The sequence below is a fragment of the Neolamprologus brichardi genome, chromosome 17, assembly GCF_056152115.1.
Source record: "Neolamprologus brichardi isolate AB-2024 chromosome 17, ASM5615211v1, whole genome shotgun sequence".
Taxonomy (NCBI): Eukaryota; Metazoa; Chordata; class Actinopteri; order Cichliformes; family Cichlidae; genus Neolamprologus; species Neolamprologus brichardi.
This window is the reverse complement of record NC_142120.1, coordinates 25,992,569-26,124,289: the sequence shown is the minus strand read 5'-3', so window position 1 is coordinate 26,124,289 and position 131,721 is coordinate 25,992,569. Positions and strand designations below refer to the sequence as shown.

General features: G+C 41.9%; 5 protein-coding genes, 1 long non-coding RNA gene and 1 pseudogene across 11 annotated transcripts in view; 4 read left to right on the top strand and 3 right to left on the bottom strand.

Moving 5' to 3' along the window:
* si:ch211-191a24.4 (MARVEL domain-containing protein 3) overlaps positions 1–5,766 on the bottom strand; it is an 8,743-nt gene extending 2,977 nt beyond the window's left edge. Inside the window, exons 1-3 of one of the 2 annotated variants that reach the window (XM_006797858.3) lie at positions 5,551–5,766; positions 5,043–5,139; positions 407–519 (exon numbers count right to left, since the gene is read on the bottom strand). In XM_006797858.3, coding sequence (XP_006797921.1) covers positions 407–519; positions 5,043–5,134 — 205 coding nt within the window. In that variant the 5' untranslated portion in view covers positions 5,135–5,139; positions 5,551–5,766. The remainder of the gene's footprint in view (positions 1–406; positions 520–5,042; positions 5,140–5,550) is intronic. The other variant, XM_006797857.3, reaches the window with a different exon arrangement.
* A 6,380-nt stretch (positions 5,767–12,146) lies between these two features.
* Positions 12,147–63,463, top strand: LOC148097957 (uncharacterized). The gene is made up of 20 exons (XM_087831082.1): positions 12,147–12,192; positions 14,036–14,155; positions 14,308–14,475; positions 14,598–14,711; positions 18,698–19,347; positions 19,758–20,482; positions 20,933–21,435; positions 25,988–26,149; positions 34,212–34,313; positions 34,470–34,637; positions 34,749–34,859; positions 39,094–39,299; positions 41,307–41,904; positions 42,208–45,594; positions 45,931–46,610; positions 46,752–48,930; positions 49,054–50,636; positions 52,607–52,616; positions 52,867–53,468; positions 63,107–63,463. Exons 1-20 carry the CDS (start codon positions 12,147–12,149, stop codon positions 63,461–63,463), a joined length of 12,471 nt encoding a protein of 4,156 aa, XP_087687208.1.
* Positions 63,464–73,053: 9,590 nt separating this feature from the next.
* Positions 73,054–81,997, top strand: LOC148097956 (uncharacterized). Its single transcript, XM_087831081.1, has 12 exons — positions 73,054–73,206; positions 73,307–73,361; positions 73,789–73,970; positions 74,042–74,100; positions 76,365–77,430; positions 77,953–78,502; positions 78,843–79,020; positions 79,342–80,150; positions 80,367–80,933; positions 81,054–81,260; positions 81,732–81,820; positions 81,926–81,997. The coding sequence occupies exons 1-12, from the start codon at positions 73,054–73,056 to the stop codon at positions 81,995–81,997; spliced, it is 3,987 nt and encodes a 1,328-aa protein (XP_087687207.1).
* Positions 81,998–100,465: 18,468 nt separating this feature from the next.
* On the bottom strand, positions 100,466–105,101 carry LOC148097955 (uncharacterized). Its single transcript, XM_087831080.1, has 4 exons — positions 102,797–105,101; positions 101,011–101,139; positions 100,704–100,880; positions 100,466–100,656 (listed from the first exon to the last, which is right to left on the bottom strand). The coding sequence occupies exons 1-4, from the start codon at positions 105,084–105,086 to the stop codon at positions 100,466–100,468; spliced, it is 2,787 nt and encodes a 928-aa protein (XP_087687206.1). The 5' UTR covers positions 105,087–105,101.
* A 4,766-nt stretch (positions 105,102–109,867) lies between these two features.
* Positions 109,868–111,511, top strand: LOC148097954 (uncharacterized). Its single transcript, XR_015716683.1, has 3 exons — positions 109,868–109,949; positions 110,067–110,340; positions 110,662–111,511. It is a non-coding gene; the product is annotated as an uncharacterized LOC148097954 (long non-coding RNA).
* LOC148097953 (G2/M phase-specific E3 ubiquitin-protein ligase-like) lies at positions 110,560–115,332 on the bottom strand. Of its 5 annotated transcripts, none has more exons than XM_087830849.1 (15): positions 115,040–115,332; positions 114,721–114,874; positions 114,285–114,510; positions 114,097–114,172; positions 113,691–113,974; positions 113,573–113,608; positions 113,392–113,465; positions 113,215–113,292; positions 112,742–112,947; positions 112,561–112,660; positions 112,301–112,463; positions 112,092–112,198; positions 111,859–112,003; positions 111,599–111,725; positions 110,560–111,449 (listed from the first exon to the last, which is right to left on the bottom strand). In XM_087830849.1, exons 2-15 carry the CDS (start codon positions 114,726–114,728, stop codon positions 111,112–111,114), a joined length of 1,968 nt encoding a protein of 655 aa, XP_087686975.1. In that variant the 5' UTR covers positions 114,729–114,874; positions 115,040–115,332; the 3' UTR covers positions 110,560–111,111. The 5 variants fall into 5 exon arrangements, with proteins under 5 accessions (XP_087686975.1, XP_087686977.1, XP_087686976.1 ...); XM_087830851.1 differs by having other exon boundaries at positions 110,560–111,416; XM_087830850.1 differs by having other exon boundaries at positions 114,721–114,784.
* Positions 115,333–125,522: 10,190 nt separating this feature from the next.
* The window catches only part of LOC148097952 (uncharacterized), a 13,421-nt pseudogene continuing 7,222 nt past the window's right edge, over positions 125,523–131,721 (top strand).

The following is a 131,721-nucleotide window of genomic DNA, read 5'->3' as shown; positions in this document are numbered from 1 at the left end:
GTCCCAATCAAGGTCATACCACAGGAATGCTTTTTATAGAAAGAAACCTAACTCCAGATAAAATAAATTTGAAATTATATCTTTAAACACTCTTACTGGCAGCCTGTTGTAAAAACACAGATAAAGAAAGATGTGTTCCCATTTCTTTAGTTCAATCTAATACAAATTTGGTTACAATTTTACAGACATATAATAGTATGTATAATAGTCAATATTTGTGCTCACAACAAAATATTGACTTTCAAGCTCATTAGATTTGTACAAACTGGTTTTGTCTTATATACTGTATTTCCATATACACTTCTGGACATGTTTCAATAAATCACTGTTGTTTTTTCCAAGCAAACTATAAAAAAGAGTTGAGGCTTTTGCACAGAACTGGACATCCATGGAGATCCTGACCTACCTCTTCTGGAGCAAATGTAGTTCCATTTGGAGTCACTGTGATTCACTCGTTCCCGTGCATGACTTGGATGTGAGTCAGCTTCTCGGGGGTAATATGGGGGTGATGAGGAGGACCTGAAAAAGATAACAATGAAGGAAATCATCAGCCAACTAATCTGAAACACTGACAGAAAGGCCAATGAGACAGGAACATGTGTTTTTAGCCTTTTGCCCCTGACATGAAAGTCCATTTTTCAGGCATTTTAAATGTCATAACAAAATTATAAACATGGTTAACTGCAGAAATAGAATATTTTTCCTACTGACAAAATGAATTTAAAAGAAGGTGCTTTTAATGCTGTTTTGGAGCTTTCAACAGACCTTTCTACAGCATGTAGTTTCCTCATTTAATTTAATTTCAATTCAGTTTTATTTATACACCCCCAATTCACAACAACAGTTGCTCCAAAGTGCTTTATATTGTTAGGTAGACCCTACAATAATACATGCAGAGAAAAACGCAACAATCACATGACCCCCTATGAGAAAGCACTTTGGCGACAGTGGGAAGGAAAACTCCCTTTTAATAGGAAGAAACCTTGAGCAGAACTAGACTCAGGGATGTCAGCCAGGTACCAAATTTCCTTCCGAGCTGCTTCTGAGAACAAGACTAATTGTTAATAATTATTGTTATTTTTTTAATAGTCTCCAAGTATAACAATAATATAAATCTTTTCTATACTAAAATAGAGTGAATCACAATTTGACAACTACTGTGAAAAGGCAGTAATTAGAAAGATACGTGTGAAACAATGTTAAAACACATCACAGCAGCCCTGCCCTGCAGCCTGGATCCTCACCAGTTTGCCTACAGAGCAAACCGGTCCAAAGAAGACGCCGTAGCCACAGCACTCCATGCTGCCGTAACACAACTGGAAGAGCATGGGAGCTATGTGCGAATGCTTTTCGTGGATTACTGCTCAGCTTTTAACACCATCCTTCCACACAAACTGGTGGCCAAGCTACAAGACCTGGGGCTTCCATACAGCACCTAGACAGAGAGTCAGAGTTCGCCATCACACATCCTCAGCCCTAAATCTCAGCACTGGCTCACCCCAGGGCTGTGCGCTTAGTCCACTGCTCTACTCTCTCTACACACACGACTGCACTCCTCTCCACCAGAGCAACATCTTTATGAAATTTGCAGACGACACCACCGTGGTGGGGCTCATTTCCAGGGATGACGAGTCTGCATACAGAGACAAGGTGGAGCAGCTGTCATTATCGTGTAAGGCCAATAACCTCCTCCTCAACACTTCAAAAACCAAAGAACTCATAATAGACTTCAGAAGGAAAAAGGCAGAGACCCAACCACTATTCATTAATGGGACTGTGTAGAAAGGGTGGCAAGCTTCCGCTTCCGCTTCCTGGGAGTCAACATAGAGGAGAACCTTTCCTGGAGTGCGAACACCTCCGAGCTGCTGAGAAAGGCCCAACAGAAACTGTACTTCCTGAGAATTCTCAGGAGGAATAACATCATACAGAGATTGCTGGTGTCCTTCTACAGAGCCACCATTGAGAGTGTTCTAACCTATTGCATATGCATCTGGTACACTAGCTACACAGTGGCTCAGAGGAAAGCACTCCAAGGGATCATTAACACCGCCCAAAAGATCACTGGCTGCCCTCTCCCCACACTGGAAGATCTACACCCGCTGTCTTAAAAAAGCCCAAAACGTCATAAAATATACCTCACATCCTGGCCACTCTTGTATTAATCTATGCGCTGACTGAAGCATGTATGTGGGAATGTATGTGAATGTTTGTTGATACTTCTTATTAGTACTTTAAGTATTCTATTTATTTTATTATTGAATTTTATTGTTTTATTTATATTTTGATATTGTTAGGGATGATGCAATGATCAGGGACCATTTTTAATTTCGTTGTACCTGTGACAATGACAATAAAGATTCTGAAAACAAATCCTGATACACTGCCAAATCTGAACTCTGGATTCAGTACTGGAATTCCGATTTTTATGGCACCAGTGGACAAAGTACTCAGGAAAAAAAAAGCAACAAAGCAATATAACAATAATGAATTACAAGTCAGTCTTCCTCTGAAAACCTTACATCTCTGAGGCTTGAACCATGAGTAAATTGGGGATTGCTTTACTAATACAATAATATACTGTAATGAAACCAGCAAGTGAGAATTGAGAGCAGCATTTGGTTGTACTCTGATGTAACCAGAAGCAAAAGATTCATCAATTATAACAAGACTGCAAACTCTAACTCACAGCAGAGCCCATAGGTATTAATAAAGTCTGGTCCATGACCAAAAGAAAAAATCTTTCAAGTTCTTGGACTGGGCTCAACAAAGTTTGGAAAAGTGGGTTAAAGTCATTTTAAACAAAACGTTTCCAAACTTTTCCAAAAGCGTTTTTATGATTTTGTTGTTGTTGTTAAATATTTGTGCAGACGCACAACAAAATATCAATCCTCTGTTGCTTCTGGGGCTCCCCTTGCCACATTCATAGTGGTAGAAGTAGAAAAGACTGAGGGTAGCTGCAACATTTTCTACAGTGTCCTTCATTACTCACAGACTACATGTTATCTTTTGATGAAAGGACATGTAAATAATTGCGCTAACAGTACAGCTTACATTTTTTCACTAATAAGGACAGGATTACAACATTCATTTTGACGCAAGAAGTCTGAGGGTCACAATTGTAATGCTAAAAAAAAAAAAAAAACCATTAAACAAGTGAATAATCAAATTATTATAAAAACATCTCATAATTGAATTTAAATGGACATTTTTACATGTCTATTCAAAAGCAAAAGAGTCAAGGGGATATTTTCTGTCTGTACAAATACAAGAATTATTATGAAAATGTATTTTTTTTTTGTTTAAGAATTTCCCAAGTGCTGTTAAAAAGAGCAAGGAAGTTTGAAAGAGTTTTTCCAAACATTCTGGTTTTATTTGGAACACTTGGAAGATTTTAAATAGAAATACAGAAAGATTTATTTCACAAAAATACAAAACGTACCAGGATCAAAATTATTAGCTCCCCTTGGTACCATCAGTCAGGATATCAGTCATTTCCTTTTTGCTGGATAACAGCATGCAGTTGTTTGTAGTAGTCTAAGGAGCTTGGAAAGAAAAGTGTCTGGACTTCTTTAAGTTGCTTGAAGACGTTTCACCTCTCATCCGAGAAGTTTCTTCAGTTCAAGTTTCACACGTCTGCTGAGCAATCCCAGCTCATTCTTTATTGGTGAATCTCTCAAGCTCCTCCAGATTTGTTGGTCTTCAGTTCACCACACAGATTTTCAATTAGATTCAACTCAGGGCTTTATGCAGGCCAGTCAGTAACATTCACTTGAGTCTTCCGGAGGTAGATCTTCACAGTAGTGAATTATATTTTGGGGTCGATGTTGTGTTAGAGAACAAAGCCACGACCCAGATCCAGTTTTGTTGATGTTTGAGGTTTTCTTTGGAAATTTTCATTATATCCTTCTTTCCTCATGATTCCTTCCACCTTGACTAGACTCCCAGTTCCAGATGCACCGAAGCATCCCCACAGCTTAATACTTGCACCACTGTGATTCTTTGGGTTTTATGCCATCTTTATCTTTCTTTCATCAGGTTTCCCCAGCATACTTTAGTCTGGCTTAAATGTGTATCTTCTGCAGAAGTTTAGTTTTTCTTGATTTCCAACCTGGCAGTCCATTCCGCTGCAGGGTTCTACTGATCGTCTTCTTTGAGCTTAAAATTCCCAGCTTGGTCTTTACTAGTCTTTTACTAGTGTTGGCAGTTGTTCCGAGCCCTTCACACAGATCTCTCACTATTTTTTTTTCCAGAGTCTTTGAAGTCGCTCACACCATACCTCTGCCAGGCTTGTTCTGTACTGTGTGGCTCTCTCTGAATTTCATTATATTTTTCACTGCATTCTTGACACTTGGAAACACTGTAATAACTTTGTAAATCCATCTGTTTTGTTTCTTGAAATAATTGTGTGACTGTGTGTCACAAATAGATATAATCTATGCTTTCTCAAGAAATATAATATGTTTAAAAATGGTGTGTTGAAAATTCACTCCGTTAAAAATAAAACACTGATGGGGGGGGAGGGGGTTAATAATGCTATCCTTATCTGTATGTTATATTGCTTGATAAATATGGAGCGAGAGTAACATTTATTTTGTGTATGGCAGTATGTAGGCTGATACCGTTTTAACGCATGTAAAACATGATGTTTGATACAAACAAGTATTTTAATTTGTAAATACAGACAAACAAGGTGTCCCTGATATGCTGTCCATGTTTACAATCTTTTACCCAGCAACACCTATGTAAACATGGTTGTTCTCTAAAGTACTACTGCTGGAGATTTAAATCCAGATTTAGGGAGGAAAAAAAAACACTGTGCATTCAAAAAGCATCTCCCTTATCTAAAAACTTGTTTTGTCCTTGGGAATTTCTGCAGAAATGAAGTACCTGCGCTTCTTCCACGGGCAGAGAATCCTAATGAGGGTGCGTAATAAGTGTATTTACTCTTGTTTCTGATCTGAGGAATTACATGGTGAGACAACTGCCCCAGTCTCCCTCACTTCAAAGTCTGGGTTTAAAACAACGGTGAACGCAGTGCGCACCTGTTGGATGGTGTTGACCGGTCGCCATTGTGCTGCCGGTGGTCTCCGTTCCTCTCCCGGTGCCCCCGGTTTGATCGCGGCTGCTGGCTCATTCCTGCTGACGGAAAGTGACACACTTAAACACAAAAACGACGTTTGAAAAGCACGAAAACTGTCCAGCATACTACAGGATGAAACGTATGACTCTAGAGGTTTTTATTTATCTTCTTTAACAGGAAAAAGAAAAGAACAAAAAGAAAAGGCTTTAACGTTTTAGCTCCTGTTGGCAAGGAAATATAGCCTACAACTGACGTAGAGCCCCCCACCCCACCCCAAAGTGAAAATTATGAAAACTACTAACAAATGAAAACTAGGCTGAGAAAGCGTGTAATTTTACACGAAAGCTTATATTTCCCGTCAAGCACCCGAAGAGCAGGTACTACTTCCAAACCAAAGCCAAGCTTGTGGGATACGTCAGCAAAGTAGCCAAAATGTCTGATTCAATTAGCGTTATCAAAGACAAACTTACTGTAATGTCGATAAAAAACACTTCAGACTGAAACGGCATTACTGAATCCAAATATAGTTATTCTGTCTGTTGTCAGAACCCAGGTAGAAACAACTCCACCCTACAAGGCGGAGGCGGAAGAGGAACTAACAGGTGAACAGAGGAGTTTCTGGTATCAGGTCAAAGCTACTACGAGCTTCGTGCGCCGTCAGTCCCGTCTCTAACGCCACAGAAACCTCTGTTTACTCCCTGTTTGAGGGGGTGCTGTTGGCCTTTCATTACCAGCACGCTGCAGCGGTGACGTCAAGCGGCACACCATTGGCCAAAAGCTGTCGTCTCCATCTACGTGTACGTACGTAGATCTGCCAGAAGAGGGCACTAAAAGATCTGTTTTACACTGCACAAGATATCAGACTATACATTATAATGCACAAAAAAGAAATAAAGGCAATTTTGCAACAGTTATTTACACAGTTTGAATCAAGCATAGACTATGTGGGCAATTTAACTTTTCTTACCATTTAATAATATCACTGTGTTCTCACACACCATTGTTTTCATCATCTTTTAGTAATAAAACATTTAAAAATAAATAGAAAATCAGAAAGTGTCATACTGTGGCCCTAAAATGTGATGTATGCGTTCTGATTTCTTGATTTTTCTCCTAATATCTTCATTTTACACCTAAAATAATAATTCAAACTTTAGCATTTATTGTTTCAGGCTTTGCCACAGGTATAACCTTAGTACGAGGTTTCAAGAATGATCATCAAGCGCCAATGAAGCTCTAACTCAGTTGCATTTCCAGCTGAGCAAGTGTGAAAGAATTCAAAGAATTTAGTTAGTGGCCAGGGGACTGTTTTTCACACAGTGTTGTCTCTGAATTTGCCTCACCTGCTGTAATTGAATTGACAGCATTGACAACCTCTTTTCATATCTTAATAATAGGATGCTTTTTATCACACACGATTGAGTATCACATACACGCACACACTCAGACACACATCTTCTTTATGCACCATTTTCTATTTGTGGTTTGTTTAGTTTTTGTCTAATTGTTTGGTTTTATCGTGTATTCTGTCCTGCATTTTCATTTTCAGCATGAAAGGGTTCAGTGGCCAGCTACATGCTGACAGCACCAGGTCATTTTCCATAGGCCTGAAGGTCATCCAGGTTCCCATATGAACAAAGCCTCAATTAGTCATGCTAAGGTAAGATGGCTGTTTTGAATCACAGTTTCAAAACATCTGCACCTAATATGATTGAACAGTGTCCACATGTCCGTATCAAGAATTCTGTCCCTAGTTTTTGTATTTAAATACCAATTTTGCAGCAGTGCGTGAGTTGATGCTGGTGGAGCAGTTTCAGAGTTTTTCCTAATATATAAGTAGCTTTATCAAGCATGACATCAGATTCCCCTGAAAAGGCAGTTAACAAATCTGCTTCTACATGCAAAAGAACCAGATGAAAGTTTTAACTCTTTATCTCCACAGGGTTTGTGTCAATAACAGGAAAGACTGGATCAACACACAATTACTATGCTGCATGATTCTAGTGATTCACAGTTTCTCATTTTTTCCAGTGTCTTGCCTCTGAGTTGGTGTCATGTTTGCTTGTGAAACAGGTGGAGTAGTGACAGGTCTTGGAAAGAACAGAGTCAGACCTAGCCGCTGGCACATTTAGTAGCTGTTTGTAATGCATTTCCAGTGAAATACATTCATTTCATCATGGGTGTGACAGCCCTCTGCTTTGGCCAGGCCTTCTGTGTTTTCCTCTGTTCCTTTGTGTTGTCTTGCAGGTTCCTGGTAGGCGGGGTTAATCAGTGCAACTGGGAACAACTGGCCAGTCTCCCTGGAGTACCTGTGAGCTGGGTGCTCTTGACTTTTTTCTTCATTGAAGCCCGTATCAGGGTATTTGTTTGGTTGGCTTTGCCTTGATTGTTTAAGGTTTTATATTTTACAACACTAATAATACTTATAATACTAATAACATTCAGGCACAGATCCACGTATAGATATGCTGAAAATAGCGATTAGCACACCTCATGGAGTATTTTAGTTTTCTACTTTGTTTGGTTGATAAATTGACCCAAAGGGTTGGAAAGATTAATCAGCTTGTTTTGACCTTGTCTGAAAAGTTGCTTGCCACTGGTCAGCTGGGAAATGATATTTCCAAAAACACGTGAATCTATGATGCATCCTGTAATGTGACACAAACATGAAGCTCTCATGATAACTGAGAAACAACATCACAATTGAGATCTTCTGATATTGGAAACAGCAGGCCCAATGTCAGAGTGGAAGAGGTCAGATTGATGATCCAAGTGCAGCCTTATTGGCCAGTGAATCTGGCAAGTTCAAAAGAATACTTACAGGGTCTCTTTAGCCTTACCCAAACAAAGAAGACTAGAATAGAATCAATTCCTTGGGGAGGTCCCCTTAGGGAGATTATGTTTCAGAAATTGACTATGCAATTGTATATGATGACTGCCTATGGGCTAAAAAGCAGAACCTGCAAAATAACTTAAATTTAGTTTAGAGGGAAACAAACAGGGGCAAGTATAATATTTATAAGAATGTGACCTAAATGATAAATTTACTGTTCTTATATGGTGCTTTTCTACTCCATGAGCACTCAAAGCACTTTGAAACTTGCCTCATTCACACAAGCACTTTTGTTTACACACATTCATTCATGCACTGGAGAGCAAGTTAGGGGTTAGTTTCTGGCTATAAATAAAGGATATTTGGCATGTAGACTAGAGCAGACGGGGATCGAACCACCTTAAGGTTAGTAAGTAACCTTCTCTACCACCTGAGTGCAGGGGCAGATCTAGAAGGGTAGCATGGGGTGGCAAGTGCCACTGGAACACATCATTTGTGCAGCATCTTATTGTTCTATTCAATTCAATTCAATTCAACTCAATTTTATTTATATAGCACCAAATCACAACAAAAGTCGCCTCAAGGCGCTTCATAGATACAGAGAAAAACCCAACAATCATATGACCCCCTATGAGCAAGCACTTTGGCGAAAGTGGGAAGGAAAAACTCCCTTTTAACAGGAAGAAACCTCTGGCAGAACCAGGCTCAGGGAGGGGCGGCCATCTGCTGCGACCTGTTGGGGTGAGAGAAGGAAGACAGGATAAAAGACATGCTGTGGAAGAGAGACATTTTAGCTAGAGTAATATTTTTTAATGGTTGTATAAAATAAAAAAAAACGGGAGGTTGTATTAGCTGCATTTTTGGATAAATAGTTGTATATGTTTACAAAATGTGTGCATACGTTTTCGAAATGTACAATTTGTATTTGCATTTCAAGTTATAAAAATAATTTACTCAACATATCTGTGGGGGGGGGGGGGTTACAGTAAAAAAAAATACTACTGGGATTTTAAGTTTTTTGTGTGATTTCAGATCAGTTGTGTATGTCAATGAAAGAACAAGTAAATTCACACACGTGAGGTTGAGCTGAAAAGAATGATTCGAAGGCAAGAGGAAAAAATAAAATGAAATAAGTGAAATACAAATGTAAAATCAAAAGGAGTCAAAATGGACAGTTATATTTTGGACCTGAGAGGGTTAATCCAACAAATCGTGAAAAATTAGGTTTACATTTTTATTCATGACCGTGCAGATTTCTGAAATTTTGTGTAATTTAAGCATGTAACAATCTGGGGGTTTTTTTCTAACAAAAAAACGTAAAACTTAAGTTAGACTTGTGTTTGTAAATAAACCGCCCCATGTTGTGTAGCTTTCTGGATTTTATACTTATTGGGCTACATGTTTATTTATTATACCGGCTATACAGCACATAACATTGCATGTTTTATGCAACTAAAGTGTTTAATTATGTTGGCTACAGAAAATAATTAAGTTATAGACTATATTTATATGAAAAAAACATGTATACTTACTGCATTTGAATCATTTTAACCATATGTAACAAGCTGCATATGTGGCTTTGATTTTGCCATCCCATTTGATTTCTTTGCCACCCTCATGCCACCCTAAGAAAATTTCTCCGGGTCTGCCCCTGCCTGAGTGACAGACACTGGAATTTTAAATGAGGAGGAATAAGCAATGCATCTACAAAGGAATCATAGCACTTCACTGCTTGTTTTTCATACATTAGTTTGTGCTGCTCCTGACAGAATGCTGGTTATTGCTGAAGCATACTTACTGGCTGGGACTTTGTGTAAAAATTATAGTAGATATTTTAGTGCATCACCCTGCCATTGCCTTGTCATAATAGGTTGTCGTGTGCAGTATAACTGCTTCACATCCTACTGACCTCATGAATGCAAACTTAATTATACAGAACCTTGAATGTACTTTTAGCAATAAATATAGTTCATAGTCTAGATTTAGAAAGCCTGTAAAGATCTAGGGAACTGAAAAAAAGGAGGGAGGGTGAGGCACTACAACGAGAACGAACAGCTTGCAGTGTTTTGGGTGTATGGGGGCGTGGGCTCGCTCCTGAAATTCAGTTGAATTATTTCCAATTACAGTCAAATGAGAGGCCATATGTTTGACAGCTAAAGTTAACACAGAAAAAAATATACAGAAAAGGATTGCTTCAAGTTACTACTGCCAAAAGTGGTTGCACAAAACACTAAATGATGGCATATGTTTGGGGGTTTACCGCTTTGAAATTTAGGGTTTATTTATTGTTAGATTAATAATGAAAAATTGTAATCTGTCATATCTTGCTATTCATCTGATGGTGTATTTATCTGATTTTACAACCTGTTAAGGACTAGAGCATTTTTCCTATGAAAAATCTTAGTATTATATGAAGGTGTTATTTTTTGTTTTTTATCAAATATAATATAAACATTACAGCAAATATTATGTTCTTCACAATGAAAACAAATCTTACGTCATTAATTATTATTCTCTGCTCTCTACTTGTTTTCCCCACACAACATAATCTACATGGGCTCTTTAAGTGGCACGCTAGAAGTACTGTCTTATACTAGATTCTGTGCTATGTTATTCTAAGGAGGCTCCCAGGCCTCTGGTAGAGGACCCGAGCTTGAAGGACAGACCGCCCGCAGAAGCGAGAGGGGAATTTTTTTTTTTTTTAATATGTACTCCTACTGCACTCTTCTACCACTACTCTGGGTCCGGGTTATTATATGTTTTCTTTGCCTGTCCTGGCAGTGTAGCAATCAGAATTATTGTCTGAAGGCCAAGAAAAATGCCCAACATATTTATTTTCCCAAGTTGACTATTACGCTTTTTGCTATACTGGTGCACTTGATTGTCAAAGTTTATAAAATGTATTTATTTATTTATTTTTTAATTTGAAGTTATTACAATGAGAATGGACTGGACAGGGAGACGGGAAAGAAAAAGAAGAAAAAAGAGAAGTTAGGAAAAGAGCTAACAGAAAGAGAGGGAGCTAAAAATAGAGGAGAGATAGAGAGAGAGAAAGAAAAAAGACTGAAAATCTGTTTTATCACCTGCAGAGGACCACTGCAGGGGCAATCGCGCCACCCACCTAGAAAAGGAGAGGAGAGCCCCCGACGGAGGTCACCCAGCAGTCACAGTGCAAAAGCCCCTGAGGGCCTGGTGTGATAGACACCAGGCTCTATGGATCTTGATGGTTCTTCCTCTTGCTCCTCTTCTTTCTCAGGTTTCTTCTGCCTGAGGTATTCACTAAGCACACCATTGATTGGCCATCTTCCTGATGTACTCAAGGACGTTTGTTGTCTAATTCTGGATTGTGATTCCAACACTCCCAAGTCACCAGTTTCCTACCTTCCATTTAGCGTACAGTCTGAGGATGCTGGATTTGGGGTGAAACCCTACATGCATGGTCAAGAGTTTCCATGTCTTAATGTAAGTAGCCTCTATGTCTTTGTTTGGCCAGCAGGGTACCTGATCACTGATCACTATTGACCATGAGTGGGCACCCATGGTCAATAGTAGTAAGGGTAGTATTCTGGGGCCTCCATCTTTCTCTTGCTTGCAAGATAGATATTACAGAAATGTGTGGCATTAGGTCTTCAATACTCTTGGGGCTGCAGATAGCCCAGATCTCCTGATCCATCTCTATCTGCCTCTGGCTCCTGGGGGAAGCTATTGCCTTCATTTTCAAGTAAATTTTGTGTAAAGATACATAATCACTCATACTTGAAACTCCCTTACACTGTCTTACGCTTTCTCTCACACCCACACACCCTTCCTCTCTTGATGTCTCTCTCAGCTCTCTCTCTCTCACACACACACACACACACACACACACACACACACACACAAAAAACATAGGCATGCATCCAAAACATGCATGAACAAATACCTAAAATAAATTCACACAGCAAAAGACAAAATGAAGGTTCAGTGATGCTTAAAAGGAGATAATTCTCATTCATTTATATTAAATCAAAAAAGCCGTTGCTTTTTGTTTAAATGCACAATTGAACAAAGGGTGTGGCAAAGTGCACTGGCATAATGATTTGACAAAGGAGGAGATGAGTGTCTGAATGTTCATGTAAAAATGTAAAAACAATCATCACCTCATCTGTTCAGTATATAAATTGTAGAAGTGCTCCTCAGGTTTAGTATCACAGTCCAGGGAAACTAATCTGCAGAGCTGACCTGATCATCACAATGAAGCTGACTGCACTGGTTCTCCTCTGGGCATTCTCCAGCACAGGTAACTACACTTCAGGATCTAACTTTTACAGTAAAAGAAAGAATAGAAGCTAAAAATTATTTTATACAGATGTTATAGCACAGTTAATAATTGTTATAATAATAACTAATATTTCTAATTTGTTAGAAACATTAATAACATTTTAATCTCCATATATACAAGTGGAAAAATCAGTTATCTTACATTAATGTGGTGAATTCACAGTAAAGCTCTTTGTTGGACTGATACAAAGTGGCTGTGGTGGACAGCGTTAGGTTACATCAAGTGTAGCAGAGATTAATTTATATGTAAACTGATGATGCTTAGATTCATTCACTGAATTCAATCTTTATTCTAACTTTATATTGTCTAGTATAAAGGCAATATACCGTATATTGTTAGTGTAGGAAACTTAGCCGAGATAGCTGTGAAACATCTTCTGTCATCTTGTTGACTTCAGTTGTGTAAATCCACAAAGAGCACGTCAACTATTCACAGTCTGTACACAAAGAAAATCGAATGTAGCTCACATTATAAATGATTGTGAGTGGTTAATATTTTCAGATAACAGATCTTAGTGTTCCCCCACTTGCCGACTCTCACTTTAACCCAACTGTTCTAATTTTTCTGTTTAGGTGAAGTCTTTTTTACTGCTTGTGTTCTAAATAACAGATTCAAGCTAAGTAAATTCACTAGAATTAGCATTTACATTCAATTTTCCCATTTACTAATATTATTCTAATACTACATTATTATAGCAGAAAGTCTAATTACCTATTGTCACGGCTGGCGGGGTGAGCCGTGTGGTGTGGAGGAAACGGAGGACCCAAAACGCAGACAGCCGATATGATGATAAGAGTGAGGGTTTATTTACAGTGCACAAATAACAGAACTGAGGGCAGGACAGAACATAAACCTAAACTGGGTGAGCTAAATAACAAACCGGATCATACAAATGGGGTGGGAGGCAGAGAGACACAGACGAGGAACAGTCACCATGAAACACAGACGAGCCGACAACGAACACAGACCGACACCCACTATAAATACACACACTAGGTAATCAGGAAATGGCACACAGGAGGGGACACAGCTGGAACTAATGGACATAACGAGACACAACCCTACAAAGTAAAACAGGAAACACACAGACTGTTTTACATAACAACACGAGGACATGAACAGAGCACCGAGGGAGACGCAGGTAGGGAAGATAAACACAACCAAACACCAACAACCAATACAAGATCAGAAATAAACTAGAAAGTGATAATCATCAACTGAAAGCGCTGGGTCACTGACCCAGGACCATGACACCTATGCCTAAAAATAGATAGTAGAATTGTCCTTTTAAGAGTTACTTTTTACTTTAAGTACTTTTTAGAGCATATACTTTTTCACTTTTACCTGCATAAAGAAGTTGCTTCAGTACTTAAACTTTAATTGGACTATTGTTAACATATGTATATGTACTTCTACTTAAATGCAGCATGTCTGTACTTTTGCCATCTTTGCTGCCTGTGGATAAGGAGGTAGATGAGATCAATGAATAATTAAAAGGTTGGTATGACAATCTCTGGCAACATGTCAAAGTATCCTTGGGGGGGGGAGTTGGATTGTGACTTTTAAGTAGAACATACTTAGATATAAAAAGAAATAAAGAAATAAAGAAGTATATAAAAGTTATTGTGAGATTGGTTTAATGAGACATGTAAGAACCAACCAAAATATAATGCCACTTACTGCATTTCAGCAATTTGGGTAATTGTGAGAAAGAGAAGACATAAAGATTCTTGTATAATGCCAGTATACTGGGGTATTTAAAAACCTGTAATGTTTCATTTTAACTTCAGTCCTTTCAATTTTTCTCTCCTGATTGCAGCTGGAGCCCTTCAGTGTCAAAACTGCACAGATCATACGTGTTCAAGCACAGTACCAGTTACATGTTCTTCAGAGGTCATGTGTGTTACAGCTACTATTTTAGGTAATCTTTTCTTCATATTATCTGATACACTTCAGTAAATTACAAATACTGTGAGGTTATGGGTACTTTCATTGTGGTTGGGGAAGCTGTTGTTGTGGTGGTTGTTTAATAAAATTCTTATGAAAAATATTATAATCAGTTTGAATTTACAGCAACCTCATCTGGAATCACGGCAACACAAATCTACAAGGCATGTGCATCTTCCTCCCTGTGTCCAGCTACGGGCTCTCAGACATTTCCAGCTGACCTGGGTGTTCAAAGTGCTCTTGCATCTGCCACGTGCTGCAACACAGATAACTGCAATTCACAAACTCTGGCTGGTAAGCACAAATCAATAAGTGTTTTATTAAAGACACAGTAACAGAAAGAGTATTGTATTCTGATATTTGTTAATATTTGATAAATGCTCTCAGTTTTAAAATGAAATGATGTTCTGTTTCAGCTCCTGCTCCTCAGTCAACTAATGGCCAACAATGTAACGCTTGTTACAACCCCCCTCTGTGCAATACTCCAATACTGTGTCAGGGAGTGGAAGACCAATGTTTTCAATCAATCAGTGAGTCTTCTTGATGTATACTTTAACAACGATCATTTTTCTAATCGGAAAAATTGGAAACATTATGAAGCATTTCATCGGTATATGTAATAAATTTTGTACATCTTTATAGATGAAGATCAGGATTTGCTAATTAGTTTATGAAATGATACAGATTTCTCCACAACATATACACACACACATATGTATGTATGTATGTAGTTAACAAGTATTCCCCAAACATTTTAAGAAATATCAAACAAGAGCAAAGTAAAAAACATACACATGAAAATATCAAGAGTAGCACTTTCATTTCTTGTTGATGGAAAAATCAGTTACCTGCTCTAAATGAAAAACAACACAGTTTACGTGATAATAGAACACCCAGTGGAGAAACACTGTTCACTAAAGGGAAATCACTTTGGCTTCTGACATATTAAGTACACATTTCAATAACATTAATGTGATAATCACTAAACAACCAATAATCAGGCTCTGTTCTCTCTGATTAAAAAAATATTACTGGTGGTATTATGGCATCAGAAATGTTGAACAAACAACTACATACACCCTTTGAGGTGTTTTTAGAGTACACCCAAAAGTCACTGCAGTGAGATTTGAAGATGTGTCTGGGCACAAAAAAGGCTAACTGTAAAACTGCTGTATGAATGTGTCTGAACTGGTAAACATGAGTTGCAGTAAAACTTAAATTGGGGGCCTTATTAGAGTAGAAAACAGCAATAAATGTATCAGCTGTTTTTAGGGCTGCCACAAATTATTATTTTGATAGTCGACTAGTCACTGATTATTTTTGCGATTAGTCAACTAATCAGATCATGTGTCCACTGGACATAAAACGTACAGCTTATTGCACCACCATGCGCCTGCTCTTATATAACTATCATTATCTTACAGCTTGAAGTGTTTAAGGTATGTGCTAACTAAAAATAAAGACAAGATGATAGTTTATTAAACTTTTAATTAAATTTGCAGATTGTCTCGGTGACATTTAATAAACTCAGCCATCTGCTCTTTGAAATCTAAAACAGGGGCGATTGTAGGATCAGAGCTTTGGGGGTGCTGCGCACCCAGAGAGCTGCCCATCCAGGCAAGGTAAACTGTACTCGTCACGATGAGACGTCTTCCCCGTCTCTGTCAGTCCCTGCATCCTTAAATGTCTCCAGTTGTCCCGAGTTCCCTCTGTTCCTCCCTGTCCTCATCGTCTGTTGTATTCATCTCCATTATCAGTCATCATAATTTTACCATCTCTGTGTAAGTCTGCAAATTTCTTTATTAAATCATGAGATTCTTATATTCATCAAGTCTGTCTGTGCCTGGGTCCTCGTCACAAAACATGACATCACTGTTTTGTACATTTTAACACAATTTAATCCCACATTTGTGAAAGAAAAGCAAAACACTTTTTTGAAAAGTCTGTAACAAAACCATCAAATCTGATAAAGGTTATTTAAATGCTGAAGAATGGATTGGAATAAAAAACAAACAAACATATCCTAACCTTAATTACTGCGGGAGAATAATGAATGATTCTTACAATGAGTAAAAAGTAAACTGAGTGCATTTTTTGGACAGAGATTCACTTTTAAAGTGTATGTATAATACAATACAGATACATAAAAAATACACTCCAAAAATAGAAGAGTCCTTAAAATGTACAAAATATTATTAAAAGATTAAAAAATGGAGACACCTTGGCCTCTGGTACAACGTATGAAAAGATGTTTACTGCAGATACTAATATGGCTCTGCAGAGTTTTTCTTTTATCCTATGTCGCAGACTCGCAGCACAGCCAGGTGCTGGAGTCTGCTTTGACCCATGGTCCTTCTCAGCCAGGTATGGAGCTGACTCAAGACACTAAAAGACCTCTCACAGCTACAGTTGCTAACTGGGTTTGTTAGGGCAACCTGAATAACAGTTTTCGGTTTGGGGAAGATCTGATTATCCAGAAGATTGTACAATGTTAACATATCTGGGATGGCACCAGCCTCACTCTTGAGCTTCAAAAAGTTTTTTCTTTGCCAGTTTAACAGTTTGTGTTGTGCCTGTCACTGTTCCCTGTCTGTTTTCTTACCTGGTTCTTCCTGAACTTGTATTTTCTCCTCATGTTCTCCTCTTTCCTCTCTCCCTCTTTGGACTGACAATCATACACAAATAGATTGTATTCAATTAGATGAAAAAAAATACTATTAAGATCACTAATAAAAAAGTCCTCTCTCAGTGTACTTTCAACCAAAAGGCAAATAACCAAACCACATGTACATCTAATAAAAGATATAAATATTGAAACACTAATCCAACATTATCCTTTATTGATGGATCATTTGATTTTACACTTTTACCTGAATGTGGCTCCTTTTTTGAAAAAACTTCCTCATATCCATTATGAACCTGGCTGTCTCTCTGTACACACACACACACACACACACACACACACACACACACACACACACACACACACAACAGCAGTTATAAGGTTAATGGGAATCCAGTCAGTTAGCTAGTAAGTACCTTGGGTTTAATCTCGGCACATATGACAAAATAAGCAGCTTCTCTCCTTTTCAAACAGGACAGTGGTAACAACAGCAGGCTACAGATAATGTTAAGTTTTAGATTTTAAATAGGCTGTATACATTTCAATGGGAGCAACAAGACGGTCAAGTATCGCTGATTTTACTACAGAGCAGGATGCTTTTCAGCTAAAAAGAAACATGGCCTGACTCCTACCTAATTATATAAGAGTAACTTAGGGTTAAATGCAGCTAATATGTCCTGTTTTAAGGCAGGCGCTTCCACCTCCGCTCCGCTGCGTCTCAGACACCATCGCTCTGGCAGAAAGGGCGCTAGAGCAGGGGAGAGGCGAGCTGGAACAAACCATTTTGGGAGGGAAGAGGGGTTATCTATACTTTTGTTGTTAAAATGTTCCATCTCAAGTACGTACTGTATGCTTTTTATATTTTTAGTAATGTGTCCCACAAACAGCAAATATTGTCAAAAAAAGTAAAAAATCTTTGGGGGTGCTTTGATTCATTTTTGGGGTGCTGAAGCACCCCCAAAAATGGGCTAAAATCGCCCCTGATCTAAGACCGCGGGGGGTTTGAAAATGATGTATCGGGTGTTTTCGCTGTTTTTGCCGGCTGTAGTGAGCCTTGAACCCCGGCTAGCTAGCTGGTGGGTAACAGATGTCTCTGAAAACGTTGGAGAACTTTTGCAAATATGTGATGTCTTGATAAATGAAGCAGATATTTTAAGTTTACACAGCTACTTCTCACCAGAAAATATGTTAAAAGTTTATTTTGTGACCCAGAAATAGCAATAAGTAATATTAAAACTAAGTAGCTGCCACCATTGTTGGAAACTGGAATTGGCTGGGCCGCGCTATGAATCCTGTGATAAGGTGGGCCACGAAGGATACACCCAATCCATCCTTCAAATCTGGGGAAATGAAGGATGCATTTTTCGGCTGCGTTTGGGGGAGTCTTCGAAGTTGTACAGCCTACACGGCGTCGCTGTAACGTAATCAGCCTACAAATGCGGCCTCCAAAGGATGCGGCCCCTGAATTTGGACACAGCTACGATACCAGAAACTGCTTCTTCTTCTTCTTTGGGGTTTAATGGCAGCTGGCACCCTTATACATGCAGTGCTGCCATCTTCTGTTTCAGTCCGTTATTACACTCATAAATCGTACTACTGATTCCTGCGTCTTTCGGGATCTTACAAAGCTTCAAATGACGCATCGACTATTAAATTAGTTGTCGACGATTTTGATAGTTGACGTAATCGTGACTAGTCGACTAATTGTGGCAGCTCTAGTTGTTTTACCATTTAACATGTCTTGTGACTTACAAAAAGGCACTAACCAACATAATAATACATATTACTGGATATAACCAAACAGATTTTTTGGATGTACTGAGTAATGCTTTAAATATGATAATATGTCGTTACATCGTGACATTTAAAATGTATAAAATTTTTCATCTGCAGTGAGAGACCACATCAATACTTTCCCAGCTTGCGGCTGTGCATCTACAAACCTGTGTGCAGCTGCCCAAAGCCTGGGTTCGCTACTTTTCATGCAGAGCGTTGGTACCATAACAAGTGGACCAACCTGTACTTCACCCACAGCGACTGTAGCATCAACCACAACCACAGCTGACCCAACCAAAACAACAGTGGCACCAATCACAACAACTGCTGCTCCAACCACAACAACTGCTGCTCCAACAACGACAACAGCTGCTCCAACCACGACCACAGGAGCTCCAACTACGACAACTGCACTGACAACAACAACAACAGCAGTACGAACTACAACCACGACTGAACCAACCAAAACAACACATGCTTCAACCACAACAACAGTGACACCAACCACAACAAGTGCTGTTCAAACAACGACAACATCTGCTCCAACCACAACAGCTGCCCCACCCACAACATCAGCGGCTGCTCCAACCACAACAACTGCTGCTCCATCTACAACAACAGCTGCTCCAACAACAACAGAAGTGGCACCAACTAAAACCACTGTGGCACCAACCACAACATCAGCTGCCCCAGCCATGACTACAGCTGGCCCAACTTCAACTGCTGTGGCACCAGCCGCATCAACAGCTTCACCAACCACAGCAACAGTGACATCAACCACAACAACTGCTGCTCCAACCAGAACAACTGCTGCTCCAACCACAACAACAACTGCTTAGACCCCAACAGCTGCCCCAAACACAACCACTGCCACACCATCAACAACAACAGCTGAACCGACTACAGTTGCTACACCAACCACCTCCGCACCAACCATGACCACTGCTGCACCAACCAGCACAACTGTTGAGCCAGCCACCACAACTGCTGCAGCAATCACTAATACTGCTGAACCGACCACAACAACAATTGCAACAACCACCACAACAGCTGCCCCAACAACCACAAAAGCTGCCCCAACCAAAACAACAGCTGCACGAACAACCACATCAGCTGCCCTAACCACAACAACAGCTGCACTAACCACCAAAACCTCTGCTGCACCAACCATGACCAGTGCTTCATCAACCACAAACACGGCAGCACCAACAACCACAACAGCTGCCCCAACCACGACAACAGCTGCACGAACAACCACATCAGCTGCCCTAACCACAACAACAGCTGCACTAACCACCACAACCTCTGCTGCACCAACCATGACCAGTGCTTCATCAACCACAACCATGGCAGCACCAACCGCCACAGCTTCTGCAATAACCACCACAACAGCTTCCCCAACAACCACAACAGCTGCCCCAACAAAAACAACAGCTGCACTAACCGCCATGACCTCTGCTGCACCAACCATAGCCAGTGTTGCATCGCCCACAACCACAACAGCACCAACCACCACAACTTCTGCACCAGCCACCACAACAGCTGCGCAAACAACCACAACAGCTGCCCCAACCACAACAACAGCTGCACTAACCACCACAACCACTGCTGCACCAACCATCACCAGTGTTGCATCATCGACAACCAAGGCAGCACCAACCGGCCCAACTTCTGCACCAACCACCACAACTTCTGCACCAATCACAACCACTGTGGCACCAACCACCATGACTGCTGCAGCAGCTACAACCACTGCTGCACCAACCAGCACAACAGCTGCACCAACCACGACAACTGCTGCACAAAGCACGACCACTGCCACATCAACAAGAACAACAGCTGCACCAGTGACCACAGTTGCTACACCAATGACAACCACTACTGCACCAACCACCACAGCAGGTGCATCAGTTCCCACAACTCTTGAGCCAACAACTACAACTGCTGCGCCAACAACCACCACCTCTGCACCAACCTCAACCACTGCTGCATTAACGACCACAGTTGCTTCACCAACCATGACCACTGCTGCACCAACCACCACAACTGCTGCACCAACAACCACAACTGCTGTGCCAACCACAGCCACCTCTGCCACAACCACAACCATTGCTGCACCAACAGCCACAACAGTTGCACAAACCTCAACAACTGCAGCACCAACAGTCACAACATCTGTACCAACCACCACAACTGCTGCACCAACTACAATAACAGTTGCACCAACAACCACAACAGCTGCCCCAACCACAAAAACTGCTGCCCCAACCACAACAACAGCTGCACCAAGCATCACAAACACTGCTGCACCAAACATAACTAGTGGTGCATCTGTCACCACAACAACTACAGGACCAACCACGACAACAACTGCAACAACTATGACCACTGCTGCACCAACCACCACAACTACAACTATATCAAACACTACAGCAAGTACAACATCAACCAGCACAACAACTTCACCAACTATGACTACTGCTGCACAAACCAACACAACAGCTGCAGCACAAACCATCACAACAATCTCCCTAGCTGCTACAGCAACTGCAGCATCAACCACTACAACTGCTGCACCAATCACAATCACTGCTGTATTAACCACCACAACAATAGCTTCCTCAACCTTGACCACTGGTGTACCAACCACCTCAACAACTGCCCCAACCACAATAACAACTGTTTCAACCATGAAAACTACTACACCAACCACCACAACAGCTGCGCCAACCATGACCAGTGCTGCATCTACTACCACAACAGCTGCAGCACAAACCACCACAACAACCTCCCCAGATGCTACAGCAACTGCAGCATCAACCACTACAACAGCTGCACCAATCACGATCACTGCTGTATCAATCACCACAACAATACTAGCACCAACCAGCACAGCAGCTGCACCAACCACCAAAACTGCTGCACCAACAACGACCACTGCTTCAATAACAACAAGCAATGCATCTTCTATTAAAATGAATGTAATTTCTTCTGTTTTTGGAGTCCTTCTCTTTATCCTCTATTAATAAAAGGAAAATCACGCATGGAAACCCACGAGACCCCTAAAAAACTGTGAAAGGACCTATTGATACACAACCACTTTACTCCTACTTGTCTTGTATAGTTGGGTTTTTCTTACATCTTATCATATTTAAGTGTCTCGGTAAAAGTGGAGAAATATTTAAGACACTATTACCCTTTTCCAAGTGACTTTAAAAATGTAATTGTTTACATAATGTTTAAATGCAAATATATTTATTTATCTATTTATTAGAGTCATTGTTTAAATGTGTTAAATAAATGTAGTAGTATGCAATGCTATGAGTACAAATAAACATCTATATACTGTACCCATAACTAGTGATCTGGAAAATGTTTGTCATAACTTAATATATCACCAGTGTTCTATTCCTAAAAAAGAAAAATTAAATGATATAACTATTCAGGACAGCATTTCTAAAACTAGTGCCACCAATAACACCAAAAAACAAAGCAAGAAAACAACCAACTGTGACAGTAATGAAGATATAATATATCTGACATAAGGATGGACTTATTTGTGCAACAATCTCATTGATGAGAAGTATAAGAGACAAAAAACGACTTATTTTCTCGAGTTTTCTCAAATAAGGTCCCACATTTTAATACCCTGCTTGTAGAGCCCATTAAATTACAGAGCAATTTTAGGTGTATGTTACTTAAGATGATATCAGTAAAAATGTCAATCTCTGGTCTACGGTGGCTCTAAAAAGCCCTCATGATTTGTTTCTTTTTTTTATAACTTGTATGTACAGTAAAGTAAGTAGTAATAAGTACAGTAACAAAGTACAATTTTCTGGTATCTGTACTTTTTACTTTTACTCCATACATTTGTACTTCTGTACTTTTTACTTCTTACATTTTCAAAATGGGTTACTTTTGGTTTAAGACATTTGAGGGGAGTGAATATTTCACTGCAAGCCTTCAAACATCAAACCGATTTGAGCCTAATCATTAAAACATGAAAGACAATTCTCATAGTGTATTAATCACCACGGATGTTGGCAAAATTGTGTGACATAATCAGGGGTTAAAATGGGCCAGGTTTTATTATTTTAATCTATTTAATTATTTTTGGCAAAACACTAGAACAATTGCAGGTGTCCATCTAGCTAGCCCTAAAGAAGAGGAGTAAAAAGGGATTCAGGTTTTTTAAGTGGTGGGTAATTTCAACTGCAACATTACTGTCAGCTCTCCAGGGCCGTGCAGAGATGTTTAATAAGGGGCACAACAAACCAGGCTCAATGACAACAACCCACATTCATCAAGAATCTAATTTGGAATTGCATCATACTACATCACTGTCATCAGGTGGGGACAATGCAAAGCAAATGCAGCCTGTGTTTTACCTGATGGGGTACAATGTTGCTGTTGAGGAGTTGCTCCCCTTCTGCCGATAGTGTTGGAGGGCACAGCTGTGTTGATCTGAGACTGTAGACATTAAAAAGATAGGAGAGGTGATTTCTGATTAAACAAGTGTTATGAGATAATAATAAAATGCAAAGATTGTCCCACCCTTGCCCTTCCGCCCACCAATATGAGTCATGGTCTGAGTAACCCTTTCAGGCCAGTCACACACAGACTCTGTACTCAGACCAAGTTCTTTGTACTACTTCCAAGCACTTTGGAACATGTTCTCTAATGTGTGCCTTTTCTATTGTCCTATTAACCTGTGGCAAGTATAAAACTTTCTAAAAGTAAACACAGGATAGCCTATAGCTCTTCTCTGTTCGTAAATTATTTAATAAATGACCAACATACCGACTTAATCTGCCCAACAGAAACCTTATAGCACAAATATAAATGTTAGTTTAAATTACTTAGCAATTCTGAGTAATTAATTTGATAAGAATCAATGATATGGGAATTGATAAGAATTTACCAATTCCGATTCCATTATCAATATCAACTATGAATTCAATTCTCTTATCGAATCTCATTAGGTTATCATTGGCTCCACTTTGAGAGTTACCATCAATACCAAGCAGCAATAAAGACATTTTGAACTGCATGCTCTATGGTCAAAGGTTTGACAGAAGTATTCCCCGTCACTCCTGTGATCAGTTTTAGGGTCATTACTCAAAAAGGAATTATTTACACATATTACACAGTACACTTTTCTTAAAAGTAATGCGTACTTTTCTTAATTACTCCCAGGCAAAAGTAATTTGTTATACTACTCCTTACATTACTTTCATGTTTCTCTGTAAAATGACGTGAAACACATTGTCTCATAATTGCCATTTACCAGAATAAGCCTATAGACTACAGTCCCATGCACAAACAAAAAACTATTCTAATGAGGCAATAAATAGGACCTTTCTTTTTGTATTGACATAAGAACACAGATGGCACAAAGCAAAAATGCAAACCAACACAAAGAAACTTTAAAAAAGAAACAAGAATAGGTAGAAACAGAGGCAACAGCCTGACTCTTCATCGCTGCATTTGTTAACTGTTGAAGTTTTGGGTCTGGCTGTTGGGCTGGTGTTGGGATTAGCTCAGGTTTAACATTATTCTGGGGCTTTCGCTAATTTAGCATTAGCGTGCTGTTTGTGCAGGTACTTGCAAAGAGCTGAAGTTTTGTTAGAAGCATAATGCAGCCATTTTTGTCCTGGATGCAGTTTACCATCACAGTCTCATTCTCTTCTGGAATAAAACATAAGCAAAATGTCTATATCCATGCTGTAGACTGTGCTGATATTTTTCTCCTCCTGCACACAAACTAAAACCAAAGTGGGATCGATAGGCAAACAGACAAAGATATTCAAAGAAATTGAACTACTGGGTTTCCCATTCCTAATCCCAAGTCATACTAACTGTCAGAATAATCAAGGATGATTGACAACAATCTTCCACTCCAGCTTATTAATCAACCATAGAACCAGACAGAATTCTAATTGATTTGAAGTTTGAGTCTTATCCTTGTTCACCCTTTCATTTATGCCATAGAAACATAACATGTGACAGCATTCCCTGAAAACCCTCTTTTGTCTGATCATTTCTTAGTAACATTTACATTTACTCTAACAAGTTACACAGAAGTGGGAAAAAGTGTTTGTTGCTATGACACTATTCATCACTGGTTGAAGAAAATAAGAACCCCTTAAACAGGTGTTTAGGGTCAGACAAAAATAAAAAAAAATGACACAACCTGAAATTCATACACAATTCAAATGCAGATGACAAGCCTAAATGACACACAACAGGAGACAATTGTCATTCATTTAATTTTAGAAATGAACGTAACTGTTTACCCTTTTTTGTTTTGACAGTATTAAATGCTGGATTAAAAGGGTGTGGGACCTGTACTTACGTCATGATTTTGCAAAAGAGTGAACTGCATGTTTGGAATTTACAAAATGTAAACACACCCAGTCTATTCAGCATATAATTATATATTATGTAGTTCATAACATAACCATTAAAGTGTATAATTTAGAACACAGAGTAACAGAGAAAACAAAATAGAGTAATGAAGAGGAAAAGGCCAAAAAGGACTATTTAAATTTTAGACAGGCACTTGCGGTGGCAAGAAAGGAAATGCTTCTAATTCCATTTCCTGAAAACTAAAAATTGTTTCCTTATTTTTTGTTTTCAGTCCTGCTTGCCTTACTTGTCCTGACAGAATGCCACTCCCAGTGCTACGTATTGTGTTTGTCTATTTAGCTGCAGTAATAAAGTCTACTATTTCTACAAATATTACCATCACCTGGATGACTGGGAACCTATACAGACTTAGAAATTACTATGTCTGCGTAGGTTACAATGCAGATAGACATTAAACACATAAAGAGAGTAAAAACAAACCAACAAACAAAAAACAGCACTTTTCTTTATGTATTTAAAAAGTTTTAAAAAAAATTCCTTTCTAGAAAAATGCTTCCTAGAAAGTAGGTAGTGGTTATTATCCAATTCAAGCTATACTTATACTTTTCCAGCCAAAGGTTAATTATCATTTCTTTAGAATGATCATTATTTTAACTTCTAATTAGAGTTGATTGGGATAAAGTGATTGATAGAGGAAACTTCAGTCGTTAAACAAAGTGGAGGAAAGGCGTTACACTCAGTAACTATCCAGCAGGTAAATAAAAGAAAATAAGATTTAATGTATAGACTATGGAGCAGTTATCCTGCACAGGTCAAATTATTATGGTGAAGTATTCACAGGGTCTACTAGCAGTGTGGTGTAATTTAGACGCAAAGACCCAGCAAGTTCACTTCAGTAATGTACAGTGTTCTGCCAGGAGGAGCCTAAACTAACATCTCAAAAAAATGAGCAGACCAGGTAAGGTCGCTGAGGGAGCGAGTAATAACCTATTAACAAAAAAAGGTTTCAATTCAATTTGATTCAATTTTTTTATACAGCACCAAACCACAATGACAGTCGTCTCAAGGCACTTTATATTGTAAGATTGACCCGACCAACCACCACAGCACCAACAACAACAACCACCACAACAACAGCTTCCCCAACCACAACCCCTGTTGCCCCAACCACCACAACAGCTGCGCCGACCACAAGAACTGGTGAACCAACCATTACAACAATAGCTTTACCAACCACCACAACAACAGTTTCTCCTACCTCAGCCACTGGTGCACCAACCACCACAACACTTGAATCAACTACAACAATAGCTGCACAAACCACCAAAACTGCTGCACCAACAACGACCACTGCTTCAATAACAACAAGCAATGCATCTTCTATTAAAATGAATGTAATTTCTTCTGTTTTTGGAGTCCTTCTCTTTATCCTCTATTAATAAAAGGAAAATCACGCATGGAAACCCACGAGACCCCTAAAAAACTGTGAAAGGACCTATTGATACACAACCAGTTTACTCCTACTTGTCTTGTATAGTTGGGTTTTTCTTACATCTTATCATATTTAAGTGTCTCGGTAAAAGTGGAGAAATATTTAAGACACTATTACCCTTTTCCAAGTGACTTTAAAAATGTAATTGTTTACATAATGTTTTAAATGCAAATATATTTATTTATCTATTTATTAGAGTCATTGTTTAAATGTGTTAAATAAATGTAGTAGTATGCAATGCTATGAGTACAAATAAACATCTATATACTGTACCCATAACTAGTGATCTGGAAAATGTTTGTCATAACTTAATATATCACCAGTGTTCTATTCCTAAAAAAGAAAAATTAAATGATATAACTATTCAGGACAGCATTTCTAAAACTAGTGCCACCAATAACACCAAAAAACAAAGCAAGAAAACAACCAACTGTGACAGTAATGAAGATATAATATATCTGACATAAGGATGGACTTATTTGTGCAACAATCTCATTGATGAGAAGTATAGGAGACAAAAAACGAGCTATGACAATATTTTTGGTTTCTATAATATAATTAATATGAATGTCACTTATTTTCTCGAGTTTTCTCAAATAAGGTCCCACATTTTAATACCCTGCTTGTAGAGCCCATTAAATTACAGAGCAATTTTAGGCGTATGTTACTTAAGATGATATCAGTAAAAATGTCAATCTCTGGTCTACAGTGGCTCTAAAAAGCCCTCATGATTTGTTTCTTTTTTTTACAACTTGTATGTACAGTAAAGTAAGTAGTAATAAGTACAGTAACAAAGTACAATTTTCTGGTATCTGTACTTTTTACTTTTACCCCCTACATTTGTACTTCTGTACTTTTTACTTCTTACATTTTCAAAACGGGTTACTTTTGGTTTAAGACATTTGAGGGGAGTGAATATTTCACTGCAAGCCTTCAAACATCAAACCGATTTAAACCTAATCATTAAAACATGAAAGACAATTCTCATAGTGTATTAATCACCACGGATGTTGGATAAAAGAGAGGAAAGAGGCAAAATTGTGTGACATAATCAGGGGTTAAAATGGGCCAGGTTTTATTATTTTAATCTATTTAATTATTTTTGGCAAAACACTAGAACAGTTGCAGGTGTCCATCTAGCTAGCCCTAAAGATAAATTGTAAATACTGTAAAACTTTTTTCTGTCATTTAATGGTCGGGCATTGTACAGCTACAAGCATTTCACCTCCATGTCATACTGTGTATGGTTGTGTGTGTGTGACAAATAAAATTTGAATTTGAATTTGAATTTGAAAGAAGAGGAGTAAAAAGGGATTCAGGTTTTTTAAGTGGTGGGTAATTTCAACTGCAACATTACTGTCAGCTCTCCAGGGCCGTGCAGAGATGTTTAATAAGGGGCACAACAAACCAGGCTCAATGACAACAACCCACATTCATCAAGAATCTAATTTGGAATTGCATCATACTACATCACTGTCATCAGGTGGGGACAATGCAAAGCAAATGCAGCCTGTGTTTTACCTGATGGGGTACAATGTTGCTGTTGAGGAGTTGCTCCCCTTCTGCCGATAGTGTTGGAGGGCACAGCTGTGTTGATCTGAGACTGTAGACATTAAAAAGATAGGAGAGGTGATTTCTGATTAAACAAGTGTTATGAGATAATAATAAAATGCAAAGATTGTCCCACCCTTGCCCTTCCGCCCACCAATATGAGTCATGGTCTGAGTAACCCTTTCAGGCCAGTCACACACAGACTCTGTACTCAGACCAAGTTCTTTGTACTACTTCCAAGCACTTTGGAACATGTTCTCTAATGTGTGCCTTTTCTATTGTCCTATTAACCTGTGGCAAGTATAAAACTTTCTAAAAGTAAACACAGGATAGCCTATAGCTCTTCTCTGTTCGTAAATTATTTAATAAATGACCAACATACCGACTTAATCTGCCCAACAGAAACCTTATAGCACAAATATAAATGTTAGTTTAAATTACTTAGCAATTCTGAGTAATTAATTTGATAAGAATCAATGATATGGGAATTGATAAGAATTTACCAATTCCGATTCCATTATCAATATCAACTATGAATTCAATTCTCTTATCGAATCTCATTAGGTTATCATTGGCTCCACTTTGAGAGTTACCATCAATACCAAGCAGCAATAAAGACATTTTGAACTGCATGCTCTATGGTCAAAGGTTTGACGGAAGTATTCCCCGTCACTCCTGTGATCAGTTTTAGGGTCATTACTCAAAAAGGAATTATTTACACATATTACACAGTACACTTTTCTTAAAAGTAATGCGTACTTTTCTTAATTACTCCCAGGCAAAAGTAATTTGTTATACTACTCCTTACATTACTTTCATGTTTCTCTGTAAAATGACGTGAAACACATTGTCTCATAATTGCCATTTACCAGAATAAGCCTATAGACTACAGTCCCACGCACAAACAAAAAACTATTCTAATGAGGCAATAAATAGGACCTTTCTTTTTGTATTGACATAAGAACACAGATGGCACAAAGCAAAAATGCAAACCAACACAAAGAAACTTTAAAAAAGAAACAAGAATAGGTAGAAACAGAGGCAACAGCCTGACTCTTCATCGCTGCATTTGTTAACTGTTGAAGTTTTGGGTCTGGCTGTTGGGCTGGTGTTGGGATTAGCTCAGGTTTAACATTATTCTGGGGCTTTCGCTAATTTAGCATTAGCGTGCTGTTTGTGCAGGTACTTGCAAAGAGCTGAAGTTTTGTTAGGAGCATAATGCAGCCATTTTTGTCCTGGATGCAGTTTACCATCACAGTCTCATTCTCTTCTGGAATAAAACATAAGCAAAATGTCTATATCCATACTGTAGACTGTGCTGATATTTTTCTCCTCCTGCACACAAACTAAAACCAAAGTGGGATCGATAGGCAAACAGACAAAGATATTCAAAGAAATTGAACTACTGGGTTTCCCATTCCTAATCCCAAGTCATACTAACTGTCAGAATAATCAAGGATGATTGACAACAATCTTCCACTCCAGCTTATTAATCAACCATAGAACCAGACAGAATTCTAATTGATTTGAAGTTTGAGTCTTATCCTTGTTCACCCTTTCATTTATGCCATAGAAACATAACATGTGACAGCATTCCCTGAAAACCCTCTTTTGTCTGATCATTTCTTAGTAACATTTACATTTACTCTAACAAGTTACACAGAAGTGGGAAAAAGTGTTTGTTGCTATGACACTATTCATCACTGGTTGAAGAAAATAAGAAACCCTTAAACAGGCGTTTACAGTCAGACAAAAATAAAAAAAATTAAAAAATGACACAACCTGAAATTCATACACAATTCAAATGCAGATGACAAGCCTAAATGACACACAACAGGAGACAATTGTCATTCATTTAATTTTAGAAATGAACGTAACTGTTTACCCTTTTTTGTTTTGACAGTATTAAATGCTGGATTAAAAGGGTGTGGGACCTGTACTTACGTCATGATTTTGCAAAAGAGCGAACTGCATGTTTGGAATTTACAAAATGTAAACACACCCAGTCTATTCAGCATATAATTATATATTATGTAGTTAATAACATAACCATTAAAATGTATAATTTAGAACATATTTACATAATGTAAATATAATATGGCCAATATTATATTATTGTCAGATTATATATACATATATACATAATTAAGTGATGTCATGTTCAGTACTTACTTTTGACAGTTCACTCTTGGCCGCTCCCTTCTGCCGTGTTTTGCGGCAAAATTATCCACACCCACCGCCGCGCTATGAATTGTGGGATATATGGGACCACGAAGCGTGCACCGGACCACGCTTGATATTTGGGGAAATCGACAGCGCATCTGGAGTATGCATTTGAAGTACACTTCGAATTGTGACAGCCGTCGTCGCGTGGCGGTGACGTAATCGCACTTGAAATGCGTACTTCAAGCATGCAGACCCTGAATTGGGACACAGCATGAGTGTATTTTAGTTGTGTCTTCTGTCTTAGTAGTTGCTGGTTCGTCTGTGTTGTTTCCTCTCGGTCTCTCTGCGTCTCTCCGTATGTATTTCCCCGGACCTCCCTGCATCTTCGTTTCTGGTTTGTTTTTTTCGTTTTACCCAGTTTAGGTTTTCCAGTTTCATGTTCACCCACCATTGCTGTTTGTACCGACTCCTGTAAATAAATACTCACCTGCACCAGAGCTGCCGCCTTTTGGGTCCTTTCTACAACTCCACACGTCTGCCACACCGGACGTGACAAAAACGGTATTTCTGAAGAACAGAAATGAGTGGGGCTTGGGTATAAACACTCGCGTAAGGATCAAGTGAAGAATATTAGGATAGAGCTAACAGTTTGACATCACAGGCATAACTTAATTTCACCTAGAAGCAGCTATCTTAATAACATCAGGCATAAAACATATGCTGCTTTTTTTTGTCATTGAATTTAGACATTAATTTAACTGTGTATCGCCAGCTTTGTAAATGACATTCTCAGTTACATTGCCTGCCTAAAATATAACAATACGGACATGGGATAAAGTAAGATGTGTATTTTGTTGTCCTTCTTTTGGACATTATAGTTTCAATTAGGCAGGCATCTGACATTAAATTGTTTGAAGGCTTGTGTAATATCATTCGTAGAACCCTCCTCTTTTTCCCCCTAAGTCCTTAATGATTCCCCTACCCAACCTTGAAGATTTGTCAGGTAAAGGTCAGGTTAGGAAAAGGAAATGCAGAGGAGGAAAGACATAAGCCATATTATGTCTTCCTGTTTCTGTCCATAAATCTGGCAAGGATTAAACCAAGTTCTATCATTCTGCATTAAGAAATATTATTCGCAAAGGAAAAACATTCAAGACACTTTCTAGGAAATTCACTAATTGGAAAACAAGAGCAGTGTTGGTTCTTGGTGCATTACGACAGGTGTTATATAACTACATTCTTTATGCTCATTGTAATATAAGTGTGCATAAAGTGATACTGGTATCTCTTCATAGTGTCCCTGGGAGGACAGGTCTTTAGTCAAGTTTGGAGTGGAGGAAAATCAGAACGTGTTCTTAGGTTCTACACTCAGATAAGCAAATATATGTAGATGCAAGATTGCTTTTAGAGGGGAGCTACAGGCAAGAGACACAGTAAAAAACTTGGAGCCACTCAATCATCTCACCGTAGGGGAGCTTTTCCCAAAATGAGTGCTGCAGCTCACTTTAAAAACCAGAAAATAAATCCCAATACTTTGTATTGGATGCATCTTGGATATAGCAAAGCATTAAGTAGCTTCAGTTCAGAGAGTAAAGAGTCTCATGAAAACAGCTATTGAACAACAAGAACAAGCAGAATCTAAAATAAAACCATCCTGCATGCATCTTTGTTGTCCTTTTACAGATGCACAAAACACACACAAAACAGAAGCCAAACTCTAAAAAAAGAAAAAACAAAACAAAACATGACGTGCCTAGGGCAGGGGTGTGTGTGCCTGTGACACACACGCAGACCCGATACAAAGAATACCTTATGTTTGATTTCCAACATGCTATTATTAAGATATAAATAGATTATACCTCAACAAGAGAGGGTGCAGCAATGTCATCAGAAAGTAGAACTGTGCTGTGAGAATAACAATTCCCGTGTTTGCTATTATTTAACTTATTACACTAAATACTTTCAAATATTTTAAGCTTTTATTAGAGTCACAGTATCATCTGTACTTGGTGATATTATTAACATGTTATTAGCAAAGTGAACAAAGTGCAAAATATACTTTTCAGTTTATGAAAAATAAAACAGAAATGTTTGAGCTAAAATATACTTAACTACAGCAATGGAGTAAAAGTGCAGTTCCTTCACTTTACAAATATTAATGTGATACTCAAAGTGAGACTGCTGCCACACCTGCTGCTGGAGTAGTTTTACACCTCTGTCTGACTAATTTCACTGAACAGGTCGGTTACCTGGTTTATCAACATCACAGATTAGCAGGAACAACAAAAGTACAAGTGAGCCATGAGTCTAGTGATATTACATCTGCATTATAATTTGCAGATTGCAGTGGCTCTATAAAGGCAAAATGTATAGCAGTGCATTTAATCATGAGGGGGGAAAAGCATCATGATAAATTAAGAGTATAATTGAAACCTGATTTCACACTGTCTCTGTAAGTTATAGAAATAGGATGTGTGTTTGCATATAAGCTTTGACTGTTTGTAGCTCCAGTGAAAAACTTGCATTGATTATGGGTTTACACTAACTACAGCGGGACAGACAAGCATCCATGGCTAGTGCCATTATAGCCAAAACTTTGTTTGCTGTACTAAGCCTTTAGAAAATAGTAGTGAGGAACAAATACATCTGTATGTTAAACTGTACATAAATGTACATTAAATCTTCAAAAGGTGTTGAGGGATTTCTAAAATAATGCTGTGCAATATTTCATGTAGTGTGATGTAGAAAAGATCTCACCATGACTATTCATTCCTTACTCTACAAGTTTTTACAACTATGACAAGTAATCATGGACTCATATTAATTTAGTGAATAAAGAAATGCAAAACACGGTAAATAAAAAAAATAAAAAAATTTACATAGCAAAAGAGAAAATGTAGGCTCAGTGACGCATTATAAGAAACTACTCATTCATTTATATTCAGAAATTAAAAAGCTGTTGCGTACCCTTTTTGTTTAAATGCACAATTGAACACAGGGTGTGGTAAAGTGCGCTAGCAGAATGATTTGACAAAAGAGGAGATGAATGTCTGAATGTTCATGCTGTAAAAATGTAAACACACCCAATCCTGAGCTCACCTGTTCAGTATATAAAGTGTAGGAGTGCTCCTGAGATTTAGTATCGCAGTCCAAGGAAACTAATCTGCAGAACTGACCTGTTCATCACAATGAAGCTGACTGCTCTAATTGTCCTTTGGGCACTCTCCAGCACAGGTAACTGCTCTTTTTCTTATCATTCAGGATTTAATTCAAACATTTAAAGTCTAAATTTTACAATAAAATAAAAAGAAAACCTTAAAGTTTATTTTATATAGATATTAAATGTCCTTTTCCAAGAACATCCAAACAGTTTACAAGATTAGGTAACTACATGCATGAGCATCACACCACAAACATAACTAAGTTTCCTCTCAAAGCATTATCAGGAAACCAAATATCTGTCAGCATATATGTAGAGAAAATAGATCAATGAGCATGATACACCCAATTAAAAAGCAAACAAGCAAACAAACAAAAAAAAAAAAAAAACCCAAGAGGCTCTGAGAAAGATATGCCATACATTTTGTTTTAGTTTATAAATTCTGTTTCTGAATCTGTTTGGCAAACTGATGTGGAAATCTTTTACTTTCGCCAAATCACCACCTTAATATTTCATATTGCTGATCTCATCTAGTGGTCAGATTCTTTTCTCACACTAGGTGGTGCTACACATGCCATAAAAATTATAACATTTTAAATATAGTTTTACAAACTGTTAAATGTTGGAAGGTTTTTAGAGCAGGCCTCCATGGTGTAAATTATCCTTAATAGATTAACCTTAAATTAACTTTAATGTAGTGTTTCATGTCGACTTTATTAAAAATATTTATACACATGTTAAAGAGATTAACTGCATTTCATCAATCTGTGTAACAGTGTAAAGAAATCAAAGAGATAAAGATTCTTTAATTATGCTAGTATACTGGGGTATTTTAAAACCTTTCATTTTTCATTATAACTTCAATCCTTTTATTGTTTCTCTCCTGATTGCAGCTGGAGCCCTTCAGTGTCAAACCTGCACAGATCAGACGTGTTCAATCACACTACCAATTCCATGTTCTTCAGAGACCATGTGTGTTACAGCTACTATTTTAGGTAATCTTCTCTTCATATTATGAAATTTCCCATTGTGGGACTAAAGGTATATCAAATCAAATCAAATATTATGTGATAAACTTCAGTAAATTTCAATGACTTTGAAATTATGTGTACTTTCCATCAACATTAATAAAATACACTTTGAATTTGCAGCTACTTCATCTGGAATCACGGCAACACAAATCTACAAGGCATGTGCATCTTCCTCCCTGTGTCCAGCTACGGGCTCTCAGACATTTTCAGCTGACCTGGGTGTTCAAAGTGCTCTTGCATCTGCCACGTGCTGCAACACAGATAACTGCAATTCAGAAACTCTGGCTGGTAAGTACAAATCTATAAGTGTTTTATTAAAGACACAATAAGAAACAATATTCTGATATTTGCTGAAATGTTCTCAGTTCTGAAATGAAATGATGCTCTTTTCTTTTACAGCTCCTGCTCCTCAGTCAAGTAATGGCCGACTATGTAACGTTTGTTCCACCCCTCTGTGCGACACTCCATTACAGTGTCAGGGAGTGGAGGATCAATGCTTTCAATCAATGAGTGAGTCTTCATCATGTATACTTTAACAAAGATCATCTTTAAATTAGCTTTTATACATAAAATAAATTCAAAAACATATATATATATTTTTTTTTAAATTAGTCAGTGGAAACATTATGAAGCATTTCATCAGTATTTGTAAGACATTTTATTTTGTACCTTAAATCTTTGAAGATGAAGGTCAGGATTTGATAATTAGTTCATGAAATTATATATATGTATTAGTTAACAAGTATTCCCCGCACGAAAATAGAACACCCAGTGTAGGAACACTATTCATTAAAAGGAAATCACAGTGGCTTCTGAAATTGTAACTACATGTTTTCATAAATGTGAAAGTTACTATAAAAATTGACTGAAAATCAGGCTCTGTTCTTCTCTCTGATTAAAAACTGTTTACCGGTGGCATTAGAAATGTTAAACAAACAACTACACCCTTTAGTGGTGTTCTCAGGTCACTGCAGTGAGATTTTGAGTTTCAGCAAACAGAACACAAACAGATTTTAGATTACTCTTTGTGTGAAAGATATTCAAGATAGGTACAAAGCATTTCCCTAACCATTTGCAAACCAATAATGATGGTCAATGCCCACAACTCTACAGTTGATCTACAGTGTAGCTTCATGATTTTCTTTTGACTGAAAAAAAATTAGAAGCTCTAAATAAAATGTAACAGAACATATTTAATAATAAATTACTGTGACAGGAGTGTTAGTGCATTAAAAAGGAAACCATTTTAATTATAATACTCTGAGTACATGTTTGGATTGTCACAGGCTACTACACAGGCATGTTTGTCTTCTTATACATTTTTTGGAGTTCACATGTCAACATGAAAGATTCTGAACAACAAATTAACCTTATGCATTATCAGTGTTGCGCACAACAGTTAGAGAGCACAAAAATAGGCTAACTGTAAAACTGCTGTCTGAGTTTCAAGTTTTATTGTCATGTACATATAAACAGTGTAGTGAAATTCTTTGGCTCGTGCTCCTCAGTTCTATATGAACATATATAAGTCTGCAGTTATATTTAAAAATAAAATAACCACAACAACAGCAATAATAATAATAATGATAATAATAAAGATAACAAAAAACAAAAAACTAAAGTATTAATATTAATAGAATTTGAGACAGTTGTTCAGAATTTAGTTTCGTATTTAGAGTTGTGTAAAAAGTATGCAGTGAGGATATAAAGTGGCAGTGTGTAAAGTCTAGTAATTGTAGGGAGTGTGTAATGGTCAGAATCAGAATCAGAATCTTTATTGTCATTGTCACAGGTACAATGAAATTAAAAATGGTTCCCAATCAATGCATCACCCCTAACAATATCAAAATATAAATAAAACAATGAAATTCAATAATAAAATAAATAGAATACTTAAAGTACTAATAAGAGGTATCAACAAACATTCACATACATTCCCACATACATGCTTCAGTCAGCGCATAGATTAATACAAGAGTGATGTGATGGACATTTTTTTGTAGCAGTATTCAGATGTGTTATTGCAGTTGGATAAAAGCTGTTTGAGTCTATTAGTCCTTTCACTGATTGCTCTGTACCATCTGCCTGAGGGCAACAGTTCAAACAGGGAGTGGCCAGGATGTGAGGTATCTTTTATGATGTTTTGGGCTTTTTTAAGACAGCGGGTGTAGATCTTCCAGTGTGGGGAGAGGGCAGCCAGTGATCTTTTGGGCGGTGTTAATGATCCCTTGGAGTGCTTTCCTCTGAGCCACTGTGCAGCTAGTGTACCAGATGCATACGCAATAGGTTAGAACACTCTCAATGGTGGCTCTGTAGAAGGACACCAGCAATCTCTGTATGATGTTATTCCTCCTGAGACTTCTCAGGAAGTACAGTTTCTGTTGGGCCTTTCTCAGCAGCTCGGAGGTGTTCACGCTCCAGGAAAGGTTCTCCTCTATGTTGACTCCCAGGAAGCGGAAGCTTGCCACCCTTTCTACACAGTCCCTATTAATGAATAGTGGTTGGGTCTCTGCCTTTTTCCTTCTGAAGTCTATTATGAGTTCTTTGGTTTTGAAGTGTTGAGGAGGAGGTTATTGGCCTTACACCATGACGACAGCTGGTGTAAGAATGTAAGCAGTTCAAAAGCCTGATGGCTTGTGGGTAAAAACTATCCTTGTGTCTGCTAGTGCAGTTCTGAATGCTGCTGAACCATCTGCCGGACAGCAGGAGTGTGAAAAGGCTGGGGTGCTTGGGATCAGAGAGTATCCGCTGCGTCTTCCTCATGCAGGGCTATCTATTTAGATCCTGCAAAGCATGCAGCTCAGTCCTGGTGATGCGCTGTGCTGATCTCCCCACCCTCAGCAGAGCTTTGCGGTCGGGAGTGTTACATCTGCCATACCAGGTGGTGATGCAGCTGGTCAGAATACTTTCAATGGTGCATCAGTAGAAGTTTGTAAGTATTCTGGAGTTCATGCCAAATCTTCTCAGGCGCCGGAGGAAGAAGAGCCGCTGTCTTGCTGCTTTTGTAATCACACCAACATGGTGTGACCAACTCAGATCCATGCAAATGTAGATGCCTAGGAGTCTGAAGAAGCTGACTCTCTCCACCTCTGCTCCTTCGATGTGAATGGGCGTGTGCCTTCTTCTCTGTAGTCTCCTGTAATCCACAATGAGCTCCTTGGTTTTGCTGACGTTAAGCAGGAGGTTGTTGTCATGGCACCATGATGTCAGGGCTCTCACCCCTGCCCTGTATGCTGTCTCATCTCCATCAGAAATGCAGCCAATGATGGTGGTGTCGTCTGCAAATTTGATGATGGTGTTGGAGCTGTGTGTTGGTGTACAGTCGTGGGTGAACAGGGTGTAAGCAGGGGGCTAAGCACGCATCCCTGGGAGGCACCTGTGCTGAGTGTGAGTGTGGATTAGGTGATGCTGCTGATCCGAACCACCTGAGGTCTGTCTGTCAGGAAGTCCAGGATCCAGCTGCACAGGGAGGAGCTGATGTTCCGGTCACGGAGTTTCATGATGAGTCTGGATGGTATGATGGTGTTGAAGGCAGAGCTATAGTCTATGAACAGCATCCGCACATATGTGTTTTTCTGGTCCAAGTGCGAGAGGGCAGTGTGGAATGCAATTGCTATTGCGTCGTCTGTAGATCTGTTTGGCCTGTAGGCAAACTGGAGGGGATCAAGTGAAGCAGGGAGTAAAGGTGTGATGTGAGCTTTAACTATGCGCTCAAAACACTCACACAATGGATGTGAGTGCTACTGGGTGATAGTTATTTAGGCAGCTCACATTAGTTTTCCTTGGGACAGGGATGATGGTGGTCCTCTTAAAACATTTTGGGACAACAGACTGGAGCAGGGAAAGGTAAATGTGTGTCTGAACTGGTAAATATGACTTGGTGGAAAAATTAAATTGGGGGCTTTATTAAAGTAGAAGACAACAATAAATGTATCAGTTGTTTTACCATTTACCATGACTTATGACTTACCAAAAGGCACTAAACCAACATAATAATGAATACTACTGGTGTAAGATTCTTATTTTATCATATGTTATCCTATCCCTATAATCGAACTGTGTGAATCATTATACTGCTGTAAGCCACACCCTACTCCATATTATAGAGAGTATAATTAGTATGTAGTTTTAATTTGCATTATACCTCTGGATTAAGAAATTGTGAAAATCATTAGATTTATTAGATATGTCTATATTATCCTATACTGTTGATTTACTGTGAATGAGTTACACTGTTTCATTGCATGTCATACTGCTGAGTTAAGAAGAGAATATTGTGTGCAGAGGGCCTTGTTTTCTGATAGTGGAGGAGACAGACCACATTCCACAGAAGTTCTACCCCCACCTTTCTCTATGTCAGAAAGACAGGGAGCCAAGGTCATAACACAGGCTCACTGAGAGTTAGAGGGTATGTAAGTTTAGGCTTTTTACGACTAGGTGGGGGTCAACAGAGGCTATAAAGGTTTTGGGTAACGCTCCACCATTTTGAGATTTGCTGTGCCGCTCTGCATGCATGTCTCCCCATCCAGATGGTTTGTGCTCATAAAGTTTTGAATTGTATGGAATAAAAGATTGTTGATTGAGCATTTATACACCGACTATTGTCCTTCCTTCAGCCGAAAGAATAAAAGAATTGGGAGGATTTAACACCTGATATCAGCAAACACATTTTTAAGATGTCTTAACTAATGCTTTAAATATGATACGTGATGACATCAGGACAATAAACATTTTTCATCTGCAGTGACCGTCGGTACCAACACTTTCCCAGCTTACGGATGTGCATCTAGAAACCTGTGCACAGCTGCCTCAAGCTTGAAATCTCTACCTTTCATGCAGAGCGTTGGTACCATAACAGCAGGACCAACCTGTAATTCACCCTTGACCACTGCAGCACCAACCACAACCACAGCCAACCCAACCACAACAACTGCTCCAACCACAACAACAACAGCTGCTCCAACCACAACAACAACAGCTGCTGCAACCACAACTACAACAGCTGCTCCAACAACTACAACAGCTGCTCCAACCACAACAGCAGCTGCTCAAACCATGACAGCAGCTGCTGCAACCACAATAGCAGCTGATGCAACCACAAAAACAACAGCCGCTCCAACCACAACAACAACAGCTCCTCCAACCACAACCACAGCTGCTCCAAAAACAACCACAGCTGCTCCAACCACAACAACTACTGCTCCAACAACAACCACAGCTGCTCCAACCACAACAACTGCTGCTCCAACAACAACCACAGCTGCTCCAACCACAACAACTGCTGCTCCAACCACAACAACTGCTGCTCCAACCACAACAACAGCTGCTCCAACCACAACAGCAGCTGCTCCAACCACAATAACAGCTGCTCCAACCACAACAACAGCTTCACCAACCACAACAACTGCTGCTCCAACCACTACAACTGCTGCTCCAACCACAACAACAGCTGCTCCAACCACCACAACTGCTGCTCCAACAACAACCACAGCTGCTCCAACCACAACAACTGCTGCTCCAACCACAAACACTGCTGCTCAAACCACAACAGCAGCTGCCCCAACCACAACCACAGCTGCTCCCACCACAACAAATGCTGCTCCAACCACAACAACTGCTGCTCCAACAACAACAACTGCTGTTCCAACCACAACAACAGTTGCTCCAACCACAATAACTGCTGCTCCAACAACAACAACAACAGCTGCTCCAACCACTACAACTGCTGCTCCAACAACAACCACAGCTGCTGGAACCACAACAACTGCTGCTCCAACCACAACAGCAGCTGCTCCAACCACAATAACAGCTGCTCCAACCACAACAACAGCTGCACCAATCACAACAACTGCTGCTCCAACCACAACAACTGCTGCTCCAACCACAACAACAGGTGCTCCAACAACAACAACTGCTGCTCCAACCACAACAACTGCCGCTCCAACAACAACCACAGCTACTCCAACCACAACAACTGCCGCTCAAACCACAACAACTGCCGCTCCAACCACAACAACTGCCGCTCCAACAACAACCACAGCTGCTGGAACCACAACAACTGCTGCTGCAACCACAACAGCAGCTGCTCCAACCACAACAACTGCTGCTGCAACCACAACAGCAGCTGCTCCAACCACAACAACTGCTGCTCCAACCACAACAACAGGTGCTCCAACAACAACAACTGCTGCTCCAACCACAACAACAGCCGCTCCAACAACAACCACAGCTACTCCAACCACAACAACTGGTGCTCCAACAACTATCACAGCTGCTCCAACCACAACAACTGCTGCTCCAACCACAAAAACAACTGCTCCAACCACAACAACTGCTGCTCCAACAACAACCACAGCTGCTCCAACTACAACAACTGCTGCTCCAACCACAACAACAGCTGCACCAACCACAACAACTGCTGCTCCAACCACTACAACTGCTGCTCCAACCACAACAACAGCTGCTCCAACCACCACAACTGCTGCTCCAACAACAACAACTGCTGTTCCAACCACAACAACAGTTGCTCCAACCACAATAACTGCTGCTCCAACAACAACAACAGCTGCTCCAACCACTACAACTCCTGCTCCAACAACAACCACAGCTGCTGGAACCACAACAACTGCTGCTGCAACCACAACAGCAGCTGCTCCAACCACAACAACTGCTGCTCCAACCACAACAACAGGTGCTCCAACAACAACAACTGCTGCTCCAACCACAACAACAGCCGCTCCAACAACAACCACAGCTACTCCAACCACAAAAACTGCTGCTCCAACAACAACATCAGCCGCTCCAACAACTATCACAGCTGCTGCTCCAACCACAACAACAGCCGCTCCAACAACAACCACAGCTACTCCAACCACAACAACTGCTGCTCCAACAAAAACCACAGCCGCTCCAACTACAACAACTGCTGCTCCAACCACAACAACAGCTGCTCCAACCACAACAACTGCTGCTCCAACCACAACAACAGCTGCTCCAACCACAACAACAGTTGCTCCAACCACTACAACTGCTGCTCCAACAACAACAACTGCTGTTCCAACCACAACAACTGCTACTCCAACCACAACAACAGGTGCTCCAACAACAACCACAGCTGTTCCAACAACAACAACTGCTGCTCCAACAACAACCACAGCTGCTCCAACAACAACCACAGCTGCTCCAACCACAACAACTGCTGCTCCAACCACAACAACAGGTGCTCCAACAACAACCACAGCTGCTCCAACCACAACAACTGCTGCTCCAACAACAACAACTGCTGCTCCAACAACAACCATAGCTGCACCAACAACAACCACAGCTGCTCCAACAACAACCACAGCTGCTCCAACCACAACAACTGCTGCTCCAACCACAACAACAGCTGCTCCAACAACAACAACTGCTAATCCAACCACAACAACAGTTGCTCCAACCACAACAACTGCTGCTCAAACAACAACCACAGCTGCTCCAACCACAACAACTGCTGCTCAAACAACAACCACAGCTGCTCCAACCACAACAACTGCTGCTCCAACCACAACAACAGGTGCTCCAACAACAACAACTGCTGCTCCAACCACAACAACAGCCGCTCCAACAACAACAACTGCCGCTCAAACCACAACAACTGCCGCTCCAACAACAGTGGCTCCAACCACAACAACTGCTACTCCAACAACAACCACAGCTGCTCCAACTACAACAACTGCTGCTCCAACCACAAAAACAGCTGCTCCAACCACAACAACAGCTGCACCAAGCACAACAACTGCTGCTCCAACCACAACAACAGCCGCTCCAACCACAACAACAGTTGCTCCAACCACAACAACAGCCGCTCCAACAACAGTGACTCCAACCACAACAACTGCCGCTCCAACCACTACAACTGCTGCTCCAACAACAACCACAGCTGCTGGGACCACAACAACTGCTGCTCCAACAACAACCACAGCTGCTCCAACTACAACAACTGCTGCTCCAACCACAACAACAGCTGCACCAACCACAACAACTTCTGCTCCAACCACTACAACTGCTGCTCCAACCACAACAACAGCTGCTCCAAACACCACAACTGCTGCTCCAACAACAACAACTGCTGTTCCAACCACAACACCAGTTGCTCCAACCACTTTAACTGCTGCTCCAACAACAACAACAGCTGCTCCAACCACTACAACTCCTGCTCCAACAACAACAACAGCTGCTCCAACCACAACAACTGCTGCTGCAACCACAACAGCAGCTGCTCCAACCACAACAACTGCTGCTCCAACCACAACAACAGGTGCTCCAACAACAACAACTGCTGCTCCAACCACAACAACAGCCGCTCCAACAACAACCACAGCTACTCCAACCACAACAACTGCTGCTCCAACAACAACAACAGCCGCTCCAACAACTATCACAGCTGCTGCTCCAACCACAACAACAGCCGCTCCAACAACAACCACAGCTACTCCAACCACAACAACTGCTGCTCCAACAACAACCACAGCTGCTCCAACTACAACAACTGCTGCTCCAACCACAACAACTGCTGCTCCAACCACAACAACTGCTGCTCAGACCACAACAACAGCTGCTCCAACCACAACAACAGTTGCTCCAACCACTACAACTGCTGCTCCAACAACAACAACTGCTGTTCCAACCACAACAACTGCTGCTCCAACCACAACAACAGGTGCTCCAACAACAACCACAGCTGTTCCAACAACATCAACTGCTGCTCCAACAACAACCACAGCTGCTCCAACAACAACCACAGCTGCTCCAACCACAACAACTGCTGCTCCAACCACAACAACAGGTGCTCCAACAACAACCACAGCTGCTCCAACCACAACAACTGCTGCTCCAACAACAACAACTGCTGCTCCAACAACAACCATAGCTGCACCAACAACAACCACAGCTGCTCCAACAACAACCACAGCTGCTCCAACCACAACAACTGCTGCTCCAACCACAACAACAGCTGCTCCAACAACAACAACTGCTAATCCAACCACAACAACAGTTGCTCCAACCACAACAACTGCTGCTCAAACAACAACCACAGCTGCTCCAACCACAACAACTGCTGCTCAAACAACAACCACAGCTGCTCCAACCACAACAACTGCTGCTCCAACCACAAAAACAGCTGCTCCAACCACAACAACAGCTGCACCAACCACAACAACAGCTGCTCCTACCACTACAACTGCTGCTCCAACCACAACAACAGCTGCTCCAACCACCACAACTGCTGCTCCAACAACAACAACTGCTGTTCCAACCACAACAACAGTTGCTCCAACCACAATAACTGCTGCTCCAACAACAACCACAGCTGCTGGAATCACAACAACTGCTGCTCCAACCACAACAGCAGCTGCTCCAACCACAATAACAGCTGCTCCAACCACAACAACAGCTGCACCAAGCACAACAACTGCTGCTCCAACCACAACAACAGCGGCTCCAACCACAACAACAGTTGCTCCAACCACAACAACAGCTGCTCCAACAACAACAACTGCCGCTCAAACCACAACAACTGCCGCTCCAACAACAGTGACTCCAACCACAACAACTGCCGCTCCAACCACTACAACTGCTGCTCCAACAACAACCACAGCTGCTGGGACCTCAACAACTGCTGCTGCAACCACAACAGCAGCTGCTCCAACCACAACAACTGCTGCTCCAACCACAACAACAGGTGCTCCAACAACAACAACTGCTGCTCCAATCACAAAAACAGCGGCTCCAACAACAACAACAGGCGCTCCAAAAACTAACACAGCTGCTCCAACCACAACAACTGCTGCTCCAACAACAACCACAGCTGCTGGAACCACAACAACTGCTGCTCCAACCACAACAACTGCCGCTCAAACCACAACAACTGCCGCTCCAACAACAGTGACTCCAACCACAACAACTACTGCTCCAACCACAACAACAGCTGCTCCAACCACAACAACTGCTGCTCCAACAACAACCACAGCTGCTCCAACAACAACCACAGCTGGTCCAACAACAACCACAGCTGCTCCAACCACAACAACTGCTGCTCCAACAACAACAACTGCTGCTCCAACAACAACCACAGCTGCTCCAACAACAACAACTGCTAATCCAACCACAACAACAGTTTCTCCACCTACAACAACTGCTGCTAGAACAACAACCACAGCTGCTCCAACCACAACAACTGCTGCTCCAACAACAACCACAGCTGCTCCAACAACAACCACAGCTGCTCCAACCACAACAACAGCTGCTCCAACAACAACAACTGCTAATCCAACCACAACAACAGTTGCTCCAACCACAACAACTGCTGCTCAAACAACAACCACATCCGCTCAAACCACAACAACTGCTGCTCCAACCACAACAACAGTTGCTCCAACAACAACCACAGCTGCTCCAACCACAACAACTGCTGCTCCAACAACAACCACAGCTGCTCCAACCACAACAACTGCTGCTCCAACCACAACAACAGGTGCTCCAACAACAACCACAGCTGCTCCAACAACAACAACTGCTGCTCCAACAACAACCACAGCTGCTCCAACCACAACAACTGCTGCTCCAACCACAAAAACAACTGCTCCAACCACAACAACTGCTGCTCCAACAACAACCACAGCTGCTGGAACCACAACAACTGCTGCTCCAACCACAACAACTGCCGCTCAAACCACAACAACTGCCGCTCCAACAACAGTGACTCCAACCACAACAACTACTGCTCCAACCACGACAACAGCTGCTCCAACAACAACCACAGCTGCTCCAACAACAACCACAGCTGCTCCAACAACAACCACAGCTGCTCCAACCACAACAACTGCTGATCCAACAACAACAACTGCTGCTCCAACAACAACCACAGCTGCTCCAACAACAACAACTGCTAATCCAACCACAACAACAGCCGCTCCAACAACAACCACAGCTACTCCAACCACAACAACTGCTGCTCCAACAACAACCACAGCTGCTCCAACTACAACAACTGCTGCTCCAACCACAACAACTGCTGCTCCAACCACAACAACTGCTGCTCAGACCACAACAACTGCTGCTCCAACCACAACAACTGCTGCTCAGACCACAACAACAGCTGCTCCAACCACAACAACAGTTGCTCCAACCACTACAACTGCTGCTCCAACAACAACAACTGCTGTTCCAACCACAACAACTGCTGCTCCAACCACAACAACAGGTGCTCCAACAACAACCACAGCTGTTCCAACAACATCAACTGCTGCTCCAACAACAACCACAGCTGCTCCAACAACAACCACAGCTGCTCCAACCACAACAACTGCTGCTCCAACCACAACAACAGGTGCTCCAACAACAACCACAGCTGCTCCAACCACAACAACTGCTGCTCCAACAACAACAACTGCTGCTCCAACAACAACCATAGCTGCACCAACAACAACCACAGCTGCTCCAACAACAACCACAGCTGCTCCAACCACAACAACTGCTGCTCCAACCACAACAACAGCTGCTCCAACAACAACAACTGCTAATCCAACCACAACAACAGTTGCTCCAACCACAACAACTGCTGCTCAAACAACAACCACAGCTGCTCCAACCACAACAACTGCTGCTCAAACAACAACCACAGCTGCTCCAACCACAACAACTGCTGCTCCAACCACAAAAACAGCTGCTCCAACCACAACAACAGCTGCACCAACCACAACAACAGCTGCTCCTACCACTACAACTGCTGCTCCAACCACAACAACAGCTGCTCCAACCACCACAACTGCTGCTCCAACAACAACAACTGCTGTTCCAACCACAACAACAGTTGCTCCAACCACAATAACTGCTGCTCCAACAACAACCACAGCTGCTGGAATCACAACAACTGCTGCTCCAACCACAACAGCAGCTGCTCCAACCACAATAACAGCTGCTCCAACCACAACAACAGCTGCACCAAGCACAACAACTGCTGCTCCAACCACAACAACAGCGGCTCCAACCACAACAACAGTTGCTCCAACCACAACAACAGCTGCTCCAACAACAACAACTGCCGCTCAAACCACAACAACTGCCGCTCCAACAACAGTGACTCCAACCACAACAACTGCCGCTCCAACCACTACAACTGCTGCTCCAACAACAACCACAGCTGCTGGGACCTCAACAACTGCTGCTGCAACCACAACAGCAGCTGCTCCAACCACAACAACTGCTGCTCCAACCACAACAACAGGTGCTCCAACAACAACAACTGCTGCTCCAATCACAAAAACAGCGGCTCCAACAACAACAACAGGCGCTCCAAAAACTAACACAGCTGCTCCAACCACAACAACTGCTGCTCCAACAACAACCACAGCTGCTGGAACCACAACAACTGCTGCTCCAACCACAACAACTGCCGCTCAAACCACAACAACTGCCGCTCCAACAACAGTGACTCCAACCACAACAACTACTGCTCCAACCACAACAACAGCTGCTCCAACCACAACAACTGCTGCTCCAACAACAACCACAGCTGCTCCAACAACAACCACAGCTGGTCCAACAACAACCACAGCTGCTCCAACCACAACAACTGCTGCTCCAACAACAACAACTGCTGCTCCAACAACAACCACAGCTGCTCCAACAACAACAACTGCTAATCCAACCACAACAACAGTTTCTCCACCTACAACAACTGCTGCTAGAACAACAACCACAGCTGCTCCAACCACAACAACTGCTGCTCCAACAACAACCACAGCTGCTCCAACAACAACCACAGCTGCTCCAACCACAACAACAGCTGCTCCAACAACAACAACTGCTAATCCAACCACAACAACAGTTGCTCCAACCACAACAACTGCTGCTCAAACAACAACCACATCCGCTCAAACCACAACAACTGCTGCTCCAACCACAACAACAGTTGCTCCAACAACAACCACAGCTGCTCCAACCACAACAACTGCTGCTCCAACAACAACCACAGCTGCTCCAACCACAACAACTGCTGCTCCAACCACAACAACAGGTGCTCCAACAACAACCACAGCTGCTCCAACAACAACAACTGCTGCTCCAACAACAACCACAGCTGCTCCAACCACAACAACTGCTGCTCCAACCACAAAAACAACTGCTCCAACCACAACAACTGCTGCTCCAACAACAACCACAGCTGCTGGAACCACAACAACTGCTGCTCCAACCACAACAACTGCCGCTCAAACCACAACAACTGCCGCTCCAACAACAGTGACTCCAACCACAACAACTACTGCTCCAACCACGACAACAGCTGCTCCAACAACAACCACAGCTGCTCCAACAACAACCACAGCTGCTCCAACAACAACCACAGCTGCTCCAACCACAACAACTGCTGATCCAACAACAACAACTGCTGCTCCAACAACAACCACAGCTGCTCCAACAACAACAACTGCTAATCCAACCACAACAACAGTTTCTCCATCTACAACAACTGCTGCTCAAACAACAACCACAGCTGCTCCAACCACAACAACTGCTGCTCCAACAACAACCACAGCTGCTCCAACAACAACCACAGCTGCTCCAACCACAACAACAGCTGCTCCAACAACAACAACTGCTAATCCAACCACAACAACAGTTGCTCCAACCACAACAACTGCTGCTCAAACAACAACCACAGCCGCTCAAACCACAACAACTTCTGCTCCAACCACAACAACAGTTGCTCCAACAACAACCACAGCTGCTCCAACCACAACAACTGCTGCTCCAACAACAACCACAGCTGCTCCAACAACAACCACAGCTGCTCCAACCACAACAACTGCTGCTCCAACCACAACAACAGGTGCTCCAACAACAACCACAGCTGTTCCAACAACAACAACTGCTGCTCCAACAACAACCACCGCTGCTCCAACAACAACCACAGCTGCTCCAACCACAACAACTGCTGCTCCAACCACAACAACAGGTGCTCCAACAACAGCCACAGCTCCTCCAACCACAACAACTGCTGCTCCAACAACAACAACTGCTAATCCAACCACAACAACAGTTGCTCCAACCACAACAACTGCTGCTCAAACAACAACCACAGCCGCTCAAACCACAACAACTGCTGCTCCAACCACAACAACAGTTGCTCCAACAACAACCACAGCTGCTCAAACCACAAAAACTGCCGCTCCAACAACAGTGGCTCCAACCACAACAACTGCTGCTCCAACCACAACAACAGCCGCTCCAACAACAACCACAGCTGCTCCAACCACAATAACAGCTGCTCCAACCACAACAACTGCTGCTCCAACAACAACCACAGCTGCTGGAACCACAACAACTGCTGCTCCAACATCAACAACAGCTGCTCCAACTACAACAAATGCTGGTCCAACCACAACAACTGTTGCTCCAACCACAAAAACAACTGCTCCAACCACAACAACTGCTGCTTCAACAACAACCACAGCTGCTCCAACCACAACAACAGCTGCTCCAACTACAACAACTGCTGCTCCAACCACAACAACTGCTGCTCCAACCACAACAACAGCTGCACCAATCACAACAACTGCTGCTCCAACCACTACAACTGCTGCTCCAACAACAAATACAGCTGCTCCAACCACCACAACTGCTGCTCAAACAACAACCACAGCTGCTCCAACCACAACAACTGCTGCTCCAACCACAACAACTGCTGCTCCAACAACAACAACAGCTGCTCCAACAACTATCACAGCTGCTCCAACCACAACAACTGCTGCTCCAACAACAACAACTGCTGTTCCAACCAAAACAACAGTTGCTCCAACCACAACAACTGCTGCTCCAACAACAACAACAGCTGCTCCAACTACAACAAATGCTGCTCCAACCACAACCACAGCTGCTCCAACCACAACAACAGCTGCTCCAACCACAACAACTGCTGCTCCAACAACAACCACAGCTGCTCCAACAACAACCACAGCTGCTCCAACCACAACTGCTACTCCAACCACAACAACTGCTGCTCCAACAACAACCACAGCTGCTCCAACAACAACCACAGCTGCTCCAACAACAACAACAGCTGCTCCAACCACAACCACAGCTGCTCCAACAACAACCACAGCTGCTCCAACAACAACAACAGCTGCTCCAACCACAACAACAGCTGCTCCAACAACAACAACTGCTGTTCCAACCACAACAACAGTTGCTCCAACCACAACAAATGCTGCTCCAACCACCACAACTGCTGCTCCAACAACAACAACTGCTGTTGCAACCAAAACAACAGTTGCTCCAACCACAACAACTGCTGCTCCAACAACAACCACAGCTGCTGGAACCACAACAACTGCTGCTCCAACCACAACAGCAGCTGCTCCAACCACAATAACAGCTGCTCCAACCACAACAACAGCTGCACCAATCACAACAACTGCTGCTCCAACCACTACAACTGCTGCTCCAACAACAACAACTGCTGTTCCAACAAAAACAACAGTTGCTCCAACCACAACAACTGCTGCTCCAACAACAACAGCTGCTCCAACTACAACAAATGCTGCTCCAACCACAACCACAGCTGCTCCAACCACAACAACAGCTGCTCCAACCACAACAACTGCTGCTCCAACAACAACCACAGCTGCTCCAACAACAACTACAGCTGCTCCAACAACAACCACAGCTGCTCCAACCACAACAACTGCTGCTCCAGCCACAACAACTGCTGCTCCAACAACAACCACAGCTGCTCCAACAACAACAACAGCTGCTCCAACTACAACAAATGCTGCTCCAACCACAACCACAGCTGCTCCAACCACAACAACTGCTGTTCCAACAACAACCACAGCTGCTCCAACAAAAACCACAGCTGCTCCAACCACAACAACTGCTGCTCCAAAAACAACCACAGCTGCTCCAACAACAACCACAGCTGCTCCAACAACAACAACAGCTGCTCCAACCACAACAACAGCTGCTCCAACAACAACAACTGCTGTTCCAACCACAACAACAGTTGCTCCAACCACAACAACTGCTGTTCCAACAACAACCACAGCTGCTGGAACCACAACAACTGCTGCTCCAACCACAACAGCAGCTGCTCCAACCACAATAACAGCTGCTCCAACCACAACAACAGCTGCACCAATCACAACAACTGCTGCTCCAACCACTACAACTGCTGCTCCAACAACAAATACAGCTGCTCCAACCACCACAACTGCTGCTCAAACAACAACCACAGCTTCTCCAACCACAACAACTGCTGCTCCAACCACAACAACAGGTGCTCCAACAACAACAACTGCTGCTCCAACCACAACAACAGCCGCTCCAACAACAACCACAGCTACTCCAACCACAACAACTGCTGCTCCAAAAACAACAACAGCCGCTCCAACAACTATAACAGGTGCTCCAACCACAACAACTGCTGGTCCAACCACAAAAACAACTGCTCCAACCACAACAACTGCTGCTCCAAAAACAACCACAGCTGCTCCAACAACAACCACAGCTACTCCCACTACAACAACTGCTGCTCCAACCACAAAAACAACTGCTCCAACCACAATAACTGCTGCTCCAACAACAACCACAGCTGCTCCAACAACAACAACAGCTGCTCCAACCACAACCACAGCTGCTCCAACAACAACCACAGCTGCTCCAACAACAACAACAGCTGCTCCAACCACAACAACAGCTGCTCCAACAACAACAACTGCTGTTCCAACCACAACAACAGTTGCTCCAACCACAACAAATGCTGCTCCAACCACCACAACTGCTGCTCCAACAACAACAACTGCTGTTGCAACCAAAACAACAGTTGCTCCAACCACAACAACTGCTGCTCCAACAACAACCACAGCTGCTGGAACCACAACAACTGCTGCTCCAACCACAACAGCAGCTGCTCCAACCACAATAACAGCTGCTCCAACCACAACAACAGCTGCACCAATCACAACAACTGCTGCTCCAACCACTACAACTGCTGCTCCAACAACAACAACTGCTGTTCCAACAAAAACAACAGTTGCTCCAACCACAACAACTGCTGCTCCAACAACAACAGCTGCTCCAACTACAACAAATGCTGCTCCAACCACAACAACAGCTGCTCCAACCACAACAACTGCTGCTCCAACAACAACCACAGCTGCTCCAACAACAACTACAGCTGCTCCAACAACAACCACAGCTGCTCCAACCACAACAACTGCTGCTCCAGCCACAACAACTGCTGCTCCAACAACAACCACAGCTGCTCCAACAACAACCACAGCTGCTCCAACAACAACAACAGCTGCTCCAACCACAACCACAGCTGCTCCAACCACAACAACTGCTGTTCCAACAACAACCACAGCTGCTCCAACAACAACCACAGCTGCTCCAACCACAACAACTGCTGCTCCAAAAACAACCACAGCTGCTCCAACAACAACCACAGCTGCTCCAACAACAACAACAGCTGCTCCAACCACAACAACAGCTGCTCCAACAACAACAACTGCTGTTCCAACCACAACAACAGTTGCTCCAACCACAACAACTGCTGTTCCAACAACAACCACAGCTGCTGGAACCACAACAACTGCTGCTCCAACCACAACAGCAGCTGCTCCAACCACAATAACAGCTGCTCCAACCACAACAACAGCTGCACCAATCACAACAACTGCTGCTCCAACCACTACAACTGCTGCTCCAACAACAAATACAGCTGCTCCAACCACCACAACTGCTGCTCAAACAACAACCACAGCTTCTCCAACCACAACAACTGCTGCTCCAACCACAACAACAGGTGCTCCAACAACAACAACTGCTGCTCCAACCACAACAACAGCCGCTCCAACAACAACCACAGCTACTCCAACCACAACAACTGCTGCTCCAAAAACAACAACAGCCGCTCCAACAACTATAACAGGTGCTCCAACCACAACAACTGCTGGTCCAACCACAAAAACAACTGCTCCAACCACAACAACTGCTGCTCCAAAAACAACCACAGCTGCTCCAACAACAACCACAGCTACTCCCACTACAACAACTGCTGCTCCAACCACAAAAACAACTGCTCCAACCACAATAACTGCTGCTCCAACAACAACCACAGCTGCTCCAACTACAACAACGGCTGCTCCAACCACAACAACAGTTGCTCCAACCACTACAACTGCTGCTCCAACAACTACAACTGCTGTTCCAAGCAAACCAACAGTTGCTCCAACCACAACAACTGCTTCTCCAACAACAACCACAGCTGCTGGAACCACAACAACTGCTGCTCCAACCACAACAGCAGCTGCTCCAACCACAATAACAGCTGCTCCAACCACAACAACAGCTGCACCAATCACAACAACTGCTGCTCCAACCACTACAACTGCTGCTCCAACAACAACAACTGCTGTTCCAACCAAAACAACAGTTGCTCCAACCACAACAACTGCTGCTCCAACAACAACAGCTGCTCCAACTACAACAAATGCTGCTCCAACCACAACCACAGCTGCTCCAACCACAACAACAGCTGCTCCAACCACAACAACTGCTGCTCCAACCACAACAACTGCTGCACCAACAACAACCACAGCTGCTCCAACAACAACCACTGCTGCTCCAACAACAACAACAGCTGCTCCAACCACAACAACAGCTGCTCCAACAACAACAACTGCTGTTCCAACCACAACAACAGTTGCTCCAACCACAACAACTGCTGCTCCAACCACCACAACTGCTGCTCAAACAACAACCACAGCAGCTCCAACCACAACAACTGCTGCTCCAACCACAACAACAGCCGCTCCAACAACAACAACTGCCGCTCAAACCACAACAACTGCCGCTCCAACAACAGTGTCTCCAACCACAACAACTGCTGCTCCAACCACAACAACAGCCGCTCCAACAACAACCACAGCTGCTCCAACCACAATAACAGCTGCTCCAACCACAACAACAGCTGCACCAACCACAACAACTGCTGCTCCAACCACTACAACTGCTGCTCCAACAACAACAACTGCTGTTCCAACCAAAACAACAGTTGCTCCAACCACATCAACAGTTGCTCCAACCACTACAACTGCTGCTCCAACCACAAACACTGCCGCTCCAACCACAACAGCAGGTTCTCCAACCACAAAAGCAGCTGCTCCAACCACAACAACAGTTTCTCCAACAACAACAACAGAGGCTCCAACAACAACCACTGCTGCTCCAACAAAAACCACTGCATCTCCAACCACAACAAGTGCCGCTCCACCAACAGTTTCTCCAACAACAACAACTGCTGCTCCAACAACAACCACTGGTGCTCCAACCACAACAACTGCTGCTCAAACCACAACAACAGCTGCTCCAACCACAACAACTGCTGAACCAACAACTGCTGCTCAAGCCACTACAACTGCTGCTCCAACAACACCCACAGCCTCTCCAACCACAACAACTGCTGCTCCAACCACAAAAACTGCTGCTCCAACCACAACAACAGCTGCTCCAACCACAACAACTGCTGCTCCAACAACAAGAGCTGCTCCAACAACAACAACAACAGCTACAACAACAGCTGCTCCAACAACAACCACAGCTGCTCCAACCACAACAACTGCTGCTCCAACCACAACAACAGCTGCTCCAACCACAACAACTGCTGCTGCAACAACAACAGCTGCTCCAACAACAACAACAGGTCCAACAACAACAACAGTTGCTAAAACCACTACAACTGCTGCTCCAACAAAAACCACAGCTGGTTCAACCACAACAACAGCTGCTCCAACCACATCAACTTCTGCTCCAACCACAACAACTGCTGCTCCAACCACAACAGCAGCTTCTCCAACCACAACAACTGTGGCACCATCCACAACAACAGCAGTTCCAACCACTACAACTGCTGCTCCAACAACAACCAGTACAACTGCTGCTCCACCCACAACAACAGCTGCTCCAACAACAATAACAGCTACTCCAACCACAACCGCAGCTGCCCTAACCACAACAACAGCTGGTCCAACCACAACAACAGCTGCTCCAACAACAACAGCAGCTACTACAACCACAACAGCAGCTGCTCATACAACAACAACAGTTGCTCAAACCTCAAAAACAGCTGCTCCCACCACAACAGTAGCTGCTCAAGCCACAACAACTGTTGCACCAACCACAACAACAGCTGCTCCAACCACAACAACAGCTACTCCAACCACAACAACTGTTGCACCAACCACAACAACAGCTGCTCCAACCAAAACAACAGCTGCTGCTCCAACAACAACAGCTGTTGCTCCATCAACAACTGCTGCTGCTCCAACAACAACAACAGCTGCTACAACCACAACAACAGCTGCTGCAACAACAACCACAGCTGCTCCAATGACAACTACAATGGCAACAACAACAGCAGCTGCTGCTCCAACCACAACCACAGCTGCTCCAACCACAACCGCAGCTGCTTCAACCACAACTGCAGCTGCTCCAACCACAACAACAGCTGCTGCTCCAACAAAAACAGCTGTTGCTCCATCAACAACTGCTGCTGCTCCAACAACAACAACACCTACTCCAACCACAACAACAGCTGCTGCTCCAACAAAAACAGCTGTTGCTCCATCAACAACTGCTGCTGCTCCAACAACAACAACAGCTGCTACAACCACAACAACAGCTGCTGCAACCACAACCACAGCTGCTCCAATCACAACTACAATGGCAACAACAACAGCAGCTGCTGCTCCAACCACAACCGCAGCTGCTCCAACCACAACCGCAGCTGCTGCAACCACAACAACTGTTGCTCCAACCACAACAACTGCAGCCCCAATAAAAACAACTGCAGCCCCAACAACAACTACAGCTGCTCCAACCACAACAATGGCAGCAACTCCAACCACAACAATAGCAGCCGCTCCAACCACAACAGCTTCTCCAACCACAACAACACCTGCTCCATCAACAATTGCTGCTGCTCAATCAACAACTGCTGCTGTTGCAACAACAACAGCTGCTGCTCCAACCACAACATCGGCAGCTGTTCCAACCACAACCGCAGCTGCTCCAACCACAACAACAGCTGCTGCTCCAACCACAACAGCAGCTGTTCCAAGCACAACAACAGCTACTCCAACCACAAGAACAGCTGCTCCAACAACAACAGCTGCTGCTCCAACAACAACAACATCTGCTCCAACCACAACAACAGCAGCTGCTCCAACCACAACAGCAGCAGCTGCTCCAACCACAACAGCAGCAGCTTCTCTAACCACAACAGCATCAGCTGCTCCAACCACAACAACAGCAGCCGTTCCAAACAAAACAACAGCAGCCGCTCCAACAACAAAAACAACTGCTCCAATCACAACTACCGTGGCAACAACCACAACAACAGCTGCTAAAACAACAGCAACTGCTCGAACCACTACAACTGCTGCTCCAATCACAACTACCGTGGCAACAAACACAACAACAGCTGCTTCAACAACAACAACTGCTCGAACCACTACAACTTCTGCTACAACAACAACAACAACAACAGTTGCTCCAACCACAACAACTGCTGCTACTCCAACAATAACTGTTGCTCCACCACCACCAACAGCTGCTCCAACTATGACAACAGCTGCAACAACAACCATCCACCAATCATCCACAACGACAAAAAGTCACGCATCTTCTGTCAGAATTAATGTAATCCCTCTATTAGTGGCACTCTTTGTCTTTACCATCTATTAAATGGTAAATCATGTTTGGAAACCCCATAAAAACACTAAAACTTTGAAAGGATGATTTTTTTTTTATGTTACTGTTTACTTCTTTTCCTGTTTAGTTGGGATCTAAGTTTCCTTCACTTCAGATGTAAGTAAAAGGGTCTGGGTAAACCTTAGCATGGATAACTATTTAACAAACAATTACCCTTGTGACTTATAAAGTGTAATATCTATTTAATATTTACCCACAAATATATTTATCTATTTATTAAACTCATTATGCAAATGTCTTGAAAAAATGTAATAGCGTGCAATAATAGGAACAGAAATATACATACAGAAATAGACAACCAAACTAGTTACTTGGGATTTTTGTTATATGTGATTCAATGACAGCATTTCTAAAACTTGTCACTGTAAATACACCAAAAAAAAAAGCCATTACAACTATGACCATGATCAAGTTTTCAACAGACAGTATGATGGGATTTGTTTTTTTGCTTTGGAAATATCCCATTGATGGCAAGGGGAATAAAGAAAGCTATGGCAGTATATTTGTTTTGTATAATGTTATGATTGTCCCGACTGTCACTTATTTTCTTGAATTTTCTCAATCATATTGATGGTAACACATGGCCCCACTTTTAACATTTATAAAATTACAGAATATATTAACCATATGTTGTTTAAGATGAGATACTCTGGTTTCCCCTGAATGTAAACTTTTACTCTCTTCACCCTAATAAAACTATTAATGCAACCAATTGTTTTTCTACATGAATTACCGTACCTATAAGATATTTCAAAGTTTCTTTAATGAAATGATATATTTCACACTATTCAACAGTATTTCATTATTAAGAAAGTCAATGTTTTTTGCTGGCTTTTCTAACTGCTAGTACATTTCCCTAATAGATATACAAATTTTGATAATTGAAAAGGAAGGGGGATGTGTTGAATTATATATTATTTTTAAACGAATGTAATCTCTGTTTCTAGTTATCAGGTTTCAATTATGTTGTCCTCGGATCTTTAGTGGTTCTAACAGGCACTAACTATTTGTTTCGTTTTATAATGTCTAAAGGGTTTGGGAGTGGTTGATAAGATTAGAAATAAGCTTTCTAAATGTGTATCGATCACATAGTAGTACATATCATGTCACAAGAACCAAAATTAATTGTTGTAATGGAAGTAATAACTAATATGAATTGAGGCAGGTTTGCAACCAAGCAGAAAAGTCTTTCAACATCATAGATAATAAATATGAAATCACCACACTTGGAGAATGTTCATTTAGCTTTTTTTACTTCAGAATTTGAATGGCTTTCCCTTTTTTAAAATTAAGTACAGAAAACTTTATGTAATGTTATGATATAAATATATATTCTTAATGCTTATTTTCTGATTATATTGTCTTTTGTACTTTGTAATAGAGGCATAAGAAACAACTAGGTCAGAGGGTGACAGGTCGATCTGGCAACAGACTTTAGAAAGGGGAAGTAAAGAAAGGGGAAGTTTAGTGCAGAACTGCACAGGAAGCCAGACACACAAAAAGAGGAACTAAGTAAACGTAGTGCAGAAATATATATATATATATATATATATATATATATATATATATATATATATATATATATATATATTTATATTTACAGGAAACAGATCACAGCGATTGGTATGAACCTAAGCTGATCGGTTTTAAAGACTTTCTGCATGAAATCGACACTTGGATAAATGCAGACCCTGATCCACAAAAGGATGAAGTTGCAGCCTCTAATGTTGAATCAAAGGTAGCATCTCATGACAGTGACATTGCGCCGCATGATAGTGTCTCACAAGTAGCGCAAGAAACGAGCGACATGATTTCTGAACGAGTTGCTAAACCTGTCAGCAAGGGCTCTAGTAAAGCGCCCAGTAATGTTACTGCAGCCTTAAGTTTAAGGAGTAAAAGCTTGCGTGCAGCTTCAATGGCGCTGATGGAAGCTGAGTTGGAAAGAGCCGCTTTGAAAGCGGAGGTGGACGCACTGCAAGAAAAACATGCGCTCGAACTTGAAGAAGCTCAATTAAAAGCAAGAAAAGAAGCATTGGCTCTAAGAACTAAGTTGGTTATGGCAGCTGCCATGCAAATTTTGGCAGGATTACAGCTCCTTCTGGAACATCTACTGAGTTCATACCTGCTGCTACAGCTCAAAAGGCTCCAAGAACAAAGAAAGCCCCTTTAGTTCATTCACCTTTGCCAATGCCCCTAGAGACACGTGTACCTGCTAAGGTTAAACCAGAAGGGGAAAGCCCAAGGCCAATCTCTTCTCAGGTTGATGTCCACAGCAGTGCCCTAACAGAGATCACGAGAAAGCAAAATGAGATTACTGAGATGCTTGTAAAACAACAGAGGTTGTCACTGCTTACAGCAATAGAAATTCCTGTTTTTGGTGGTGATCTTTTGCATTTTAGATTCTTTCTTAAGGCGTTTGAGCAAGGAATAGAAACTAAGACTGATAACATGCAGGATAGGCTTTATTATTTAGAACAGTTTACTACAGGACAGCCCAGAATTTTAGTGAGAAGTTGCATGCACATGAGTCCACAGACAGCTTATGTTGAGGCAAAAAAAACAGCTTGAGTGGAATTTTGGTAACAGAGCAAAGATAACATCTGCATTTATAGACAAGGCTCTTAACTGGTCAGTTTTAAAGTCTGATGATGCTTCAGCATTACGAGCTTATTCTTTCTAAGAAGCTGCTTCAACACAATGGATGAAGCTGGGTTTCTTGATGAGCTGGAAAATTCAACCAATATGAGGATTCTTGTTTCAAAGTTGCCTTTTAGACTTCGCGATAAATGGCGAATAATAGTTGTTGATATAACAGAAAAGTGCAATCACAGAGCAAGATTTAAAGATCTTCTTGATTTTCTTGAAAAGCAAACAAGAGCTGCATTAGATCCTGTTTTTGGAGAGAGTCAAAACACAAAAGAAAAGATGGCTTCAAAACCATCAAAGGCACCGTTTAAAACTAAAAGCAGTAGCTTTGCTACTTCTGTTGCTGTAGTTTCAGAACAGAACAATGACAAACGCAAAATGGAATGTATTCAAATAAGCCATGAAGGTAAAGGCTTAGATCAAACTCGGTGCTTGTTTTGTGACCAAACTCATTTTTTGGACGTATGTGACTCATTCAAACTAAAAGCCAACAAAGAAAAGGTGACATTCCTTAAGAGTAAAGGTTTATGCTTTGGTTGCTTACAGAGAGGCCACATGAGTAAAGCTTGTCCACATCGTTTGACGTGCCACATCTGTAATAAAAATCACCCTACTGTACTCCACATACACTCAAAAGAACGGCAGTGGCAAGCAGCTAAAGCTGTCTGTAAAGAATCATCAGTCTCAAATGCTCTTGTTTCTTTGAACTTTGGTAGCCATACTGGGGCCGGGTCTAATGAATGTGCCTTGTCAGTTATTCCAGTAAAAGTGAAGTTTGAAAATGGGACGAAGGTTGTTGAGACACATGCCTTTCTTGATCCCGGCAGCTCTGCAACTTTTTGCACCGAGGCGTTGATGATGCAGTTAAATGCATCTGGAAAGAAAGTGGAAATCATGTTAAAGACTATGGGTCAGGAAAGGCCAGTAAGTAGCTATAAACTTTTTGGTATGGAAGTAGCTGCTTTAAAACAGAATGAGTATTTGAGGTTGCCTGACGTGTACACTCAAAAGGCTATTCCTGTCACTAAAGAAAATATCCCTAAAGAACAAGACTTAAGAAAATGGCCTTACTTAAAAGATGTTGAGTTGACACCGATAAATGCTGGCATTGGGCTGCTTATTGGTGTGAATTCTCCCAAAGCGCTGGAACCTTGGAGAATCATTAACAGTGAGGGTAATGGACCCTATGCTGTGCTAACTCGTCTTGGTTGGGTTGTCAATAGGCCACTCAATCAGGGCAGTCAAAAGGATGAGCATGATGCTAGTTTTGTCCAGGTAAACCACATTTCTATAAGTAGTTTAGAGGGAATGCTGGTTGAACAGTATAATCAAGATTTTGTGGAGAACCAGTGTAATGAGTGTGCAGAAATGTCTGTAGAAGATAAACAGTTCATGAACATAATGTCAGAGTCAGCTGTGCTTAAAGATGGTCATTATTACTTGAAATTACCTTTTCGTAAACCTGAAGTAAGAATGCCAAACAACAAGCAGGTGGCTCAGCAGAGGGCGCAATATCTGCTAAAACGGTTTCAGAAGGATCAGTTATTCTTTGAAGAATACAAAGAATTCATGCACAATGTTAGTATGGAGGGACATTCAGAAATCATACCACAAGAACAGTTGAAGCATGAGCAAGAAAAGGTGTGGTATATACCTCATCATGGGGTCTACCACCCCCGCAAGAAAACGCTGCGTGTTGTGTATGACTGTGCTTCAACATTTGCTGGAACATCACTGAACAAAGAGCTATTACAAGGCCCAGATCTGACTAGCACTTTATTAGGTGTGCTGATTCGCTTTCGGCAGGGTACAATAGCGCTTATGACAGACATTAAAGGGATGTTTCATCAGGTCAGAGTAGCTGAGGAACACGTAAACTTTTTACGTTTTCTCTGGTGGCCAGATGGTGACATCACAAAACAGCTGGTGGAACATAGAATGTTAGTCCACATTTTTGGACTAACCTCCCCCAGCTGTGCCACCTTTGCACTACTAAAGACTGCTGATGACAACCAACATCTGTACCCAGAGGAGGTTATAGATACAATCAGGCACAGTTTTTATGTAGATGACTGTCTTAAATCTACCCAGTCTGTTGAGCAGGCCGCTCACTTTATCAGCAGCTTACTGAGGTGTGTGCCAAGGGGGGATTTAAGATCAATAAGTGGGTATGTAGTGATCGCTCTGTCCTCTGTCAGATCCCGGAGGAAAATAGAGCCGCAGGTTTAAAGATGCTGGACCTTAGTCGGGACCAGCTCCCCACAGAAAGAGCCCTTGGTGTGCAATGGGATATTGAACATGATGTTTTCACATTCAGTATTGTGAACAAGGACAAACCACTTACAAGACGTGGTATTCTGTCCAATGTCAGCTCCATTTACGACCCTTTGGGTTTCTTAGCTCCAGTCATTCTGCCTGCAAAACAAATTCTGCAACATCTATGTAAACTGAGGTTTGGCTGGGATGAGACAATACCAGCAGAAATGGCACAAACTTGGCAAAAATGGGTTGAGGATTTAGTTCTTCTTAACAAGTTTAGTATTAGTAGATGTGTCACACCCAAAGGATTTGGGGAGGTAAAAAGTGCACAGCTGCATCACTTTTGTGATGCCAGTGAAACTGGGTATGGTGCTGTATCATATCTTAGGCTATCTAATAGCAAGCAGGAAGTGTGTGTTTCCTTTATTATTGGTAAAGCAAGGGTGGCGCCGTTAAAACAAGTCACCATCCCACGTCTTGAGCTGGCTGCTGCAGTTTTAGCTGTGCGCTTGGACAAAATGCTATCAGTTGAACTTAAGCTTAATCTGAGTGAATCAGTCTTTTGGTCTGACAGCACAACTGTGCTACAGTACATTGCAAACACAACCACACGGTTCAAAACATATGTAGCTAACAGTTTCCATCATTCATGCTTTGACAAAAGTTGAGCAGTGGAGGTACATTAGTTCAAAGCTGAATCCAGCAGATGCAGCCTCTCGAGGAATGACGGTTGGCTGTTTCCTGAAATCTTCCACCTGGATCAGTGGTCCAGAATTTCTCAGTAAACCTGTTGTTCACTGGCCAGTAGGCAAAACTTATATATCTGTCCATTTGGAAGCTGACCCAGAAATAAAAGGGGAGGGCCTGATGTGTGCAGCTGTGCTGAAAGAAGATGTGTGTCCCACTACTAAGCTGCTGATGTACTTCTCCAGCTGGACAAAATTAAAAAGGTGTCTGGCATGGATCCTAAAAGTAAAAGAAAGTCTTAAACTGCAAACAATGCTGGACACGTACTGTGGAAATCAAATATGTGCTGAAGAAGATGGGAACACTCTGCTCAAAACTGATGATTTGTCCAAGGCTGAGGAGGCTATAGTGAGCTTTGTGCAGAGAAAACATTATGCTGATGAAATGACTGCCCTAAACTCTGGCACTGTAAGGAAGTCAAGTCATCTGTATAAGCTTGATCCTGTAGTTACTAATGGTGTCTTGAGAGTGGGTGGAAGACTGAGCAAAGCAGATTTACCCGAGGAAACAAAGCATCCTGCAATTTTGCCAAAAGAAAGCCATGTTTCAAAGCTTATTCTTCAACATATTCATGAAAAGGTTGGTCACAGAGGAAGAAATCACATGCTTTCAACCCTTCGCCGTCAATACTGGATCCCTCATGCTAATTCAGCAGCTAGAAAAATAATCAAAGACTGTATAGTGTGTCAAAGACAACGGCAAAAGCCAGGTGAGCAGAAAATGTCTGATCTTCCTATTGACAGAATCTCAGCTGATCTTCCACCATTTACTTATGTTGGTGTTGATTATTTTGGACCAATAGAAGTAAATAGAGGAAGGAGTCTTGTTAAGAGGTATGGAGTTCTTTTCACATGCCTAACCTGTCGTGCAGTTCACCTTGAGGTGGCACATTCTCTTGCATTAATGCCATCAGGAGATTCATCTGCCGCAGAGGACAAGTCAAGGAAATCCGGTCAGACAATGGAACCAACTTTGTCAACTCAAATCGTGAGTTAAAACAAGCTATGTTAGAGCTAAACCAAAGTAAAATCCAAAAAGGTTTAGCACAGGATGGCATAAAGTGGACCTTTAACCCGCCTTACGGGGCCCATCATGGTGGAGCATGGGAGCGCTTGGTGCAAGAGATAAAGAGAATATTATGCTCTATCACAAACCAGCAAGTACTAGATGATGAAACCTTACATACAGTTTTGTGTGAAGTGGAGGCTATACTGAATGACCGCCCAATCACACCTTCTTCTGATGATCCCAATGATGTAGAAGCTCTTACTCCAAATCACTTGCTCCAGTTAAAAGGCAAACCTGTGCTGCCACCAGGTTTATTCAAAAAAGAGGACCTGTATCTGCGAAGACGATGGAAACAAGCCCAGTATATTGTGGATCTGTTCTGGAAAAGGTGGGTGAAAGAATACCTTCGTATGTTGCAGGAACGACAGAAATGGAACAAGATTAGTAGGAACTTTTGCATTGGTGATGTTGTGCTTATTGTTGATGGAGCTGCACCAAGAAATTCTTGGCCCATTGGCCGCATCACTGAAACCATGGCCGATGCACACGGAGTAGTTCGCTGTGTTCGAGTTAAGACACAAACAAATGAGCTGGAGAGGCCAATCAACAAAATATGTCTCCTGGTGGAGGCCATCTAGAGGAAACAATGAATGTTTGCCTCCAACTGAGCCAAGTTCTGGAACCTCTGGCTCTACATTCACACTGACACTCACTTTGCTCTACACTCCATTATGCAACATACACATTTTTTCAATACACACAAAACAAACACATGAACAACAAAGACTTGAAATCATAGAACAATGACCTTTTTTTGTTTGTTTGTTTGTTTTTATGAAGACATGGACTACTGAAGAAAATTATCAATATTGCACTTTGTGATGGCCACTCAGACAGATATAATTCATGTTACACAGGAATTAGGGGCCGGAATGTTGTGGCCATTTTTGTTGAATGCTTATAAAACGCAATTTGTAATCATTTTTGTTTTTACTTTAAAGTTGTAAGAATATGCTGACCTAGTTTTGTTATGTAAATTTGTAATTCATTTTATTGGAAAAGATTTTGGAAAGTGATTGGTTTATTGGCTTATGGACCCTCCCATTAATCATGGGATTAAGAGCACCCTGGAGGGGTGTGGTAAGTGTGTGGGTTTTTTTTGTTTTTTGTTTTTTTTTTCCGCCCAAATGTGTGATGGAAGACGGGAGGGTTAGAAAATGATTTTTTTTGACCACTTTTGAAGTTGTTAAAGCAAATTGAGTTAACTTTCGTTTAATTTTAAGTTGTAAGAAGTTATTAGGTTGATTTTTGTTTATAATTTTGCACGACATAAACGCCAAATGATTTTTAAACAATGGAGTCAGAAGTGCGTTCCAAAAACAAACCTCCCGTTGCCACCCACGGCCTTTTCTTGGACTTTTTTGGTGTTTGGAACATAAAAGGCCGTGGCAATATCATTTGTAGAACCCTCCTCTTTTTTCCCCTAAGTCCTTAATGATTCCCCTACCTAACCTTGAAGATTTGTCAGGTAAAGGTCAGGTTAGGAAAAGGAGGTACTTCTAAATGCACTCTGTGTGTTAAAACAAAAATGCCAAGGAGGAAAGACATAAGCCATATTATGCCACTCCAGCTTATTAATCAACCATAGAACCAGACAGAATTCTAATTGATTTGAAGTTTGAGTCTTATCCTTTTCACCCTTTCATGTATGCCATAGAAAAATAACATGTGACAGCATTCCCTAAAAACCCTCTTTTGTCTGATCATTTCTTAGTAACATTTACATTTACTCTAACAAATTACACAGAAGTGGGAAAAAGTGTTTGTTGCTATGACACTATTCATCACTGGTTGAAGAAAATAAGAACCCCTTAAACAGGCGTTTAGGGTCAGACAAAAAAAAAAAAATTGACACAACCTGAAATTCATACACAATTCAAATGCAGATGACAAGCCTAAATGACACACAACAGGAGACAATTGTCATTCATTTAATTTTAGAAATGAACGTAACTGTTGACCCTTTTTTGTTTCGACAGTGTTAAATGCAGGATTAAAAGGGTGTGGGACCTGTACTTACGTCATGATTTTGCAAAAGAGCAAACTGCATGTTTGGAATTTACAAAATGTAAACACACCCAGTCTATTCAGTATATAATTATATATTATGTAGTTCATAACGTAACCATTAAAGTGTATAATTTAGAACACAGAGTAACAGAGAAAACACAATAGAGTAATGAAGAGGAAAAGGCAAAAAAGGACTATTTAAATTTTCTATATCAAGAGACAGGCACTTGCGGTGGCAAGAAAGGAAATGCTTCTAATTCCATTTCCTGAAAACTAAAAATTGTTTCCTCGTTTTTTGTTTTCAGTCCTGCTTGCCTTACTTGTCCTGACAGAATGCCACTCCCAGTGCTACGTATTGTATGTTTGTCTATTTAGCTGCAGTAATAAAGTCTACTATTTCTACAAATATTACCATCACCTGGATGACTGAGAACCTATACAGACATAGAAATTACTATGTCTACGTAGGTTACAATGCAGATAGACATTAAACACATAAAGAGAGTAAAAACAAATCAACAAACAAAAAACAACACTTTTCTTTATGTATTTAAAAAGTTTAAAAAAACTCCTTTCTAGAAAAATGCTTCCTAGAAAGTAGGTAGTGGTTATTATCCAATTCAAGCTATACTTGTACTTTTCCAGCCAAAGGTTAATTATCATTTCTTTAGAATGATCATTATTTTAACTTCTAATTAGAGTTGATTGGGATAAAGTGATCGATAGAGGAAATTCTACTTCAGTCGTTAAACAAAGTGGAGGAAAGGCGTTACACTCAGTAACTATCCAGCAGGTAAATAAAAGAAAATAAGATTTAATGTATAGACTATGGAGCAGTTATCCTGCACAGGTCAAATTATTATGGTGAAGTATTCACAGGGTGATCTACTAGCAGTGTTGTGTAATTTAGACACAAAGACCCAGCAAGTTCACTTCAGTAATGTACAGTGTTCTGCCAGGAGGCGCCCAAACTAACATCTCAAAAAAATGAGCAGACCAGGTAAGGTCGCTGAGGGAGCGAGTAATAACCTATTAACAAAAAAAGATTTCAATTCAATTTGATTCAATTTTTTTATACAGCACCAAACCACAACGACAGTCATCTCAAGGCACTTTGTATTGTAAGATCGACCCTACAATAATAGAACACAGAAAACCTCAACAATCATATGACCCTATGAGCAAGCGCTTTGGCAACAGTGGGAAAGATAAAACGCGCTTTTAACAGGAAAAATCCTTCAGCAGAACCACGCTCCACCATCTGCAGCATTTAGTCGGGGATGAGAGGAGGAATTCAGGACAAGACCCAAGGACAATGACAACATTGTTTGTGTGTGCACGCATTTTTTATTTGTTTGTTTGTTGGGGTCTTTTTGCCCAATGTCATATTGTAATATTCAGACTTTATTATGTAGCACATTAACACGGTGTCATTAATATTTGTATTTTAGCAGACATTTCCCTTTGGTTTTTTATGCATGAATATGGAGAAATGGTTTGCTGAAAAGACAAGTTAGTTCAGTAAAATTACTCTGTTTCAAAACAGTATTTCTGAAGAACAGAAATGAGTGGGACTTGGGTATAAACACTCAGTGTAAGGATCAAGTGAAGAATTTTAGGATAGAGCTAACGTTTTGACATCACAGGCATAACTTAATTTCACCTAGAAGCAGCTATCTTAATGACATCAGGCATAAAACATATGCTGCTATTTTTGTTATTGAATTTAGACATTAATTTAACTGTATCGCCAGCTTTGTAAATGACATTCTCAGTTACATTGCCTGCCTAAACTATAACAATAAGGACATGGGATAAAGTAAGATGTGTATTTTGTTGTCCTTCTTTTGCACATTATAGTTTCAATTAGGCAGGCATCTGACATTAAATTGTTTGAAGGCTTGTGTAATATCATTCGTAGAACCCTCCTCTTTTTCCCCCTAAGTCCTTAATGATTCCCCTACCCAACCTTGAAGATTTGTCAGGTAAAGGTCAGGTTAGGAAAAGGAGGTACTTCTAAATGCACTCTGTGTGTTAAAACAAAAATGCCAAGGAGGAAAGACATAAGCCATATTATGTCTTCCTGTTTCTGTCCATAAATCTGGCAAGGATTAAACCAAGTTCTATCATTCTGCATTAAGAAATATTATTCACAAAGGGAAAACATTCAAGACACTTTCTAGGAAATTCACTAATTGGAAAACAAGAGCAGTGTTGGTTCCTGGTCCATTACGACAGGTGTTATGTAACTGCATTCTTTATGCTCATTGTAATATAAGTGTGCATAAAGTGATACTGGTATCTCTTCATAGTGTCCCTGCGAGGACAGGTCTTTAGTCAAGTTTGGAGTGGAGGAAAATCAGAACGTGTTCTTAGGTTCTACACTCAGATAAGCAAATATATGTAGACGCAAGATTGCTTTTAGAGGGGAGCTAAAGGCAAGAGACACAGGGAAAAACGTGGAGCCACTCAATTATCTTACCGTAGGGGAGCCTTTCCCAAAATGAAGAGTGCTGCAGCTCACTTTAAAAACCAGAAAATAAATCCCAATACTTTGTATTGGATACATCTTGGATATAGCAAAGCATTAAGTAGCTTCAGTTCAGAGAGTAAAGAGTCTCATGAAAACAGCTACTTAACAACAAGAACAACCAGAATCTAAAATAAAAACATCTTGCATGAAAATCAACCCTCTTTGTTGTCCTTTTAGAGATGCACAAAACACACACAAAACAGAAGCCAAAATCTAAAAAAAGAAAAAACAAAACATGACGTGCCAAGGGCAGGGTTGTGTGTGCCTGTGATACACACACAGACCCGATACAAAGAATACCTTATGTTTGATTTCCAACATGCTGTTATTAAGATATAAATAGATTATACCTCAACAAGAGGGTGCAGCAATGTCATCAGAAAGTAGCTATTAACTTATTACACTAAATACTTTCAAAAATTTTAAGCTTTTATTAGAGTCACAGTATCATCTGTACTTAGTGATGTTATTTACATGTTATTAGCAAAATGAACAAAGTGCAAAATATACTTTTCAGTTTATGAAAAATAAAACAGAAATGTTTGAGCTAAAATATACTTAACTACAGCAATGTAGTAAAAGTGAAGTTCCTTCACTTTACAAATATTAATGTGATACTCAAAGTGAGACTGCTGCCACACCTGCTGCTGGAGTAGTTTTACGCCTCTGTCTGATTAATTTCACTGAACAGGTCGGTTACCTGGTTTATCAACATCACAGATTAGCAGGAACAACAAAAGTACAAGTGAGCCATGAGTCTAGTGATATTACATCTGCATTATAATTTGCAGATTGCAGTGGCTCTATAAAGGCAAAATGTATAGCAGTGCATTTAATCATGAGGGGGGAAAAGCATCATGATAAATTAAGAGTATCATTGAAACTTGATTTCACACTATCTCTGTAAGTTATAGAAATAGGATGTGTGTTTGCATATAAGCTTTGACTGTTTGTAGCTCCAGTGAAAAACTTGCATTGATTATGGGTTTACACTAACTACAGCGGGACAGACAAGCATCCATGGCTAGTGCCATTATAGCCAAAACTTTGTTTGCTGTACTAAGCCTTTAGAAAATAGTAGTGAGGAACAAATACATCTGTATGTTAAACTGTAGATAAATGTACATTAAATCTTCAAAAGGTGTTGAGGGATTTCTAAAATAATGCTGTGCAATACTTCATGTAGTGTGATGTAGAAAAGATCTCACCGTGACTATTCATTCCTTACTCTACAAGTTTCTACAACTATGACAAGTAATCATGGACTCATATTAATTTAGTGAATAAGGAAATGCAAAACACGGAAAATAAAAAAAATAAAATTTACATAGCAAAAGAGAGAATGAAGGCTCAGTGACGCATTATAAGAAATTGTACTCATTCATTTATGAATGAGTACAATTTACCAGGGTGTGGTAAAGTGCGCTAGCAGAATGATTTGACAAAAGAGGAGATGAATGTCTGAATGTTCATGCTGTAAAAATGTAAACACACCCAATCCTGAGCTCACCTGTTCAGTATATAAAGTGTTGGAGTGCTCCTGAGATTTAGTATCGCATTCCAAGGAAACTAATCTGCAGAATTGACCTGTTCATCACAATGAAGCTGACTGCTCTAATTGTCCTTTGGGCACTCTCCAGCACAGGTAACTGCTCTTTTTCTTATCATTCAGGATTTAATTTAAACATTTAAAGTCTAAATTTTACAATAAAATAAAAAGAAAACCTTAAAGTTTATTTTATATAGATATTAAATGTCCTTTTCCAAGAACATCCAAACAGTTTACAAGATTAGGTAACTACATGAGCATCACACCACAAACATAACTAAGTTTCCTCTCAAAGCATTATCAGTAGGGATGCACAGTATCGGGGCCGATACTGTAAAATATGTGTGTACTCATACTCATAAAAGTTAACCGATACCATGAACTGATACCAACTTATTTCATTAATCAGAGGGTGGCTTGTCATTTCTGTTGTAGTTTTTTAGATTGGCCACTAGGGGGACATCCCGCGCTAAACAGGCACAGGGTTAGGCGAGTGAGACTGGCGGCTCCAGATAAAAAAGAGAAACTGGAGGCTGCTGTAGCTAGGCTAAACAAAATGTCAGTAGTGTGGACCGGAACAGCCAACTTTAACTCAGGTTTTGGAAAAGCGATGAAAAATGTCAACAGAAAATCCACGGGCAGTTAAAATAACAGAGGCTCTGACTCATTTTATCGCTCTGGATGACCAGCCAATGCCGGCTGTGGAAAACATAGGATTGCATCGTCTTCTCAGCATACTCGAGCTGCGATATGAAATTCCCAACCGCCCATACATCAGAGAGATAATGGTGCCAAAACTTTCTGAAGAGGTAAAGACAAGCAGTGTGTGTGCGATGTCAGGTTTAACGGCACAGTGGACTGATGATCCATGGGCAGATGAGGAGTTTATTTGTCAATGCCAAATACTTTCGTTATTTTGTTTGTTTGTAATTTAAAAGTTTATTTTATTCTCAAACCTAATTTGTATTTATTTTATTTCAAACAAAAGTGTTTATTTATTATTCTGAAAGCTCGAGACAGTGCCAATAGTTTAGCGATATTTTGTTAAATTACAATGTGGAGACTCTGCAATAATTTAACAGAAGTGCTTATTTTTCACTTGAAATTTTTTTGTGGTCATTTTTATTAAGATTAAATTTTTTATCGGCAGAAAATAAAATAAAACCTGTCTTCCAATTTATTGCGTTTGTGTGTGTGTGTGTGGTAGAAGTATCGGTTTTTGTACTCTGTATCGGCAAGTACTCAGATCCAAGTATCGGTATCGTATCGGTTTGAAAATATTGGTATCGTTGCATCCTTAATTATCAGGAAACCAAATATCTGTCAGCATATGTGTAGAGAAAATAGATCAATGAGCGTGATACACCCAATTAAAGAGCAAACAAGCAAACAAAAAAAAAAACAAAAAAAAAAACCCAAGAGGCTCTGAAAAAGATATGCCATACATTTTGTTTTAGTTTATAAATTCTGTTTCTGAATCTGTTTGGCAAACTGATGTGGAAATCTTTTACTTTCGCCAAATCATTTCACTGAGTGGATAAGTTCTACTTTATGCTGAGCAAAACTGGGAAGTGGACATTTCTTTCAGTGTGGACATCTTGATGGATGGCTTAACACTTTGTTCAGTTTGTGATGGATGTCACAACTTGTTATCACGTGAACTGTTTGTGATTGGGAAAACAGGTTTAACCCAGAGATAACTGGGAGTTAAAGTCCACCTTAATATTTCATATTGCTGATCGCATCTAGTGGTCAGATTCTTTTCTCACAGTAGGTGGTGCTACACATGCCATAAAAATGATAACATTTTAAATATAGTTTTACAAACTGTTAAATGTTGGAAGGTTTTTAGAGCAGGTGTACAGCATGGTGTAAATTATCCTTAATAGATTAACCTTGAATTAACTTTAATGTAGTGTTTCATGTCGACTTTATTAAAAATATTTATACACATGTTAAAGAGATTAACTGCATTTCATCAATCTGTGTAACAGTGTAAAGAAATCAAAGAGCTAAAGATTCTTTAATTATGCTAGTATGCTGGGGTATTTTAAAACCTTTCATTTATCATTATAACTTCAATCCTTTTATTGTTTCTCTCCTGATTGCAGCTGGAGCCCTTCAGTGTCAAACCTGCACAGATAAGATGTGTTCAAGCACAGAACTACTTCCATGTTCTTCAGACACCATGTGTGTTACAGCTACTATTTTAGGTAATCTTCTCTTCATATTATGTGATAAACTTGAGTAAATTTCAATGACTTTGAAATTATGTGTACTTTCCATCAACATTAATAAAATACACTTTGAATTTGCAGCTACTTCATCTGGAATTACGGCAACACAAATCTACAAGGCATGTGCATCTTCCTCCCTGTGTCCAGCTACGGGCTCTCAGACATTTTCAGTTGACCTGGGTGTTCAAAGTGCTCTTGCATCTGCCACGTGCTGCAACACAGATAACTGCAACTCAGCAACTCTGGCTGGTAAGTACAAATCTATAAGTGTTTTATTAAAGACAGAACAAGAAACAATATTCTGATATTTGCTGAAATGTTCTCAGTTCTGAAATGAAATGATGCTCTTTTCTTTTACAGCTCCTGCTCCTCAGTCAAGTAATGGCCGACTCTGTAACGTTTGTTCCACCCCTCTGTGCGACACTCCATTACAGTGTCAGGGAGTGGAGGACCAATGCTTTCAATCAATGAGTGAGTCTTCATCATGTATACTTTAACAAAGATCATCTTTAAATTGGCTTTTATACCTAAAATAAATTCAAACCACATATTTTTTTATACATTTTTTGGAGTTCACATGTCAACATGAAAGATTCTGAACATCAAATTAACCTCATGCATTATCAGTGTTGCGCACAACAGTTAGAGAGCACAAAAAAGGCTAACTGTAAAACTGCTGTCTGAGTTTCAAGTTTTATTGTCATGTACATATAAACAGTGTAGCCACATTTACCCGTAGTGAAATTCTTTGGTTCGTGCTCTTCAGCTTTATATGAACATATATAAGTCTGCAGTTATATTTAAAAAGAAAATAACCACAACAACAGCAATGATTATAATAATGATAATAATAAAGATAACAAATAACAAAAAACTAAAGTATTAATATTAATAGAATTTGAGACAGTTGTTCAGAATTTAGTTTCGTATTTAGAGTTGTGCAAAAAGTACGCAGTGAGGATATAAAGTGGCAGTGTGTAAAGTCTAGTAATTGTAGGGAGCGTGTAATGGTCAGAATCAGAATCTTTATTGTCATTGTCACAGGTACAATGAAATTAAAAATGGTTCCCAATCAAGGCATCACCCATAACAATATCAAAATATAAATAAAACAATAAAATTCAATAATAAAATAAATAGAATACTTAAAGTACTAATAAGAGGTATCAACAAACATTCACATACATTTCCACATACATGCTTCAGTCAGCGCATAGATTAAAACACGAGTGGTGTGATGGACATTTTTTGGTAGCAGTATTCAGATGTGTTATTGCAGTTGGATAAAAGCTGTTTGAGTCTATTAGTCCTTACACTGATTGCTCTGTACCGTCTGCCTGAGGGCAACAGTTCAAACAGGGAGTGGCCAGGATGTGAGGTATCTTTTATGATGTTTTGGGCTTTTTTAAGACAGCGGGTGTAGATCTTCCAGTGTGGGGAGAGGGCAGCCAGTGATCTTTTGGGCGGTGTTAATGATCCCTTGGAGTGCTTTCCTCTGAGCCACTGTGCAGCTAGTGTACCAGATGCATATGCAATAGGTTAGAACACTCTCAATGGTGGCTCTGTAGAAGGACACCAGCAATCTCTGTATGATGTTATTCCTCCTGAGAATTCTCAGGAAGTACAGTTTCTGTTGGGCCTTTCTCAGCAGCTCGGAGGTGTTCACGCTCCAGGAAAGGTTCTCCTCTATGTTGACTCCCAGGAAGCGGAAGGTTGCCACCCTTTCTACACAGTCCCCATTAACGAATAGTGGTTGGGTCTCTGCCTTTTTCCTTCTGAAGTATATTATGAGTTCTTTGGTTTTTGAAGTGTTGAGGAGGAGGTTATTGGCCTTACACCATGACGACAGCTGGTGTAAGAATGTCAGCAGTTCAAAAGCCTGATGGCTTGTGGGTAAAAACTATCCCTGTGTCTGCTAGTGCGGTTCTGAATGCTCCTGAACCATCTGCCGGACAGCAGGAGTGTGAAAAGGCTGGGGTGCTTGGAATCAGAGTATCCGCTGCGTCTTCCTTATGCAGGGCTATCTATTTAGATCCTGCAAAGCATGCAGCTCAGTCCTGGTGATGCGCTGTGCCGATCTCCCCACCCTCAGCAGAGCTTTGCGGTCGGGAGTGTTACATCTGCCATACCAGGTGGTGATGCAGCTGGTCAGAATACTTTCAATGGTGCATCAGTAGAAGTTTGTAAGTATTCTGGAGTTCATGCCAAATCTTCTCAGGCGCCAGAGGAAGAAGAGCCGCTGTCTTGCTGCTTTTGTGATCACACCAACATGGTGTGACCAAATCAGATCCTTGCAAATGTAGATGCCTAGGAATCTGAAGAAGCTTGACTCTCTCCACCTCTGCTCCTTCGATGTGAATGGGCGTGTGCCTTCTTCTCTGTAGTCTCCTGTAATCCACAATGAGCTCCTTGGTTTTGCTGACGTTAAGCAGGAGGTTGTTGTCATGGCACCATGATGTCAGGGCTCTCACCCCTGCCCTGTATGCTTTCTAATCTCCATCAGAAATGCAGCCAATGATGGTGGTGTCGTCTGCAAATTTGATGATGGTGTTGGAGCTGTGTGTTGGTGAACAGGGTGTAAGCAGGGGGCTAAGCACGCATCCCTGGGTGGCACCTGTGCTGAGTGTGAGTGTGGATTAGGTGATGTTGCTGATCTGAACCACCTGAGGTCTGTCTGTCAGGAAGTCCAGGATCCAGCTGCACAGGGAGGAGCTGATGTTCAGATTACGGAGTTTCACGATGAGTCTGGATGGATGGTATGATGGTGTTGAAGGCAGAGCTATAGTCTATGAACAGCATCCGCACATATGTGTTTTTCTGGTCCAAGTGCAAGACGGCAGTGTGGAATGCAATTGCTATTGCGTCGTCTGTAGATCTGTTTGGCCTGTAGGCAAACTGGAGGGGATCGAGTTAAGAAGAGAATATTGTGTGCAGAGGGCCTTGTTTTCTGATAGTGGAGGAGACAGACCACATTCCACAGAAGTTCTATGCCCACCTTTCTCTATGTCAGAAAGACAGGGAGCCAAGGTCATAACACAGGCTCACTGAGAGTTAGAGGGTATGTAAGTTTAGGCTTTTTACGACTAGGTGGGGGTCAACAGAGGCTATAAAAGCTTTGGGTAACGCTCCACCATTTTGAGATTTGTTGTGCCGCTCTGCATGCATGTCTCCCCATCCAGATGGTTTGTGCTCATAAAGTTTTGAATTGTATGGAATAAAAGGTTGTTGATTGAGCATTTATACACCAAGTATTGTCCTTCCTTCAGCCCAAAGAATAAAAGAATTGGGAGGATTAAACACCTGATATCAGCAAACTCATTTTTAAGATGTCTTAACTAATGCTTTAAATATGATATGTCATGACAATAAACATTTTTCATCTGCAGTGACCGCCGGCACCAACACTTTCCCAGCTAACGGATGTGCATCTACAAACCTGTGTGCAGCTGCCTCAAGCTTGAAATCTCTACCTTTCATGCAGAGCGTTGGTACCATAACAAAAGGACCAATCTGTAATTCACCCTTGACCACTGCAGCACCAACCACAACCACAGCCAACCCAACCACAACAGCTGCTCCAACCACAACAACAACAGCTACTCCAGCCACTACAACTGCTGCTCCAACCACTACAACTGCAGTTCCAACCACAACAACTGCTGCTCCAACCACTACAACTGCTGCTCCAACCACAACAACAGCTGCTCCAACCACAACAACTGCTGCTCCAACCACAACCACAGCTGCTCCAACCACAACCACTGCTGCTCCAACCACAACAACAGCTGCTCCAACCACATCAACTGCTGCTCCAACCACAACAACAGTTGCTCAAACAACAACCACAACTGCTCCAACCACAACAACTGCTACTCCAACCACAACAACAGCTGATCCAACCACAACAACTGCTGCTCCAACAAAAGCTGCAGAACCAACAACAACAACAGCTGCTGCAACCACAACAACTGCTGCTCCAACAACAACAACTGCTGCTCCAACAACAACAACAGTTGCTCCAACCACAACAACAGCCGCTCCAACAACAACTGCCGCTCCAACCACAACAACTGCCGCTCCAACAACTGCTGCTCCAACCACAGAAACAGCTGATCCAACCACAACAACTGCTGCTCCAAAAACAGCTGCAGCACCAACAACAACAACAGCTGCTGCAACCACAACAACTGCTGCTCCAACCACAACAACTGCTGCTCCAACCACTACAACAGCTGCTCCAACCACAACAACAGCCGCTCCAACCACAACAGCCGCTCACACAACAACCACTGCCGCTCCAACCACAACAACTGCCGCTCCAACAACAGTTGTTCCAACCACAACAACTGCTGCTCCAACCACAACAACAGCTGCTCCAACCACAACCACTGCTGCTCCGACCACAACAACTGCTGCTCCAGCCACAACAACAGTTGCTCCAACCACAACAACAGTTGCTCCGATCACTACAACTGCTGCTCCAGCAACAACAACAGCTGCAACCACAACAACTGCTGCTTCGACCACAACAACTGCTGCTTCAACCACAACAACAGCTGCGGCACCAACAACAACAACAGCTGCTGAAACCACAACAACTGCTGCTCCGACCACAACAACAGCTGATCCAACCACAACAACTGCTACTCCAACCACAACAACTGCTGCTCCAACCACAACAACTGCTGCTCCAACAACAACCACAGCTGCTCCAACCACAACAACTGCTGCTCCACCCACAACAACTGCTGCTCCAACAACAACAACAACAGTTGCTCCAACCACTACAACTGCTGCTCCAAAAACCACCACAGCTTCTCCAATAACAACAACATCTGCTCCAACCACAACAACTGCTGCAGCAACAACTACAACTGCTGCTCCAACAACAACAACTGCTGCTCCAACAACAACCACAGCTGCTCCAACCACAACAACTGCTGCTCCAACCACAACAACTGCTGCTCCAACAACAACAACAACAGTTGCTCCAACCACTACAACTGCTGCTCCAAAAACCACCACAGCTTCTCCAATAACAACCACATCTGCTCCAACCACAACAACTGCTGCAGCAACCACTACAACTGTTGCTCCAACAACAACAACTGCTGCTCCAACAACAACAACAGTTGCTCCAACCACTACAGCAGCTGCTCCAACCACAACAACAGCTGCTTCAACCACAACAACTGCTACTCCAACCACAACAACTGTTGCACCAACAACAACAACAACTGGTGCTCAAACAACAACAACAGTTGCTCCAACCACAACAACTTCTGCTCCAATAACAACCACAGCTGCTCCAATAACAACCACAGCTGCTCCAATAACAACCACAGCTGCTCCAACCACAACAACTGCTGCTGCAACCACTACAACTGCTGCTCCAACAACAACAACAGCTGCTCCAATCACTACAACTGCTGCTCAAACAAAAACCACAGCCACTCAAACCACAACAACTGCTGCTCCAACAACAGTTGCTCCAACCACAACAACAGCAGTTGCTCCAACCACAACAACAGCAGCCGCTCCAACCACAACAACTGCTGCTCCAACCACAACAACAGCCGCTCCAACCACAACAACAGCCGCTCCAACCACAACAGCAGCTGCTCCAACCACAACAACGGCAGCTGCTTTAACCACAACAGCAGCTGCTCCAACCACAACAGCAGCAGCTGCCCCAACCACAACAGCAGCAGTTGCTCAAACCACAACAACAGCAGCCGCTCCAACCACAACAACTGCTGCTTCAACAACAACAACAGCCGCTCAAGCCACAACAGCAGCTGCTCCAACCACAACAACGGCAGCTGCTCCAACCACAACAATGTTAGCTGCTCCAACCACAACAGCAGCAGCTGCTCCAACCACAACAGCAGCAGCTGCTCCAACCACAACAGCAGCTGCTCCAACAACAACTGCTGCTGCTCCATCACCAACTTCTGCTGCTCCAACAACAACTGCTGCTCCAACCACAACAACAGCAGGCGCTCCAACCACAACAACAGCAGGCGCTCCAACCACAACAACAGCAGCCGCTCCAACCACATCAACAGCAGCCGCTCCAACCACAACAACAGCTGCTCCAACCACAACAACGGCAGCCGCTCCAACCACAACAACGGCAGCTGCTCCAACCACAACAACGGCAGCTGCTCCAACCACAACAGCAGCTGCTCCAACCACAACAACTGCTGCTGCTCCATCAACAACTGCTGCTGCTCCAACCACAACAGCAGAAGCCGCTCCAACCACAACAGCAGCAGCCGCTCCAACCACAACAGCAGCAGCCGCTCTTACAACAACTGCTGCTTCTCCATCAACAACTTCTGCTGCTCCAACAAGAACTGCTGCTCCAACCACAACAACAGCAGCCGCTCCAACCTCAACAACTGCTGCTCCAACAACAACAACAGCCGCTCCAACCACAACAGCAGCTGCCGCTCCAACCACAACAGCAGCTGCTCCATCAACAACTGCAGCAGCCGCTCCAACCACAACAGCAGCAGCCGCTCCAACCACAACAGCAGAAGCCGCTCCAACCACAACAGCAGCAGCGGCTCCAACCACAACAGCAGCAGCCGCTCTTACAACAACAACTGCTTCTCTTACAACAACAACAGCTGCTGCTCCATCAACAACTGCTGCTGCTCCATCAACAACTGCTGCTGCTCCAACCACAACAGCAGAAGCCGCTCCAACCACAACAGCAGCAGCCGCTCTTACAACAACAACTTCTGCTGCTCCAACAACAACTGCTGCTCCAACCACAACAACAGCAGCCGCTCCAACCACAACAGCAGCAGCCGCTCCAACCACAACAACTGCTGCTCTTACAACAACAACTGCTGCTGCTCCATCAACAACTTCTATTGCTCCAATTACAACTGCTGCTCCAACCACAACAACAGCAGCCGCTCCAACCACAACAACAGCAACCGCTCCAACCACAACAACGGCAGCTGCTCCAACCACAACAGCAGCAGCTGCTCCAACCACAACAGCAGCAGCTGCTCCAACCACAACAGCAGCAGCTGCTCCAACCACAACAGCAGCCGCTCCAACCACAACAACGGCAGCTGCTCCAACCACAACAGCAGCTGCTCCAACCACAACAACTGCTGCTGCTCCATCAACAACTGCTGCTGCTCCAACCACAACAGCAGAAGCCGCTCCAACCACAACAGCAGCAGCCGCTCCAACCACAACAGCAGCAGCCGCTCTTACAACAACTGCTGCTTCTCCATCAACAACTTCTGCTGCTCCAACAACAACTGCTGCTCCAACCACAACAACAGCAGCCGCTCCAACCACAACAACTGCTGCTCCAACAACAACAACAGCCGCTCCAACCACAACAGCAGCTGCCGCTCCAACCACAACAGCAGCTGCTCCATCAACAACTGGAGCTGCCGCTCTATCAACAACTGCAGCAGCCGCTCCAACCACAACAGCAGCAGCCGCTCCAACCACAACAGCAGATGCCGCTCCAACCACAACAGCAGCAGCCGCTCCAACCACAACAGCAGCAGCCGCTCCAACCACAACAGCAGCTGCTCCAACCACAACAACTGCTGCTGCTCCATCAACAACTGCTGCTGCTCCAACCACAACAGCAGAAGCCGCTCTTACAACAACTGCTGCTTCTCCATCAACAACTTCTGCTGCTCCAACAACAACTGCTGCTCCAACAACAGCAGCCGCTCCAACCACAACAACAGCAGCCGCTCCAACCACAACAACTGCTGCTCCAACAACAACAACAGCCGCTCCAACCACAACAGCAGCTGCTCCATCAACAACTGGAGCAGCCGCTCCATCAACAACTGCAGCAGCCGCTCCATCAACAACTGCAGCAGCCGCTCCAACCACAACAGCAGCAGCCGCTCCAACCACAACAGCAGATGCCGCTCCAACCACAACAGCAGCAGCCGCTCTTACAACAACAACTTCTGCTGCTCCAACAACAACTGCTGCTCCAACCACAACAACAGCAGCCGCTCCAACCACAACAGCAGCAGCCGCTCCAACCACAACAACTGCTGCTCTTACAACAACAACTGCTGCTGCTCCATCAACAACTTCTATTGCTCCAATTACAACTGCTGCTCCAACCACAACAACAGCAGCCGCTCCAACCACAACAACAGCAACCGCTCCAACCACAACAACGGCAGCTGCTCCAACCACAACAGCAGCAGCTGCTCCAACCACAACAGCAGCAGCTGCTCCAACCACAACAGCAGCAGCTGCTCCAACCACAACAGCAGCCGCTCCAACCACAACAACGGCAGCTGCTCCAACCACAACAGCAGCTGCTCCAACCACAACAACTGCTGCTGCTCCATCAACAACTGCTGCTGCTCCAACCACAACAGCAGAAGCCGCTCCAACCACAACAGCAGCAGCCGCTCCAACCACAACAGCAGCAGCCGCTCTTACAACAACTGCTGCTTCTCCATCAACAACTTCTGCTGCTCCAACAACAACTGCTGCTCCAACCACAACAACAGCAGCCGCTCCAACCACAACAACTGCTGCTCCAACAACAACAACAGCCGCTCCAACCACAACAGCAGCTGCCGCTCCAACCACAACAGCAGCTGCTCCATCAACAACTGGAGCTGCCGCTCCATCAACAACTGCAGCAGCCGCTCCAACCACAACAGCAGCAGCCGCTCCAACCACAACAGCAGCTGCTCCAACCACAACAACTGCTGCTGCTCCATCAACAACTGCTGCTGCTCCAACCACAACAGCAGAAGCCGCTCTTACAACAACTGCTGCTTCTCCATCAACAACTTCTGCTGCTCCAACAACAACTGCTGCTCCAACAACAGCAGCCGCTCCAACCACAACAACAGCAGCCGCTCCAACCACAACAACTGCTGCTCCAACAACAACAACAGCCGCTCCAACCACAACAGCAGCTGCTCCATCAACAACTGGAGCAGCCGCTCCATCAACAACTGCAGCAGCCGCTCCATCAACAACTGCAGCAGCCGCTCCAACCACAACAGCAGCAGCCGCTCCAACCACAACAGCAGATGCCGCTCCAACCACAACAGCAGCAGCCGCTCCAACCACAACAGCAGCAGCCGCTCTTACAACAACAACTGCTTCTCTTACAACAACAACAGCTGCTGCTCCATCAACAACTGCTGCTGCTCCATCAACAACTGCTGCTGCTCCAACCACAACAGCAGAAGCCGCTCCAACCACAACAGCAGCAGCCGCTACAACCACAACAGCAGCAGCCGCTCTTACAACAACAACTTCTGCTGCTCCAACAACAACTGCTGCTCCAACCACAACAACAGCAGCCGCTCCAACCACAACAACGGCAGCTGCTCCAACCACAACAGCGTTAGCTGCTCCAACCACAACAGCAGCAGCTGCTCCAACCACAACAGCAGCTGCTCCAACAACAACTGCTGCTGCTCCATCAACAACTTCTGCTGCTCCAACAACAACTGCTGCTCCAACCACAACAACAGCAGGCGCTCCAACCACAACAACAGCAGGCGCTCCAACCACAACAACAGCAGCCGCTCCAACCACATCAACATCAGCCGCTCCAACCACAACAACAGCAGCTCCAACCACAACAACGGCAGCCGCTCCAACCACAACAACGGCAGCTGCTCCAACCACAACAGCAGCTGCTCCAACCACAACAACTGCTGCTGCTCCATCAACAACTGCTGCTGCTCCAACCACAACAGCAGAAGCCGCTCCAACCACAACAGCAGCAGCCGCTCCAACCACAACAGCAGCAGCCGCTCCAACCACAACAGCAGCAGCCGCTCTTACAACAACTGCTGCTTCTCCATCAACAACTTCTGCTGCTCCAACAACAACTGCTGCTCCAACCACAACAACAGCAGCCGCTCCAACCACAACATCTGCTGCTCCAACAACAACTGCTGCTGCTCCAACCACAACAGCAGAAGCCGCTCCAACCACAACAGCAGCAGCCGCTACAACCACAACAGCAGTAGCCGCTCTTACAACAACAACTGCTGCTGCTCCATCAACAACTTCTGCTGCTCCAACAACAACTGCTGCTCCAACCACAACAACAGCAGCCGCTCCAACCACAACAGCAGCAGCCGCTCCAACCACAACAGCAGCAGCCGCTCCAACCACAACAGCAGCAGCCGCTCCAACCACAACAGCAGCAGCCGCTCTTACAACAACAACTGCTGCTGCTCCATCAACAACTTCTGCTGCTCCATCAACAACTGCTGCTTCAACCACAACTGCTGCTCCAACCACAACAACAGCAGCCGCTCCAACCGCAACAACAGCAGCCGCTCCAACCACAACAACAACTGCACCAATCACAACTACCGTGGCAACAACCACAACAACAGCTGCCGCTCCAACAACAACTGCTCGAACCACTACAACTGCTGCTACAATCACTACAACTGCTGCTCTAATCACTACAACTGCTGCTTCAATCACAACTACCGTGGCAACAACCACAATAACAGCTGCTACAACAACAACAACTGCTCGAACCACTACAACTGCTGCTACAACAACAACAACAGTTGCTCCAACCACAACAACTGCTGCTACAACAACAGTAACTGCAGCTCCACCACTACCAACAGCTGCTCCAACTATGACAACAGCTGCAACAACAACCACTAAAAAACCTACAACAGCTATATCATCCACAACGACAAAGAGTCACGCATCTTCGGTCAGAATGAATGTAATCCCTCTATTAGTGGCACTCTTTGTCTTTACCATCTATTAAATGGTAAATCATGGATGGAAACCCCATAAAAACACTAAAACTGTGAAAGGAAGATTTTTTTTTTTTTTATGTCACTGTTTACTTCTTCTTTTCCTGTTTAGTTGGCATTTAAGTTTCATTCACTTCAGATGTATGTAAAAGGGTCTGGGTAAACCTTAGCATGGATAACTATTTAACAAACAATTACCCTTGTGACTTATAAAGTGTAATATCTATTTAATATTTACCCACAAATATATTTATCTATTTATTAAACTCATTATGCAAATGTCTTGAAAAAATGTAATAGTGTGCAATAATAGGAACAGAAATATACATACAGAAATAGACAACCAAACTAGTTACTTGGGATTTTTGTTATATGTGATTCAATGACAGCATTTCTAAAAGTAGTCACTGTAAATACACCAAAAAAAACAAGCCAAAGGATTACAACTATGACCATGATCAAGTTTTCAACAGACAGTATGATGGGATTTGTTTTTTTGCTTTGGAAATATCCCATTGATGGCAAGGGGAATAAAGAAAGCTATGGCAGTATATTTGTTTTGTATAATGTTATGATTGTCCCGACTGTCACTTATTTTCTTGAATTTTCTCAATCATATTGATGGTAACACATGGCCCCACTTTTAACATTTATAAAATTACAGAATATATTAACCATATGTTATTTAAGATGAGATACTCTGGTTTCCCCTGAATGTAGACTTTTACTCTCTTCACCCTAATAAAACTATTAATGCAACCAATTGTTTTTCTACATGAATTACCGTACCTATAAGATATTTCAAAGTTTCTTTAATGAAATGATATATTTCACACTATTCAACAATATTTCATTATTAAGAAAGTTAATGTTTTTTGCTGGCTTTTCTAACTTCTAGTACATTTCCCTAATAGATATACAAATTTTGATAATTGAAAAGGAAGGGGGATGTGTTGAATTATATATTCTTTTTAAACGAATGTAATCTTTTTTTCTAGTTATCAGGTTTCAATTATGTTGTCCTCGGATCTTTAGTGGTTCTAACAGGCACTAACTATTTGTTTCGTTTTATAATGTCTAAAGGGTTTGGAGTGGTTGATAAGATTAGAAACAAGCTTCCTAAATGTGTATCGATCACATAGTAGTACATATCATGTCACAAGAACCGGCAGGGAGGTTGCTCCATCCTTGCAGGAGTCCACTCTGCAGGTGGGGGAGAGACATAGGAGAGGTGGAGAATAAACTTAACCTGGGTGTCTGTTGTCTTGTGTAGTCTGGGAGATGATTGAATGTTGGGGTGGGTACAGTTTCCTCTGCGGTGGGGTAGGGTGGGCTGCTCCGGGTCCTGTGGGGCTTGGCGGTGCTGCTGCCGTAGGCCCCGGTCTGGATGGGCCTGGGCTCCCTTGCCTTGGTGGATACCAGAGGATGGGGGTGCCTACTGGGGTCAGCGGGGGAGCTGGCCCTAGGGAGGGCCAGCGACAACATGGTTCAAGTACAGTGAAACGAATTTGCAGTTAGTGCGATAACTACTATTTACAACTTTATACAACACAGGGGAATGTTACAGGGTGACGAAGGGTCTCAGGAAAGGGGTCACTGGGGAAAACTTGGGAGCTGGTGGTTTCCCAGGGCAGGACGACACAGAGCCTCTAGAGCACAGGGAAAGTGGGGTTAGTGATTGAGCATGAGCTGTTTGACAGAGGAAAATGGCAAACTTATAACTGGGGAGCAGAGCGAAACTATATTCCGAAACAATATCCTGAATCTTTCCTTGAGTGTATTAGGGTACCTGGGTCATTGACCCAGTGTTTTCAGTTTGGTACCTTTGGTACCTTGATACCAGAGGACGGGGGTGCCTACTGGGGTCAGCGGGGGAGCTGGCCCTAGGGAGGGGCATCCTCCCCTCCCTTCTTTTCCTCCCCATCCCCGGCTACCTCCCTCTTCCCGCTCCACCACACCCACCCACACAGGTAGGGCCTTGGGGTGCGGGTGTGTCACCAGGGTGCAGGGGAGACATTCCCCCCCTGTCCTCTTCTGGCCACCTGTGCCTCAATTTTATCTCACAACTTAGACATCCACATTACTTACACTCTCATAACACACACATATATATATAGGGCCTTGAAGGTGGGCACGTTAACGGCGTCCAGTAGACGGTCTGTGTATTCAAACCTACCTCTGGCGCCGGTGCCCACCTCTCAATTTTAAATCCATGTAGACATTGAGGGTTCTCGGGAGGGGCCGTGCTAACACCTGCTGCTCTCTGGCAGCAGCACCATGCTCTCCCTTGTTTTAAATACACTTTAGAGCAACACGCAGCAACACTACACTTGAGCGGGAGGAGGGAGGTATGGGGTCTTAACACACCCCCGTTCTCTTCTAGCCATTGGGGCGGGGGGGCTGGGAAGAGATGCTGGCTGTCCGATTGGCCTCCCTGCTGCTGCGGAGCCTGGGGCGGTCTGCTTGCCTCCACCCGGAGGGAAGGGTAACATCTCTTGGGTGCCGTTTCCCCCTCTGGGGGCGAGGATACCTGGACCCGGGGTATAGAGTATGTTTGATGAGTGTGATTGTGTGTACATGTCCATTTACGTTTATTCCTACGTTGGGTGAGTGCTGAGTGTTTGTATATGTGTGCATGAGGGTGGGAATGCATGTCTGTGTCTGTGTGTGCCTGTTTGTCTGTGTCTATATGTCAGGTCGGGTCTTAGACTCCACCTCTCTGGGAACTCCCAGGCCCTCCAAGTGTGGAGGCCTATCTCCCCTCACCACACTCCCTGCCGGTGACTGATGTCCTCAGGGGTCGGTGCATTGTTGGTTCTTGGTGTCCGGGGCTGGGCGCTCAGGTATGTACCAGCTCAGTCCCGGTGGCTACTTGGCGGGGCCTGGCGCCTGTTGCTCGGTCAGGCCTCTTCCGGGGCGCGGAGGGCCCTCGGGCCTCCGGCCTCTGTGCCTGCAGCTCGGTTCACTCTGGCACAGCTGGCTGCCGGCGGAGCCGGCGGGCACGCCGGTGCAGCCCCCTCTAGCTTCTGCCCGGTGGCTACTGGGTGACCCCTCGTCTGGGGATCCTCAGCCCTTCCCATGAAGGTGGCACGGATGCCCCTCCGGTGGTCCTCCTTGGGCTCTTGCACTCTGGGGCCTCTGGATGTCTGGGGCCTGGATCTCCTCCATGCCTGCTTCATGCCTTGGGGGACAGGGCTATGGCTCTCTACATCCTCTTGCAGACCATTACATGGGGAAACCATTTGAATACAAGCGCGCCGATCCACACAGGTGTGCACACGGGTGTTCACTGTTCGTAGACTTAAATCACACCTTTTTTGGCTGCTGCTTCAAAGCACATTGTGCGCTGTCTGTTCTGCATGCTGCACAACAACATTCAATATTTAGTATTTACTGCTGTTTATACTTAGGTAGATTAATGCGATGGTGTTGTTTAGTATGTTACTTTGTTTTGTTTTTTTTGCTTGTTTTCTATTCTTTTTCTCTCAACAGGTGATCCCGGAGATATTTTTTCCCCCCCTTTCTCACTGTCCCTCTCCCCTTCTGTTTTTCTTTTCCTTCCTCTTTCTTTCTCCCTTTCCTATCCCTCACTCATGTCTGTCCCGTCTATAACAACTGAAAATAAAATAAAATAAATAATAAAAACAAAGGTCGATCAAATGGACCAATACGGCAATGCCATGATGATCCATTTGGCAAAATAAATCCATTGGGTATACTTGTTGGTCTTCAGACAACAATTCTGACGGCTAAAGAACCAAATGGGACAGGCAAAAAAAAAAAAAAAAAAAAAAAAAAAAAAAAAAAAGAATTTAGGCAGGTTTGCAACCAAGCAGAAAAGTCTTTCAACATCCCAGATAATAAATATGAAATCACCACACTTGGAGAATGTTCATTTAGCTTTTTTTTACTTCAGAATTTTGGCTTTCCCCTTTCTAAAATTAAGTACAGAAAACTTTATGTAATGTTACAATATAAATATATATTCTTAATGCTTATTTTCTGATTATATTGTCTTTTGGAAACAACTAGGTCAGAGGGTGACAGGTCGATCTGGCAACAGACTTTAGAAAGGGGAAGTAAAGAAAGGAGAAGTTTAGTGCAGAGCTGCACAGGAAACCAGACACAAAAAAAGAGGAACTAAGTAAACGGTGTGTCGGTGTGACGTAGTGCAGAAATATACACACACACACACACACACACACACACACACACACACATATACATATATATATATATATAGATTTAGCTGCAGAAAATTCAGACCTGAGCATGTGTGTTCCATCTCCATTTCCAGAAATGTAAAATAAAGATTATTTTTTTGAGCTTTACCACTCTGAGTTCAGTCTTTCTCTTTCGCCAAAAGAATTCAAAAGAACATGATTTAATAGTAATCATTTGATAATTTAAACATTATGGAAACCAAAAAGGAGACTCCGCTGGAGGGTGGTCAGCAGCTGATGGATGGATGGCTTAGACAAAGAAAAGGTCATTAGCAATAGGCCACAAAGGAGGTGGAACTCTTCTGAATCTGGAGAAGGAAAATTCAGTGATGCAAGCTCTGATAAAGTGTCTGGTGACTTAGGGGCAGACTCCCTAAAAACATTCATAGAACATACTATTTAATATTAGTAGCTCCTGAAAGGTGTGAGGGACCTAAAACAGAAAAAAAAAAATACAATCCTGTCTTTGTGTTTGAAAGGCAAGCACAATCATAGCCCCTCTCATTTGCTGTCATGTTATTAACTGTTATTTTTAACTGCAACTTTTGTTTTATGTTATTTTAAACCAGTAGTTTTGTAAATGAATCACATTTTTTAAATGAAGCTTATCATGGTGAAGGGGTTTGTGTGTCCCAGGGATCACAGGGGCTATGTTGGCAGGGGGAGTTTGTCCCCTTGATAGGGTCTCCCATGGCAAATTGGCCCTGGGTAAGGGACCAGACAAAGAGCGATTCAGAAAACCCCTATGAGAAGACCATTGAGGGGACCCTTCACCCTACCCAGGATATGGTTTCAACACTACTTCTTAGCCAACAGGCTTCAGTTTATCTCAGGATGGCTAAAACATACCTTCTTAGATGACACAATATGGGATCAACAGAAAAAGATTATTAGAATATCAACAAATTAAATCCATAGTAAAAAAAGAAATGTAAACCTGGTCAAGTTGAATTACAAACACCACTAAGTGTGGTACAATTTCTTGCTCTTATAACCCCCAAATTACTGTCCAAACTATACAGAATGTTTTCTAAAACATCAATGAATTAATATCACTTCCCATTGCAAAATGGGAAGCGGATTTATCAGTCAACTTAGACCAAAACCTCTGGTCTTATGTAACGCGGTAAAGGACCAGGGCTCCTGACTGCAGCTTCATAGATAATGAGCTATCAGAAGTAGCTTTGGCTACGGAGCCTAGTGTGTGAATAAAACACAGGAAACAGAAATAGAGCTCAAAACAATATATATATATATATATATATATATATATATATATATATATATATACATACATATATATATATATATATATATATATATACATATATATATATATATATATATATATATACACACACACACACATTAGGGGTGCAACGATACACAAAATTCACGGTTCGATATTTTTTCGATACAAAAAAAATGTTCATGCCTTTTTAATTTGTCATTTATTAAATTTTCACAGCACATTCTGCACCACATCTCTGTGCGTTCATCATTTGTTTGAAGCCAGCTCACCTCCTGCAAGCACTTTTCCGAGAATACGCGCTTCTTTTGTGGTTCGGACTCCTTCTGACATTTCTTTGGAGGTGGAGGAACATCACAGTAATTGCTTAAAGGAGCTTGCTTCTTCAACATTTTTAAGAGTTCTAAACAAATGTCTGTCCTCCTCCTGAAAATCTTATGTACGCAAACACGCTTTGCAACTTCTTATCTTGTGCACGTTTTTTTATTTTGACAGCGAATGTGCACCTGCGGACCACTTATGTGCAGCCCTGGTTATTTAGCTTGTCATAAAGAAATTCTTTTGTCCATGAAACCATAAAGCTGCACTTTCTTTTTGCCTTATAGTCTGATTTGTCATAACTTTTCCGTTTTGTGGTAAGCTTTTCTTTGGCTGTCACTTCTTCACCCTGACCTGTCTTATTTGGCTCAGCAGAACTAAAATATATATCCTGCTGCTTTTACACACGCACTCACATAACGCTCAGCGATTCTCTGCGCGATCAAACTCTCACATGTTTAAGCTTGCTGCGGGAGATTTCACTTGTCATGTTTGCATAGTAAGCTAACGATTGACGATGAAGACGATGTCAGAGGAATTGGTGCGCAAATTATCATCACTCACCAATCAGTGCTGTCGCTCTCCATACACAGTTCGTGCGATTGCAAAGTGAAAGCAAAAAACAAGCACAAATTCAAACGCGACTTCAATATGTCACATATTGACAGTGGCTCACCGATGCCCCGGGACGTCGGGCTAGCGCTTTGCGAGCCCTGTATCTGATTGAGGAATCACTCATCTTTGGAAAAGAGAGTTTATTACAGAGAAATGGCTCTTTCCAAAATAAAAGCTATACTATACGCTATATTAGGGGTGCAACGATACACAAAATTCAGGGTTCGGTTCGGTTCGATACTTTGGTGTCACGGTTCAATATTTTTTCGATACAAAAAAAATGTTTATGCCTTTTTAATTTGTCATTTATTAAAATTATAAATATATATTTTAACTCAAAAGTACAGAGTTTAAATTTAATGTTGCTGAAACAACAAAGTAATGTGACCAAGTGGTCGGTGGGGTTAGATAAAAGGAAATAGTAAAATGACAACGCCACCCAGGGGAATTTCACCCCCAGGAAATATATTTAAGAAAAATAGATAAAAGGAATAAAAGGAGGCCGCACAGATTCAAGGATGCACACTGAGGCAGGTTGGCTCCAATATTAAAACAGTTTTATTTATAGTAAAAATAAATAAAATATTAAAAACCAAGATGTAGCGTCATTGTTGACAGTGTCCTAAAGTGAAAATAAAACAATCATGGAACTTGGACTTACCAGCAGCTGTGGAACCAAAAGAAAACCACACAAAAAGAAAATCACTGCAGCCCACCCGGTGCTGTACAAAAGAAAGTGTGAAAACGACCCACCACCTGAGGTCCCAGGGCCACTGGCACGTCCTCCGTTCGCTGAAATAAAACAGAAAAATATGTTAAAAGAATAAAAGGACACTGAGCATCAGGCTCGCTACAGATCATAAAAAAACTAAAACACTTTAATAACTTTAATAAAAGAAATCACACACACACGCAGGAAGGCTTATACCCCACGGGTCAAACTACCACTCGTGCTGGTAGTAATTATCCTCAATCGCAAGCCGGTCTGGCTCCCCACCGGCTGAGACCGACAACCGAGGCGATTTAAAGTCCCAGCACGGCAAAGGGTCGCTTCAGCCCGATCACAGAAGCGTGGGTACGAGCAACAGTCCAGAATAAAATAGAATAAAACCAGGCAAACCAGAAAAAGGTAAGCCTACTTAATGAAAACAAGCTAAGACAAGCTAAAACAAGACAAGACGAGACATGACAGCAGGCTCCACCGAGGAGGAGTCCTCACAACAGCGGCTGGGAAGGCGTTTCACTCTTCCGATTTAGGTTGGGCGATTTGCCACGGAGAGGTGAATACAGCAATCAAACCCTAAAACAGATAAATGTAACCTTAGACTCTTATAGCTATGAATGCTAATAAAAGTAGTTTTAACGGCTTACCCCAGGACCGGAGGCGCTATACTCTCACTGGTGGGGATAACACGAGCACCTCTCTCCACAACGTCGGAATAAAACAGGCCGCAAAAACTATATTAACACAAATTCCAGCACTCGAGGGAATCTGAGGTTAAACGAGAGCATACCTGTAGCTGTCATATGATCTGCTCTTGCTGATCAGTCCGTCGCAGGGTGCCAGCATTTACTGCTGCTTTGCACCGAATGCACGGGAGGAATGATCAAGAAAAACACCGGCTTAGCTTTATACGGGCTAACGCCACCGTGCAATCAATATGCAGGTGGGTTCCCAATTAACCTAGTTGCGCAGCGAAGAGAACGAGCACAGGAGAGAGCGAGCGCAGGAGAGAGAGAGCGCAGGAGAGAGAGAGTGAGATAGAAAAAGAAAGGCAAGTAGCCCATCTGGCTACAGTAATAAAAAAATAAATCTATCTGATTGAGAAATCACTCATCTTTGGAAAAGAGAGTTTATTACAGAGAAATGTCTCTTTCCAAAATAAATGCTATACTGTACGCTTCTTCTGGGCTATATTCTCAGCAGCATATTAAACATATCAGGTCCTCATAAGGAGAATCATGTGCTAACGGCTGTCTAAATGACTCGGGTAAAGTTTGTAGCATGCGTGCTTGTTGTTTTTGTCTGCCTCCACTTGTCTTTGCACTAGGGTGATGTCGGTGTAAATGTGCAGTCATATTTGTTGTGTTCCCACTAGTGCTGTCAGCGTTAATCTCGTTGAAATGACGTTAACGCCACAACACGGCAAATGTCCGTTAACGAGCTACCGCGGATCGCCCTGTGCGTGGGGCTGGACGGCCAACACGTTAACGAGCTAACTGCGCTAACGCAGTAGTTCCCACCCATGTAATTGAGCATTGCATGGCACATCCGACATACTGTTTTACTTTTGTCCATGACGCGCTTACCTTCAGGGTCATACATCACAGGCATTGTTGGTGGCGCTGTCACTTGGTGTTCGCTCGCTCTGTGTATAATCTTCACGTGCTTCATCCGAAGCACACTTTCTGTGTACTCACTACCTAATTTATAGCCAAAGTATTCACTCACTGTCACTCACTGTCTCTGTACTGTTTCGCTAGCTTAGCTCGTAGCCGACCCGTTAGCACCATGGCTACTTCACCTGTCCCTTCTGCACTTTCTTGCTCATTGTGTCAGATGTTTAGTTACTCCTCGGCCTCCTTTAGCGGTAATGATATCTGTAACAAATGTAGCATATTTGCAGCTCTGGAGGCCAGGATTACTGATCTGGAGACTCGGCTTCGCACCTTGCACTCACCCTTAGCTAGCCAGGCCCCTGTAGCTGGTGCAGCCGAAGATAGCGTAGGCCCCGCTAGCTGTTCCCCGGCAGACCCCAAGCAGCTGGGGAAAGGCTGGGTAACGGTGAGGAGGAAGCGTAGTCCTAAACAGAAGCCCCAGGTACACCACCAACCCGTTCATGTGTCTAACCGTTTTTCCCCACTCGGTGACACACCCGCTGGGGGTCAAACTCTGGTAATTGGTGATTCTGTTCTCAGACATGTGAAGCTAGAGACACCGGCAACCATAGTCAATTGTCTTCCAGGGGCCAGAGCAGGCGACATTGAAGGAAATTTAAAACTGCTGGCTAAGGGTAAACGTAAATTCAATAAAATCATAATTCACGTCGGCAGTAATGACATCCGGTTACGCCAATCGGAGGTCACTAAAATCAATATTGAATCGGTGTGCAACTTTGCCAAAACAATGTCGGACTCTGTAGTTTTCTCTGGTCCCCTCCCCAATCAGACCAGGAGTGACATGTTTAGCCGCATGTTCTCCTTAAATTGCTGGCTGTCTGAGTGGTGTCCCAGAAACGATGTGGGCTTCATAGATAATTGGCAAACCTTCTGGAGGAAACCTGGTCTTGTTAGGAGAGATGGCATCCATCCCACTTTGGATGGAGCAGCTCTCATTTCTAGAAATATGGACAAATTTATTAAACCCCTCAAAACATGACTATCCAGAGTTGGGACCAGGAAGCAGAGTTGCAGTCTTACACGCCTCTCTGCAGCTTCTCTCCTCCTGCTACCCCCCCAAAAACCCATCTCCATAGAGACTGTGTCTGCTTCCAAAAAGACAAAAAACAAACTAAAAACCAGCAACAAACAACTTAAACATTTACAAAGAAAGAACAATACAGTATCCACATCTGAACCAAAGAGTAAAACAGTGAAATGTGGATTATTAAATATTAGGTCTCTCTCTTCCAAGTCTCTGTTAGTACATGACTTAATAAATGATCAACAAATTGATTTACTCTGCCTTACAGAAACCTGGTTGCAGCAGGATGATTATGTTAGCTTAAATGAATCAACACCCCCGAGTCATTCTAACTACCAGAAATCTCGAAGCACAGGTCGAGGGGGCGGTGTGGCAGCAATTTTTCACACCAGTCTATTAATTAATGAAAGACCAAGACAGACTTTTAATTCATTTGAAAGCCTGATGCTTAACATTATCCACCCCAGCTGTGAAACTCAGAAACCAGTCTTACTTGTTATCATCTATCGTCCACCTGGGCCTTACACAGAGTTTCTGTCTGATTTCTCAGACTTTATATCTGATTTAGTTCTGAGCTCAGATAAAATAATTATTGTGGGTGATTTTAACATCCATGTAGATGCTAAAAATGACAGCCTCAACATGGCATTTAATCTGTTGTTAGACTCAATTGGTTTCTCTCAAAATGTAAAAGAACCCACCCACCACTTTAATCACACTCTAGATCTGGTTTTAACATATGGCATAGAAACTGAACATTTAACAGTGTTTCCTGAAAACCCTCTCCTGTCTGATCATTTCTTGATAAAATTTACATTTACAATAATTGATTACGCAGCAGTGGAGAGTGGACTTTATCAAAGTAGATGTCTTTCTGAAAGCGCTGTAACTAAGTTTAAGAATATAATCCAGCCACTGTTATCATCGTCAATGCCCTGTACCAACACAGAGCAGAGCAGCTATCTGAACGCTACCCCAACAGAGGTCGATTATCTTGTTAATAATTTCACCTCCTCACTACGTACGACTCTGGATACTGTAGCTCCAGTGAAAACTAAGGTCTCTAATCAGAAGTACATGACCCCGTGGTATAATTCTCAAACACGTACCCTCAAGCAGACGACTCGTAATCTGGAGAGGAAATGGCGTGTCACAAATTTAGAGGATCATCATTTAGCCTGGAGAAATAGTTTGTTGCTTTATAAGAAAGCCCTCCGCAAAGCCAGAACAGCTTACTATTCGTCACTGATTGAAGAAAATAAGAACAACCCCAGGTTTCTCTTCAGCACTGTAGCCAGGCTGACAAAAAGCCAGAGCTCTTTTGAGCCAACCATCCCTTTAACGTTAACTAGTGATGACTTCATGAACTTCTTCACAAATAAAATTTTTATCATTAGAGAAAAAATTACCAATAATCATCCCACAGATGTAATATTATCTACAGCTACTTGTAGTTCCATTGATGTTAAGTTAGACTCTTTTTTTCCAATCGATCTTTCTGAGTTAACGTCAATAATTACTTCCTCCAAACCATCAACGTGTCTTTTAGACCCCATTCCTACAAAACTGCTCAAAGAAGTTCTGCCATTGATTAATTCTTCGATCTTATATATGATCAACCTATCTCTAATAATCGGCTATGTACCACAGGCCTTCAAGGTGGCTGCAGTTAAACCTTTACTCAAAAAGCCATCTCTAGACCCAGCAGTCTTAGCTAATTATAGGCCAATCTCCAACCTTCCTTTCATATCAAAAATCCTTGAAAGAGTAGTTGTCAAACAGCTAACAGATCATCTGCAGAGGAATGGTTTATTTGAAGAGTTTCAGTCAGGTTTCAGAGCTCATCACAGCACAGAAACAGCTTTAGTGAAGGTTACAAATGATCTTCTTATGGCCTCTGACAGTGGACTCATCTCTGTGCTTGTCCTTCTTGACCTTAGTGCAGCATTCGATACTGTTGACCATAATATTCTATTAGAGCGATTAGAACATGCTGTAGGTATTACAGGTATTGCACTGCAGTGGTTTGTATCATATCTATCTAATAGACTCCAATTTGTGCATGTAAATGGAGAGTCCTCTTCACACACTGAGGTTAATTATGGAGTTCCACAGGGTTCAGTGCTAGGACCAATTCTGTTTACATTATACATGCTTCCCCTAGGCAGCATCATTAGAAGACATAGCATACATTTTCACTGCTATGCAGATGACACCCAGCTCTATCTGTCCATGAAGCCAGATAACACACACCAATTAGTTAAACTGCAGGAATGTCTTAAAGACATAAAGACTTGGATGGCCACTAACTTTCTGCTTCTCAACTCAGATAAAACTGAGGTCATTGTACTCGGCGCTGAAAAGCTTAGAAATTTGGTATCTAACCAGATTCTTACTCTGGATGGCATTACCTTGGCCTCCAGTAACACTGTGAGGAACCTTGGAGTCATTTTTGACCAGGATATGTCCTTCAACGCACATATTAAACAAATATGTAAGACTGCGTTCTTCCATTTGCGCAACATCTCTAAAATTAGAAATATCCTGTCTCAGAGTGACGCTGAAAAACTAGTTCATGCATTTATTACTTCCAGGCTGGACTACTGCAATTCATTATTATCAGGATGTCCAAAAAACTCACTGAAAAGCCTTCAGTTAATCCAAAATGCTGCAGCAAGAGTACTGACAGGGACTAGAAAGAGAGAGCATATTTCTCCTGTTTTGGCTTCCCTTCATTGGCTTCCTGTTAAATCCAGAATTGAATTCAAAATCCTGCTCCTCACATACAAGGTCTTAAATAATCAGGCCCCATCTTATCTTAATGACCTTGTAGTACCATATCACCCTATTAGAGCACTTCGCTCTCGCTCTGCAGGCCTACTTGTTGTTCCTAGAGTATTTAAAAGTAGAATGGGAGGGAGAGCCTTCAGTTTTCAGGCCCCTCTTCTGTGGAACCAGCTTCCAGTTTGGATTCGGGAGACAGACACTATCTCTACTTTTAAGATTAGGCTTAAAACTTTCCTTTTTGCTAAAGCATATAGTTAGGGCTGGACCAGGTGACCCTGAATCCTCCCTTAGTTATGCTGCAATAGATGTAGGCTGCCGGGGGATTCCCATGATGCATTGAGTTTTTCCTTTCCAGTCACCTTTCTCACTCACTATGTATTAACAGACCTCTCTGTATTGAATCGTATCTGTTATTAATCTCTGTCTCTCTTCCACAGCATGTCTTTATCCTGTCTTCCTTCTCTCACCCCAACCGGTCGCAGCAGATGGCCGCCCCTCCCTGAGCCTGGTTCTGCCGGAGGTTTCTTCCTGTTAAAAGGGAGTTTTTCCTTCCCACTGTCGCCAAAGTGCTTGCTCATAGGGGGTCATATGATTGTTGGGCTTTTCTCTGTATCTATGAAGCGCCTTGAGGCGACATTTGTTGTGATTTGGCGCTATATAAATAAAATTGAATTGAATTGAATTGAATCACATGAAAACCAAAATAGTTCCAAACGCCAGATCTGAATGATGGTGGGGGAGGTTCAATTTACCATGTTGCAAGGAGAGCTTAACTTCTGTCCCGCTAGCTTGCCCTGCGCTCAGTGAATCTGCGTTAGACTACTCCGCCTAGGCCGCACTGTGGAGCGCAGATCCACTGAGCACTCAACGCAGACAGCATCGTCAGAAGGAAAGTTGATAAAATAAATTAAAAATTTTGTATTGTTCGATACATATGCGTACCGAACCGAAAGCACTGTATCGAACGGTTCAATATCGATACGAGTATTGTTGCACCCCTAATATATATATATATATATATATATATATATATATATATATATATAACATGGTTCAATATCGATTGACAATTTTTCACTGTTTCACTTTAGAAACATAAATCTTTGCACAGATGATGTTTATATGTTGGTTACTGGATTTCTGGAACCAAATGTGATCTGAGGCATATTTTTCAAAGGGTTATATTATAGTTTGTAATTGCAGAGAAATAATCAATTAAATTTGGGCATTACATTTTCCAGCAGGAAGCTCAGAAACCCCCTTGGGGCTTAAGAGGATAATATGCTGCTGAGAATATACCCCAGAAGAAGTGTATAGTATAGCTTTTATTTTGAAAAGAGCCATTTCTCTGTAATAAACTCTCTTTTCCAAAGTTGAGTGATTCCTCAATCAGATATAATTGTTTTTAATTACTTTGTTGTTTCAGCAACATTACATTTAAAAACTGTACTTTTGAGTTAAAATATATATTTATAATTTTAATAAATAACAAACTAAAAAGGCATGAACAAGTATCAAACCAAACCGAACCGTGAATTTTGTGTATCGTTGCACCCCTAATATATATATATATATATATCAGTGAACAAAAATAATGTTGACAATACAAAACAGCTTATTACATTCCAAAACGGAGGTGGGATGAGGTTTAGTCCAGTATGAGATTTAGTTTAGTTCCATGGACCTGTGATAGGTCATGTGTCAACAGTTTAACTCAGTCCATAGGTTCACGATTCCTACCACAATGTAACGGTGGTCGGGTGGCTCGCCATCCTGCGCTGACCAGGGCTGTGATCGCGGGAGAAAAAAAAAACCGGACCTAAACAAGGTCACAAACATAAATTATCATTCAATATTTAATTTAAACAGCGTTCGACTGCCATGATAAAACCAAATTTAATAAATCCATAAATAACAAAGTCAAATAATGCCATATTTTATACAACAATCAATAAACCAATAACCAAACAAATCATAACGTATTATAGTCATCTTATAATGAATTTCATTCAAAATACTATTATACAAAAACATTCTCATGGGTCCCATCAAAGCTAATAAACATTATCCAAAATTAATCAATTAACACATTTAATCACAGGTGTTGCGCAACAAGTTCAATAATCTAAAGGGAGTTTAACTCAATTCAAACGTCTCATAGGCCGTTTTGGCATTTAATCAGAAAAGTAACAAAAAACATCCAGAACTACAAAAATCAAATCACTCGCTCAACTCTTGATACGTTAATTCAACATTCGGCCATAGTGAAATAAACAAAAACAACAATATTCAATAAATAAAACCAGTTATTGCACTTACTGTCACTAGCCTAGCATTAGCTTACCGGCGTTTTAGAATGCGCGACCGCGGCTCCGCATTTTCATTAATTGTGACAAAACAAAACAAACAAATAACTCACCGTTGAGTCGATTGAGAGAGGGTGTAAAGGTGAATAAATCGGACAGGTTATTGCACGCAGTCAACTGGTATGTAGTCTGTAATTTGTCAATATCTGACAAGAACGCCAACCAGGACAACAGCAGTCAGGGGAGCAGGGAACATGCAGCTGAGCTGATTGACCCGGAACTTATACGGGGTTCATTCCCGCCACGATAAAGGGATTGGCGGAAGTGGGGTCAGATGGTACCATGGTTACACTCCCCCCCCCAATCCCATGGATGTCCTCGTACATGGACTAGGCTGGCAGCGAATGACTGGTTGGCTGAAGTGTGAAGGCATCGTATCCTCTTCTTCATCGTCTTGAAGAGCAAAGGAGAAGACAGAACCTAACTCATGCAGAAAGGTCTGAACGCTCTTTAACAGAGGCTTACCAGGCTTGATGTACTGCAGCCGATCAGGAGGATTCCTGGTGCGGGTTGAGTGCCTTAAGGGTGGTTCTGCCTCAGGACTCAGAGGCTCTGATTCAGTAGGTGAGTGTTGTGACAAGTTATTACTGGATGGTTCTGGAATAACTGGATCAGAAGATAGACTTTCTTCATCATGAGAGGTTTCTGCAAGCTCAACTGGCTCAAAGCCAGCTTCCAAGGTTTTGTTATCAATAACTTGTTCCTCTTCAACAGGTACAGGTATAGGTTCCTCTGTGTTCTCTTCCTCTGTAGCCAATACTACAGGGACATCTGGCTGGTCGATAACTGGAACAGATTGCGGAGTATTGGGTAAGTCAATGGTTGTTGTGAAAGTGACAGGTTCAGCAAAGAAAGGAAAAGGTAGGTATGAGATGAGTTCCCCTTTGTCATTGTCATCAGCAGCAGCAACAGCAGCAGCAGCAGCAGCATGTACAGGAGACACAGGTAACTCAGGCATTTTTCCCTTTTGCTTAGTAAGCATTTCATTTTCAGAAGGTGGTAAATACCCACAGGGCAGTAGGAGGTCTCGATGTAAAGTCCTCAGGGGCTTGTCTTGGTCTTCGGGTCAAACTGTATACACAGGAAGATTGCCGGCTTTCTTCACTACAATGTACACAGATGACTCCCATTTATCTGCAAGCTTGTGTTTGCCTCTTACCCGCACGTTCCTCACAAGAACTCTGTCTCCAACATTCAGCTGTGATGCAGTGACATTCTTATCAAATCTGTTTTTGTTACGTTTCATCACTTTTTCTTAGTTTTCAATGGCCAGCTTGTAACTTTCTTCCAGGTGGGACTTTAGTTTTTCCACATATTGTGTGTGGGATGTTGATCCTTCTTTGTCAAGGGGTAGTCCAAAGGCTAAGTCCACCGGTAAGCGAGGTTGGCGGCCAAACATGAGCTCATATGGTGAGAAACCTGTAACATCATTTCTTGTGCAATTGTATGCATGCACCAGGGGCTTTACAATCTTTCCAATGAGATTTCTGTTGAGCTGTCAGTGTTCTTAGCATATCCAGTAATGTTTGGTTAAACCATTCAAAAGGATTGCTTCTTGGATGGTATGGAGTGGTTCTTATTTTGTGGATCCCAGCCATTTCACAAAGCTCTCAGATGATTCTGGATTCAAAGTCAGGGCCTTGGTCACTGTGCAACCGTTCTGGGATACCATAATGCACAACAAGTTTCCATTGCTGCCAAAAGGGCTTGTGGGGACCAAAAGCACAGGACAAATTCAAATCAAGGGCAACCATTTCAACTGTCTTCTTGATACTGGCTCTCAGGTTACTACCATTCCTTCTATAATACTTATCTTTCAGACCACCCAATGAAACCACTAAATGATCTGTTGGAAGTAGAAGGAGCAATTGGACAAGCCGTACCTTACCTGGGATACATTGAGATTAACATGATGTTCCCAGCTGATTTTCTTGTTTCATCCATTGATGTAGATACACTTGTCCTTGCCTGATGTCCAGCAATCATACCCAATGATACTTGTTGGCACCAACACTCTTGATGTTGCTTACAGCAAACACTGTGATACCCACCCTGAGCAGTCATTCCTGCCAACTGGTTCCGCTTACATTGCAGTTTATAAAATCCTCCAGTGTCGCCATGTCCAGAATTCAAACAACCAGTATGCTCCTGTAATCTTGAAGTCAGACCAACCACATACCATTACTGCCGGCCAAACCACTGTCCTTGAGGGATGCCTGGTCACAGGGCTATTCCAAGGTGAGATAGCAGTTATTCTGGAACACCCCACCTCCAGTTCTCTGCCTGGTGGACTCATGGTAAAAACCTGCCTTGTGGACTTACCTCAACGTCGGCCATGTTTTCTGACTGTTGTAGTGAGTAATGACTCTGACCATGAAATCCACATTCCAGCTCGAGCTATCTTTGCAGAAATCAGTGCCTTCCAGGAAGTCACATCCATTATTCAGACCAGTCTACAGAGTCGTTACCTCCATCTCAACCACAATACAACTTTGGAGATTCCCCTATAACTTCAGACTGGAGAGAACGCATTGTTCAAAAGCTCAACAGTATTCCTGAAGTATTTGCCAAACACGATCTGTATTTTGGCAGGACCGACAAAGTTAAACACCAAATCAAATTGTCTGATCCAACCCCTTTCAAGCAAAGACCACGATCAATTCATCCTCAAGATCTTGATGCTGTAAGGAAACACCTGCAAGAACTTCTTGACTCTGAAGTTATCAGAGAATCCGACTCACCATTTGCCTCTCCAATTGTGGTTGCGCGCAAAAAGAACGGCAGTGTACGTCTTTGTATTGACTACCGCAAACTCAATCTGTAAACAATCAAAGATGCTTATGCTCTGCCTAAACTGGAAGACACCTTCTCCGCACTTGCAGGATCAAAGTGGTTCACAGTGCTAGACCTCAAGTCAGGATACTACCAAATTGAAATGGAGGAGAAGGATAAAGCGAAGACTGCCTTTGTCTGCCCATTAGGATTCTGGGAGTTTAATCGAATGCCACAGGGGATTACCAATGCACCAAGCACATTCCAACGGCTGATGGAAACCATGGTTACACTTAGGTATGCATAAAAACCTTTCATTTAATTAGAAAGCCCAGTCTTCAGTTAATTCAATACAAAATATTACATAGAGTACACTATACAGGTCATCGGATGTTCAAAATGGTCTTTTTGTCCTCCAACAACTGCTCACACTGTCAAGCCAATACACCGGACAATTACATCCACACTCTTTGATTCTGTCCACCAGCTCAGAAGCGTTGGAGTGAGATATGTGAAGACTTATCAAAGTGTCTGAAATGTAACATTCCAACTTCCCCTTTAGTGTGTTTGTTGGGCAACTTAGATTATGGCACTACAGAAAAGAATATAGCCCACATGGTTTTCACTGCACTATGCATTGCCAAAAAAAAAGGCCTCATTAACTGGAAAAATAAAAATAATCTTAATTCTAACCAATATAGAAATCAAGCCAACTCGGGGGCTCTTCAACTCAGGGAGTAGAACAGTGGCGAGAGGACACATCCCTGTGGTGCTCCTGTGTTGATGGTGATGCTGTTAGAGACGCATCTACCCACCCTCTCCACCTGAGTTCTGCCAGTGAGGAAGTCCAACACCCATGCACACAGACGGCTTTTGAGTCCCAGATCCCTCAGCTTTGTGAACAATCTGCTGGGCACTATTGTGTTAAACGCTGAACAACAAACAGCATTCTCACATAGTTACCCTGTTTCTTGTCCACGTGGCTGAGGGTGGTGTGCAGGACGTGGACGATGGCGTCCTCTGTGGATCTGTTGGGTCGGTAGGCAAACTGGAGAGGATCTGTGGTGTCTGGGATGGAGGAGGAAATGATGTTCTTCAGCAGCCTCTCAAACACCTTTATTACTACTGAGGTCAGTGCAACTGGCCGGTAATCGTTCAGGGATGAGGGTTTGCTGTTCTTGGGCACAGGGATGATGGTGGATCTTTTGAAGCATGTGGGGACCACAGACTTCGGTCTTCCAGGGACTCGTTAAGATGGAAGTGAACACACCTGCTAGCTGGTCAGCACAGCAGTGCAGCAGACGGCCGGTGATGCCGTCTGGCCCCGCCGCTTTCCTTGTGTTCACTCTCCTCAATGCCGCTCGGACGTCGTGCTCCACAATGCTGATCACTGGTCTCTCTAGAAGGTAAACTCAAACTTGGATTTATTGTAAGAAAAACAAAAACTACACTGAAAACTACAAAATCAAACAGGCTGACAGGCAGAACACACAGCATAGGATGAGGGTAGATCGCAACACGGACAAATGAAAACATAGGGCTAAAATACACAGAGGGAGCAATCAGGGAATGAGAGACAGGAGAGGAGCACAGCTGGGGCAAATCAGGGCGGACGAGACAAAGGAAGCAAAACCAGACACATTAACATGAGACACGGACTTTCAAAGTAAAACAGGAAACACAGAATGAACTTACAGAGACAGACTCACAAGCAGACACTGCAACAGAGGGAACAGAGACGAGAGACCAGGGCAGACACAGACACCGACTGGACACTAGTGATGGGTCAGTCGCGAACGAAATGGCTCTTAGAGCCGGGTCTTTGACGTGAACAACGAGAGCTGGCTCCTTATAGCGAGCCGTGGTTTTTTTTTTTATTTCTCTCACCCTCTCTCTCTTGTATGGAACGCCAGGACTGCCATAATGAATTAATTAAATACACCATTAAATAATTAATTAAAGGTGGCAATAATTAATTAAAATGGGAAATAATTAATTAAATAAATAGTTATGACACATGTAATTAATTAATTATTGACACATTTAATTAATTATTTATGTATTTCACATTTTAATTAATTATTGACACATTTAATTAATTATTTAATGATATATTTATTTATTTCATTTTGGCAGTCCTGGCGCCTGGCTCTCACCATGAAATAATTTTATCTGTCAACCTCACCCATCCAAATCAGGGGGCGGGGTTAACGCTGATCGACTCAAAACAATTGCTTTGGCCTGGTGGCCATTGTTTTTAGCACACAACAACCAGCATGTGGAAACTAACAGAACTGAACTTTGAAAAACCCTGTTTGTGTGTGTCACCAAATACAGTTTTAATATTTTTTTAGCCGAGAATGTAGTGGTTTAATCTTCATGTGTCTGGTCGGTTTCTCAAGATAGAGCCTCTTTGCAAAAGTGCTTCGATGATTTCGGAGATGTCTGCCCAGTCTCACGGCAAAGCGGGGGATAGACCCGCTCGCCTCGCAAGCAATCGAGCTGTTATTACCGCCGACAAAGCGCAGGCCCCGGTACACAGCTGTAATAATCCCCGCTGACACGGACTTCTTTACTGAGGTTATATTTATTGGGGTTTTATTTCCTGATGTTCTTATGTGTCCTACGTGTTTCACTCGCCAATTCTGAATTATAACGTTGGGTTACTTAACGTAATCCCTGGTTCTTTGATAACAGAGTGAGGTTTCACTATGGGAATCGCCTCGGCGTGACCAACTACGGAAGCTCCAATGACACCACGTCTGTCTATGACAGACCTGTCGAGCCGTGCTCAGGGCTCCGCCCCCTCATACTAACACGGCCGACCAGCTCCTCCTAACTCATTCCAAGCAGATTTCTTTCCGTGCCTAAGCAAGGAGGGAAGTGTTGGTGAAACACCTCACTCTGTTATCAAAGAACCAGGGATTACGTTAAGTAACCCAACGTTCTTTTTCTAACTTCGCTCGGTGTTTCACTATGGGAGATATGGCCCACTCTCGGATTGCGCCAGCTCCCGAAGCTACTCTCCAGTGCTACTCCAGGATCTCAGGTCGAACCTGAGGCACCAGAATCCAGCACTGTCTGAGCCAGGGATGACTGTGCAACATCCAGCCTATAAAACCGGACAAACGTGTGCGGCGTAGCCCAGCTTGCTGCCGCACAAATATCCTGGACTGATACACCTCTGAACAACGCCCAGGATGTGGCCACACCCCTAGTGGAGTGTGCTCGGAGCCCCGGAGGGGCCTGCAAACCCTTACACCTATAAGCCAGAGCTAAGGCCTCTACAATCCAATGAGCTAGCCTCTGGCGTGACACGGGCCTGCCCTTGTGAGGGGAGGCCCAGGAAACAAACAGCTGATCCGACTTCCTGAATCCAGCTGTTCTGTCAACATAAGTCCCCAAGGCCCGGACAGGGCACAAAGTGTTCAGCCTCTGCTCCCTCTCTGAAGAGAATGGAGGGGGGTGAAAAGCTAGGAGCTCTACTGTAGAGCACCTGTATGACGTTTCCAATACTTTAGGGACAAAGGCTGGGTTAGGCCTCAGGAGTGCTTTAGTGAGTCCCGGGGCCAGCTGTAGACAAGAGGGGTGAATAGACAGAGCCTGTAATTCACTAACTCGCTTGGCTGTGGTTAGAGCCAACAGCAGAGTGGTTTTAAGAGAGAGAAACTTCAACCCCACTGCCCCAATAGGCTCAAAGGGGTGGTGGGAGAGGGCGTCTAAAACGACTGATAGATCCCATAAAGGGACCAGTGGTCTAGAAACTGGGAGCGTTCGACGCGCCCCTCTCATGAAGCGACATACAAGGGGATGCTGCCCGGCAGGTTTATCACCAAACCCCACGTGGCAGGCTGAAATAGCTGCTAAATAGACCTTTATAGTGGAAAAAGCCTTCCTTTTGTCCAGCAAGTCTTGAAGAAAGCACAACAGCTCCACCACTGAACACTGAAAAGGGATAATCTGCTTTTCATGGCACCACTCTTCAAAAACACGCCATTTACTGCTGTAAACGGAACGAGTGGAGGAGGCTCTGGCATTCTGAATGGTTTCAATAACCTTCGGAGGCATGCCTGCTGCCTTCAAATTCCACCTTTCACGGGCCAGGCCCAGAGAGCAACCTGGTCTGGATGGGGATGGTATATCTCCCCCCGCGCCTGAGACAGAAGGTCCCTGCGGATGGGGAGTGGCCATGGCTCGTCCACCAGAAGCTGGATGATTTCTGCTATCCAGTGTTTGGATGGCCACCGTGGAGCTATTAAAATCAGTGACAGCCCCTGATCCCTCACTCTGATCAGTGTTGGGGCGATCAGGCTGAGGGGAGGGAAAGCATACAGCAGAGTTTTTGGCCATGGGTGGGCCAGCGCATCCACGCCCAGTGGCGCATGTGCGTCTGACAGGGAGAAAAACAGAGGGCACTGTGTGTTTTCTCGCGAGGCGAAGAGATCTACGGCAGCCCGGCCGTATCTCTGCCAAATCTGCTCCACCACCTGTGGGTGAAGCCTCCATTCTCCGAACAGTGGATTTCCTCTGGACAGGAGGTCCGCCCCCCTGTTCAGAATCCCTGGCACGTGAGTTGCCCGAAGGGAGAGGAGCCGAGTGCTGCTCCACATAATTATTTCCCTGGCTAACCTGTGTAGCTGCCGGGAACGGGTGCCGCCCTGGCGGTTGATATAAGCAACTACAGTGGAGTAGTCTGTTTTCACTAAAACATGTTGACCCCGGAGATACGGCAGAAAATGCCGCAAGGCTAGGAGCACCGCGCGGAGCTCCAGCACATTTATGTGATTCAGAGCGAGTCTCTGTGACCAAACGCCATTCACTGCTCTGCCCATCATAGTTGCACCCCAACCTGACAGGGATGCATCTGTGGTCAGGGTCACCCTGGATGATACTGCCCCGAGAGGTACCCCCGCCGCGAGAGCTGTCGGGCTCCTCCAAGGCCGGAGAGCCGCGATACACGGCTGCGTTATTTTTACACCACGATTGAGATGTCGGCGAGGGCACAGCTGCAGAGAAGCGACCCACCGCTGAAAATCTCTCATCATAAGCAGCCCCAAATGTACCACCGATATCACCGAGGCCATGAGGCCGAGGAGGCGGAGACAGTGTCGGAACCGCACGACTTTCCCCAGCTGAAAACAGGAAAGACAGTGAGTGAAGGATGCGATCCTCCGCTCTGAAAGTGCGATACGATAAGAGATTGAGTCTATTCTGAGCCCCAGATACTCTGTCAACTGTGCGGGTTCCAAGTGGCTCTTTTCCAGGTTGATTGTGAACCCTAGCTCCGTGAGGTGATTCACTACCACCTCGGAGTCTTTGATCACCTGCTCGCGCCATCGTGAGCATATTAGATAATCGTCTATGTAAGAGAATATTCTGATGCCGCTGTTCCTTAACGGAGACAGCGCTGCCTCCACACATTTGCTGAACACCCTTGGAGCTAAGGATAGCCCGAATGGGATAGTTTGAAACTCGTACGCTACGCTCTGATAAGCGAACCTGAGATATTTCCTGTGTGGAGGATAAATGGCGATGTGGAAATATGCGTCTGACAGGTCGATTGTAACAAACCAATCGCCTGTGTGAATTGAGCGACAAAGCGTCTTGTGTGTGAGCATTCTGAACGTGTACTTTCTCAAATGCTTGTTTAACACACGTAGATCCAGAATAGGATGGAGCGACGTTCCGTCCTTTTTTGGGATGAGGAAATAGCGGGAGTAAAAACCCTGCTGAGCTTCTTCGCTCGGAACCGCTCCGATCGCCTGTTTGTGTAACAGGGAGGATATTTCCTCCTCCAGCACATTCGCTGAATCGCGACTGGCCACAGAAGCTAACACTCCGCCGAATCTCGGTGGTTTTGCCGCAAACTGTAGTCTGTAACCATGGGAAATGGTTGACAAGACCCAGGGATGAACTGCGCATGCGCACCACCGCTCCAGCCGCGCTGCGAGCGGGCCTTTGAAGACGCGGTAGCGTGACGTCACCCCTGTCTCCCGGAAGGAGTTGGGGCTCTCCCCCTCGGGAAGAGCGTGAGCTCCCCCCGCTGGGAACAAAGACAAACTGCAGTGATTTTCTTTTGTTTTTATTTTGAAACTGGGGGGACATTCTGCCCTTGGCAAACTGCCTGGCTGCAGAAATGCACGTTTTATTTCTTTTGTTACCCCCAAACCACAGTGAAGTGTCTGATGACTCTGGGCAGTGCTTGGTGACACAGACAGAGTGCTTAGAAGTGTTTGGTGACACTGCGCCATTTGTCCACAAGTCTGTCCTCCCTGAACTGGAGGAGGAGACTGAGAGGGTGCTCCTGGTGAACTGGAAACTTCCAGAGACCCTGAACTTTGGAGTGATTTGGTTACCCCTTCTAACACCTTCCTTCTCTTTGGGGAAGAAAAGAGGGGTGACACAGAATGCTGCAGGTGTGCTAGGCTGACCGCTTCTTTTTCCCTTCTCCGGGGTGTGACGGCTTGTTCTTTGCAGCAACTGCTGCAAAGGAATGCTTGCCCCAAGGTCTTCGGTTCTCTACCTTGGCCTGGTGGGCACCCTGCTGGCCTCCTGCTCCCCTCTGCATTCTGACCCCACTCTGTCTCCCTCTCACAGCTGCCGCTGTTGCTGCAAAGCCAGCTCTTGGCACCTGCTGGGGCTGAGAGTTGGGTTTTCTGGGTAAGCAGAGGTTGAATGCTTCTCCCTCCTGCTTTCTGCGGGTGCTTGTTTCTCTCATTCTCTCCATGGCTGGGCCAAAGAGACCCTTGGTTGGGTCATAGGCTGCATCCATGACCTCAGCCTTCTGAGCATCACCTAGGCCTGACAGGTTTAGCCACAAGGCTCTTTCACCTGAGACTGCAAGGCCCATAACGCGGCCACACCCTTGGACTGCTCCCCTGGAGGAGCGAAGAATGAGATCATTAACCACACAAATTTCATCCCAGAGGGCTGGGTTCGGGGAACCCGAGTCAAGCTGACGGCCCATGTCTTCCAGAATTTCTGCCTGATATGCTGATAGCAGTGTGACTGCATTAAGCGAGCATACTGACTGTGCAGCATATTTGTACGTCCTTTGATAAATAGATGCCGTGAGGCGATCTATCTTGTTGGGCGAAGAAATGCTAGAAGAAGCTGAGATTGCCCTGCGGTTAGGGTGAAGGTGATACGCCACTGAAGGCTCCACTGCTGGGGGTTCGGTCAGCCCCAGTTCACCCATCCCCTGGATCTCAAGCTTAGAGCAGCCCTTAGTCGGAAGCTTGCTTTTAAAAGGGCTTGACCAATACCGACTCATTTCCTTCATGCAGGCCGGGACTGCTGGCAGAAGCTGCTTCGATGGCGGCAAGGCTGGTGGGAGCCTCTTGCCGTCATACAGGTCGCGTTCTGCCCCTTCGGCATCCTGGGCGGCTGGCCATGGGATGCCTAGCTTGGCAGCAGCCCGTTTGCAGACCTCGTACAAATTGCTGTCCACCAGGGGTGCAACTTCAGCCCCACTCGGTGGCCTGGACTGCTGGGGAGGAAAGGTAGAGTCATCCTCCTGTTCCTCATCCATGTCCTCCAGGTCGAGGAGGTCGGAGTCGGCATCGCCCTCCGCGTCCTCGCCACCCGGCTCGCCCACGTTTTGATCGAGGAGGTCCTCGAACGATGGGGGCATGAGCGGGGACTCTTCTTCCATCATGTCCGCCCAGCTTGTGGAGGCTCGCGGATGACGGATATCGTTCGTAGCAGTAGCCGCCGACAGGCAGGGGTCCTGACTGTTTGTTACTGCTACTCTCAGCCTCCTTTCCAGGACTTTCTCTGGCATCAAAGCACAGTGTGGGCATCCCTGAGGGTCTGCCAGTGAAACCTGAGCATGCTTGGCACCCATACAGACGATGCACATTGGATGAGGGTCCCTGCCCGAGATGGTGGCACCGCATGATGCGGGGCACGGGCGGGATGCAGCCTCTTTAGCCTTCGGCTCCGACCTTTTGGCGGGAGTAGGAGCCGTAGACATGGTTAGCGGAAAGGCTACACCAGACTCGTCTCGACACGTTAGCCCACAAGTAGCTAGGACTAGCAGCGGGTGTTAAATCCGATCTAGTCGCGGCGGGAGTCAGCTCGTCGTGACACGTTAGCTGCACTCTGCTAGCCAATATCGTTAGCAACTTAATGCTAACCGAACCCTAGGTCGACCAACAAGCTAATGCTAGTGAGACGCTAATGTGGTTCGTGGCCTGCTAACAAGTTAATGCTAGCCGGACACTGAACGAACAGCTCGCCGTTACGCGTTAGCCCGAGTCACACAACGTCGGCTACCTCGCTAACTAAAACCAGGAACCGCTGGGACAGCTCGCCTGACGCGGTTGCTGTTCCACAGTGCAACTCTAAGTACACTTCTTTCGAAGGACTTACTCAGCACGATCCAAACTGGAACCGGAAAAACTGCGTTCGGCGACGTACTCCTACACGGGACGCCTGAGAACTGTTAAGCAGCTAATCAAGTTAGCCTGGATGCGCTGAGGGAGCTCAAAGTAGTTTCTCACGGGAAGAAAGCAAGAATGAGTTAGGAGGAGCTGGTCGGCCGTGTTAGTATGAGGGGGCGGAGCCCTGAGCACGGCTCGACAGGTCTGTCATAGACAGACGTGGTGTCATTGGAGCTTCCGTAGTTGGTCACGCCGAGGCGATTCCCATAGTGAAACACCGAGCGAAGTTAGAAAAAGAACTAACATTAAAAACATGTTTAAGGAGGAGAGAGAGCAAATAAATTCAATTAACAGCTGATCTTTGGGTTTTTGTTCAGTAATCAGTGTGACCTGCGTATAAACGCATAAAAGAGATAACGTTGGTGTTTCCGTCATGTAGTAACTGCTGGCTTTAACTGTACAAAGGTTGTTCGACACTATGACACACATACAGACTTCATGATGTTCGGCTAATATTTTTATTGTGAATATTAATCATGAGGGTAAACGGACCTGTACACCACAGAGCGAGGTCAGCATATCCACGATATCTTCAGCTCTCTGAGTTAACCCAGAGTTTCCCAGCTGATTAATCTAACTGTCATCTACGAATAATTCACGGGTCATATCAATATGATTTTACAGAAAAGCATCCTTAATACTGCCAACTATTCCAGAGACGTGAAAATCTACAGCATAAAGAACACAAAAATATAGCAGTCTAACGCAACACTGTAACAGAGATGAACCGTCAGTTTGTCGCAGATTAAAGTGGAATGAAAGTGATTGATTGAACAGGTGTTCGTGATCTGTGTTTTCTGCATTTTCATCAGCGTAAGAGACTCAGCAGCAGATTAGAATTATGGCGTTATGTTTGTGCCACTATTCTGAGCGCACGTAGAAAAAAATTGCAGGTGCAAGTGTTGCATTTTGTGGAGAAATTTATTTTGAGCGTACAAAAGCTGAATTTGAGTGAACAAAATTCATTGCTGCGTGCAAAAAACGTATTTCAGTGTTTGCGCTTATCCATATACACACACAATAGCACCCCCTCTCGCTCAGTTTTTTCATTTGCGCTTGCTCGCAATGTGTTGCTTGCGCTCACAACATTCTCTGCTTCGTACGCTCAACTTTCTGTACACCGTTATAAGTGTGCCACAAATCCAACCAATCACAGACTTGGTTTCAAAAATTCTGATTGGCTCTTACGGTCTCCAATCAGCTCGCTAGCTACTGCCTTCCGGAAACACTGTCCGAAATGTAGCTAAATCCAGCTAAACTCTATCAAACACCAATTTGCGGATAATATCTTTAATTATTTAATTTAAAATATATTATTTTTTAAGACTATTGTTGGTGTAATGTAGTTGCATCATACAACCATGCCAACTGACTAATTTTTCCAAATTATATTTGAGTAGCTCTCTTTTATGTCGTCGAATACTGAGCAGCAGCACGAAAACAGCATGTCCCGGCCACGTGTAAGTAATATAAAATCATTTTGTACATTATTATTCGCTTGATAACTGACGTTAGCTAATTTGCAAACTATGCAAACTTGAAAAATGATGTACCTCATGTAGTTTGTTTTAAGCCCTGATTAAATTTATATGCCAGCAACAAGTTTCATTAAAGAAAACTTTAAAAATTCCTTAAAAATGTATTTTTATCATAGGGTTAGGGCAGATCAAGGAGTAGAAAACCTGGACATTGCACATTTCATGTTTGCCACAAGAGGAACAGGGAGAGCGAGTTTCATATCTGGAAAGAGTGTCCACAATCAGAGGTTAGTCTTTTGATGTTTTTTATATTATTATTGGCTGCATGGGTAGATTGTTGTAGCAGTTCTGATATTGATTTGAAGCATGAAATACCTGAAATCCAAATTCAAATGTATTTACAGAGTAGAACGGCTTTGGCGTGATGTCTGGATTGCAGTCACTAGCAAGTACCATGATATTCTTCACTCACTCGAGGAGGATGGCCTGCTTGACATTTCAGATGTCATTCATCTCTTTGGTGTCCACTACATCTTTGTCCCTCGACTCCGAGCAGATCTTGTCACCTTTGTTGGAGGATGGAATAATCATCCCCTCAGGACAGAAGGTGGTCTCACTCCTGAACAGCTCTGGTGTATGGGACATCTACAAGAGCTGGACGAGGGCGAGAGACTTGAGGTACCAGATCATAATCTGATTTTTTTTATTTTGTTTTTATTTAAATGTTGAATTTCAAAATTTTAGTTAGCAGTTAACTCTGCTCTTCTAAAATTAACAAATTAAACACTTGTAGCACATCTGGGAGATGCTTCTGCTGATTTTATACATTCTTGCTTATCAATTACCACTAATCTAAATTACAGTAAGAAGAACATGAAAACAAAGGCATTCTTTTTAAATTGTTGTATTTAATGGAAAAAACGCTTACACAAAATAACATTCCTCCCAAAAGTACCTATTCTGGAATAATGACCATTATATATGTTTGTGGATTTGAAGGAGCTTCAGGATCCAGACATTGACTGGGAGAGTGCTGTACTGCAAGAAGAATCTAACAGCACAGTTGTGGTTCCTGAAGTTGAATGCCCACTGGATGAGGAAACCCTGGAGGGACTTCAGAGAACAATTAATCCCTTGGAACATTCTGAGTCACACGGTCGTGACCTGTACATACAATTCTTGCTACAGGTGTCAAACCAACAGTGACACTTAACATGGACGTGAAAGTCAACGCTCTTTTAAGTTCTCAAATACTGGATTTCTTTGCTAAAACATTCAGATTACAAGTAGACAAGCAAACAAAGCACTTGCTTATTATCTATCAACGTAGGACCCTACACAAAGTTTTGAAGTCTTGTCATTTTCATGAAGCAGCTACGAACATCTTAACAGCTGATGTTTAGAAACATTTTTACTCATTTAGTTTCCAAATTACAAGAGAACAATGTGTTAAACTCTGTGGAATCCACCACCATATCTAACTGCTGCACTCATTATGGTTTTAAACACTGTGTAAGTGTCCAGATGCTGCACTGGAAAAGTCACAGTACAAGTGCATGCACTCACAACTGGGTAACAAATGGAGTGATCTCCCAGCCGCTCCTTACATTCGTGGTCAAACTTGCATGTTATTTTGAAATGTCTCTTTTCATCAGGAAGGATGGGAACATGGGACTGGCCGGTCATCCACTGGAGCACATGGTGGACAGCAAGAGACTCTGATTTTTCACCACCTGCACCGCCTTTGTTTCCATCTGTGATGTTTGAAAATGTTTCTGAAGTCTTTTCTAAATAAAAAGCAATCTGGATTACAATGTTTTAAATTAACAACTAAGAATACTTTCTAGTGCCCTGCATGTTAAAGCAAAAATATTTAACAGATGCATACGGTATACATACAATACTATAGGTATATACAGCTAATACTATGTAGTACCTGATACTTCAATCTCCTGCAAGAAATCTTGCAAAAAATTTATGATCTTCCTCTCAGTTCTCTCCCTAGATGTCCCCTTTTCACTGAAATGTGGTTGGCAGCTCATCATAATGAAATCAGCGTCTGGCTGTAAATACGGAAATAAAGTACATTATATTATAGATATATTGTTCATTCAAAACTAATAAATACAGGATAACTACAGTACAGATAAGTGGACTGTCTTTGGATCAGACTGAAGCTGCTATGTTAATACTTACTTTGAGGATTTTCCCAGGAACAAACAAACTGTGGCAAGCTTCAGGATTTACAGCCAGCAGGTTCACAAGACCATACAGTTCCATGCCCTTTCGGAGCTGCTGTAGCATTGGAATCAGTCTTGTTGTAGAGTGTAAGACAATGGCACTTAAAACAAACAAAAAAAAAACAAAATGAAAAACTAGTTGGGGATGGGGGGATGGGTTAATGATCTCTCTGATTTTTTCTCCCTTACCGGATCATGCTTTCCTTACTATCCATCTTTATCTGGTTTGTGTATCCACAGCTGACAATTTCATCAGCCCACAACATCAGAGACTGTATGTCTGCTGCATCTTCAACCTGGAAATGTATAATGTGAAAGAGGAAATACAGAAGGTTAAAAGTGTTTAAAAACACCATACTCATAATATATCATGTGCCAGAGCTAAACCAGGTGCTCACTTTGCAGATGAGCAGGGAAGATTCCACATCTGCAACGTCCTCCTTAGACAGACAGCTGAAATCAACCTCTCCTGAGCAGAGGAAATTGTAGCACCATTCTTTGAAAAAGGCAGGAGATGGGCCTCCTTGGGCGAGGCTGACTGCAATTATTTCACCAACAGTTCTGTGTAGACAAATGATTATAATTCATTTTCAGGTAACATTTACAAAAATATCGGATGCGTATTAAATGTGATACACAAAGCTCGTATGTAACCAACCTGAAGTTTTCATTATCAAGATCGGTCAGAGAATACTTGGGGTTTTTGCCCTTGTTCTCAGGTCCTTCAAAGAATCTGCTTTCAATACCTGAAATCATGTCTTTCATACAAAAAATATCTGCATTTTTAGGTTATCCATTATTTATTGACACTAGGACAAAACAGGTAATAGGCAACTCACCACTCAAAAACTCTTTCCTAAGTGCTCCTGTATCCACGCCTGCCTCTCCAATGAAAACCACCCTAAGAACACTGGTGGGAGATGCAGCTTTTTTTCTCTGCCATTGGAGAATGCCTCTGTCTGGAAGGTCTTCTCTGTCCACACACAACTTAAATTCTGTTGTGGTGTCGACTTGTTGTTCAAGGCAACGCAATACATCTTCCACGCTTAACAAAAACAGGGTAGAAAACATCCTAAGTTCTCAAAGAAAAATAATCATCTTTAGATTAAAAGAGGCTACCACTTTAAACGTGATTAGGAATTATTGCAGCATGTTCTGTGCAACAACCTTTAACAATAATTTAAAGTAGTGTGATCATAAAATATTTATATGAAATTAAACCCCAGTTATTGTGTAAAAGATCTTACACATAATTTTAACAAATGGTTCTGCATAATAGTGTGTATATGAACTATAATAGAGCAAAAAGTACCTGTCTGTTGTGCATACTGAAGTTTGAGCTGGTGTCCCTGTAGTTTGGTCATTTTCTTCAGGCACCATGCATTGAAAGCTGTTGACAAAACAAAGTTTAAAAAAAAAAAAAAATACATATGTTTGCGTGGACTGTTACTGATTAACATTTTTTCATAAACGGCTGAAGATAGATTACCTATCCCCACAAAGACTCGCATGGACTGTGATCTCATCTTCAGGAAAGTCCTTAGTGCATATTGGACAAATAACCTACAATTTCAAAAAAGGGGTACATGTTATGCATAGTGGGAAAAAGATCATTACCAATACAAAATTCATTGTAGTTACTATGGTTTTTAGTAATGTGCTAGGTTTACCTTGCATTTGCTTTTCACAATGCATAACTCAGATTCCTGCAGAATCAAAAAACAGTAATTGTGATACTATATTATTTAATCAAAATTGCTCAATTTGATTTCATCAAAATTGTCTCACCTCATCATCATCAGTCTCATCAGGAGAGAATTTTCCTTTGCACGTATTGATGTGTACTGCAAGCATCTGCAGAGGCATAACTTCATTACACTGGTAACATATCTTCTTTGGCATCTTTGAAAAGTGCTGTGAGTCGGGAGGTAGAGGAGATGTGTCTAATGTTTCCTGAAGAGGTACTATGTAAAAAGTGGATTTGCCACCTCCTGACACAGCTTTCAGTGTTTTGACAGAATAGCCTTCTGTTTCAGGTGGAATTACAGTGAGCTTTCGTCGACCACCGCCACCTTTATTGACAGAAAGATAGCATAAACAATCAAGCAGCAAAAGTATCAACTACATAATCATAATGCAGTATGAGCACGCAAGAATGCCAAAAACACACATAAAAACTGAATTAACAACAAACCTGTTGCCTTATGCAAGAGCCATCCTCCACAAAGATATTCCATTTTTGGAAAGGTTTCTTCCAGAAGTCTAGAAATCTTAGTTAAAAACACAGTTAAGCAGAATGGAACACTAAATGGACTGTGGCATATGATTCAGGCTAAATGCGTCTGCCAATGACTAATTTTAATACTGACTATACAAACTTACCTCTGCATGGTCACCATCTTCTGGAAGAGACACTGTTTGTCTCCCCATGCCAGCTTGTAGGAGTTCAAGCTCATCAGCTGGCAAAGGTGTGTAGGATGTGTTTTTTGACAGCAAATAAAAACTGAGGCCTGTGGTCTTACTGCCTGCCTTAACAAGCTGCTTAGTAGATGTTAAACATCTCTTTTTACCACGCCTCAAGTTTGATTTGAAATATCCTGGAAATGATCTGTGGGATGAAAATGCTTGAGTTTAAAAAATGCAGTGTTGCATAACATAAGGGTTATTGTTTAATAAAGTTATTAAATATGACATCAGTCCTTAATAGCACATTTTAATTTAAAAATCAATGTTGATAAATCCACAAACCAAATAACTTTAACAGAAAAGATTGCAAAAAGTAAAAAAAAAAAAAAAAATAAAAAAAAAAAGCAAAAACCTTGTCATCTCTTGCTGGATAGTCAAATTTCTAGGCTCCGGCTGCCCACTCTCTGTTGGCCTCCCTGAAGGATTTGTGGATATGGATTTGTGGATATGTTGTTAAGCAGCAAAGACACCAGATTTCTTACTGCTGACTCAACTGCACCATTACCCTAAAAAACATGATTAGGATACACTGCCTCAGTAAGACAACTACGCTGGTAATTACCCATAAGGCTAGCTTAAACTCTACAGCTGCATCTGTAACTACAATTTTACAGCATATTAAACAGAAAGGACAGCAAATTACTAAATTCACAAAAAAAAATTAAACTCACCTGATACTGTGGTGTAGTATTATTGGAGCCATTGTTTGATTCTGCCATCTCTTCTTTAGCTGCAGAGTAAATCAAAAATCCCTCGATCTGCAAGAAGCGAGGCTGAGTGGACAGTGTTTCCGGAAGGCAGTAGCTAGCGAGCTAATTGGAGACTGTAAGAGCCAATCAGAATTTTTGAAACCAAGTCTGTGATTGGTTGGATTTGTGGCACACTTATAACGGTGTACAGAAAGTTGAGCGTACGAAGCAGAGAATGTTGTGAGCGCAAGCAACACATTGCGAGCAAGCGCAAATGAAAAAAACTGAGCGAGAGGGAGTGCTATTGTGTGTGTATATGGATAAGCGCAAACACTGAAATACGTTTTTTGCACGCAGCAATGAATTTTGTTCACTCAAATTCAGCTTTTGTACGCTCAAAATAAATTTCTCCTCAAAATGCAACACTTGCACCTGCAATTTTTTTTTTACGTGCGCTCAAATTTTTTTACGTGCGCTCAGAATAGTGGCACAAAAATAACGCCATACTTTAGAGCTATACCTGTAGCATTCTGCCTATTAGCTTAGCACAACAACAACAAAAACGGCGCTCTCTCACCCAGGAAACACGCAGAGAGAGAGCGTCACCCTGTAACCATGGCAACCGTAACGCTGCCGCCTTGGGTCAAACAAAACCCAAACAGTCCTGACCTGCCACAATATGAAACAGGGAAGTACCGCCGTGTAATCCATTCATTTCAACAAAGTAACTGTATTCTAAATACCACCTTTTTAAACGGTAACTGTAACGGAATACAGTTACTTATATTTTGTATTTTAAATACGTAACGGCGGTACATGTATTCCGTTACTTCCCAACACTGCCTAATAGTAGTACGATATCACACAGAATTGTACAGTAGCTGTTGGTAGAGTTACCAATCACAATGAAGCAGTTCTTTTTCATTTGTAGATTCAAACTGCTCTTTGTCTTTTTGGTCAAAAGATGGCACTAAAGACGACTGTGTTGAAAACCTTGATTAATGAACAGTTTTTCATTACACATTTCAGTGCTTCATAAAGCTTCATTTTACCATCCTTACCATTTAAAGCCCCAATAATCTGGATTTGGTAATCCCTAAAATCCTTAAAAACACTGACACTCTTGGAAATTCTTTAGAAAGATTTAGTCAGAAGCAGGCAGAAACACTCGCTGCTGAAATCACCACCCTCAGAGGGTTGGTAAAAATCCCTCTCTCTCACAATAATTAAAAAAAAAAAATTATAAAGAAATTGTCCTTGATTTTCATTTAGCTCCATCCTGTGAGATTTGCCAGGTTAGATTTGTTTACATGTTTGAATTACAGTGTTCAAGATGCTGCATCCACAGGGACTCTAAGATTCGCTTCTGGCTAGGTTGCACAGGGTCATATCTACTCAGGCCTTCTAGCCAATCTGTCATCCATTTTGTCCCTCTCAAGCTACTGGCTGCCTCCACTCACCTGGCTTCGCTCATGAAGGAGCAGGAGCCTTCTCAGGGCTACTGCCTGAGTATGGCATCAAGATTCTTAGTCTGGGAGTGGGTGTTGGGTGTTCCTCAGTGGCACCCTTTGTCTCCATGGTCTGCCTAGCCCCTTTCTAGCCTATCATAACAGCCTGCTCAGTTTCAGTCTGTGCTTCTGCAGGACTCACTCAAGCCAATCTTCTGTCTAGCAGACTGAGGCTTTCCACCTTTCCGCCCCACTTTAAATGCACAATCTCAAGAAACAATATAATGTATAAATTGGGTATCTGCTGTTAATAATCTTCTGATTGCATAGTTGAATAAAATTGTACTATGTGGAGGCAGGGAGCACTGTTTGTATAGCTGGTAATTAAGACCAGTTTTAACACTAATAACTATTTATTCTTGCCTACCTGTCAGCACATGGAGTTTTTCCACCTCTAATTAAATAAGTAAATACTGTAGGTTTGACCCTTTTTGGCAAGACATGTACCAGGTAGGGGATTTGTAGCAACATTTTTGAACCAGAGTATTAAAACTGATTGCAAAGATACTGCTACAAATGTTAATTTATTTGGAAAGTCGGAATGATGAAAATTGCATATAGTTTTAAGCACAGTGCCAGAGCTTCCGAATTAAATAATTATTCACAAAAATGTATCTAGCTAATTTGGAAGATTTTCATTGCAACCTGTAAAGAGTTTATTACACTATAAAAAGCTCCGTAAAGCTAGGTCATCTTACTATTCATCAGTGACTGAAGAAAATAGGAACCCCAGTTTTCTTACCAAGTTTCTTTTTAGCACTCAAAAACTTTGTTGCCTGACGCTGACTGATTATTTAAGATTTTATATATGAAAAGAAGGGTTTAAAATTCAGTTCTGGATTAAAGATGGAGTTAATGAAAGGAAGCCAGTGTAGGAGAAATATGAGCTCTCTTTATGCTCCCAGTTAGTACTCTTGCTGTAGTGTTCTGGACCAACTAAAGGCTTTTAAGGGAGCTTTTTGAGCAACCTGATAACAATGAATTACAATAGCGCAGTGTAGAACAAATAAATGCATGAAGTAACTTTTCAGCTTCACAATGAGAAAGGATGTTTCTAATTTTAAGGATATTATTCATGTGAAAAAGGCGATCCTACATTTTGGTTTTGTCATGGTCTGAGTGAGTGGTGTTTCTCCACAGTAACATGGACTCCACCTCTAGGCGGAGCCCTTATCATTGCACCTCCTGTCCACATCTGGTTGTGATCTAACCGAAATGTATTTAAGACTCACAACTAGTCTTTGCCAGTCTTTGTCCACTTTTCTTACAGGCCTCCTTCCTGGCTATAACCTTGCTTACCTGGTCACTGGTCAGTTCTGGGAATTTCACACCACTGGTTCAAGCTCTGTTTCATTGCTCTTCATCTGCCTGCCCTCCTGCCATAAAATCCTCAGATCACTGGATCACTCAGGCTGGATTTGCAATCCATGCTCAGCCCTTCTGAATCCTCACCTCACCATTCCACCCTCATGTCACGCTCCACCTGCAAGCGAGTTAGCCACTGGCAAGCCATTCAGTTGCCTTACTTCCCCATCACCTTACTCAGCATTCCAGTGACATTTCTCTCCCTCTGCTTTAGTGACTTCTACCCGCGGGCCACAACTGCTTCCGACTCACATTTAGATTCTTGTAAGCTCAGGAAATACTTTTTAAGCTCAGGAAATACCTACGTTTCCTGAGCTTAAGTATTTTACCTTGTGTTATGAATAAAGTCTAATTGAAAACCTACCTGTTTTTGCCTCTGCCTGCATCTGCATTTTGGTCCATTTTCACACACTGGCCTTTGCTGCCATAACAGGTTTATTGTGCAGACAGAAGGATATCTTTTTCAGATTGAATGCACACCAAACTCCAAGATTTCTCACAGTGATACTGGCAGCTAAGGAAATGTGATTTAGAGTAAGTATCTCCTTAGATACTGTGTTTCTTCAAAGCACAGTATCTAACAAGATCTTATATGATATTTAGTTCTGAATATAATAATCTCAGTGTTGTCTGTATTTAGAATTATGAAATCAAAGCTCATCTACACTTTTGTGTCTTTAAAACATGTTTATAGTTTAATTAATGGATTTGTATCACTTGTCTTCATTGATAATTAAAGCTGAGTATCTCCTGTGTAGCTATGAAAATGCAAGCTATAGTTTTTAATATTATTGACTAAAGGAAGCATATGTATTTCATAAAATGTAACGTCTTGACCTGATACTCAAGATGAAAGAGCTGCCGGTGTTTTATTGATTATCTGTCAGTGAACACATAATTGACTACTCTGAATATCCCCAAATATGAGACATGACACAGAGAAGACAGACTGTGGTAAATGACTGCTGTAGCATCGTTCCTCTTTAGATTTTTCAAATAGCTACCACACTGTAAAAACGATTAAAAGTACGCAGTGACTTTACATAACACTCACCGAATGTCATTAAGGCACAATGGCTTATACAGTGATGCTGATCGTCAAAAAATAATTTGACATGGATATTTTTGCAGATAGATTTATGCTGATAAGATTCATTTTTTCGTCTTATTGATAAAATTTGAGATAAGATTTTGCAAAATACAACTTTTACAGTTCCTTCAAAGCCACTTTTAAAATTATTAAATTTAAAAACTTAAATTATTTCAGAAAAACATTCTCATCTTAATCACACAGTTGCTGTGTATATCCTGCCAGTTTTAGGCTCATACACACAAAAAAGACACACAAACTGAAGTTCACAAAAAACTCAAATGCAGACATAAGTCTGAATGACACAAAACAGGAGACAATTGTCATTCATTTCATTTTAGAAATGTAAGTCATTGTTCACTCTTTTTTGTAGCATTAAATGCTAAATGAAAAGGGTGTGGGACATGTACTTATGCCATGATCTTTTTCATAAGAACAAACAGCATGTTTGGACTTCAAAAAAATCACCCATTTTAGTAATGGTAAATGGCCTGTATTTATATAGCGCTTTACTAGTCCCTAAGGACCCCAAAGCGCTTTACATATCCAGTCATCCACCCATTCACACACACTGGTGATGGCAAGCTACTTTGTAGCCACAGCCACCCTGGGGCGCACTGACAGAGGCGAGGCTGCCTGACACTGGCGTCACCAAGCCCTCTGACCACCACCAGTAGGAACAATGAGACACCTAGCACACCTAGCAAAGAGAAAAAAATGAGTGAAGAAGAGTAATTAAAAAAATTTAAGTTATCAAGACAAAGGCACTTGCAGAGACACTAAAAGAAATCATTCTCATTCCATTTTCAGAAAACTACGATTATTTTCTCATTTTTTCTTTTGTTGTGCTTTTTTGTCTTTTTCTTAGAAACAAAAACAATCTGTTGTTTACAGAAGGCTTGGGTAATTTCTGCTGCCACTATGATTTGACAAAAGAGGAAATAATTCTCTGAATTTCGATGCTGTAAAAATCTAAACAAATCCAGTCCTGCTTGCTTTGCTTCTCCTGGCAGAACACCAGTGCTACGTATTTTACGTTTGCCTGCTGTGCTGGAGTTGCCACAGCTGCCGGGGTAAGCCATGTGGAAATTATTAAATGACTCAAGATGCAAGCACTACTGATGTGAGGGAGTTTTATTTAAAGAGTGTACATACAACAAAGGCGAGGGTGGAAAAAACAGAACTGAAAACCTAAACTAGGAAAACGAAACAAAAACAAACCTTGAGATATGAAACAGCGCTAAAGGGAGATGTAGAAAGATGCAGGGAAACCACACAGACAAACCAGCAATACACACCACAGGGCTTAAATACACACAGGGCAATCAGGGAATGGGAGACAGGAGGGAGACACAACTGGGGGAAATCAGAGCTGACGAGAGTGAGGGAAGTAAAACAGAATAACCTGAGACACTGACCTTTAAAATAAAACAGGAACTCACACATGCAAACACACAGACTTTACAGGAACACACAGGCAGGAATGACTAAACACTGAACTGAGGAAGAACAGAACCAAAAACCAAAGAGCTAGAAAACCACAACCAAAATACATCACAGTAATAGAAAACACAAAATACTGGGTCAAAAGACCCAGGACTATGACAGGAGTGCTGTCTTATAGTTGAGATTCTTTGCAAATAGACGTTTTTTAAAAAGGAACAAATATAAATGCATCAATATACACAGCTTGTGTTATACAGCTGGTTATACCGGAAGGTCGCCGTTTCGATCCCCGGGCTCTCTGTCCTGGTTGATGTGTCCTTGGGCAAGACACTTTACCCTACCACCTACTGGTGTTGGCCAGAGGGGCCGATGGCGCGATATGGCAGCCTCACCTCTGTCAGTCTGCCCCAGGGCAGCTGTGGCTACAACCGTAGTGTGCCTCCACCAGTGTGTGAATGTGAGAGTGAATGAATAGTGGCATTGTAAAGCGCTTTGGGTGCCTTGAAAAGCGCTATATAAATCCAATCCATTATTATTATTATTATGTATATACATTTAAAAAAAGTAACACTACTACAAATTGCTATTCTAGAGAGATTGAAAAGTAAAGACTACTATTACTACAAATATGACCATGACCTGGATGACTTAGAACCTACACAGACATACAAATTACTATGTCTGTGTAGATTAAAATGCAGATAAACATTAAATAAATAAAATGAGGGACATTAAACAAACAAAAAATAAAACAGGCCTTTTCTTTATGTATTTAAAAAGTAAGCAAATTCTTCCTTTCTACAAAAATGCTTCCTAGAAAGTAGGTAATGATTATTACCTAGTTCAAGTTATACTTTTCCAGCCCAAGTTTAATGATGTCTTTTGAATTATCATGAATTAACCTTTACTTAGAGTCAACTGGAATAAGTGATTGATAGAGGGAATTTCACTTCAGTCATAAAACAAGGTGGAGGAAAGGAGTTATATTTACCTGCTGGATAGTTATAAGTGTAAGAATATAAGATTTAATTCATAGGCTATGGAGCAGTTATGTTACACTAATCAAATTATTATGGTGACGTATTCACAGGGTGATCTACTAACAGTGCACTATAATTTGGATGTAAAGTTCACTTCATTAATAGATAGCATTCTGCCAGGAGGAGCCCAAAGCAGCATCTCAAAAAAATGAGCAGATGAGATGAATTAGATGAGGGTGCGAGTAGATTAGATTAGATGAAACTTTATTAATCCCTCAGGCGGGTTCCTCCGGGAAATTCAGTAATGACCTATTAACAAAAATAAGAGTGTAAGTTCAGGTTATAGATGTGTGCATCTCTCAGAAACAGTGAAACAATTTAGATAAACAAAAGGAGAGTGAAGAAGAATTGATATGAATTGATCTATTTTGATAGAGCTAAGGATAACTCGTCGAATAGAAATTGTTGGTCACTGTGTGTGAAATCCTGAGGACTGTGACTCAGATGGAGCACAGGAGAGCTGCATTATTGCAGATAATTCCACCATATTTACCTGAAATCAGTAACAGTTGACCTGCATGGTACTGATAATACCTGGACAATACATACACACAGAGGATAACCAGCAACTTGTGGGAGGACAGCTGAAACTAATCACAGACTACAAGACAGGGGAAGCAGAACTGAACCCAAAACACATGAGACAAAAAACTATCAATATATGACAGGAAATAACTGACACTGAAACCACACACACACACACACACACACACACACACACACACACACACACACACAAGCTTGACACAGGCAGAAGACCAGGAAAGTGAACTTAGTCTGATAGCCAGAAGGCTAAATAACAATACAGAACCAAAATATAAAATGATTAAAACATACAGCCTACAAAAAGGCCAGCAATGTGGTGCAGTGATTAGCACTGTTACCTCACAGAAAGAAGGTCCTGAGTTTAATTCCATCACCTGGCTGGGGCCTTTCTGTGTGCATGTTCTCCCTGTGTTTGCATAGGTTCTCTCCAGGTACTACGCCTTCTTCCCACAGTCCAAAGACATGTAGCTGGGGGTTACTCTGGTTAAGTTAATCATTAATTCTAGACTGCCCATAGGTGTTCAGTGCTCAACTGACTTTGATCAGTGGCTGTTGATCAATGGTCATGACAATTTGCATAATAATGATCAAAAACCTCACAGCCCATTGTTCTCAGTAGTGCTAGTTTTGGTCATTTTGCAGACTTACTATTTATAAAGCTGGGGAAACCTACTGTCAGCTGAGACTTAAGAAGTCACATGGATGGGAAACGTTTTTCCCACTAAAAATGCTACGGACAGATGAACAAAATCAATTTTCTGGGGATCCCAATCTTATATATTTTTCTTTAAATACAAGAGAAAGTGATGCATTTCCTTGAAAACTGTTTTCAAAAACATGAACCACACAGGCTATAAATTGCTAAAGCTACCCAGTCATATGCAAGTGTTAAGGCAAATGTGCTACCCACCTGCCACTGGGACAAAACTTTCAATACAAGATCAGTAAATTTAGGTCTGGGTAATGTGCAATATCACAAATTATGGTAACCACTTATTGAACACCTTTTGGATACAGCTAAGACTCAAGTAGCTTAAATTCATAGAGTACAGAGGAAGTCTGATAAAAATAGCTATTGAATAACAAGAATAACCATAATCTAAAATAAAATCATCCTGCATGAAAATCAACCCTCTTTGTTGTCCCTTTATAGATGCACAAAACACACACAACAAGAGCCAACATAAAAAAAAGAAAAAAACAAAAAAACATGACGTGCATAGGGCAGGGGTGTGTGTGCCTGTGACACACACGCAGACCCGATACAAAGAATATCTTATGTTTGATTTTCAACATGCTATTATTAAGATATAAATAGGTTTTGTCACAATAAGAGAGGGTGCGGCAAAGTCATCAAAAAGCAGAACTGTGCTGTTTGGGAAACAGTCCTGGGTTTGCTATTGTTTAACCTATTACATTAAATACTGTCAAACATTTTAAGCTTTTATTAGGGTCACAGTTTCATCTGTACTTGGTGATGTGTCAAAGTAACACATTATTAGCAGACTGAACAAATTGCAAAATATACTTTTCAATTTATGAAAAATAAAACAAATGTTTGAGCTAAAATATACTTAACTACAGCAATCGAGTAAAAGCGCCGTTCCTTCACTGTACAAATGTTAATGTGATACTCAAGGTGAGACTGCTGCCACACCTGCTCCTGCAGCAGTTTAAAGCATCTGTCTGATTAACGTCCCTGAACACACCGGTTACCTGGTTTATCAACATTGCAGATTAGCAGGAACAACAGAAGTACCAGTGAGCCAAACTGTGCAATAAAAAAGTGTGGGTATATCAGTCCTTCATTTTTTTAAGGCGGCCAGCCTTTAAATATAAGGTTTGGCTGTTTGTATCTCAGTCACAGATTTGCATTGATTATGGCTTTAACTACATGTAGACAGAAGAGCTTCAATGGTTAGTGCTTCTTATAGCCAAAACTTTGTTTTCTGTGCTAAGCCTTTAGAAAAGAGCAATGGGGAATAAATGCATCATTTAAAAGATAGATGCAGCAATATCTCCCTAAACTGATAGTGTTTCCAGACTCTAGCTTAAATTGTCAAAAGGTTTTGAGGGGTAATTCATGTAGTGTGAGGTAGGAAATATCTCACCATGACTATTCATTCCATACTCTCTGCCAGCTTTTATCAACAGGTATTCATGGTCTCATCTTAATTTAGTGAATAAAGAAAAGCTAAAGATATATGTTTAGCAAAAATAGAAAAGGGTCAGTGAGCCCTTTTCTATCAGTAGGAAAATTGATTAATGCATGTGATCATAGTTCAGAGTTTTTCATTTATAATTTGTATAAAAAGAAGTTGCATATCCTTTTTTGTTTAAATTGAAAAAGGGTGTGGTAAAGTGCACTAGCAGAATGATTTGACAAAAGAGGAGATGAATGTCTGATGTTCATGCTGTAAAAATATAAACACACCCAATCCTAAGCTCACCTGTTCAGTATATAAAGTGTAGGAGTGCTCTTGAGATTTAGTATCACAGTCCAGGGAAACTAATCTGCAAAACTGACCTGTTCATCACAATGAAGTTGACTACTCTGATTCTCCTCTGGGCACACTCAAGCACAGGTAACTGGACTTTTCTTATTATTTAGGATCTATCAGTAGGAAAATTGATTAATGCATGTGATGGACCCCCACCCCCTCCCAAAACAACAACAACAACAACAACAAAAAAACAATAAAACAACAAATTAAAAATATTTATATATGTTAAAGAGATTAACTGCATTTCACCAATTTGTGTACCAGCCTAAAGAAATGGAAGAGATAAAGTCTCATTAATAATGCCAGTTTATTGGGGCATTTCAAAAACCTGTAATCTTTCATTTTGACTTCAATCCTTTCACAGTTTCTCTCTTGATCGCAGCTGGAGCCCTTCTGTGTCAAACCTGCACAGATAAGACATGTTCAAGCACAGTACCACTTACATGTTCTTCAGGGACGATGTGTGTTACAGCTACTATTTTAGGTCATCTTTTCTTCATATTATTTCATACACTTCAGTAAATTTCAAAGTACACAAATACATTATATGTACTTTCCCTCAACATTAATCAAAAATATTTAAATTAATTTGAATTTGCAGCTACCTCATCTGGAAATACAACAAAAGAAATCTACAAGGCATGTGCATCTTCCTCCCTGTGTCCAGCTACGGGCTCTCAGACATTTTCAGTTGACCTGGGTGTTCAAAGTGCTCTTGCATCTGCCACGTGCTGCAACACAGATAACTGCAACTCACAAACTCTGGCTGGTAAGCACAAATCAATAAGTGTTTTATTAAAGACACAATAACAGAAAGAGATAAGAAACAATATTCTGGTATCTGCTGAAATGTTCTCTGTTGTGAATTGAAATTATGTTCTTTTCTGTTTCAGCTCCTACTCCTCAGTCAAGTAATGGCCAGTTATGTAACATTTGTTCCAACCCTTTGTGCAACACTCCAATACAATGTCAGGGAGTGGAGGACCAATGCTTTCAATCAATCAGTGAGTCTTCTTGATGTATACTTTAACAAAGAGCAGCTTTAAATAATTTTTTCTGCCTAGAATAACATCAACCAAGTTTGGGTTTTTTTTTTTGTTTTTTTAACCAGTCACTGGAAACATTATGAAGCATTTTATCAATATTTGTAATAGATGTTATTTTGTACTTTGGATCATTAAAGATGACAATTAAGATGTGCTCATTAATCAGCTTTTGAAAGATTAGAGATTTGTCCACAATGCATAAATATATTAGTTAACAAATATTCCCCAAACTGTTTTTAAAAATATTTCAATATTTGTAGCATGGAGGTATTGATTAATTTGCCACTTTTTGTTGTTACTAATCATTTGTTTAAAACAACCGCTGAAAACAAACAGACAAATGTCCATCAAAACTAGAGCAAAGTAAAGAAAATACACATGAAAATATCAAGAGTAGCACTTTCATTTCTTGGAAAAATCAGTTACCTACTTTAAATGAAAACCGCAGTTTACATGATGATAGAACACCCAGTGTACACTGTTCCAAAAAATAGTAATGTCAAAGTATCTTACTGTATATTTTACAGTTTTGTACTGTCTTTCTAGAATATCATTAAATTTACATAAGTAGACTGTGATTTTACATGTCAAAGGTAAAATAACATAACATCACTGTAAATACAGTAAAACACAATTTACTTGTTTTGTAAATATATTTTTTTGTACCGATGCATATTTAGATTGTAAAAATACATTCAGAAATGTATCATAATTTCACAAATATATGTCTGTTATGTGAGAGAATGATATGTTAAATCCAAATGTAATACTATGGAAAAATATGTAAAATTATCGAAAATTAAAGAGAATAATCACTAATTAAAGGAGTATTTGAATTATAATTGTGCTGAAAATTTCATGTCATCTAGTTCAATAATTCAGAGGTAACAAGTGAAAATATAATTAATAGGAATAAAAACTAAAAAAAACATCTAAAACGCTGTGCTAATTATATATTTTAAAAAATAAATGTAGAGGTGGGAATTGCAATTAATATAAATCTCAAAGTATTCACAACATTTCTGAACAGAAATAGGCCTCTGCACCTGGGGTGAGGGTGTGGCCATGAAAACAATGTGACATGCCATTGGATGTTGGGACACATAATAACATGACGCTAAGCATCGGCCAATGAATGTGAACTAACAACCACAAGGTCGCGGGTATGGCAGCACTGTAGGAAAAAATCCTAATATAAAAGTATTTTACTGTGCATTTTTGTTCTGTTCTTCTAGAATATCATTAAAGTTACGTAAATAGACTGTGATTTCACATTTCAAATGTAAATTAACGTTAAATCACTGTAATGTAATAAAACATAATTTTCATGATTATTAAATGTATCTGTCTGTACATATGCATATTTAGATTGTTAAAATACATTCACAAATGTATCATGATTTCACAAATATCTGTCCGTTATTTGAAAGATTGAACTGTTGAATTCAAATGTAACGCTATGGAAAAGTATATAACATGATTCCTATAAGCTTGTGTTACATCACATAAGTATTATTATCATTGCTATTTAGGGCGATCGTGGCTCAAGAGTTGGCAATTCACCTTGTGATCAGAAAGTTGCCGGTTCGAGCCCCAGCTCGGACACTCTCGGTATTTTGTCCGTGGTCAAGACTCTTCACCTACCGCCTACTGGTGATGGCCAGAGGGGCCGATGGTGCGATATGGCAGCCTCGCCTCTGTCAGTCTGTCCCAGGACATGCAACCCATTATTATTTAAACCAACTGTATATTTCTGTACAGTTACGTATTATGATTCATATTGCCACATTCATTGACCTTGTTTATAGGTAATTTCATTGTTTGATCATGTTAAAATGTTCCTAATTTACTGTCTAAACGCACTTGGAAAAGGCACAATCCCATGTAAAATTAGCGCAACAAACTCTATTTTCATTACTGAAAATAACTGTATTTTCATAAGAAAGTTATTTTCTGTTATTTTACGGTAGTATTTTGGTGCCCCAGCTGCCGGAATATTACCGTTTTTTTAAGATGTTTTTTTAACAGTGTAGGAACACTGTTCATTCATAGGAAATCAGTTTGGCTTCTGACATTGTGAGTACATGTTTTCAATAGCATTATTGTGAAAGTCACCAAAACATTGAGGGAAAATCAGGCTCTGTTCTTCTCTTCAACTGAAAAATGTTTACCGGTGGATGTGGTATTATGACATCAGAAATGTTGAACAAACAACTACACCCTTTAGTGGTGTTCTCAGGTTTTAGAGTACACCCAAAAGTCACTGCAGTGAGATTTGAAGTTTCAGACTGTCAGCAAACAGAGCACATTAAAAGATGTTAAATTACTCTTTATGTGAAAGATATTTATGTTTGAAATATAGAATCAGTTAAAAAGTAATCGACTGAATTAGTTCTTTAGTAAATCACAGTTAATGATGCCTCCAAAATTCTTCCAGCTTCTGGCCTTGCATCTATAAACCTAAATGTTACTTCATTATTTAACATTAAAGATGTTCTCAGAAAATGCTACCCACTGGAGTATGGAATGCCAGGACTCCATGGAGTACTGAGGGAGTACATTAGATCCAGTGTACTTCTCTGACCATTTACAAACCAATAACAATGGTCAATGCTCACAACTCTACAGATGATCTAGAGTGTAGCTTAATGATTTTCTTTTGACTGAGAAATAGATTATAAGCTCTAAATAAAAAAAGTAATACAATATATTTGATAATAAATTACTGTGACAACCTGCAGTCAGCTGAGACTGAAGAAGTAACTTGGATCAGTGACAAAACATTTCTCCCACTCCCACTTACTTGAATGATTGAACATGCATCAAGTGATTTTTAAGATGTTCTGAGTAATGCTTTAAATATGAAGCTATATCATGACATCATAACATAAAAATAACTGAAATTGTTCAAACTCTGATTTTTGATCTGCAGTGAACGACGGTGTCAACACTTTCCCAGCTCACGGCTGTGCGTCTACAAGCCTGTGTGCAGCTGCCTCAAGCCTGGGTTCCCTACCTTTCATGCAGAATGTCAGTACCATAATAAGTGGACCAATCTGTACTTTGCCCACAACAGCTGCAGCACCAACCACAAAAACAGCTGCTCCAACCACAACCAAAGCTACACCAACCACGACAACAGGTGCTCCACATGGTGGTGATATACATGCCCTAAAAATTATAACATTTTAAATATAGATTCACAGTCTGTTAAATGCGTGACAGTTTTTAGAGTAGGCCGCCATGGTTTAATTATCCTTAATACATTAACCTTAAATTAACTCTAATTTAGTGTCTCCTATCCATTTTTCTTTTTTATACAGAGATACAGAGATTAACAGCATTTCATCAACCTTTGTAACAGTGTAAAGAAATAGAAGAGATGAAGACTTTAATAATGCCAGTATACTGGGGTATTTAAAAACCTGTAATGTTTCATTTTAACTTCAGTCCTTTCAATGTTTCTCTCCTGATTGCAGCTGGAGCCCTTCAGTGTCAAACATGTACTGATCAGACGTGTTCAAGCACAGTACCAATTACATGTTCTTCAGGGACGATGTGTGTTACAGCTACTATTTTAGGTAATCTTCTCTTCATATTATCTGATACACTTCAGTAAATAGTAAACACTGTGAGGTTATATGTACTTTTCATCAACATTAATGAACCACACTGTGAATTTGCAGCTACCTCATCTGGAAATACAACAAAAGAAATCTACAAGGCATGTGCATCTTCCTCCCTGTGTCCAGCTACGGGCTCTCAGACATTTTCAGTTGACCTGGGTGTTCAAAGTGCTCTTGCATCTGCCACGTGCTGCAACACAGATAACTGCAACTCACAAACTCTGGCTGGTAAGCACAAATCAATAAGTGTTTTATTAAAGACACAATAACAGAAAGAGATAAGAAACAATATTCTGGTATCTGCTGAAATGTTCTCTGTTGTGAATTGAAATTATGTTCTTTTCTGTTTCAGCTCCTACTCCTCAGTCAAGTAATGGCCAGTTATGTAACATTTGTTCCAACCCTTTGTGCAACACTCCAATACAATGTCAAGGAGTGGAGGACCAATGCTTTCAATCAATCAGTGAGTCTTCTTGATGTATACTTTAACAAAGATCAGCTTTAAATTATTTTTTCTGCCTAGAATAACATCAACCAAGTTTGTTTTTTTTTGTTTTTTTTAACCAATCACTGGAAACATTATGAAGCATTTTATCAATATTTGTAATAGATGTTATTTTGTACTTTGGATCATTAAAGATGACAATTAAGATGTGCTCATTAATCAGCTTTCGAAAGATTACAGATTTGTCCACAATGCATAAATATATTAGTTAACAAATATTCCCCAAACTGTTTTTAAAAATATTTCAATATTTTTAGCATGGAGGTATTGATTAATTTGCCACTTTTTGTCGTGACTAATCATTTGTTTAAAACAACCGCTGAAAACAAACAGACAAATGTCCATCAAAACTAGAGCAAAGTAAAGAAAATACACATGAAAATATCAAGAGTAGCACTTTCATTTCTTGGAAAAATCAGTTACCTACTTTAAATGAAAACCACAGTTTACATGATGATAGAACACCCAGTGTAGGAACACTGTTCGTTCATAGGAAATCAGTTTGGCTTCTGACATTGTGAGTACATGTTTTCAATAGCATTATTGTGAAAGTCACCAAAAAATTGAGGGAAAATCAGGCTCTGTTCTTCTCTTCAATTGAAAAATGTTTACCGGTGGATGTGGTATTATGACATCAGAAATGCTGAACAAACAACTACACCCTTTAGTGGTGTTCTCAGGTTTTAGAGTACACCCAAAAGTCACTGCAGTGAGATTTGAAGTTTCAGACTGTCAGCAAACAGAGCACATTAAAAGATGTTAAATTACTCTTTATGTGAAAGATTTTTATTTTTGAAATATAGAATCAGTAAAAGAAAATCGGCTGAATTAGTTCTTTAGTAAATCACAGTTAATGATGCCTCCAAAATTCTTCCAGCTTCTGGCCTTGCATCTATAAACCTAAATGTTACTTCATTATTTAACATTAAAGATGTTCTCAGAAAATGCTACCCACTGGAGTATGGAATGCAAGGACTCCATGGAGTACTGAGGGAGTACATTAGATCCAGTGTACTTCTCTGACCATTTACAAACCAATAACAATGGTCAATGCTCACAACTCTACAGATGATCTACAGTGTAGGTTAATGATTTTCTTTTGACTGAGAAATAGATTATAAGCTCTAAATAAAAAAAGTAATACAATATATTTGATATAAAATTACTGTGACAGGTGTGTTAGGGCATAAAAAAGAAAAACATTTTCAATTATAATGCTCTGAGTACTTTTTTTGATGGTCACTGGCTACTACACAGTCATGTTTGTCTTATGATATGTTTTATGGTTACAGTTTGCATGTGAAAATGAAAGATTCTGAACCTCAAATTACCCTGATGCATCAATAGTGTTACACGCAACAGTTAGAGACCACGAAAAAGGCGAAACATTAAAGCTGCTGTATGAATGTGTGTGTGAACTGGTAAAAGAGTTGTAGTAAATATTGCCTCGAGGGCTTTGTTAAAGTAGAGAACAGCAATAAATTTATCAGTTCTTTTACCATTTGACATCTCTTTTAACCTGCCCAGTGGCATTGAACCACATAACATAATAAACTAAACTGAATCTCAGCAAATTGATTTTTAAGATCCCAAAAGGTTGATTCTGTTCATCAGGACATAACATTTTCAGTGGGAGAAACATTTTGTCAGTCATCCTTAATGATCAAGGAACTGACCTCACAGCCCATTGTTCATTCAGTAGGCTAGTTACTGTCATTGTGCAAATGTACTGTTTATAAGGTTGGGGAAACCTGCAGTCAGCTGAGACTGAAGAAGTAACTTGGATCAGTGACAAAACATTTCTCCCACTCCCACTTACTTACTTGAATGATTGAACATGCATCAAGTGATTTTTAAGATGTTCTGAGTAATGCTTTAAATATGAAGCTATATCATAACATCATAACATAAAAATAACTGAAATTGTTCAAACTCTGATTTTTGATCTGCAGTGAACGACGGTGTCAACACTTTCCCAGCTCACGGCT

What these genes read in the sequence shown, in the direction of transcription:
- LOC148097957 (XM_087831082.1), top strand. Translation starts at nt 12,147, where the DNA reads ATGAAGCTGACTGCACTGGTTCTCCTCTGGGCATTCTCCAGCACAG. An exon ending in TGTTACAGCTACTATTTTAG is followed by an intron (nt 14,156 to 14,307) that starts GTAATCTTTTCT and finishes TTGAATTTACAG; the next exon opens with CAACCTCATCTGGAATCACG. An exon ending in CTTCACCAACCACAGCAACA is followed by an intron (nt 19,348 to 19,757) that starts GTGACATCAACC and finishes AACCATGACCAG; the next exon opens with TGCTTCATCAACCACAAACA.
- LOC148097955 (XM_087831080.1), bottom strand. Translation starts at nt 105,086, where the DNA reads ATGCTCACGATGGCGCGAGCAGGTGATCAAAGACTCCGAGGTGGTAGT. An exon ending in GCTGGATTCTGGTGCCTCAG is followed by an intron (nt 101,140 to 102,796) that starts GTTCGACCTGAG and finishes TTTACCTTCTAG; the next exon opens with AGAGACCAGTGATCAGCATT. An exon ending in CTGTGCTGACCAGCTAGCAG is followed by an intron (nt 100,881 to 101,010) that starts GTGTGTTCACTT and finishes ATTACCGGCCAG; the next exon opens with TTGCACTGACCTCAGTAGTA.
- LOC148097956 (XM_087831081.1), top strand. Translation starts at nt 73,054, where the DNA reads ATGACGACAGCTGGTGTAAGAATGTCAGCAGTTCAAAAGCCTGATGGC. An exon ending in ACGATGAGTCTGGATGGATG is followed by an intron (nt 73,971 to 74,041) that starts GTATGATGGTGT and finishes TTCTGGTCCAAG; the next exon opens with TGCAAGACGGCAGTGTGGAA. An exon ending in CAACTGCTGCTACAACAACA is followed by an intron (nt 81,821 to 81,925) that starts GTAACTGCAGCT and finishes ACAACGACAAAG; the next exon opens with AGTCACGCATCTTCGGTCAG.
- LOC148097953 (XM_087830849.1), bottom strand. An exon ending in ATGAGACTGATGATGATGAG is followed by an intron (nt 113,609 to 113,690) that starts GTGAGACAATTT and finishes TTGATTCTGCAG; the next exon opens with GAATCTGAGTTATGCATTGT. An exon ending in AGTAAGGAAAGCATGATCCG is followed by an intron (nt 112,004 to 112,091) that starts GTAAGGGAGAAA and finishes GTTTGTTTTAAG; the next exon opens with TGCCATTGTCTTACACTCTA.